This window comes from Vigna unguiculata, chromosome 11, assembly GCF_004118075.2.
Source record: "Vigna unguiculata cultivar IT97K-499-35 chromosome 11, ASM411807v1, whole genome shotgun sequence".
In the NCBI taxonomy this organism is placed as follows: domain Eukaryota; kingdom Viridiplantae; phylum Streptophyta; class Magnoliopsida; order Fabales; family Fabaceae; genus Vigna; species Vigna unguiculata.
In genome coordinates this window covers 33,674,143-33,794,878 of record NC_040289.1, presented here as the reverse complement: position 1 = coordinate 33,794,878, position 120,736 = coordinate 33,674,143, and the positions used below count along the sequence as shown (strand labels likewise).

Below are 120,736 nucleotides of genomic sequence, written 5' to 3'. Positions count from 1 at the left end.
GTAAGCTCGTAGGCAAAATGTCATGTGAGCGTGGGGCAAAAAAATTAGCTCACACTTTTTATATGGAGCGGACTAACCCGTTTTTTGTGGGTCAAATGCGATATGGGACAAAACAGGATGGACCACCCACATTGCATCACTAAAAGAGATTACACTAATAAGATGTGATTTGAACCCACATTAAAGATCGATATCACTTTAACCCAAAACCTTACAATGATAAATTTACGGATCTTCTTAATTATATATAATGTTTTACTTTCTATTTTTACTCAGGATTTATACTCATTTTTTTCATGTAGGATTTAAACTTACTTTCTCAACAATTTTTCATGGAGTCATATTAATGAATTTTTTTTTAAATATAAACAAAGGAATCAATGTTGTTATATATCCTTGTGATAATATTATGCTCACGAAATTTCTATCAGTATATAATATAAGAAATCCTAATGCTTTGTTTTCTCCTCCCGAATATGTGAAGGCAACTTAATAATAATAATAATAATAATAATAATAATAATAATAATAATAATAATAAAGGCAAACGAAAATTCAGGAAAAAGTGAAATTATTTCAAGAAGTGTCAATAATAATGTGTAGAATAAGATTGAAATGCTTTGAAACAAAAATCCAAGAAAAAAGGTAATGGGGGGAAAATTTATAGGAGTTCTAAAATTTTTGGTAATAAAATAAAACAATATTAAATCCAATATGAAAATAACTTAATTAGCATTGATTTCAGAAAAGTTGAATAAAACTAAAAAACGAAAGGACTGATGTGTTGAATGCTAAAAGTTAAAAAAAAAAAAAGAAGATGAAATAAAAGTTAAGAAAATAAAATAAAAAGATAAATCAGAAATTTTTTACTTTTGTTTTAGAGTTGCCATTGCTTTTGTAGACCATCCTTCTAAAAAGTTATGTTACTTCAAATTGGTGATTGGTTTTTTTTGCACGTTCAATGTCTTCGCCATAGATAATCATTTCACATACCCTACTAAAGTAGATTTGGTGTTTAGCCTTTTTTAGGCAAGGCATGGCCAAATGAATGTATTTTTGACTCCATGCTCTTTATTGTATCTTTGAATTGTTCAATGCATCAATCAACCAACCAAAATATATGCATATGGAAGATACATTTAGAGAACACCAAAATGTGCGTAATTTTATTTCAAGGTGAGCAATAATGACCAATGTTGCACGTGAGTATGAAATAAGGATATGTAAATACAAATTTATACATTAAGAAATAATTTTATACAATGATTTTTTCTAAAAAGTTACTATGTTTATGAAAATATGAAATCTCGACTGAGTTGACACCTTAGTTGTTGTTGGGAAATCACGCACTAAAAATAATCTCTTCAAGCGAAAGTACACTCACAAATAAGAGTAGAAAAATATAAATAAAAACACAATTTTTGTACAAACTCTTCATAATGCAATTTTTGTGGATAAAAATTGCAACCCCTTCATACTACAATTTTTCTAGCAAAAACTGCAAACTTTCCAATGGCACACAACTACCCAAGCCCCCTCATACATCCAAGAAACTTATTGAGTTGTGGTGACAACTCCAAAACTAACTTTTTACTCTTATAATACTTTCCTACTGCTCTCTTCATATTACTCAATGTGGGACTTTGGTGAATACTCACTTGAGAACCAACCTCAGTGAATACATATTATAGTGAGAATATGTTGGATCTTTTAAGAAATTAATGATCACCGAAGAGATACAATACAAATAGACATGAGTTCAACCTATACATACGAGATTGACACTACCCTTTAACCAAAACCTTAAGACAATAGTTTTATGAATCTTCATTCTTATATGATGCTTAACTTTCTATTTTTTTATTACTAACAAAATATGTTACAAAGAAAATAAAAAAGAATTCAAAGTTGAAAAAAAAATTATATTCGTATTTTTAAAGAGGATTACACTAACATAAGAGGACAAAATATCAAACTATATAAAATTTTGCTTAAATTTTATTCTTAAATTAGCAAGATTATCAACACAACTATTTCTTTCTTTAACATTGTGAGAAAATGAAAATTTAAAATTCTAAACATGACCTAACAACACTTTCACCTTCCTTTTAAGCATCTAGACACACACACGATAGAAAGATTTGCACGATTAATATAAAATCACTCTCAATCAATAAAGAAACCAACCTTTAACCATCACCAATTCAATGACTAACACGACACGTGTAATTTTATAAAATGAAATTCCATAAATTGCATTAAACATAAAATATAAATAAGGTAAAGTGTATTTATATGGCTATTAAAACTTCTATAATAAAATAATTTGGCACACTTAAATGGGTATGATGAATACTTTAAATTGCATCACCCTGTACAATCTTTGAATTTACATTAATCACCACAAATTTGTTAATCAATTTTATGAGAATTTTATTTATATTTGATATCACTATTACAAAATTTCATATTACATTAAAATTTTCTTACAAATTTGTTAAAAAAATTTACAAGAAAATACTTTTTCTTATTATTTCTTTTAAAAATCTTAATTGACAAGTAATTTCTTTATAAGTGATTATTTCTTACAAAATTATAAAATTCGTAAATATTTCCTAAAAAAGTTGTTGTGAAAAGTGTTTTATAGAAAATATTTTACAAAAAAATTGACAACAATTTTCTTCAATTTTTTTTTCATAACAAAAGTTATAAGTATTTCCTTAAAAAAAAGTTCAACATAAAATATGAGTTTTTGAGTAGTGGATATTATTTGTTTAAAGATTCAGTTTATTTATATATATATATATATATATATATATATATATATATATATATATTATATCATAAAAACGTGTTTTAGTAGATTAAGAGATAAAAAGATTATAGTGATATTCTACTCAAAATACATATTCAAAATAAAGAATAATGGGAATAAACACACATGTCATTAGTGACATTTTGTGAATCCATAATAAAAACAAGTTTTGATTTTGACATCTAAACATGTAATTTATTTTTTAAAATATCAAAGGTAACATTTATTTTTAAATTACAAATATATAAGGACTCTTTATACATACAAATTTTAACTTTAACATAACAAAAGTACTTTTTTTTAAATGATTGAAGATAACCTTTTTTTTTTGGGCTCCTCTCATTCATAGATTGGTGTTAGTGCACCTCTGTTTAAGAGTGGCACAATAGTTTAATAAGGAGATGAAAGTGAAAAAAGTTGACAACATGACCTAAAAAGTAAAAGGAAGATGTTGAGTATAATTTTCTTAAAGAAGTGGAAGAAAGGGATAGATTGAGAGGGTGGAAAAGAAGAGAGGTAGAAAGTGACACCAAAATTCATGTTCTAAGATAAATTGTCTAATTATCTCAAATAAAAAAGAAGATAAATATAAACTTATAAAAAAATAATATTACAACTAATACATCAAGATTATTGGTATAATTTTTTAATTGCACTAATTATTTTTAGTGGAATTGTTTGGCATTAATTTTATCTAAAAATAAATTGCATAAATTGATGACAATTTTCTATTTCGATCTAAGTCACCTTTAATATAATAAAGTTTATGGTATTTATAAATTAATATCATAAAATTTGCGATATTTGTAAATTTAATTTGTTGCAATGAGAAATTGAAATCAAATATTAAACAATATAATGATTTAGAAAAATAAATGTTTTTGGGGAATGTTTATCACGACTTGGCACACTCCTTATCAATTTGTATAAATTTAAAGTAAAATATAAACATAGAAAGATAACACCCAGTATAGACTACTAGTGAATTTTGTAACAAAAATCTATACATACATAATATATATATATATATATATATATATTTATTTTGCTAACATATTAAAAAAATATCAAAATATTTATATCATGTATGAACATATAAAGTATGATAATAAAAAAATATCAATACCATATTTGAGTAGATAAAATAATTTTAAGGAATATTGTAACATTAAAAATAACATAATCAAAGATTGAATTATTATATGTAATAATAATTGAAATTTTGTAACAAATTATTTATATACTATTGATAAAAGTATCAAGTAACTTTCATTAGTAATTGATATGTAAATTTCCAAGAGATTCAAATGAGTGCCGAATAAAAGTTTAGATTTCTTTTTTCTCAATTTTTAGTGTTATCTCTCTTCCTGAACCTTCAAAATACATATATGAATACTGAATTTATATTTTAAAATACATCAAAACTTGTTTTATATAGAGAGTACTAAAATCTCAACAAAGAAAATCTAGACTCATCCAATAAAGGGTTCAAACTCTTCACATTCATCACACAACCCTTTGTGAAAAAATTGATACCTTTTCAAATCTGAGTAACAGAGTAAAAACATTGGAGAGAATTAATAGTATTACATCAACATTATTTTTCACATGAAACATTTTCATAGTATTAACCAATGGAACTGCTAGAACTTTCATTAATCAGGAAAAAAAGAGAGAGCTTATTATGAAGTTGAAACTGCAGAAGAAGATGCAGGAATACTAGGAACAAGCATAACAGAAGAACACACATGCATGTAGTACTATAAAGATGGAAAGTTTAATTGATTGAATAAGTTGAGGATCATGCTGGTGCTTTGACAAGCTTAGATGGAAAATCCAGCACCACAATCTTCTCAACAGCTGGTGAAAACACTCCTGAGAACTCAACATGATTGGGATGAGTCTGAAATGCATTGAACTCCTCTTTTCCATTGAATGCCATCAAGAAAACATGAGTGAATCCTTGTCTTAGCATTTCATGGCTTTCAATGTCCTTTCCCCTGTCATTCAAACATGAGTCAAACCTTGTCTTAGCATATCATCAGTTGTTCACTAAATGCGTCTTTCAAGAAAGAATACCGGGAAAACAGAACACCGGTGAGACACCGAATCGATCGCGTACAAGATATCGATAAGAATCCAAATATGAATCTAAGTTCTACATGAAATAAAAATGAGAAAGTTAAGCACCATGTAAGATGAAGACTATAAATCCATCTTCTCAAGGTTTTGAATTAAGAGTGGTGTCAATCTTTATGTGTGGTTGAGCTCAGGTTTCGTTGATATTGTATTTTTCTAATAATTCTCTCTTGAAAAACCCGACAGAAATTGACATCATCTCTAATCCAAAATCTTAAAATAATAAATTTATGGATGATCGACAAAAATCAAACAAAAACCTTAAAAGTGATGCCAAGCACTCTTCATAGATGACAAAGAACTATTAACCAGTCATGTAAAATGCAGAAAAGTAAGTCTTTTAAGAGAAAGAAGAACACACCATCTAGAAATAAAGTAAAGCAAGATATGATTTTATACCATTCAAAGGATTTGACTTGATCAATTCCAGATACCATCTTCTCCAACCCTAGAATGAGTTCTTCAACTGCAACACCATCCTTGAACTTAACAATCACATAGTGATTAAAGGATCCCATAGCTGCAACACAAGTCTTATGAACCAGAAGTATAGTTCATAGCAGGCACATATTTATGCAGAAAAGCCACAAGATGCAGGCACAAAGTATTTTACAGTGTGAGATCCTAGAAGAGCAATTTCACCGCTGTGTTGGGGTAATGAATTAGCAAAAAAGTTTTTGGGGACAGAATCCACGGTTGAATATGAGGAAAGGTACTGGTTTGAAACATAGACCCACCATGGTGCAACTTCTTCTCCATATTTGCACAGTAAAAGTTGTCTGGTGTAATTGTCATTGTGCATGAAGGACACACCATTGGGGTCATTTCCCTCTAGAAGTTTGAGTTATGTGTTGGCCTCATTCAGAGTCAGAAAACATTATCATAATATATGTGTCACAACCCTTTTCCTTTCTTCACTGCCATTTTCTATTCAAGAAAAAGTGGTGCCATTTTCTGGACTGTTCTTCTTGTCCTTGCCATGTGCACCACCAAGGTAAATTATTGAACTTCTTCAATTCATGGATCAATGCCATCTTCCTATGTACTTATCTTTAAGGAATCTTTACTCACTTCAATAAACAACAATGATGTGCAGGTCATTTTTTATTTATCAACTTCACCTATTTAATTCCAAAAATACTTTTTTTTTACTTTGCCTAATAAATGATGTTGAAATCATTTAATGCCTTTTACATGGGAATTTGGAAATTTTGTGAATATCTTTTTCAACCATTTTTGAGATATTTTATGTTTTTCAAAAGTTGGAGTTTTTTTTTTTGGGTTTTGTATGTAAAGATTTAATTGAATTATTAAAAGAAATATGTATTTAAATTGTTTTTAATTTTAATTTCTAAGTAACGTGAGATTATAGAATATATTAGAATAAATCTCTGGTTAAATACTAAAAGAGTCTTTATTTAAGTACATTGATTTAATCCTACTAATATTATCTTAAGAGATTTTAAGATCAAAACATTAGCATCATTTACAGGTTAAAGGAAGAAAATATATTTGAATATCATTAATCTCAATTCCTGAACAATGTAGAAATATTAACAAGTATTTATTTTGTAACAACATGTTTCTATGTTATTATAGATATAAAGTCCAACAATATTTAACTTGATTATATGATATGACATGTGAAAAAATACGCATTATTGATTATAGATAGCCTAATAAGATCAATAGAATTGGTAATATGTCTTAATCATGAGATATTATGAAATCAAAAACCTTTAATACAATTGAATTATTTGGGCTGATTTTTTTAGAATTTTTTTTCTTTAATCTAGTCCAAATTTCAATAATTGATGATATTTTAGTCAATAATAGACTCCATTATTTACTCCTAGATTAAGAAATTTAAGTGGTATAAAATTTACTTGATTAAAGAAATAGCATGTAAATTTAACTTTTTGCTAAAAAGAAAATAACTTAGTTACATGTTAATCACTAACATATAATATATAGTAAAAAAAGTATTTATTTCTTAATAAATAAATTTTAAGTCTAATAGAACCTCATGTAATTAGTTTATTGGTTTATAAGTAAAGTTTCATCTACATATGTCTAATAAATAACAAATTTTGTTAGAGTAGACTTTGAACAACTTTGACATCAAACTTTTTAAATCTAATAATCTTATAAAGTTAGGTCCAAAGATGATGGTTGAATTCATTTATATCCTTTAATTTTGTCTTATCTCAAAGTGAAATTTTCAATATTATTAACAAAAAATTTCAACATACATTTTTTTTTTATTACATTGAGTTCTTTTCACATGTGGATCTTAGATTAGAGTTAGAAATGTCTTTTTGTAAAACACTAAGAAAAGGTAATGAAATAATTTTTTGGGTAGTAATTGACTTGCTATTCATACGAAGAAGAGTGGCCACTAAAAAAACATGAAATCATTGCTGTATGATGGTGTATTGTGTGATACTTTATATGAAAAGGTAAGATACGAATCTTCTCTTTCACAATATGCATCTATTGTGATTCTTGTTTGGATGGCACACTAAATCGGCGTAAAATGAATTTTATAGAAAGAATAATAATATTTTAATCTATTTTTTTATTTATTGTTATAATTTATTATTCTAATCATTTTTTAGATTAATATATCACATCATTAAAAAATAAAATTAATTGAAAAATGATTGAAAAGGTAATTTAAAATTAACTCAAAATATCATTATTCTTACATAAAATAAAATTATGAGACTCAACTTGATAAAAATCATAAACTTATTTTACATTTTGGCGCGATTTGAGCAAAATGAACAGCAATGACTAAACAATGAAATAACATATTTCTCTAATATATTTAAGCCATATATTTAATAAAGATGGAAAATGAACCAATTCGTGGGTATTTAGCACTCGAATCTTCAATTGCCTAAAATTTTATTTACTAGGTATTATTTTTTTATTTTATTTGAAAGATTTTTGTTTCATTAAACTATTTTCATTTTCTCGATTACTTTAATATTTAATATTTGAGAAGTTTTCTCATATTTCAAAAAAATTTTCATCTTATTATCGTAATTTTAATTATATAATTTTTTTATGTAATTTAATTTAAAGGTATGTTAAAGAGTTTTTTAGGACCATGTTTGATAATTTTTACATTTTTTAATAGTTTTGTTTGTTATTTATTTTTATGTAAAATATTATTTTGATAATATTTTATATAACAATTTTTTATGTTCTAATGTATTCTTATAAATGTAACCACCTCATTTGTATAAAGAGGTTTCATTCTCTATAATTCGATAATATTGATTAATAAGATTTCATTACAATTAAAAAAGAAATAAAGAGAAATTTGAAATATTTTTAAACTTAAATATTTTTTTTATAACTTTAAAAAAAATTAATTTTATCAATTTTGTTTAATTAATTTGTAAAATTAATAGATGGTATAGATGTCATCAAATTTTATTTATATCTAATTGTGAAATATTTATCCGATTGTTATTCGGTATTTTGATTTAAAATTTATATAATTATAATATTTTTTTTAAATATTTGACACTCAACAAATTAGAATATACTTTTATGTTAAATATTTGATAATTTTATATTTTTGTTATTTTTATTATTTTATAAAAAATAATTAATTAATATTGAATCAATAAATAAGCATCACTAAGTACGAATATATTTCGTATCCGAAATAGATGAAGATAAAACAAAAATCTTGTACCTGCTAAATGGGACAATAAATTTTACTTCAAAGATATGTACGATATATTGAAACATGTGCCCACCCTATCTTATTACCATACCTAGTATTTAAGTATATATTACACTTTTAATTGTTTATAAATCTTACTTTATGATACAAAATAATTCACTATTCAAAATGTAAATTTTTCAATAAATACATAATTGATATCTCGATTCAACTATCATATAACCTAAACAGTATATAAAAGAATACTTAAAAAAGTGAAATATCTGGAAAAGAAGATAATTGCAAATTTATTATTTTATTATATATCTAAAAGAAATATAAAGATTAAAATAATCAAAAACCAATATAGCGAACAAATTATAAATTAATCTAACTTTTTAATGATCATTGTACAAATCTTTTCTATACTATAATAGTTACCTAACTTTGTTTCCTGTTGAGATATATAGGAGCGAACACTCGGTCCTCTGAAATTAAATATAAAAAAATAATATATCTTTTATAAAACTTTTTTAAATTTTAAATTTTTTAATTTTCTTTTACATGTTAAGGTCTATGTGGTGTCACATTATAGTTTCATTGTCACGTGGTATGAGAAAAATTCTAACACGTGAAAAGAAACTTAAACAAAAATTGAAAAAGAAATATAAAAAGAATAAAAATACTATGAACTAATCAATAATATTTACAAAGATGATGTTAACGCGGTTTATAGAAATCTAATGCAAATAACTAAATAGAATTAATTTAACATAGATTTAATTTTATATATATATATATATATATATATATATATATATATATATATATATATATATATATATATATATATATATATATATATATATATATATCAAAGTGAATAAAACCAACAAAAATTATAACTAAAATAGTAATTCACCTTAACAATAACAATGATAACTAATTTCACAACGGATAAAAAATGAATATTGTAAATAGATATTTGTGAGTTTTAATATCTGCATATTAATGCAGCGGGTACGAATATCATAATATTTGTACTTGTGGATACCCATATCTGCTGTATTCTAATTTAAATTAATAATTAAGCCTAATTTATATATGTTTTAATAATACAAAATCAATTGTGCATTTACCTATAGAACTAAGTGTGGCCTAGAGTTAAATTAAAAATGTCTAAACAATTATGGAGTAAACTCTCTTCTTCTTTTTACTTTATTGTTATATATTCATTTCATGGACGATAACAACCAAGTAAATTTAATAAGCATTTGGTATATTTTTAAAACATTTGTTAAGACCGTATTATTGGTCTTTTATAATAGTTTTATTGGTACGAAAATGGTTAATCTTTCCTAATTAGACTATAATATACTCTTCCAACATTATTTTTTCCGTCCACATGGTTGAAACTCAAATTATTACTTAAGAACTAAATATAGTGCCCTTAATACTAATGACATTTTCATCACTTAATGAAACATAATTTTAATGAAGCTTTTTCATTTCTTTTCTATTAATATATATTTATATTTTAAAATACTAGTTTATTAGGGAATTTGATCTATTATTTTACTGTGATCCCATATAATATCATGATCATCCTAACAAATTTCTATTTCTACTTAAAATCAAAATAAACAAAGTTATTTTGTTTGGTAGAACTATGAAAAACAAGGTTAATCATGAGTTTTATTGAGTGAATTGTAAACTTCCTTAGTAGCACACTGCACTCTGTGTATCGCGTAATCCATCTGATATACTCTTTGTAACACTATTTTATTTGTGAAACCAATTCTTGTTAGGTTCACTTTTCAAAAAATCTAAAATCTTACAAAATTATTTCGATATTGTTTTTTCAAATTTGAACTATGTAACTTCTGATTTTGCATTTTTAACGCGAAATACGAAACAAGGTAAATCTTTGTCGGGGTTTAAAAATTAAAAAATAAATTTTTGTTTCTTGTATGCACCCTTTTAATCTTATTTTTGAGAGAAATAAATAAACATGAAGAAAAATCACATTTGTTTCGCATATTTAATTAAAGATACTGACTTATAACGGGTGTTGGGTGGTAATATCGTCCCTACATGTAGCTGACTCACAAACCAAAAATATGATTATGGTAGACCATATCTTATTTAATGGTTTTTCTTAGTTTTCGAGAACAAACAATAGTGGTGACTCCAAATTCTGTTTTTACACCATTTAACCCTTTTGTCACCGTCTTGTCACGATTTATTTTGCGACAAGGGTGCATAAACAAAAAAGTTTAATTCTTTTTGTTTGAAAAAAAAAATTAAAGAAATAAAAAAAATCATTGTTACATGACATAAGTTTCTCATCCTCCCCACTTAAGGAGTCCATCTCTTTGAAAAGCTTTGATGGAGCAAATTTTATTGATAATCATATTGATGACGCTTCTCATATCATCCAATTCCCAATCCAAAATTATTTTTACATCTTTCATTTTTACCTCTTTGAGCTAGTAGCTCTGTTTCAAATTTTGCAAGCCCATCCTATAACTACTCACCATACCTCTTTGTTTTATTTCTTACTTTTTTGTTTTTATTTTTGGGTTAGTTATTATTTTTTTTGGCATATCCTCATGTTTTGTTAACCTAGCACCATGTAGGTTTTATGTAGTGGATTGTAAGCTCAATCCTCACACCCTACGACAAGGGTGAATAAACAAAATAATAATAATTGTTTTTGACAAAAAAAAATAAAACAGAAAGAAAGAAATCAATCTTACTTACATAAGCTTCTCATTCTTCTTGATTAAGGAATGCACCTCTTTAAATCCATTGATGGTAAGGAACAAATTCTTTCGGTAATCATATTGATCATGCTCCTCAAATCATCAAATCCCCAATCCAAAATTATTTTTACATCTTTCATCTCACCTCTTTTAACTAATAGTTGTTTTCAAAATTTTGCAAGCCCATCCTTTAGCTACTCATCATACCTCTTTGTTTTCTTTTTTTGTTGTAATGTTTCTAGGCTACTAATTGTTTTTTGTGGCATATCTTCATGTTTTGTTAACTTTAGAGTTTTATTGAGTGGATTGTAAGCTCACCTCATGCACTCCACGTTTTTTTTCACGCACCCCTTATGATTTGTCCTCAGTACCATTGTTTTGATTACAAGACAATTTTTTCAAGTTCACTTCCTAAAAAATCCAAAAAATTTCAAGATATTTTAAATATACTTTTCTTTTTATTTTAAACTAGGTCACCCCAATTTTTCAATTTTGAGAAGGTGAATTCTTGTTAATTAAAATATATATTTTTGTTTCTTTTATGCACTCTTTTATTCTTATTTTTGGGAAAAAAAAATTTAGAGAAATTACATTTGTTTCTCATATTTAATTAAAGGTATTGTCTTAGAATTGATGTTGTAGGTGCTAATACCTTCTCTATGGTAACCGACTCATAGACCAAAAATTCGTCTCTTAACAATTGTTTCGATTGTGGCCTATCTTGCTCATCTTTTTAAAAAACTATTTTTTGATTCAAATAGTTGTTCTTGAGTTCTTGGTTGCGATCTGAGATTTTTTGTATTGATATATAGTGGATTGTAAGCTCAATCCTCACCCCACGTTTCACTTCGCGCACCCCTTATAATTTTTTTCTTCTGTACCACTATTTTATTTGTGCGAGACTAATTATGGTCGGGTTCACTTCCTAAAAGTACAAAATATTTCAAACCATTTCCGTATAGTTTTTTTGATTTCGAACCACGTGACCCTTGATCTTTCATTTTTTAAGCGAGATGTAAGAGTAAGGAATCTTGTCGAGTCTAAAAATTAAAAAGTATATTTAAGATCAACCATGTCTCAATGGATTAGTCATATTATCTATTAAAAAATAAATACTAAATAAAATTAATTATGACAATTAATAAATTTTGCATACAAAAAGTTCAAAAAATAAATTTTAAATAAAATATCTTATTTTTTAAATTTGTTTTAGGCTTCTAAAACTTTTGAGTTGCCCCTAAATTATGTCAGACCCTTTAAGGAAAAAAATAAGTCGATTTTTGTAATTAAGTTATGAAAAAAGTTGTTTAAACCTAAACACCAGCCTAGTTAAATAAGCATAAGCAAATATTTGTTTTTTTTATTATAATTTACTATGATGAATTAAAACCGTTTAAATATATAAGTTTATCATTTCCTGATAATGGGTCAAACTACTTTTTGCTGCTGTCAAATTTGTTGACTGAGATTAGTTTCAATTAACAAGAAAGACAATTATTTTGTTTCTGTGAATCATTAAAAACGTGTTAACAGAATTTTTTTTAAAAGAATCAAACGTAGTTTCAACACACTCACGTGACTCATGATTTATTACATTGTCATGTAATAGTTTTGAAGTTTTCTTTTTCATTATTATGTTATATGATACCTTATTAATTAATTTTCCGACAAATAATTATTATAAAGAAAACAATAGAAGATGATTAAACGTTATTAGAATAGTATTACTTTTCATTAATATGAAGTTTAAATTTTATATACATACCCAGTAAATAAAGATAAATATTTAAATGGGTCATGTTTAAAACTGTAAATTGGATCCATATACTTCAGTTTTTGCATTAAAGAGGAGGCCCAAAAGAGAAAAATAAACACTACAAAAATCCAAAAGTTTTTTCTTTTAGTCTCTCATAACTTTTTCTTAAATTTTTATAAATGTAAAGAAAAAAAAATCATATTTCCCATTAATAAAAAAAAAATCTGAGTTGTGTAATTTAAAAATATATTCCAAAAATTACACAATCCAGAACTTAAGAATATATTTTAGATTATATACTATAATATTTAAAATTATAATTCAATTTGTTCATATTTACTGAATTTTGTTCACATTTTAATATACAGAGTAAAATAAAGTTAAATATGCTTCTTGCATAAAAATATTTCAAATTACACATTTTATATCTTATTTAAATGATTATTAGATTTGGTGACGTGAAAATCTCATTTTTATTGAACTTGTTAATCCAAATATTATAAGAGAGTTATACAGAATTGTATAGAAACAGAAAGAAAACCGAAACATATATTGATGGCTAAAAGAACCGTACTGAGAGGAGGAATGAGAATTATCTATGAATGAGCTAAAGGATGAGTTAATAGGTATAGAAATAGGAAACACATTTTCATAAAGAAAAACATTTCTGGAAATTAAAATTTGATGAGATCGAAGATCATATAAATCATATCCTTATGTACCTTCTCTATAGCCCAAGAAAACAGTTTTGCATGTTCTAGATTGCAATATACTAATAATGATAAAGATTAAAATAAATTATGCATACATAATTATCACCATTTTAAAGTAAGTTATCATTTAGAAAATACATGATTTCTTTTTTAAATTATTCATTATATATATCAAGTAGAGTATGGAAAAGTTACTATAAAAACTACATTTTCATGATCATTAAATCGTTATTTTTAAAATAATTACTATAAGATCCAAACATCTTAATAGTTATATTTTGAGTTTCGAAAGTTTGAGGTAATGGTCTAATAATTGTAGTGTGAAAATTATATTTGTTAGTAAAATGAAAATTTTCATCAATATAAATAATAAATTATATTTGAATGATTACGATTCAAGTTAAATATGCGAGTTTTTTTAACAACTTTTTATACGAACGATGCCAATAATAATGTAATTATGTATAAAAAATTTTATCGTTAGATTTTAAGAAATATATTGTTATTTTTTTGGGCATTTAAAAATGTAAACCATATTATATTTTCGTCTATTAATATTATATATTTTCGTATTTAATCGTATAATTTTCTATCATCAAATCTCTAATTTTTATGAATTAATATAATATATATATATATATATATATATATATATAATAAAATAAAAAAAATATAATGAGTCAAACCTAATGTCAAAAACATATATATATACAAGACAAAAAAAGTAATAAAATTTTATTTATGTTAGTTCAAAAATTATATTAATAATATTAAATAAAATAAAAAAAAACTTATGCAGCTTTATTGCCGCTAATAAAATATTTTTTTATTGATATAAGAAACGGTTTAATCGCACTAAATAGGATAGATTAAAAAAGACTTTAACATTAAATAATTATTAAATAGATATAGTTACTTATTTAGTTCTTTAATTTGTTAATTTTGATTTTTTATTATTTTTATTTAATTTAATTCTCCAATTTAAAAAGATAAGAAGTTTAACTTGGTATTTTTCTATTGTTAGGTTAATGTTGACACCGTGTTCTTACATGTCACGTGTTAATTTGTGCAATTTTTGATACTATTTTTAAAATTTTTTTAAATAAAATGGTCACGTGTCAAATTATGATTGTGTCATGTAATAATGACAGTGTTTGTTTTCAGTTTAATCATCTACAGTGGCGACAACAACAATGGTGATGGGCGACGACACTCAGTGACCAAAATAATATATTTAAAATTTATATATTTTATTAGTGTCACTAATACAATAAAAATAAATATAAAATTTAATATAATTATAACTATAAAAGAAATCACATATATCTAATAAATTATTCTTTGTTCTTTCAGAGGCTAAAATTCTTTTTTGGTCAACCAATTTGTACAAAGAATCCAATTTAGTTATTTAGTTTTGAAAAATGATTCAATTAGATCCTTTTAGTTTGTAATATTTTCAATTTTTTCTTCGTTTTTTTTTTATTTTGTCATGTATTAGGTTAACGTCGTTTCACATGACAATATTAATGTCACATATTTGTATAGTTCACATGTTAGTGTCAGTATCACATGACATGGTCAACTATGGTTGATAAAATTTTTAAATTTAGATGGATAAAAGCATCACAATAACATACTGGAGTTGAAATTTTAAACTAAATTTATCTTGAATATGACATTTGACATTTTAGTAATAAAATTATTAATTAATGGTAATTAAAAAATAAATAAAAAAATGTATGATAAATATATTTTTTCATATTTTTTAATTTATTAATTTTTTGAGTTTTATCTTTAATAAAATTATTTTTTAAATATTTATATTTTAAAATAATAAGAATATATTATTATATTTTATAGTGTATAAATTTTTTTGAGAATTTTGGAAGGGGGCAATACATGAACTATGCTCCGCCTGTGACATCCCATTTAAATAGAATAATCTACCATTACAGTCATCCAGGAAGTACTCAAAAGGTATTGAGGCACATCAAACAATTGCCTCTAACAAAACATAATCTAAAGGAGTCTTATCAGTTTTACAAAAGCAATGCTCCCAGAGCAAGAAATTACAGAAGGCATTAGGGCCATAGAACTGCTCCTGAGAGCCACACACAGCAAACCCACTAAATTGCACCGCTGCCACCATCAGGCCTATTTCCAAGATTTTCCCCATCTGCTCCCACCAATAAGGTGATCATCGCAAAAGAGAAAGCAAGACAAGAATAAGCACAAAATGAAAGGGTAAGCTAGTGTAAAAAAAAAATAACTTTAACATGTTACAGCAGGCAAGTACTTAAAACAGTTCCAAGCATGCAACACAGTAGGCACAGAGAATCATGTTATAGCAAACAAGCAAGACACTATGACTTAATTATCCGGATAAATATAATAAGATCGGATTCACTGGACGCTTGCACTTATGGTGGCCTCTACTGCTCTGCATAGCCATTGTGAATGAGTTTCACCCTACCACACACAAGGTTAGCCTTCAAGCATCTAAGGTCATTATCCTACCAAAGACTAGGGCCTCCCGCTACTCTCACCACTTGGGTCAGTTTGCTCTGCCTGAGACTCACTGACCCTTTAGAGTTTCGGGATGCGATCCTTACTTGAATCCTTATCTTAATATATACACTACACACTACCATGAGATCTCCCCACGAGACTCATGAAATTACGCCTATCACACACCAATTTCATGTTTCTCATACCACAACCACCGCCTTTATACAAACATCCAATTCTCATGCTATCACACCCCCAATTAACATTTCCATGCCATACTCATACCAAATGTACCAATTCCAGTGCATATAGATCAAGTAACCATGCATATTCAAGACATATAGCCAAACCATAGCTAAATTAAAGGAAATAGAATCAAACTTGCCCTTTTCTTGCTTAGGCTAAAAGCCTTCGCTTAAGCTACACAACTGTCTCGCTTAAGCTAGGCATAGTCGCCTGAGCGAGATCTGCAATAGGGGCACTCTGTGAGCTCTCGCTTGGGCGAGACCCTCTCGCCTGAGCGAGATCACTCTTTGCCCAGATCAAAAATCCCCTGAACGAGGACACAAATAGAGAGCACCACTGGTTTCCTCGAGGGCTCGCTTAGGCGAGCCGTTCTCGCCTGAGCGAGATGATGCGTCTCTCAAAACAAGAACTCTCCGCCTGAGCGAGATGCTCGAGCAGAACCAGGGCGAGCTTCTGATACTCTCGCCTAGGCGAGACGAGCTCGCTTGGGCGAGAATGACAGTTCTCGCCACTGTTAACGCACATGCAACAGAGAAACAACTCAAGCCAACATCCAATAATGCATACAAACCAGTTTCATCCGATCAAATATATTATTCAAGCATCAAAACATGGAACAAACCAAAAGCATGCAGAAATAACTTTAAACTGTTATACCTAGCTTCCCTTACCTGGTTTGAGAGCAACAAATGGGAACAATGACTTAAGGAAATGCAACCAAAGGCCAAAATAACTCCACGTATAGAAATGGTGAGCTGAAACGCGGAAAAACCAGAACAAGATGGGGGTGTGGGGTTAAACCCTAACCAAACTAAAGTACCCAACAGAAAAAGGAAGACAAGGTTAAAGAGTTTCAGAGTTCAACTTACTTGGGCGTAGGACGAACCTAGCTAAAACCTTGAGGCTGCGAATCTCTGTGCCCTAACAGAGCTCTTAATAGAGAAAAGATGAGGGAATGGAAAGTTGGTTTCTGAAAATGAGACAGAGTGAATGGGGGTTAAGGGCTGGTAAGGGTATTGGGTCCCCTTACTGGGCTGGCCTTAGGCCACGAAAGGTTAGGCCCAAACACATAAAGCTGAAAATGGGGCTTACACCACCACTGACGACAAGAGTGATGAAAGAGGAGGAGGAGTCAAAGGTGATGTACAAAACAACTACAATGACAACGACAGACAACAACAACAATGAAAGAGGAGGGAAAATAAGAAGAAAATAAAGAAGAATAAGAAGAGGAGGAGGAGAGAGAAGAAAGCTAAATTCGTAGATAATTACCACAGAAATTTTACTGAAATATTTAAGTCATTAGTAATTATAACGAATAACTACTAATTAATTTTTTTCTCTAGACAATTATCGATGAATAAATAAATTTGTTGTTAAAATTTATTGATGAATATTTTATTGATAATTTTTTATCATTTATAAATCATCAATAATTTTGATATATTTTTGTACTTAACAACGAATTATAAATCTATTTTTCAAGTAATAAGAATGCAAATATTTTTATCATTCTTTGATAATTTTATTTTCGTGCAAAATATAAAGAAAGAAAGTTTACCTACCAAATTAAATTTAGCTCACTTTAATAACATTATTAAGATATAATCTTTATTTTTAATAATTAATGCTGTAGAAGAGAATGATCGGATTTGCCATTGTGTGGAGACAAAACAAGGGTAGTTACATTTTGAATTGATGCATAAAAACATTGCCAGATTATCCTTCCAGAAGATTTTTCTTTTCTAACAACACGTCTCTTGATCTATTCCAGTTGCCGAGCAATTTAAATTTTTTTTTATATCTTAATATAATTAAGTTATATTAAAAGTTTATATTTTATTCATCTTAAACTAAATAAAATTCTAAAAATTAATTTTGACCATAAAAATTTTGTTTGATATTTTAAGTTAGAATAATTCTGACTTTAGAATATTTATTTCAATTTCTTTTTCACACTTAACAATGAAAATTTTCTATCTTAAACTGCAATAATATATATATATATATATATATATATATATATATATATATATATTACATAGACTATATATATATAGCTATTTTGTTTGATATTTTAAGTTAGAATAATTCTGACTTTAGAATCTTAATATATTTATTTCAATTTCTTTTTTTCTTCTCTGTAAACGTCTGTTCTAACTCAAAAAGTTATTTTCTCTTATATTAGTAGTGTATAATCAAAAGAGATAATAATAATAAAATTAAGTTAAATTCATATAAAAAATTAATACTATTTAAAAATAACTTAAAATATAAATTTATAAATTTTATTTATTTATTTTTAATTTAAACTTACATTTAAATTCTGAACATTATCATACAAACGAAATAACATTTTTTTAGTGGTTTGAAAATTAGAAGTACGAGAATGTAAAGATGGTGAATGGAACCAAGCACATGATTGACTTTGACAAAATGCACGGTGGTCAAATTCATACCTATGTCTCATCAGCAGAGTCAAAAGTTCTTTTACAGAAGAAATTTTTTGCTATTGACTAAAATTTACCACTTTTCACATAATGCTTGTGCTCCGAGTATTTCATATGAAATATAAAATATAAAAAAAAGTTTATTTAACAATAAAATACCATTTTGGTGTAAAACTAATTAACTTTAAAAATGATAAAAATAATAATTTTTATGTTTTATTTTTAAATATTAAAATTAATTTAATTGATAGAAGATTCACCTAAAAACTTTTAAATAGTAATTCATAAGTGACATAATAGACCTAACAAATAATAAATTTCACTAAAATAAATTTTGATTAATGATTATAATATCATGTTAAAAAGTAATTTAACTTCAGTTAACTTTATATCACTATATAGATAAAGTTTGTATCTCAATTGATCTTATTTTAGTCGATAAAAGTTTTTCAACAACTTTACTCAAATTCCATTGTGCTTTTAAAAATTTATTTGTTTAGTCCGGATAACTTTTTCCCTAAAACATGTATAAAACAAAAAAGTTGTTTACATTAAATATCTTGCTCATAATCCCTCTATCAACAAATATATAGGAAGATTTTGAGTTGAGGGATATCACAATTTTTTAGGTAATTATATTATTAGTGATGAAACTCCGTATAGTATATATTTTAGAAAAATTATAACTTTTCAGCTTTCCTCCTCCATTGTAACATTTGCAGGATATTTATTTGGTTGTGTCTGCTGCAACATTCTCACAAAATTAGCTGCATAATACCTCATATATAAATATTTTGGCATTAATTATTGGGTAAATTGACACAAAACTTTCAATTTCATAAGTGGACTTTTAAAAATTTCAGATTTTCTATTAATTTTTTATTTTGTGTTGTCTTGTAGTGAGCCTTAAAACTAATTACACCATTTTAGTATTTTTTTTGTGATATATTTTAAAACTTTAAAATGAATGGTTATCACGGTATTTTACAGACAAAACAAAGAAACAACATAAAAAAGTCTAGCACGATAATTTAAATTCTTTTTTAAACCTATTTTAATTTTACAAAATCGATTTATAAAAATAAAATTTACACTGATTTATGATCTTATTGTGTTCAACCATACTACATTTTTCCTATAAAAGATAAAAAGAAAGGGAGAAGACCAGAAAACCACGTTTTTCTTTTCTATGATAGATACATACATATGTAATGTAAACAATAAATTCTTCCTATGTAGAGTCAGTTTATCTGCCAAACTAATTAATAAGCTTTTATGACAAGCAACTAACTAACCACAAATGTTTTTAAAATATTTCAATATTTTTAAAAACGATAAAATATTATATTTATATGTTAATAATAATAATAATAATGTAAATAAAATTCCGAATCATATGCAATCATCAAAGGGTTGTATATAAATTTTGAAAAATGTCAACCTATCATGTGCTTTTTTAAATAGAATAAATTGATACAAAGTGTAGGGAGAATATCTGACACAGAGAAAACTATTGTTGATTTTTCTCATATACCAGTTTCACACTTTTTTCTTCTCCTCCCTAATGACGTTGCTAATTACATATATAAACCTTTCTGACTTCATATTTCTCTCAAAAAGGTGCATGCACTTAACCACGACACACGGATATAGATATAGGACTTTTTGATGACTTTGAAAAATGGCTTTGGCAGAAATTATAGCAGTACAACAGTACATGCAGTAATTAACCAAAGATTCTATAGCAAAAGGAATTAGTGTATCTTTTTTCACACACACAAATAGATTCTCACTGCGTTTAAAATATCTGTGAGAACGATAGAAACCAAAAATATAGGTACAGTAATTGATATCAGTTATTCCACAGTGTAAGGTCTATTTCAGAATCAGAATGGTCCCAGTCCAGTGCTCTAGAGGGTGGTGTAATTAGCAAACCCTCTGCCATACTATCCAAAAAACCTGGCATATTATACAGTGCCTCCTCATCAAAGAACACTGTTTCAGACTCATCGTTGTGCATGTTCATGTTCAAAAAACTCTCTTCAGCATTCCCATTTTCTTCAAAACCAGAATTGCCTCGAGAGGAACAAGAAAAATCAGTGTTTGGCGTGAAAGTATCATCAACAGTATCAACAGTATGAACAGTAGCAGCTTTTGCTGCTTCCCTTATATCTGCAGCAGAAGAAGACTTGGCGAGGGGAAGAAGAGAAACAGAATCGGGGAAATTGAAGTTAGCAGAGAGGCCATTAAGGGCTAAAACAGCCACGTCGTGTGCCCTAGCAGCCATTTCAGGAGTAGGGTATGTCCCTACCCAAATCCTTGACTTTTTCAGTGGTTCCCTAATTTCACACACCCATCTGTTACCGTTTCTTTGGCGCACACCCCTATACACAGGGTGCCGTGTCTCCCTAAACTTCTTTCTACCTGCTTTTCTCTTGTGAGACGGATTCGGAGAATCGCAGAGTGGATTAGGGTTTGGCGGAGACAGTGAAATGGAGCAAGTAGATTCGTTGTTCTTCATGTTCTTCATGTTAATCATTTGAGTTTTGGAACAGATGAAGAAGCATAAGCGTGGATAAGGGTTTCGATTGGTTAAGGAGTGAGAGGGAGAAAAAGGGTGTGTTGTTTGTGTGTGACAAAGATTGTATAAGAAAAAGTGTGTTTGGTTGAGTGATATATATATGAATGGTAAACGCGAGTTGGACAGGAAATGAACGCGGAGATGGAACGTACGTACACGTGCGACACATGTACATGAATATCATTGCTTTGGCTGGTTTGAGGAAACCACGTGGGTGTGAAGAACAGATTTTAAGAGTGTCGAACCCTGGATTCTGGTTTGGTGACGTCAGTGGATGTCGTGTCGCGAGCATGGGTGAGTATTCAAATTCAAAGAATGTAAACTGTTAAACCTCGTGGGTGAAAAGAAATTAACAGTTTGTGGTGAACGAAGGAAAAAGAAGAACTATGTTGAAAAGGAAGTGAAACTGTGGGCGATATTATTATGTTGTTCAGATTTGTATAATGTGATGATAAAATACACAATATGACGAACTTGAGTTGGTTGCAATATTTAGAGCTATAAAGGTATCATAATGAGTGATAGTGCCATCAACTTTTGGAAATAACAAAATAGAAAAGGAAAATTATCCTTTTAGTAGAAATACGTTACAAATAAGAGTATAAAATTTAGATAAAAAGTACACAAAAAATCTAATGTAGTTTGACGTTTCAAGGTTTATATTTATGTTGAACACAAATATCATGGGAACGCATTAATTGACACGTAATTTTAGTTAATTTTACTTACACACTATAAAGAAAATGTTTTCTTACTGACCAATATTAATGATCAAAATAACTAATTTAGTTACATTATCAATTTACAAAATAAAAAGATTATTGATTCATAAAATAATCATTATTATGAATAAAAAATTAAAATTGGTCTTTAAATTGGTTTTTAAAATTTAACTACCAAAGGGAATTGGTCACTAAACATTACTTACGTTGATTTTTGCTACCCAAAGAATTGGTTTCTAAATTAGTCTATAATTAATTAGTGACCAATTTAACAACTAATTATAATTTTTTATTGATAATAGTGACTATTTTAGTAACTAATAATTTTGTATTTTGTAATTTGATATCTAGTTTGATCATTATAATAACTAACAACTTTTAGTCATTAAAATTGATTGTTAATAAAACATTTTGTTGTAGTGTCAATTTTTAATTAAATTTTTTATATATTATTTTAGGAAATTGAAGTTGATAATTTAATACATGAATATTAATTAAAATTAATTGAATACATTAATATTAATTAAAATTAATGAATTCGTATCCAAGTATTATTATTTAAAATATGATTTTTTATAGGAAATTGTAAATTTTCATACGTATTTCTAAAACAAAGTGTAAATCTTTTCATACAATTCAAAAAGAAGCTTCTTATTGAATTGTGTGGATTATTCTGGAATCGGCTCTTTTATAATCATTTTCTTTTGCTACATTCTTCGTACCAATGAATGGGAGACTTTGATGAATATTACTTAGGTATGTCAAAGCGGACCAAGCTCGCTAGTCTGCCAAGAAAATGGTGGGTCGGGTTGGAGTTTCTAATCCGTCAACCCTGTGGTCTTGCTCGCCTAGCTTGTCCTGACTTGTTGACCCATTTTTTTTTATGTTTAAAAATTAAAAATAATTAAAATATTTTTTATATTATATAAACAAATTTATATATATAAATAAATTTTATAAAAAAAAGTAGTGGGTCAGCCCGTCAACCCATTTTGAGACGAGGTAGGTTGCAATGTCCAACCCGTTTTTCAATGACGGACCAGTCCGACCCAACTTGTTTGACGGACCATGGACAAAGCAGGCTAAGAACAAAGCGGGTCAAAACAGGCCGGACTGACTTTTGTCACTGCTAACATTACTTATAATCAATATCAACATAGACTTAATCATGTTTCGTGTTTAGTTTATTAATTGTGTTCACAGTGAATTAATGGGTATAACATTCCACATAAATTAAAAGAAGTTGAAAGAAATTTATAAAGTTCGATATAATTTATCTTGAATTTAACTTTTTATAAAAATGAAGATTTGCCGTACGTATGATAATTATAAAAAAAAATTGAGGTTTAACAATGTACTATTTACTATAAATAAATAAGAAAGTATATTATATAAATATATTGAAAGAGACATAAAATAAAATTTAGATTTGTAATAATGAATAAAACTATTTAATTATATTTAACTCACACAAATATAGCGATGAAAGATTAGAAAAAGATATTAAATTGTAATTTAAGATAGTGTACCCAAGCCACACGTTAATTCTAGCATATTGCAAGTTATGTAGAATCACTCTACGCGGGTTGAATGACTTAAATGTGCAGTCACCCAGTACTTTTTCAATCTAAGTATTTTGTTTGCTATTATTATTTATGTAATTTTATCTTAAGAAAATATTTTATTATGAATTAAAAGATAATATATAATTCATAACTTGTTTTTAATTCTTTAAAAATACTTTATTATTGAAAAAAACAAATACTATAACAGTTGGCTCTAGAAAGAAAGGTTAGACAGAGTGTAAGAGACTTTTTTTTTTTTCGCATAGATAAAATAGATTAATATTTGTTTGGTTTTATCTTTATTAAAAAAACATTGATTATTATGACTTGACTGAGATTTTAAGCAACTAAAATCCATCGAGCTCCATTAGATTGTTTGCTAGAATGTTAGATGAGTTTATCATACCATATAGTGAGAGACAAAACCTCTTTTGTTGTCACAAAAACACATGTTAGAATATTCATATCATATAATATAAGAATGTAATACTCAAAGTGGTTGTTATCATCAAAATTGTTTGGTCTATGGTCTTAATAAATATTTATGCCATTTACAATATGTTGTGAGGTCATAAAAATTTGAGATATAAGCACTCTCTTACAATATATAGGAGTTGGTTTAGATAAAGAAATATCACATTACAATAAAATCATTAAATAATAACTAATTTAGAGATGAAAAATAATTAGTTATTATATTGACAAAATTAAACCTTATTTTATAAATTAAAATAAAATTATTTGTATCTCGAACAGACTTTATTATTAATAAAAAAATATAATTTAGAATCTAATAATAGTAAGTAGTTAAAATCTTAATAACTAATATTATAAATTAATTTACATTTTGATTTTGATTCACAAACCAATTATAATTTTTAATTAATATTATGGAATATTTTAGATAAAAAAATTGGTTTATAAAATAATGTTATTTATAATTTTCTTGTACAGTTGATGTTAGAAAGAAATAAAAAACAAACAATTGTTCAACTTCAATGTAGAAACGAGAAACAATTGTTCTTCCTCTCTCAAGAGATAAGACACTCTTAGGGAAAAAAAATGCAAAAAAGTATATAGACTTACGATCATTAAGTCACTATCCCAATCAACGTCAAAATAAGTATAATAGACTTGAACTTGATTTGTGTAGTATTCATTTATGATATTTTATTGAGTTGAATTGGATAATTTGGTTAAATTGATACATTGTATATATGAAATTGTCCATTAACTTGAGATTGTACCATGAAGAGAGAATAAATTATGCATTTCATCGTAGAGTTAAATGAAAACTTCAAAAAAAAAGAAGAAAAATACTTCATTAAAAGTATGAAGATCTCATTCAGAAATGAATTAAACACTTATTTAATCGTAAAAATAATATTATAAATCGGAATTTATTGTTGAATAGTGAGTCTATAGCTTGGAATGAATGGGTTTTGAAATTCAATGAATAATGCTTGGTTCCCACTTTTTTCTTCATAAGCAGACATCACGAGTATGGATAAAGTCCACCATTCATACTCAACCTAACAGAGCTCTATCCCTCTCGTGGACTATGTTTCCATTTTACAAATAGCACGTTAAAGAGTGAGTCTAAATTTCATATTAGTTAAAAATGAGAAAGTAAAACATTATATAAAGATAAAGACCCATAAATTTATTGTTTTAAGATAATGAATTGAGAGTGGTGTCAATGTCTTATGTGATTGGACTCATATCTCATTAATGTTATATCCAGTAAAACCCCTTCTATATACCTAACATTTATCATACCTCAAGGATTCATTCATCCTATACAAATATTCTATTTTTTTGAATGTCTTTATGATAAGAGATAAAATTAAATTTAAAATTCATATTAAATATCTTTTAATATCATATCAAAATTATAAGTAAAATATATCATATATAAATAAATGTAAATATTACCTACTTCGACCACCAAGCCTTATAAAAAAAAAACGAATAAATACATGGAGTTTTCATTCTGATTTCTTATTGCCTACGCCTCCACACTATCTCTTATATCAGAAGTCACCTAAAATGGTGACATATAAAAATAAAATAAACTTTAAATTTATGGTATCATTTATTATCATATAATATAAAAGACTAACAAAATAATGAATCTCACTTTTATATTTACATGTGAACGTATATAAACTTTTATTAGACAAAACTGACATGTATACTAACTTTGTCGAGACAAAAACTGTTGTACTAGAAATTTGGTTTGCTTTTGACTACATGTTGATGCTAATGTGAGCTCTTAGGTTGCCTTTTCTCATAGAAGTTCGAATCAAACTCACCCATTGAATAACCGAATAATAATGTTTCACATCTAAAAAGTTTTTGCATCCACTTAAATTACTTTTCATTATTTTCTATTTCTTTTTTCTTTACGAATATAAAAATGACCTTTTTACTATTGTTTACCTTTACAATAGGTTTCAGTTTTCCTCAAAACCATGTGAGGTTTTTTTATGGGAAACACACGATATTCATATCAACAAATTTATATAAAAAATTAGAATATTATTTTTAATTTAAAAATATATTTATGTATCATTTTGTTTATGATCTTAGTTATTTTTATTCAATATAATTGTGAGATTTTCAATTTATTTTGAATTGTTAATAATTTATTTTTAAAGTGTTAGTGTCTTCGCACCAGAACACTCTCAGGCACAAATATTTTAGTAGTAACCATTTTTGTGCATCGTCATTCTATAATAGAACATGTTTTTCTGAAATGAGAGATTTTCTATACAAGGAATCCTTAAACTTTAAAACTTTTTACCTACTTTATATCATACTCGTTACTAAGATGAACTACACCACAATTCAAGAAGAAACATTAGAGATATTTAGTACTAATGAAACCTGAACAAGTTTATATAAGAGACAAAAATATCATTTTTAACTTCAAACCTTATTGTTAGGAATCTAAATGTGAGTCTAAGTTTAACATTTGGTAGAAACAATAAAATTGAGCATTATTTAATGATGAAGATTCTTAAACTCATTATCTTAAAATTTTGGATTAGAAATAGTGTTAATCCCTCATGTGATTTGAGTTCAGGTTTTATTGTGTCTCTAGTGAATTTTTCCCTTGAACAACCTATAAAAAACAATAAATTTATGTATCTTTATACTTATATATGATTTATCTTATTTTCTTTTATTTAATGTTAATGTAAAAATTTAACTTGCTGAGTCAAATATGAGATAATAAAAGAATTTCAAAACTACAAAATAACACTAATTATTAATTTAAGAAAAATATAAAAATAAATGTCTAACAATAAAAGTTATCCACAAAATTAAATTTTATACTTATGAATAAATTTTTAGTATGAAAGATATTTGTTTTAAGATGATTATCTCTATTAAAATATATAATTTTTATTTTTATTTTTTTTTTGTTGTAATTGAATTGTCCTGCAAGATTTTTTATACTGTGATGTTCAAGATGTTTCTATGTAGCCCTTAAATGAAATGAGTCAATACGGACTCTCATATATTTTGTATACTCCTACTCCTATGTCCAATTAATATGATCAAAGTAACTCGTGCATTTGTACTAGGCTTAAAATTAGGTATGATGGTAATATCTTTATATACATTATTATTTGAGCCTTATCTGATTGAGTTTATCGTCTCCATTTTAAAAATGTTTAGATACTACAATAAATGTCATATTACAATAAATATCATATTATAACATTTATATTAATATATTATTACTTCATATGGATTAAGATAATCATGATTGGTCAGACTAACATAATTTTTGTACTTAAGTAGAAAATTCACTTATAAGTCGAGATCACTCAATCTTACACAAGACAACTCTATATATTATTTACTTCATCCATAGAAAATAATTATAAAATTAAGTAGAATAATATTTTGCCATTAATTCAATATATTCATTTTTATCTTTTTTTTATAAAATCCAATTATTATTGTTATTATTAAGAAAGAATAAGACAATATCATCAACCATAACTTTTCCTTTCCTTTTCAATATTAACTCTTTTTTAATTTACTTTAAACGGTCGTTGACATAATTTATTTCGATTTCTTATTATGAGACACTTATTTATCATGTCTTGTCATTTTGACAAGACCATACGTTCCATTTAATGTCAAGATGTTGACCCTAACGTAGAGATAATCTTTTGTTAGCTAATTTTGAAATAATTTTAATTTTGAGGTCAAATTGGTTAATAAGAAATTAGGATAAGAAAAATTATTATTACTGACCATCGATAATAATACGGAAGGCATAAAAAATTATAAAGTAACTGGTTATTATATATAAATTATTAACAGAAAAACAATTGGTTGGAAATTGGTTTATAGGAGTATTTAAATAGATTTTTGTTCACGAGTATGTCATCAATATTTTAATATGGACTTAATCTATTATTGGGTCAAAACACAAAAAGAAATTACTTATAGAGGTAAATTATCTAAAAATCAATCTATTTTAAATATCATATTTATTTCATTTTCTTTAGATAGAGTTTTTATATATTGGTGTATCTAAGAGTATTTCATATCTCTATAGCATTTTTGAATTTATAAAATTTTGTGTCTTCTTAATTAAAGTGAAAGCGTTTATGACATTTGAATTAAACAAGTATTTTTGTTTGACTTTTTATGTTTAGTTGTCTCTTGGAAAGAGTTTTCTTTGCACGAAATGTAGTTTTCATTTTTCACACATTCAACCCATCAACGTGACAAGATTTAAATGATGACTTCATTTCATTGAATATTGAACATAGGGGTTTGTTCACATCTTGTTCTTTGTTTTCTATTATCTTATGGGATGTTTCTTCTTATCTTGTAAAATAATACTTCAAAGAGATTAATTTTAGGTTTAATTACTTATTCGATTGCTATTTTCGTCCAAAAATATTAAGTTAGTTCTCAATTTTTTTGTTTCAATTTGGTTTTGATTTGTGCAAGTTGATATAATTTTACCCTTTTTGTTAAATGTCTTGAAGGGGATCAATAATATTTTATCAAAATTTAAGTTGTTAATAAGAATGACTTGTTTTGTTAATATAATTAACATAATCCTAATGTTAAATTTGATGAAAAATTCATGATCCATTTCAAGAAATTTAACAAAAATGACCAAATTGCATAAATTCTTCAAAAATTTGAACCAAATTGTGAGTTTTCACAAATCAAAATCAAATTGAAACTATGAAAAACTAGATGAACAACTTAACATTTTTTGACAAAAACCGTAACCAAATGAATTATTAAACCTTAATTATAATACAAACTAAATAACATGTTGACTTTAGAAATGAGGTTGAATAAATTGTAAGATTTTTTCAAAAGGAATAACTGAATAATAATAAAGTGATAAATGTTTGTTACTCTTTAATTAAAGTGATAAATTATATGGTTCATTACTCTTTATGGTAAATATTTGTATTAACTAAGTTGATTTGTTTCCTTTATGGATTACATATTGTATCTATAAATAGGACTCTTCCTATCCATAATAATACACAAATGAGTTGCTCCCTATTCTCTATTTTTTATTGTTTCTTCTCTATTATCTATTATTCTCTCTATTATTCACTTTATTTCATAACACGTTATCAGCACGATGCTCCAACTAATTGAGGACTAATCGAAGCTTTTTCTCTATAACGATAGTGTTATGCGTGTCTCAATCCAGGCTCTTTCTAATCCTTTCTCAAATTATAATTTTACCTTATATTCTTCCTCTTGTGATAAGAATTATTTAACTTTATCAATTTTCATCTTCGTCTTATTATTTTTATTCTTATTTTGACGGTGATTATTATTATTATTATTAATATAATTATTTTATGTGCTAGTTCTAAACACACGAAATGTTGCAAAATTTGGATTTGTGACCTTTGATATTACAAGGAAGAATTCCTTATATTGGATTTTAAATGTTGAAATATATTTAGATGCAATGGATATTGGGATACCATTAAATAAAGAAATAAAACATCTAAGCAACATGACAAAAATATTGTGAAAAGAGATTTCACAAATATTGTGAATTTATTTCATGCCTATGTATGGCTGGCTGGACAAAGCAATAAAGCTTTTGATGAAAAATCATCAGATCCGCCTAATATGCTCCATTCCCAGAAGTGAATGCAGCAATCAATATTATGATTTTATTTCATTCCTTTGTATGGCTGAACAAAGCAATGAGCTTTTGACCTCAAGAAAATCATGAAACCTGTCCAAATTGGTTTTGCTTCATTCCCAAAAGTGAATGCAGCAACATTTTATTTATATTTTCATGATCGTGATCATGATCTTGATTTTGGACATGATTATAAAGAAAATTTCAAAGACACATTTTGTCACCAGAAGTGGCACAATAATGTGAAAAAAAGGAAAAGAAAAATGTGAAAATATTGACAAAAAGATGAAAGTATATATTATCATTACAGTGGTAAAGCCCATTTGAGTTGTACTTATTGTACACCAAAGCATCTTACAAATAATGAGAAGAACATAGAAACACAATTTGCTTATGAAGATGGTGATTCTGATTATGGCCATATGGATGCTACTCATCTTTATATTGTTATTTTCTTTGCTAAAGCAAATGGAAGCATTGATCACCTCATTGATTATGAGAGTGTTAAAAAAAATCTCATATTGATATTTACGTTTATATGAAAAACGAATGTTTGCACTAGTACCAAAAGAATGTGCCTTATTGATAGTGCAACAACTTATACAATTCTCAAGAGTAATAAATTTTTCTCCTGTTTGATAATGTGAGACATCGATGTTAGTATTATTTATAGTACTACAAATATATTTGAAGACTCTAGAAGAGCTATTATACTTCTACCAAGAAGTTGAATAGAAACTTATTAAGTTTGAATGATATTTGTCTAAATGGATATTATATTGAGACAAACAATGAAAAAGATATGAAATATCTTTATATCTCTATGATTGAGTTGAAAAAGAAAGTGTATTGGAGAAATTATCAACATTCTCTTATAGTTTGTACTACAAGTTTATTAGTACAATTGAAATGCATGTCATGGTAAACTAGAAATTTACAAATCAAAATGATTGACTTATTTGACATGATCAGTTATTATGATGCGAAAAAAAAAAGGTTGAAAAACTCATGTGGACACGTTTGAAGCGTGGTAGACCTATTGGTTCCAAAGATAAAAACTCTTGAATGAGAAAGTGAGTTAATATGCAAAATGACCTAATCAAAAAGGTTGAAATCCCAAAAGATTCATTTGACATAATTAATGGTTCGGTTCCAGAAGAACCTCAAGTACCTGAAATGGTTGAAATGATGAGATCTCAATAAATTATGTCATGAATCATAGAATATGGAACCAAAATAAAGTTAACATTGACGAAACTTTTACTTATAACATAGCGATGAATGTTATGAATGACAATGAGGATCAATAAGCAATGATCATTGAAGATTGTCGGCGAAGAAAAGATTGGCCAAAATGAAAATATGCAAAGAAGCATAATTGTATTTGCTTACTGAACGAAAGGTTTTTGGACGTATAGTTCGCACACCTGAAGTTGTGAAACTTGTTGGGTACATATGGATTTTTGTGCAAAAATCAAATTAAAAATGATGAAATTGTTAGATACAAAGCATAATTGGTTGCTCAAGGTTATTCACAAAACCTTGTATTGATTAGTGAAAAAACATGTTCACTAGTATTGGATGCAACAACATTGCAATATTCGATTATCCTAGTTGCACAACAAGGTTTGCATTTACATCTAATGGATGATGTTACAACCTATTCGTACGGTTCTTTTGAGAATCATATTTATATGAAAATCCCTGAAGGATTTTATTTGCCCAACAAGACAAATTCTAAAGAGGGTTATTCAATAAAATTGAACATGCTCTTTTATTGATTAAAGCAAGGATGTGTGTGGTATAACCATCTTATTTGAGTTCTTATTAAAATAAGGATATGGAAATGATCCTTTTTGTCCTTGTATTTATATGAAAATATTATAAAATCAATTTTTCATAATTATTGTTTATGTAGATGACATAAGCATCGTTGAAACTACTAATGAGCTCACAAGGCAATTGAAAGAATTTGAGATGAATGATCTTTGAAGGGCAAAGTCTTGTTTGAAATTAGAAATTGAGTATTTAAATAAAAGTATGTTTATACATCAAGAGGCTTATATGATTAAGGAGCTTAAAATGTTCTAAATGGACAAGTCATGTCCATTATGCACTCCAATAGTTGTGAGGTCGTTAGATGTTGATAAAGACTCTTCTTAGACCTCAAGAAAATGATGAAGATCTTCTTGGTCTAGAAGCACCATATCTTAGTGTCATAGAAACACTAATGTATCTTGCGAATTATACTCGATCTAATATTGCATTTGCTATAAATTTGTTAAGCAAGATATAGTTCTTCAACTACAAGAAGAAAATGGTTTGGAGTAAAACATATACTTCGTTACTTTAAGGGTACTACGAATATGAGCTTATTCCATCCAAATGATTCAGATTCAGACCAATGGGTTGGATATGCATGTTATTTTACATATTCTTACAATGTCACAATGGTTGATCACAAACAAGATGTTTCTTCACATGTGGTAGCACAATGGTTTCATGAAGGTATATGAAACAAACCATAGTAGCAACATCGTCTAATCTACAAAATTACGAGGAAAATTGTGAATATGTTTTGTTAAGATTTATAATTCAACATGTGCAAGAAACTTGTGACTATCCCCGAGAAAGATGGAATCAACAACCATATATGAAGACAATAGTGTATTGTTCAATTGAAAGGATGATATAGATATCCAAAAATTCGTTCATCTAAAAATATGACAAGTCTATTTGTAAAGTTTTTGCCAAGAAAAACTTTTGAGCAAATGACTCACAAATTCGGACTCTGTCACCTTAATGATGTAAGTTTACATGAGGAGGAGAAATAGAATATGTGATGAACAATATTGTATTAAAGAATACAGAATGTTGTACTCTTTTTCCTTCACTAGGTTTTTTATCCCAAAGGGTTTTTCCTAGTAAGGTTTTAACAAGGCACATTCTTTATGAATGGACACTCAAGGGGGAGTGTTATGAATTAATGATTGTCCATTGATTTGATACATTTACTCATATGATTCATTACTCTTTATGGTAAATATTTGTATTAACTAAGTTGATTTGTTTCCTTTATGGATTACATATTGTATCTACAAATAGGACTCTTCCTATCAATAATAATACACAAATGAGTTGCTCCCTATTCTCTATTCTCTATTGTTTCTTCTCTTCTCTATTATCTATTATTCTCTCTATTATTCACTTTATTTCATAACAATAAAATGATTGTTTAATATTTGTTTATCTCAACTTTTAAGTTATTTATTAATTAAAAAGAAAACTTTAAATTTAATATAACCTTACAAAACCAATTAGAGATAAAGTTTAGAGCTTCTAAACCATAGTTTTTATATCATGTTAAAAAAAAATTTAATTCTAACTCAACTTTACAAACCAGTTGATAAAGTAAGTTTTGCAAATATTTATATGTTTTTCTGTAGTAAATTTTATTACAATCAAGTATTTGTTATTACTTCTACCTAGGAGTACACAAAATAAAAAATATCAGAAGGTTTTCTCTTAATAGCTAGATTTTCAAAAAAAAGTTTTCTCTATGACTTGAAAATGAGAATTTTTTAAGAATTGTGTTATAATTTTGGTTATATGATTATTTAATATTTTGATAGATATAATTAATATGCTTTTATCTGAACTTATAATTCATCCTGTATGAAAATCTTGATCTGATATACTTATACACGATAAAAAAATATATATAGTGAGTAGAATATACTTTTCTAGTAACAGGTAATATATTTCATTTTCTATACAAGATATTATATATAATTTATTTTAAATTAGTCATTGGACATGTGATTCATTATGCTAAAAGCCTCATATAATTTTGTTATAAATTATATAGATTTCAATATAACAATGTGTTACACACTAAATTATTATTATTATTTAAAATGTAAGTTACATAAAGATATTTACATATAAAGTTTATTTTTAACATTAAAATATGTGAGTGTATATATATGGTATGTTCCTGTAGAGAACAAATAAGATCGATTAGGCACAAGTGTCACCTTACCCATATAGTCCGTTATCTCCTCCGTTGGCCTCTTCCTATTTGACATATATCGGCTTGGACCCAGGAGGGGTTACCTGCAGAAGGGACTCAGAAGCTTAAGTCAGCGAAAGCTCTCAAAAAGTCAAATCAGGTGATTAATGAAGTAATGAATGCGTACCGTTAATTCGTGGAGTCCATGTATATTTATATATTATTAATTATGTTTGCCCATTCCATGGGCTGGGCCCTGGTTTGGGCCATAGGTGGGTCTGGGCCTTGGCCCAGGCCCTTAGTCTCGACTGTTGTGGGCTTACTGGATTTCAGGGGTGCTTTGATTTCGTTAAGTATCTTAGGGTGGTCGGCGTAGGCCGATTACCCCTTTGGCAGCTTGTGCCGCCATTGCTCATACGTTGTCCTAGGCTGGTTATTACTTTTGGCGTCTTAGGTTATCGGTTCAGGCAGATTAGGCTTAGGTCAGCCTAGACTGGTTATCTGAATAACTTCGCGTGTAGATATAATGATCGTTTATTATTATTACTTGATTGAAATGGCTAGGTGTGGTACATGGTACATTATTTTACTTTTATTTCCAATCATTAGATAATGTATCTTTTCAAAGATGCTTTTTATTAATTTTTAACTTCTTCAAAATCTAATATTATTTATTACCATGAACAAAACTTAAGAAAAAATAAAAACGCTAAGGTTTATATTTGACCATTTTAAGTAGGTACATATACAATCGCAAGAATTTAGGCTAATTGTGAAATATTACAAGTCTTTATAATATTCATCCTTATGTTACAAGCACGAATTGGGAAAAGGACATGTCTCATAATCTTTTACTTAGATTCATGGTTGGTTTTTCATATTTTTTTTTATCAACATGATTTTTTATGTTTTTTCTTATTAACATGGTTTTTCATATATGTACTTATTGGGCCCATATCTAAAATAAAGTTATATTTTTAGCATACTTAAAGGTCTAATAAATTAAGATCACAATTTATGTGATATATTAACAACCTTAAAATAAAGAAATTTTAAAATAAGGGAAAGAGAATATGCATGAGATATATGATATCATATACCATAAGAGTAAAATTATGTTTTTAGTCTCTAAATTTGGATGTAAAATTAGAATCAGTTGTTATTTCAAACTTTGATATATTTTAGTCTTCAAACTTAAAAAATAAATGAATATAGTTGTTTTAATTCAATTACATTGAATTCTATTGATGTGCAAAACATGTTTTAGGTTAAGTTTGAGCTATTTCCATTGTTTGACATATTTAAACTCAAATACAAGTCTGAAACGCATTTAACAAAGTCAACAAAATTAATGTCGTTTGGCTAAAATGATTATATCTATTTATTTTTTAAATTTATGGACCAAAATGTATCAAAGTTTTAGAGAATGAAGAATTCCAATTTCACGTCCAAGTATAGGAACTAAAAACATATTTAACCCATATGATAAAAATATAATTCATTCACAATAATAGAATCCATTGATGATATCTATATGTTAATATACAATGTTCATAGGCCTAAAAAGCCATAAATATATGTCATCACACAAATATAATCATCTCATAATCATTTTTACTCAGAAAATCTTTTACTAACTTGAGCAAGCATCAAAGATTCTTGGCAGATAAACTTCCCTCTTGTGATAATTTGAAATTTGGTCACACATTAACAATTAGGTCAGAGACTACTAAGTTAAACTCAATAAAACCAATATGTTTTTTTTTTATCAACGTGTGATTTTTCATTTGTTCACGGTGTTCACATTTTCAATGACAAGGAAGCGAGGCGAAGTATCCTACAACACACTCCCTTTCTACTAAAAAAACACTAGTAGTTCTCTTCATCGGAGAATTCCAGCCATGAAAAACTAACACCAAGATAATCCTACATGGCCTATGTCTTCACCAATGAACTTCTTTTTCTTTCTAAAAACATAAAAACTATGATCATTGACCTAGAAGCAAAAAGCATGCAATCCTACAAGAAGAATATTTGTAAATGAAATTAGAAAAAACTAAATTATCTTAACTATATTTCTTGATTAGTTTGATATTATTTATTTTGATTTATATTTGAATACAAAAAATTATGAAAGGCCAAACTATAATTTTTGTCTTATTTACATTTAATTTAATTTTCCAAATTTTTTTAAGCAAATAAAAAAATATAAAAGAGACAATAGGAATGTCTCATCTCTTATACAATGATTTATTATATACATAAAAACAACATAACCACTTTTCTTACTCTACATCATGCAATCTTTCTCAAATTTGACAGAAAATAAGGCCATCTGAATACATTCATCACTTATAGGTTATAAAGTTATATTGTACAAATTTGATTTGCCTAATACATATAAAGATCTAAAGTACACGAGTTCAGTATTATAACCATATAACTATCAGAATACAAACTGTACAGTACATACTTTGAGGTTGATCACCCTGGACCCAATCATATTTGGTTAATCACCTTTTGGGTCTATCATTCATTGGCCGATCACCTTTTGGGCCAATCATCCTACGCCAATCACTCCTTGGGTCGATCATTCTTAGTCGATTACTCATTGGGCTGATCATCCTTAGCCGACCATCCTAGACCAATCATTCTTGGTTGATCACCCTTTAGACTGATTATCCTGAGCCGATCATTCCTTGACCGATCATTCTTTGGTCGATCATTTTGGTCTATCTCTTTATCCAACCAGTTGCAGAATAAAGATCAGATTAACAACGAATCAGTCAACTAATGCTAATTAAGGTATGATTAGGTCGTGATTAGGCTAGGAAAAAGGTAAAAGTCCATAACACCAACTATAAATAAATGTCTAAGGTATGGTAGTTCACACACATGTATTACAACACTTAATTCCCTTCTGATCGATCACCTACTAACTTTAGCATCAGAGTACCTTCTGTAAGTACCATTAGAGCAGCTATGGACGAACATGATATCTTGGAGACCAAACGAACAAGAGAAAGAAGTGTCGTAGGACAAGTTATTTTGGAGTTGTAGACACTTAACCAACGAATACCAAAACACAAATGTTGTTATATCCCTGTTTACTTGTGTATAGTTAGTCGATATATGTTCACCCTTTAATATGTTTTCCATGGATCCCTAGCCTTTAACAGTGTATGTTTTTAAAATTATTCCAGAAAACATGTCCCTTACAAAATCATGGTTATATCGGTGTTTAAGTTAAGATATAAAAACAGAGTATACCCCGATCGGGGTATAGCTTATTGACGTGAATCATCTCAGAATACTCTGATATAGGTTGGTCTACCTATGAATGAAACCTTCTTACTCTCTTTTAATAAAACACATAAATTTCCCTTAGCTAAAGTTTGAATAGCATGCTTATATACTCCAAAATTGAAACTAAATTAAATAGTCCATTTATTACAAAGATTTCAAGCTTAGCTTAATATCTTACATTCAAAAAACAAATACTCAATTGATTTCTCTGCTCTGCACATAAAACACACAATTTGCAAGTTTTTGTTTTATCCCTTTATGCCTAAGAATATCTTTTGTTGACGTAATATTTAATTCCATTTTCCAAGCCAAGTGTAAAGTACTAGGGATAGCCTTTATTTTCCATATTTTTATTTGAAACATTTTTAAAATGTCTACAATTTTGACCTATTAATTGTTTAAATATTTTATGATCCCTTTCTTTTATGACCTAAATATGTCTAAGATATCGATTTTGAAAGTATAAATAAAGATGAGAGATATTTAAGGGTGACTCATTAGCAAATCATATAAAAGATCACATTGACTTTGAACTAGGCAATATTAGAGGAGTGTAATTCTAACTTTAAAAGTTATTTTTTTTAGAAGGTTGAATTAAAAATAAACTCATTTACTCAGATGATATATACAATCATTCTAAATCTTTCCTAGACTATTGTGTTAACCTTATTAGTTTTTGTTAGACTACTCATAAATATTTAATTTTTTTTTAGATATTCATTCATCTTGAGTATGTTGAATATCTTATATTGACTGAGAATTATAATAGGTCACAATAATTATAAGTTGAACGCAAGTTTGGTCTTTTTAGATAATTTTATGAGATTGAATCATTATTAAAAAAAATTATATTTCTTATCAATTTTGTTTTGAAATTTTTTTCGTAGAAAATATTTATAAATTTTGTTATGAAAACAAATTTGCAGGAAATTGCTGCCAATTTTTTTGCAAAATATTTTGTATAAAATATTTTCACAACAAATTTTGTAAAAAATACTTACGAATTTTATAATTCTGTAAAAAATAATTACCTACCAATTAAGATTCTTAAAAGAAATAGCAGAAAAAAAAAATTTCTTACAATTTTTTTACTAAATTTATAAGAAAATCTCGTATAATATGAAAATTTTTAATAAAAAATTAGATATATGTCACCTCAAAAATTTAAGTTAATGTTTTTGTTCGAGTCTTATTCTTTATATATCGAACAACTTTCTATTTTTAATCGATATTTCATCTTATATTTGCATTTCTAATATTAATTAGTTAATATAAAAGATATATAGAAGAAAATATATAAAAAAACAAATTACATTTCAACTGAAACCAAATCTGGTCCTGCAGTGAGTAAGTCAAGATTTGTTGTGACAAATCTGGTTGTGCACTAGTGAGTGTGTTGCATATGTTCCGTTTCAAAATTTACTTCATCTTTCTTTCTACATCACTTTGTGTGGCCATATATGAGGAATGTGAAAACGTTTAATGCACATGCAGTGTGGACTCACAAACAGAAAAATAGGGCAAAGTCACCATTTGTTTGTCTTCCTAAAGTATTCAAAACACATGAATTTAATGCTGCTTATTCTTTAGATTAAATTAAATTATTTTATCATCATATTATAGTTTAATAGTATTAATTTGATCGTTTAAACGACAACATTATTAAATTTAGTGTCATTTTCAGAAAATACAGTTAAAATATGTATCAGTTTAGTTTAGTTTTTATTTTCTTTTATCACTAACATCTTATTTTTCTCGTTTTTTTTCTAACATTTGTTTTATTTTCTTTAGTTATTTTTAAAAAATCATAATTTTGTTAAAAAAAATGTGAGACTAGTTGGTGTAAGGCCCCATTTCTTTTCTGCCCTAAAGTTAGTGGGCTGCCCTACAGGATTGGGCCTAAAGGCCGGCCCATAGGATAAAAGCTTTCGTGTTGCCCTAATCCCGCACTCACTTCCACTCTTGCAGAACTCAGCAGCCGTCACCCCTTCCGCACTAGAGCTCTGCTAGGGTTTACTCCGAACCTTGAACCAGTGAGCTCAGTTGCGTTTCCTAGCCCCATCTCAGTAATCTGCCGTTGGAGCTTCGCGTTCCGCTGTTGGAGACGCACCCCGCTCTTAGCCTTTTTCCAGGTACGGGAAGTTAGAGCTCTTGGTTTCCAGTCGTTTTGGTCTGTGTTTGCGTTGGTTGCTGCTTGTATGGTTTAATCCTTCGATTTGGTGTGTGAGAATGCTTTGTATGCTTGTTTCGTTCGATAAACATGCCTGTTGCAGTGAAGAACAGTGGCGAGACCTGTTAATCTCGCCCAAGCGAGCCAGTCTCGCCTAAGCGAGAGGAACAGGGAGCTCGCCTAGGACTCTTGCGCGAAAGGTCGCCCAGGCGACCAGCTCGGCTTCTTGAGCGAGCGAGCATCTCGCCCAGGCGAGAGGGGTCTCGCCTAAGCGAGATCCCGTGATGTTCCCTGGGTGCTTCATCGAACCCTCGCCTAGGCGAAGGAGGGGCTCGCCTGAGCGAGCACGTCTCGCCTGAGCGAAATCCTTCAGCCTGAGCGAGAGGTTGGGCGAGGCAGTACGCTGTTTGGGTGCTTGTTTATTCTTGGATGATTGATATTGGCTTCAATGTGAATTGTATGATGAGAAACATGTATATAATGGAATATTATGTGTACTTGGCATGAATTATGAATTGTGCATGACGGGTTGGGTGTGAACTTGGCATGCGAAATGAATGTGTGGTTGGAAATTAAAGGAACATGGTATTAACATGAGAGGAGACCCTAGACTCATGGGGTGGCGGTGATCCGACGTATGGATTCAAATGTGATGCGTACGAGGAATAGATCTCATGGATGGGTATGGAATTGTAAACATGACTTTGATGTTCTCCTACTGCTGTTTTATGAATGTTTGTCCGTGTCAGCGTGTAATTCCTTGGGGTCTCTAGGTGAGACATCCGGGGCTACGCTTCAGTAGTCGGGACGTAATCCCATGGCCCCTGTTAGTGGGTGTCCATGGTGGTGCCCCATCTGTATAACTAGGTAAGGATTCAAGGTAAGGTTGCATCCTGACACTCTAAGGAGCCAGTTAGTCTCACTTAGAGCGGACTGACTCTTGTGGTGAGAGTAGTAGGAGGCCTGAAATTCATTAAGGGCTAACCTTGTGGTGGGGGAGATTTGATTCATCGTAATACTTGTAACACATAGCTCGGAGATGAGCAGCTCAGGGTCGAGCAGAGGTATCCACCACAAGTGCAAGCATCCGCTGAATCCGACCAAGTTATACGTATCTGGATGAGTCGAGTCGAGTCGTAGTGTATTGATTGGGAGTCATAACATGTTTGGTTGATTATATGGATGTGAAATGATGGAAATACTTTTGACTGTATGATGAATATGTTGTTGGCTCTAGCTTACCCGTTTCGTTGCATGGTTGTGTTGTATGTGGCTGTTCTTTCTTGCGATGATCATCGACTTGGTTGATGGGAGCAGATGGGCGAAGTTCTCGTGGTCAACAGGGGAATGGTGATTTCACCGTTTAGCCGTCTGGGCTGGATCTTACACTTATCTTCGTGATGTCTTCTTTAGGGCTATGGCCCCTGTATTCGTTGTCTTTGGATTGTAAACTCTTAGTTAAACTGTTATCCTGCTTTTGTTGGCATCGTGGTGTGTCTGATTTTGTAGGGGTGATGTTGGGAACCCCAAGACTGCGTGATTTTACTATCTTATGTGTGACGTTTCCTTTAATTGTGTTTATAAATTAAATGGGACGTTACAGTTGGTAACACTTTTACTAGGGAAAAATAAATTACCTGAGTTATTCACTAAGATATACCTCTCTTTTTCTGAATATATATATATATATATATATATATATATATATATATATATATATATATTATACTATTTTTATATAGTACTCACTGAACAATAGAGTATGAGAATTTTTCCACAAAGCGTGTTTGTATTAGATGTTTTGATAATGACTTATGTATAGTTGTTTTCATATTTGTGATACATATGTACTGAAGTAGGTATTTTAAACATATTATTTGAGTTGAAATGTTTGTTTCGTTCATGAACTTCTATATTTTTCTGAACTTTTTTTTAGATAAAAATTAATTTAATCAATTGGAGAATAATGAATTTATTATTTTAAAATGTTCATATATAAAATATATATGAATTGTTAAATAATCGATTATTTTATGTTTATAATAGATTATAATACAGAACTAATTGATATTTAATTTAAAAAATATATTTATACAAATAATCTATAATTATTTGAAATAATAAAAAAATTTACTTATTTTAAAAATTACGTAATCAATTATATCCTTTTAAAGGAAATATATAAGTACTTTTTTCCAAATAAAAAGTGTAAAAAGAAACAAATAAGATTATATACTTTCTAGAAAGGTTTGAAGCTTTTTTAAAAGAATTTCTCTCCCTTCAAAATGTATGAATTTAATCATTAAAAAAGTATTTGAACCAAATTGTATTTTTCATAGGCATTAGGATAGACTCTAATCAGGTTCTAATAGGATGTCAGAAATGAGTTTTAAACTTAATTTGAGCTCACAAAATCAGTTTGTAAAGTGAGGTTTGCACCTCACTTATATACTATGAAATGACTTTATCTCTAGTCGATGTGGGACTTCCAACAATTTTTTTATAGTTTTAATTTTTAAATGTGTTGTATGTTTGTTCTAAAGTATAAATAATTTTATTGATTTCCATTAATAATAAAACAATCTATATTGGGTAGTGTAGATTCAATAATAATTTAACCCATATAAAAATATTCTTTGTTTTTCATCTGTCTTTTATTATTTTACTCTTGACAGTAACCATTATCTGACAAGAGGTTATAAGAGGTTTACAACAAAAGAAATATATATGTTGATTAATGTGTCGTAATATTATTGAAATATATAACAATGATTAGTTTTGTTTTACAAATCATTATTAGTATTATGAAAGCGAATCCTCAACTATAAAGAAAAAAGTCGAAATGATAACGTGTTAAAAAATCACTTTTTATTTTGCTAAATCTCATTTTAACTGTAAAAGGTATTGCAATGATAAATTGATCGAAGGGTTGAGATTTTTTGTAATTACAATGTAATTCCGTACTTTTGAGAATTTATTACATCTAAAATATCATTAAGCTTAGCTTATAAATAGTTAAAATTAAATAAATATGACTTTAATTAATAGCATTCTATAAAAAGAAAAACAAAACAAATAAAGAGTGGTTCGAATAATATTACGTGACAAAACTAAAAGCACGTTATGCATGTGCTTGGATAATGTTAAACGGTTTTGGATCACACGTACGTAAGTTTCATGACGCGTAGTTTTCACGTGCATACCACACAACGGTCAAAAGATTAAAATGTTTCTTGTTGTTTAAAATTACAAAAATTCAAGATAAACAAACTTTCAATTATGTAATTTGAAAATAAAAAAATAATTTTTGAGTTATGTAATTCAAAATTTAAAAGATACTTCTAAATTACATAATTCATAAACAATTTTCTATGAAAAAAGTTATTTTTGAATTGTGTAATTAAAAAATGTTACGTAAAAAATAATTTTTAAAATACACAATTTGAAAGTAAAAAGATTTTTGTACAATTCGAAAGTTATTCAATTATATAGTTTAAAAACTTTTCTTTTATGTTAAAAAATAATTTTCAGATTACACTATCTAAATAATACTCTCTAAGAATACTGTAAAAGTTTTCATATTTATGAAGATGCAAAAGACAAATATAAGGATTCAAAAAGAAATGGCTGAGCTGGATAAAGGTATCAGCCCGGTACGTTTTACCCATAACATGATGGCCTGTTTTGGGCTAGCTCTGAAAATCTAGGCTTGTTAAGATTGAATAGGCCACTTCTTCTTACACCACTACAATTTCTTCCCGCACCTCCATATATTTCAAATTTTCAATTTTTATTTTTAGTTTCAGAAGATATAATTGAAGAACAATTAAAAATATATAATCCGATATAAATTTATATTCTGAATTATATAATTTAGACTAAAATAAAAAATACATCACAGTTAAAATAAAAGTTTTGCATTTTAGATTATATAATTTAAAATATTTTTTTTGTATACTTGGGATCAACTCATAACACAAAATAAAAAATACATTTATATGATATAAAATAAAAAATAAATAACCTGAATTATACATTTTGAATTATCTAGTACAAAGTGCAAAATTTGTATTCTCATTCGTATTTTTTCACTCATGTGGTATAGATTTTTGTGAAAATTACAAAAATAGACAATTTTAAATTTATTACGTTATATTTTAAATCGTGTGCCAGCTATACGACTTCAACATAGAAATTGTTTTCACGTGACATGGCTTTGGTTTTGGATTTTGAAAAGTAGAAGTCGTGTTCGAAAAAGATGATTTTAATGTTTGAAATTGTGCTGAAGTAGTATAGGTGTATAACGACTTTCAACTAAAAATTTAAAATTAGAAGTCGAGTATTATTCACGACTTCTATGTAAGTTAATTTGTAATAATGTTGTGTGCCTTTCTAATGAGTTTTAATTTTGATGGAAAAATTAGAAATAGTACACCTCAACACAACTTCTATGAAATGATATCCATTTTATGGAAGTCGTGTCTATTATACACAGTTTCTAATTTTGATATCAAAATTAGAACTCGGTAAAGGACAAACAATATAAGCAAAATCAATTCATAGAAGTTATGTTATGGTGCAGGACTTCTAATTTTAAATTTTTAATTGAAAATGGTTACACCTACACACGACTTTAGCACAATTCCAAAGTTAGCTTTCCAAACACTACTTTCACTTCTCAGTATTGTGTGACGTGGAAACGATGTATTATGTGACATGGAAACGATTTTCGTGCTGAAGTCGTATCACTCCCACAGGACTTAACCTAGACACTAGGGATGGGCATGGATAGGATTTTTAATGATCCAATTCTCATCCATTTTAGATCCAAATAATTGGATTAGATTTTCAACCCAAATTCACTTTTTCAGCAAAACAAGTTTGGATTTTTTTAAAATTCATATCCAAATATTTGGATCAAGATTTAAATCTAATCCAAATATTTGGATAAGTTCAAAATTCAAAATCTATTTTTTATAAAAGAAATTTAAATTGAATTTTCTAAAACTTATGTCTTTAAGGCCAACACCACTCAACCTGTCCGGGTCGTCAAGCTCGCAAGGACCATCGAGGTCTCGAGCTTGCTCAGTCCGTACAGGTTGTCGAGCACGACTTGCCTGAATCGTCAGGTCGGTCCGACCTAGCTCATCCAGGTCTTTGGGCCTGCCTGGCCCCTTCTGGCATCGAGCCTGCCCGATCCGTACGACTCTTCTGGCACAATCCGTCAGAGTCGTTGGGTCAACTTAGCCTGTCTAGGTCGTCGGGTCGACTCAACCTGTCAGGGTCATCGGGCCCACTCAATCCATCAAGGACGTCGGGCACAACCCGTCCGAGTCATTGGGCCGACCCATCCTAGTCCATTTGGGTCTTCTAGCCCGCTTGGCCTATTCAGGTCTTCGGAACCGCCTGACCTGTTCGGGTCATCAAGCCCACCTGGTTTGTTCAGGTCTTTGGGCCCACCTAGCCCATTCGGGTCATCGGGTCCGCTAGGCCCGTTCAGGTATTTGGGCCCGCCTGACCCGTTCGGATCATTGGGACCGCCTAACCCATTATGGTCTTCAGGCTCACTTGACTTGTTCGGGTCATCGGGCCCGCCTGGCCTGTTTGGGTCTTTGTGCCTACTTGACTCGTTCGAGTCTTTGGGCCCACCTGGCTCATTCGGGTCTTTGGGCCCATCTGGCTTGTTTGGGTATTCAGGCCCGCCTGGCCCGTTTGGGTCATTATGTTCGCTTGATTCGTTCGGGTCTTTGGGCCCACCTGGCCCGTTCAGGTCATCGGGCTCACCAACTTTTTCGAGGCGTTGGGCCCGATCAACTTGTTCGGTTTGTCGGGCTCGCCTAGCCCATTCATGTCTTTAGGCCTGCAAAGTCTGTTCTGGTCGTCGGGCCCATCTAGCCCTTTAGGGTCATCGGTCCTGCCCGGTCCGTAGAGGTCATCAAGTAAGGCCCGTCTGAGTAGGGATGGCAACGGGACGGGATAGGGACGAATTTCGCTATCCTATACCCATCCCCCTAAAAAAAATTCATCCCCATCCCCATTCCCAAACCCAACGGGTATCAAAGTTTTATCCCATCCCCATCCCCGCCGGGTAACGGGTATAATCTCGTACCCATACTCGCACCTGTTTCCTTACTACTTTAATATAAATTTTAATTAATTTTTATAAAATAATAAAAAATTATGGTAAAGAAAATATAATATTATCAAATATTCAATATTAGGATGATGATTGTTTTTTGATATCAAATACTTTGAAATAAATTATAATTGTTTAAATTTTAGATTAGAATACCAAATAAAATTTTATGAGAACTAAAACATTTATTAAATTTGCAAACTGCAAACATTAATGAAACCTAGTTGATAAAATTTAAAAATATTTTTAATAAAATTTAAAGGAAAACAATATTCAAATTAAAATATATTTTAAATGTTTGTTTACTTCAATTTTTTAAATTCTAATGAATCTCTTTTTTTATACACTAATAAAATGATAATACACCACTTATTTAAAATGATGCAAATAATAAATAATAAACATAATAATAAAAAAATATTCATGACAATTACATTAAATTTTGATATTGTAGTAAATAAAAATTATTTATACAATTATAGTGAAAAATTACAGTATAATTGATATAATGAGTTAGAAAATAAAAAATAATTAGATAAAATATACTGAAATATTATTTTACATGATGAAAATAAATAACAAATAAAAATATTAAAAAATTAATAAATGTATGTCTTAGAAACAATTTGAGAAACTATTGAAAGAAATTGCACAAAGGAAAACGAATGTATAATTAAGGGTATGATAAGATGAAAAATACCTTAGACATCTAAGAACGCTTTTCAAATATCAACATATATAATCAATGGTTGAGAAATAATTGATTTAGCGAAATTAAAAAGTTCTTCAAATGAAACAAAAATTAATAAAAATAAGTAATTTTTTTATATTACCTAGTAAATGAAAGGTTTATGCTATTAAACACTTAAATTGAGAGTATTAAATATACTCATGTAAAAAGAAAATATACAATAAATAAAAATATTAAAAAATAATAGAAATATTCAAATATAAGACATAAAAAAAATTAATTGACATACATCATTTTAACATAATTACATAAATATTATGATAAGATGAAAAATATTTTGGAGATGTGAATGAGTTTCATGACAAACCAAATAACTAGAAGAAATAAAAAATTGAAATATATATATATATATATATATATATATATATATATATATATATATATATATATATTATGGTTAATTAATTGTGAATATTTTAATAATTTAAACGATGACGGAGATATGGCGGAGACGAGTATTATGGCGGGAATATGTACATCCCCATAACTATCTCCATACCCAATTGAAAAAGTCGGGGATTTCCCGTACCCAGTCAATGCGGGGATTCCTCGTCAATACCCACGGGGCGAATTTATTTGCCATCTCTACGTCTGAGTCTGAATTTAGCCTAGTCCATCTCAACTTTTAGCCTAACCCAACTAAAAATTTAAATTGAAAATTTGGATTGGATTTTTTGGATTATCCATATTTGAAAATCTTGATTTATAGAATGAATATCTAATCCATAAAATATATAAAATATAGATTAGATTGAGATCCAGATGCATTAAAATGAATTTTAAATGAATTGGATTTTTAATAAAATGGATTAGATCAAGAAAATTAGATTTTTTGACCACCCCTACTAGACACAAACAAAAAGTTAAAACTTATCCATTCTCTTAATTTTTTCCTAAATCTGCACCACATGGATAAAACAACCTCCAATTCGGGAGTCCTAAATACAAAAAATTGATTCTCCACCATCATGTACCTTACCCTCTCAACTGCGTTTCTCAACTTCGTTTTTCATTGGGTTTTTGTGTAGCAAAGGTGATTTTCAATAAAGATTGCAGTGCAGCAGGGAGAGGGGTGTGCATGGGGAAGGGCAAAAATGCCTTTTCACATTGTTTATGAAGGTGTAGGGAAAAAACATGAAGGTGCAGTAAGAAGCGCTTGATTAGGAAATAGGTCCACGTTAACTAGTAAAAAAGTTTCAAGTATTATATTTGATAAAATTATTTCAAATTTTTATAACTTAGATAAAATATTTTATCTAATTTAACCCAAATTTGATTTGGAGAGTTTTTTTTATAAGTGTTATTATAAGAATTAGGTTTAAATATGTTTTTGGTCCCTTATCTTCAGTGAATTTTGCAATTAGTCTATTTCGAAACTTTAGACCAATTTAGTCCTTCATCTTACGTGGATTTAGTCTTTTTAATCAAATTTTATTAGGTTTATTTGATGTTTCGTACATATTCCAGGATTGTATTTGAGTTATTTATATTGTTTGACACATCTTTGCTTTAATGTTAAGTCAAATACTATTATGAAACACCAAATAAACTTAACAAAATTTGATTAAAATGACTAAATACACGAATTACGAAAGATGAAGAACTATATTGATCCAAAATTTTGAAATGGACTAATTTCAAAATTCACTAAAAATTGAGGGACCAAAAACATATTTAACCCTAAGAATTAAATTAAAAAAAATTAACAATGACAAATATATTTTTAATTTTTGAGAACACTAAAAACATAAAAGAATAACCTAAATAAATCTCATTATTTTACATATATTTTTTAAAATAAAAAATGGATTTGTTAGTCAATCCATCCTAACTCTGGAACAAACAACTATGAAGGTAAACCACTTATCTCAATATATTAGATCTAAATTATTTTATTGTTATTGCATATCTTTTTGTTACAAAATATCGAGTTCAATAAACATGTACTTTTACTTTTTTAGATAGTTATTGTTAAAAGATAAATGAATTTTTAATTTTTAAACAATTTATTTTTATCCTTTTAACTCTAGTTAATGTTGTCTTTATGTCTACCACTTTAGATTTTGGACACATTTATATTAGATTTTTTTTTAAAATTGTTTATTCTGTGATTCAATTTTCAGACTATCTTTACCTTATTGTATTTTTCTATTCACACATAAATTGGGTTTTGTAGTTACTTATTTTCATATAAATAAATTTAAAAGATTAAGTTTCATGATTCTTTCCATTATTAAAAAAAAAAATTGTACCATAAAATTGAAGACAACTATAGTTTTGAAAGACAATATTTATTTAAATTTAAGAGTTAAAACACAAAAATGAATATTTTAAAAGATAAAAAAAAACAAATTTAATAAAAGAAAGAACTACAACCATAAGCATAGTTAAGTTATAAACTATACCAATATACTTTTAATTTCACAAGTCATACGACATATTGTTATTCTTCACCTGAGAATACTCAACCTTCTGTTCCACGAAACCAGGAAATTGGCCCTTGCTCTTAAGACTTGAAATACGTTTTCGGTGCCCCCGACCTTGTCTGTGTTGTTCCCATTCATGTAATCCTCTAAGAACGCGATCTCCACAAGCCTGTCAAAAGGAAAGTTCGTAAGAACACAGAATGTTTGAGTTTGATGATGCACGCCACAAACTCCGTGTGGTAATTCATACAGAAAAATTTGGCATCCAAATGAATTTTTTTCTAGAAACGTAAATTTGACAGACGGTAGTTTAACAAATTGCTTCCACTTTTTTTATTTTTTTTCTGTAGGTGCATACTGTATGCAGTTTGTGGCACAGCATATAATGAGAACACCATAAGGATCACCACACTCGGCTTTCCATAGTAAAAAGAACATTCATTTTAAGTTATTAACAAAAGGGTTAATTAATTATAAAATACTACTTTTGTTTGGATGTGTCAGTTTGGTACCCGCTTTTAAAAATATGTCAATGACTGTTAACAACGTTAATAATTTTTTTTTTTTGAAATAATCTAATTGAGACACTTTTGCAAAAGTTGGGACAGAGTTGACACATTTTTAAAAACTGGTACCATACTGACACATCCGAATGAGAGAAAGTACCATTTGACTAATTAAACCTTAACAAAAACAAAAGAAATGTGTCGCGAAGGTGGATCATAAAACATTACAGACCTTGCAAACGTATTGAGTCCAGAGGTCCCTTTGGATTATTTTCATCCCTGTGTCATCTGAAGTCCCAAAGGTGGATGACAAGCTTCCGTTCTCACTCAAGAAAGATTTAACTATCTTCACAGCAGATTCAACTACTTGGCGTGCCCATACATTTTCTGATTTGCCTGTAACATAAAATAACTAAATGAATGTAATCCAAGGATATTGTTAATTTATTACACGAGCTAATTGATGAACATAGAAAATACAAGGAACATGATTAAAACAGCTTACTTGATATTGCTTCTGTGGAATCAACATAGTGTATTTTCCAACCAAACAATGTCTGCAGTCGACTGATCATCCTCTTCTGCATGAACATAGCTTCAATATTAATGTCAGACTTTAAGCTTCCGTACGTACAAACTCCAGTCAATTCATTGTCACCAACGAATATTGATCAATTATATTATTTATGACCCTGACTCCTTAGACAATAACACTAATTCTAGGAAACACTGGAAAACACTAATACAATAATACAAATGAAAGTATAGAAAAAACAAATAAATAGTCATACTGTACAGCCGAATGGCAGGTGAACTAAATGCTCTACAGAAAGGACAAGGTATTTCAAACTTTTAAGTCAAAATTCAGATGAATCGTCTCAGTGATACTGTCAATTTTCTATTACTTGTGAATACAGAAAAATGACATTTTCAGTTTCCTCGCATGCCCGGCCAAAAATAATGTCATCCAAGAATGCTTGTTTAAGGAAGTTAGAAAACAAATGACATTATTTTTTACCTGTCGCCGAACAAGTCTCCTGGTATTAACCTTTACTTTTTCAATTGCTTCTTCCAAAAGAATTGTGGATTCAGTATCATCGGAAGATCTCACCAACTCCATCAAATTACAATTAAACAATGTCTTGCCCTTTTCGGATCCTTCAGTCAATTCCCTCTCTCTTTCATACATGTCTTTGACAACACAAGTTCTAAGAAGAGGCTCAAATTCACGGACACCAATGGCCTGCCGCAAACCTCTAGTATAATCTGCATTCAAATTATAAATGTCATACACTTCATTGAGTAATCCATCGTCCATCATGCAATCTACCCTCTGCTCTACATATCTGTCCAGTACAGGGAGAGATGCATCCACACATATAAAACAACAATCATATCTTAAGTTGTCAACTTGACCCCAATTCTGCCCTGCCACAAGTAAGACCAATATTATTTATAAGGGGGAGAAGGAATCACCAGACATTGCAACAAAACATTAGCGAGTTAACATCCTTTTTCCATTATTGATCCACTTGATATCCCCACCAATTGTCCATCAATAGAATAGAATGAGTATAGTGTGGTAATGTGATTAGTGGGAAAAATAATTATATAACTATAGGTAGACAAAGGGAAAAGAGATCATATTGAAATTCCAGTAATTGACTATTGGCAAAGAAAACAAACCTCTGCTGCCTTTCCTTGAAAAACTTTACTAGGAAGAACACCAGTGCGAGTGTACAAATTAATATATTGATTTATCTGAAACCCATAAAAACACAAATATGCGGGTTAGTAATCCCCAATTAGGCACTTCATATATATTTAAATGTTCAAAAATGAATTGAAAGGCCATATGGCTTGGTCCCAATAGATGTACAGCATGCTAGAATTAAAAATCATAAGACTACAATAATAAGCATACTTATATATGCTTTATATTATTATATGAATTAAATTTAAATAAATTAATAATGTAAATGCTTGTTTACAAGTTAGTTTTGTAGAATTGAAGTAAACCTAAACTTACTTTCTAAGATGTTATCGAAGTCTATCTTAACAAGGTTTAGTCTTTGGCATGAAGGGTTGTACTTATACATGCTCTAATATTATATGAATTAAATTTAAATACATTAATATTTAGATGTTCATTTGCAAGCCAATTTTGTAGAATCTGAGTTAGGCCTAAATTTACTTTCTAAGATGATATCAAAGTTTATTTTAATAAGGATTGTAGCACATATTGCACCACCTGCGCAAATATTTAGTTCCACATGAGAGATTCATAACCCATAGCATGAAGGGTTGTACTATACATGCTTTATATATTAAATGAATTAAGTTTAAATACATTAATACTATATAGATGATTGTTTGCAAGCAAGTTTTGTAAAACTGATTTTGGTCTTCACTTTCTAAGATAGTATCAAGCCTATCTTAATAAGATTTGTTGGTATATAGCCCTTGGCATGAAAGACTATATTAAAGATTTTACAATAACTACAGATATAACCAAATTATAATATATAAGTTAATACAAATATCATCTTGCAAGTTTATTTCGTAGGGTAGAGTTGGACCTTTCTAAGAATTGTTATATCATCATAAACTGCCATGCATATTCAGATGCTGACTTTTGCAACAACTATTTTAAAAGTAAAATCTTGACGATGTAAAAATCTTTACATACACAATGCAACAAAACTGAACTCATTATAAACAGAAAAAACATCATGAAATTGTTGCATACGTAACTCCAATTGCATAAATAAGACGGAACTTTCATTGTCTCTAGAAGAGTAAATGATAAATAATCAAATTACACCCAACCTTTCTATGGTTATTTGGATGGATTCTATTAGCAGCAACTGGATCAATATCCTTGAGCAGATCATAACCATAGCTTGAACCATCATTTTCACCAGGGAAACTGTTCTCAGACTGCGTGATGCCTATAAAATTACAAATGCAATAAATGATAAGTATATGTCAATTGAAACAGATAAAAAAAAATAGAGAAAAAGAAAGCACCAAATACATAACAATATACCAGGTAGGTCACCCAAACAGCTTTCATCCATATCTTCGGCCGAATCATCTAGAAGAAATGAACTCACAAGAGCCTGAAGAGGATTAATAAGTAGAAATCAGCCATATAAATACATTATTAAGCATTATAAGAAATTCAAATAAATAAATAAAATGAAGAACACAACAAGACACAAAGAACGTATCACTCAAAATCCCAACCTGGATATAGTAATTTGTACCCCCAACTATAACAGGCAAATGACTGCGAGCCAATATGTCATCAATAATCTGAAAATAAATAATAACAATAATAATAATCATAGCAAATAATATAATAATAAAAGTGGATTCTCTTCATTCATCGATTGAGACATACGGGGATAGCGGAATCCCGAAACGATTTAGCCGTGAATTCCACGTTGGGGCTTACAGTGCCCAAGAGATGATGCGGCACTCCTGCAGCAAATTCGAAACCTGATTTCAGAAACGGAACGGGATTGCGATGGAGAAAAAATCAGGTGGTACCGTTTTGGTGAGAGAGAGGGAGTTTGTTGGCGAGAACATCGAGGCCGCGGTAGACCTGCATGGAATCAGCGTTGATGACTTCGATGGGGTAGTGAGACGCTAAATCAACGGCAAGCTTCGACTTCCCGGAAGCTGTGGGTCCCATTATGACAACCACCTTCGGTCGATCACCATCTGTAGAGTTTGAAGTCACTGTGTTTTCTGACGCCATTGTTAACCTTTCTTTCACTCTACGTTCTTCCCCCTAATGTCAGCGTTGGATGTTGGGGCAAAATACTCGAATTATTTCCATAGGTTTTAGGGTTTCGATGGACAAATTAGATTTTTCTATTTATTTATATTTTTTATTTGTTTTACATTTTTTGTACTTAATTGATTTTTGTTTTTCTAAGAAAAATAATTGAGTTCGAACTTAATCTGAATTATGCTAAATTAGTATTAATGAACTATAAAAATGTAACGAAACAAAATAACTTATAAACTAAAAGAATAAGAAAGAATATAAACAGTTCAAATTTTATTTGTGATTGACTTAAGTTTTGATATGTAATATTTTTAAATTGAATTAATGTCGATTTAATATAGAAATAGTCTTTTTATGAAATAAATACTTAATTCAGTCGAGAACAAATTAAAAATTCAATATAAATACGAAATTATTTATAGTTCGTTTTTTCTGATTAGACTTATATTTGTATTTATGTCTTGATAATATTCATCTCTCATATAAATAATTTTCAAGACATGTTTAATTTATAACATCTACAAATAATTTAATATATATTATCTTGATTTTGGTTTTACACTTTTAAACAATTTTTCACTTGTTTTCTTACCTTTTTATATTTAATTATACTTTTTAAACTTTATACTTTATAGTTTCTTAATAAATATTGAATTTTATTGTATAATAAAAGAAACAATATAAAAATACAAAATATTTGATATTCCATTAATAATAATAATAATAAGCGATATCAATAATGATTTATTCCTTATAGTTATTTATTTATTTTTTTTCTAAAAATATAAAAATTCACTTTTATTAAGACTATTTTATTTTTATAGAAGTTGTCACATGTGAAACAACCTTTTTCCTATAATAAATAAAATGTTTGTTTTTTTTATACCTGATGAAACTTATACTCACTTACCATGACAAAGTGAACAACTCCTTTACTGTTATTGAGATAGTTAAGTTTTGTGTTTGTGACATCAATTAGGTAAGTTGCAACAAGAAAAAATTGATTAGTTTGACAAATAATGTTCATTCACAAAAAATAAAAATAAAAATAGATCTTTCTGATTGTTCAGTTTGAATACACGTCTCAAATCAAATGACAATAACTTGTGCAATGTTCAGAATTTAGGTCTCTCTCTAATGCAGATTTCCTAATCAAAAATTTGAAGTACAGTGAAATCACAAATTATGTCACATTACAATACACCACATGGTTCTAGTTACATCACACAGAAGTAAGGTTACTTGTATTAGCATTAATTTCAGTTCAGGGTATCTACGTTTTTGCTTAACTCCTCCAACTTCTTCATCCTCAGTTTCTCACTTTCAGTCACCAGCTATCCCAACATTCATGAAACAAACAGACAAAAAAGACAAGTTAGGGTACAAATTTAGAAAGTTTTGCACACACTCAAATCATAAAAGAAATTCTTACCTCCATTAGTTTAGTAACAAGTTGAGCTTTTTCCTTGTTTTTCTCGTTGAAAGCATCAAGGGCTTCCTTATACTCTCTTTCCTGTGATCCCATAAATGAGAAAAAAATGAAGATAGAAAAATCAAGTTTAAATAGTCAAAACTTTAAAAATAATAAATATATCTTTTCAACTTAATAATAATAATTTTTGTTACATATTAAATGATGTTTCAAATTGACATTCGAACTTAATGGTGTAAACAATTCAAATATCACTCTAAAACATCATTTAACATGTAAAAAGAATACAATGACATTTGATTAAAATGGTTAAATATGTTTTTCGTCCCTTAACTTTCAGTGAATTTTGAAATTAGTCAATTTCAAAACTTTGGACCAATTTAGTGTTTCATCTTTCGAAATACGTGGATTTAGTCATTTTAATCAAATTTTATTAAATTTATTTAACATTTCAAACGCGTTTCATACTAGTATTTGACTTGACAACAAAAATGTGTCAAACAATATAAACAACTCAAATATAATTATGAAATGCGTACGAAACATCAAATAAACCTAACAAAATTTGATTAAAAAAACTAAATTCATGTATTTCGAAAGATGAACGAGTAAAATGGTCCAAAATTTCAAAATAGACTAATTCTAAAATTTACTGAAAAGTTAAGTAACAAAAACATATTTAATCCTAAAATGACTATATCCATTTAAAACTTGAAGACTAAAATGTATCGAAGTTTGGATAGAAATAAATTTCAATTTCTCAATCAGAGAATTTAACCCCGGTCTATGTAATACTTAACTAATTTTCTTCTTATCTCTCAAACCATTTTTGAAAGTAAAGTAGTATCAACAACGGTGAGTTATGATGGGTTTGTGGTTCATATTTCCCTTCAACCCTTTTCTTTATTTCATTTTTCTAGGCACAATGATGCAAAAGAAGCAGCATGAGGAATTTGCAATCTCCCATTGAACCAAATAGATCATTTTCTACATGGACATTTGAACACAATTATTAATAATGAACAGCTTAACCACTAAACAATCATGTCCACTTTGCCTCCCAGTTGATGAGACAACATGGGGCCAAGAAAGCAAGCATGGCTAATTGATTAAATTCCATTCAGTGCTCAAGTGTTTGTATCAAAAGCTGTGTAAGTAAACCAGATAGGCATCACTTAAGAATCGATTTTAGAAATGTCAAAAGCAAACAACTGGTGAACAGTTGGAAAACTTCACCTTTCTCTGGCAGGTTTGGCCCAGTGGCTTTAACTCTTTGTTCACACTGTCTATCTTCTTTCTAACCATTGCAACTTCCTTCCTCAATGGATCTGTCAGACCCTCAAGCTCCTACAACATCACATTCAGTTTTTCAAGCATTTACTATTCAACACCGGTGACATGTAAGTACTTGTCCAAGAACAAGGAAAAATAACCCAGATAGGTCCATTGAAGTAAGAGATTTATCGGATAGATAGAATACCAATGAAACTTGTAGAAGAATAATATCACACTTAACTCGATATGAGTTTACGAATATTCATCTTTGTATAATATTCTACTTTCTCAGTTTTATCCATGACTTAGATACATACATGCATAACACCCGAAATTACTAGTTTCTTATCATTATCATTTATTGGTTGAAGATTTAATGAGAGAATTAAAAGGAAACAAACTTTCTGATCAGATTACTATCTTTTTCCCATACCTGGCGTGTTTGGGAAGAGAAGTAAGAAATCAGGTATGAGAGGTAGAAACTATTTGGAATGTGGAATCAAACACGCTGTATATTGATTTATATGTAAAAAAATGAAAGAATAGAAAACAAATAAAGCATGAAAGCTTAGAGATAAGCCAAATGCAACATCAAAGGGAAAGAATCAGCATTGTGACACTTACTTCTCTAATCTCAGCCAAGCGTTTTGTTTCCTCCTCTACTCGACCCAGATAAGCATGAACCTTATCCCTCACCTCCATTTTCTTCCTTTCAATTTCTTCTTCCTTTGCTCTGAACATTGCCAAAGCTGATCTTGACATCTCCTCTTCCTTGTCATCTCTCATTGGACTCTGGTTCACGCTAATCATCCCTGAATTCCTCACACGCAGCACATTTGTTTGTTGTTGGTGTTGTTCATATGACTGTTTTGGTGTTGCCATTATTGCACCACAATTGATAACACTCTTTTTCTCTCCCAGGCCTGTTATCTCCCGTTTTCTTTCTCTCTGTTCTTTTTCTCTTTTTCTTGGAATGATGGTTCTACTTTCTCCTAAGGTGCTTATAAACAGGACTGGCTTTAAGGGTGTGAGACTAAGCAGTTTGTGTTGTTAACAAACCATAGAATAAGCCCAAATGACAGATATGACTGTTAAAAGCTATGAAGTTAACAGTGGATTTATCTTCTGTAAACAAATACTTGGTGTTTTTCCTGCCAACTTTACTCACAAGCCAACTTGATTATATGGCACCATCAAAGTTATAGTATTTGGATTTGGAAGGTGTTATACGTGGAGAGTATAAATGTTAAATCTTTGACTACACTTCTCCTTTTATTATTCTCTGAAAACTTAGTGAAGAATCTTTATGAGAGTGCTTTGGTTAGGTAGCAATTTTCTTAAGTTGGTATATTGGCATATTCAGCTAACGACTGTTTCTCAACATGGCATCAATAGTTTATGTATGGACCAAAAAATTTACACAGACGCGTGTATATATGTAGTTATATACCTGCTTCCCCAAGGTAACTTGGAGGATCATATCATCTTTTTACCACTTTTAATATGGCAAATATTTTTAGATCTTTTAAGGTAGCATATATAGGTATTTTTCTTGAGAGGTTTCTAAGGAGCATTGGTAATTATATAAGTGCTTTCTTTAAGATAGAAAAGTGCTTGGACCATAAGTTTTGGTTGAGGAGTGAACAGAAAGGGCCACCTACTGCTACATAAAGCATGAATGTGGGAGAGCCTTAGGAAGCAAGACAGAGTAGGAGAATTGGCAGTACCCAGTTGCCTTTATAGAAAATTATTACCCATATGGATGACCAGCCCAAAAATGCATTTTCTGAAGCAGAAAGTCACATACTCACACAGCTTGGCACTGTAAGAAAGGAGCTTCCACCTTATGTTCTAAATAATTGCTCACTCACATTACACTGGGCCAAGCACCGTTGAAAGTGAAAACACAAGCATTATCTTAGAATCTTATTTCAATTTGAAGATGATATTTTTCCTGGATGTGACCACCTTTTAGATTGAGTTAATATACGAAGGAATCTGAGATTGTTTAAAATTTCTTCTACAAACGCTTATAACAAGAATGATTTAAGTAGGGAAAAGTACACACGAGTAAAGTAAATACATGAAAGAGTGGATGGTGAATACTTTCCAGGCTGACTTGTGATCCTTCATTATTAGTTAGTGTTCGTCATAGTTTTTTTTTTCTTCTTTTGTTACATCATCATTGGTTAGTATGTTGAATAGCCAATTAGGATATTTCCTCGAGTTAATCATGCACTTGTATTGTTCCTGATGTATACTCAGAAGCCAGAAAAGCTTAAAAGTCAATCCAACTCTGTCAAGCGTGGTGTATGCATTCAAAGATCTGCAAACTTTCTGCTGACTTATTGGAGGCATTTGAATGTTGTATGCCCCACAGACCAACCACCAAAAAATTATAGTCTCCAGCTTAGTGGTTTGTTGTTGTGCTCTTGTTTGTGGGTTTTGACCGTCCATGAACTTCTTAGTATCTGAATTTTGATCAGCAGCATTGAATATCTGAGCTCTATAACTTCTGCGACTAAGAGAGCAGTACCTACTGGCTGTGGTACGTCATGTCGAGCTTTGAATTGCATAGGCCCACCGTATCCCATTGCCACTGAATCTATCCTGCAAAAGATTTTTGCTTTGTCTGCTAATAATAAGATTTGTTTGCTGCTTGTGTAACGCACTCTTTTGGTACGTGATCAAACAAAATCTCGAGGAGGACAGCACGCGCGGGACTTGTACCAATAAATTTTCAACTAAGGGGCAAGTCTGTGTTTACATTCACACACTAAAATATGCTTTGATCTCATTGTGAAGCAGATCGCTTCCTTCTTCAATGACAAAGATGCTGCTGCTCAACAGCGTGCTTGGACCAAGAAAATTTGCCTTTAGTGTTTTGTGCCTCCGTTTTGGGCGGAGAATACTCGCACCCAACCACGTCATACAAACTTCGAACCTTGAAAGTATCTGAGTTTCTCGGTGTAGGCTGAATATTAAACCAAAAATGGTGATAACTTGGGGCTGATTGAAGGAGGCGATAAGCAAATATTTTCAAAGATTTCCAAACCAAAATATTAGACAAGAAAAAGTTACGGAATAGCTCAGCTGGGTCCTAGCCCGATGCAGTACCTCCTCAACATTTTTCAAGTAATAAAAATATATAAACAATCCAGTTTCATATTTAATAGTTTGATGTATTGAATCAAGATTCTAATGATAGCGTGTTTTATTTTCAGTAAGACTTTTCTACATCATGATACGAGAAAAACCTAAGAACAAATTTTCTTACCCAAACCATGGTTGGGGGTAGAGACCTCTCCAATATAAAACCAAATATGTATTATAAATTCAAATGCTATAGAGTTTCAATCGGCACTTGGATCCACCTTAGACCATTTCACAGGTTCCTACCACCACCTATAGCTTGAGGCCAACTACTCGCCAAGTAATTCCACTGGACCACACATCAAACACATCATAGAGAAACAATTGAAATGCTTAACGACGCATAAGGAAAACCGTTGAGCTTGTCTAACGCATGCAAAACAAGGGGCAAAGCATAAACCAGAATCTGAAACCAGCAGTCGGAGCCAATTCAACCAATTTGATTTTATAGAACATACAATGAACAACTTTAATTATAAAGTTATAAACCCCAATGGCAGTCAAAATCTGCAACTAAGAAATTTTATTAAGAGAACAAACATAAATGCAAAGAAAACCAGTGGTCTATATTAAGGAGGCTATGGTTGTTTTATGTGGCAAATCGCCCACCTCCTCAATTCAAAATTCCAAGGTCATTCTTTCTTTCCAATTCCATGCGACATGTTATAGATCCCTCGTCCCTGGACACAATGCATAACACAGTGTCGATATAATATGATTCGAAACAAATGGAGAATTGGAGACATACTGATAATAAAAACAACAGAGACAAGTAAAAAGACCACATTACAATTAAACTTACAATCAGATAAAGTGATGTTGCAGCCAAAGCCAGAGGTATGGCCACAGATGTAACCTTATCCATGGGTCCCTTCAAGTAGGTATGCTTGGGGATATTCTGGAAATATTTTTGCTTCTCAAAAAGCTTTTCACGTGGTCTAAATGGTGCTTCCGACATCCTGCATACCAAAGCCAAGGATTATCTAATTTTTTCCCAACTATCTAAAATAAGAAGAAAACATGGCATGAAATGAATTGAAACAAAAACAGAACTTGAAGGACGCTCTCCCCCGCTTTTGTCACCATCACAAACACAGCAGATAGAGAGAACTATTTGAAGCCTTTAACTAATTCCAATTTATGCATCAAACCAAGCAGGAGAGAAACAAAAGATAAAAAAGGAACAATGCAATAAATATATAAAACACCATACAACCAAAAACTCGAATATCAAATAAAGCGGGGATTTTCAGGTGAACAAGAAGATACAAAAGCTATATAGCAATACTCCGGTGCAGACAATTTTCAATTTCATCAGATAATATCTAAGATGTCACATTAGAAACAGCTCTACATATACAACGAAACAGCTTTCCAAACTCCAGTGAGTAACAAACTATATCTTGCTATATTATCCTCACCACTTCAAAGTCTCTTGACCAAATACCATTGTATACTATATAAATTGTAGCAGGAGCAACTGTTCATGCTTGTGGACCAAACACACTGCCCCGAATTTTCGTAAATTGAATGATTGACCATTCAAAAAGTGCAAGTATGAGGTTATGTATGTGCAGGAGTAGTTACTGGGGGTGGTGGTGGCTTTAATTATAAACGATTCGTCGATTATTCAAGCAACGAGTACTATATACGTGCCAAAAGAACATTATGGAATTCACATCACCAAATGCTTGCCACTACTACCTGGGAGCAAAGGTATGCCAAACCCTAATATTATTTTGCACCACTTGAAGTTAACTTCACAGTTTCATAATTCAACGGAACACTAAATGAATAACCCCCCCACACGTAACAGATGAAAAACAAAATTGAAGCATCAATTTGACCAATAACCAGAAAATAGGGAAAACAACAAACTATCCGGATTTAATCGAGAAGACAAAATCGAATGCAGCAATAGATTGAGCAATGATAAAAACCAGATTCGTGGATAATGCACACTGTTTGGAAAGGATCATAACAGAGGAATTTGGAAAAATTGATTTAATTAGAGTAAAATAACAAAAACAAAATGGAAGACGAGATCTGGGAGAAGAGCGTGGCCAAATCGTGAAGTGAGTGACGAATAGAGTAGGGCTTTAGCAGCTTACTTTGAATAGAGGCGATAGGTTTCTCTAACGATTGTGAGATTTGCGACGAAGAAGAATGACGAACCAGCTCTGTGATAATCTAGGGCCTTTTCGATTGGGGGAAGATGAACGAGTTTTATAGGTGCTCCGTTTGTCTCTCTATTGACCCGGTCTGAACCGAAGTTTGTGTTCCCTAACAATTATTTTAAGGATTAAAGTAAAGTTAATTATAAAAAAATGAAAAAAAAAATTCTTCCTATCACCGAAAATGGAAATCATATAATTTTCAATAAAAAAGTTTTTAACAATTAAAATGACTTGTTTGAATGGAAACCATTCATCAATATTTATGTCAACAATTATTCTCATATTATTTGCTTTTTATTTTTAGCTAACGATTTTATTGTCAATTTAACAAAGAAACCATAGTAACACATTTTAACCAAAAAAAAAATTAACTAAGAGGTTTAGAAAGAGTGGAAAGAAATTGAGAAAAACACAACAATATATATTAAGAAAAAAAAGTTATTTATTTATTACTTTAATTTAGTGTTCCTGTTTCGCGGCTTACGCATGAGATCTTTGTTCCGGTGCGGCGCAGCGCAGCTTCATGCATGCACAATCACCATGTCCACTTCAATCCTCTCAGGTCTCAAACCCATTTCCGTTAACACCCTCCTCAACCAAGGAGCCCTCAAACCCGCTTTTGAATCCTTAACACTCCTTTCCTCTCACCCACTCACGCCCCCCTCGCGTCTCGAACACGCGCATTCTCTCCTCCTTGACTTCTGCACCACTGAGAAAGCCCTCCCACAAGGTCAACAGTTGCATGCCCGTTTGCTAAAGTCTCATGTCTCGGCGTTTCTAGCCACCAAGCTCGTCCACATGTACGGAAAATGTGGCTCTTTGAGCGATGCACTCAAAGTGTTCGACGGAATAACTGAAAGAACTATTTTTACCTGGAATGCCATGCTGGGTGCGTTTGTGTCAAGCGGTAAATACCTCGAAGCAATTGAGTTGTACAGAGAGATGAGAGTCCGTGGAGTGGCGCTAGATGCTTGTACTTTTCCCTCTGTACTTAAAGCGTGTGGTGCTCTTGGTGCAACTCGCTCGGGGGCTGAAATCCATGGTGTGGCTGTTAAGTGTGGATATGGTGAATTTGTGTTTGTGTGTAATGCGCTTATAAGTATGTATGCCAAGTGCGGTGATCTTGATGGGGCCAGGGTGCTGTTTGATGGGATTATGATGGAGAAAGAGGACGCTGTTTCTTGGAATTCTATTATTTCGGCACATGTAGCAGGAGGGAAATGTTTGCAGGCATTGTCGCTTTTTAGAAGAATGCAGGAGGTTGGTGTCGAGAGCAATACATATACTTTTGTTGCAGCTCTTCAAGGTTGTGAGGATCCCTCGTTTGTCAAACTGGGTATGGAGATTCATGGTGCTGTGCTGAAATCTAACCATTTTGTTGATATCTATGTTGCCAATGCTTTGATTGCCATGTATGCAAAGAGTGGCCGTATGGAGGATGCTGTGAGAGTTTTTGAAAGTATGCTTTGCAGGGATTGTGTATCTTGGAATACATTGCTCTCCGGTTTGGTTCAAAATGAGCTCTGTAGTGATGCTCTAAATTACTTTCGGGATATGAAGGGTTCTGGCCTGAAGTTTGATCAGGTGTCAGTGTTAAACTTGATTGCGGCCTCTGGCCGATTGGGAAATTTATTGAAAGGGAAGGAAGTCCATGCCTATGTAATAAGAAATGGAATGGATTCCAATATGCAGATTGGGAATACCGTTATAGATATGTATGCTAAGTGTTGCTGTGTGAAATATATGGGTCATGCTTTTGAATGTATGCCTGAAAAGGATTTGATTTCTTGGACAACTGTTATTGCCGGTTATGCACAGAATGAATGCCATCTGGAAGCAATGAACTTGTTCCGGATGGTTCAGGTGGGTGGGATGCATGTTGATCCCATGATGGTTGGAAGTATTTTACAGGCTTGTAGCGAGTTGAAATCTAAAAACTTTGTCAGAGAGATTCATGGTTATGTTTTGAAAAGAGATTTAGCTGATACAGTACTACAAAATGCCATTGTCAATGTATACGGAGAGGTTGGGCATATAGATTATGCAAGACGTGTATTTGAATCAATTAAATCCAAAGATATTGTGTCTTGGACAAGTATGATTTCCTGCTTTATTCATAATGGTCTTCCAGTGGAGGCTCTTGAACTTTTCTACACTTTAAACCAATTTAAAATTCATCCCGATTCTGTAGCTCTCATTAGTGCACTTTCTGCCACTGCTAGTTTATCTTCATTGAAGAAAGGGAAGGAGATTCATGGGTTTCTAATTAGAAAAGGGTTTTTCTTGGAGGGACCAATCGCTAGCTCCCTAGTGGATACGTATGCTCACTGTGGGAATGTGGAAAACTCAAGAAAGATATTTAATTCTGTAAAAAAGAGAGATCTAATTTTATGGACTTCCATGATTAATGCAAATGGAATGCATGGATATGGAAGTAAGGCCATTGCTTTATTCAAGGAAATGACCGATGAAAATGTTATTCCTGATCATATAACCTTTTTGGCTTTGTTATATGCATGCAGCCATTCAGGGTTGATGGATGAAGGCAAGAGGGTTTTCGATATTATGAAATATGAATATAAACTGGAACCCTGGCCAGAGCATTATGCTTGTATGGTTGATCTCCTCAGCCGTTCCAACTCCCTTGAAGAGGCTCATCGTTTTGTGAGAAACATGCCAATCAAACCTACTTCTGAAATCTGGTGTGCTCTTCTCAGCGCTTCCCGCATTCATTCTAATAAAGAACTGGGAGAGCTTGCAGCAAAGAAGCTCTTGCAATCGGATACAGAGAATTCAGGAAAATATGTATTGATATCAAACATCTTCGCAGCATATGGAAGATGGAATGAAGTTGAAGAAGTGAGGTTCAGAATGAAGGGAAACGGCATGAAGAAGACACCAGGATGTAGTTGGATTGAGGTTGAGAATAAGATTCACACCTTCATGGCAAGGGACAAGTTTCATCCAAAGTCTGATGATATTTGTCTAAAACTATCTCAGTTTACAAAACTTCTGGAAAAAGAAGGCTATAGGGCTCAGACGAAGTTTGTGTTCCATAATGTCAGTGAAGAAGAGAAAATGCAGATGTTATATAGACATAGTGAAAGGTTGGCACTTAGTTATGGTTTGCTTGTTACACCAAACGGTACTTCTATTCGAATCACAAAAAACCTTCGAATTTGTGATGATTGTCATACATTCTTTAAGATAGCATCAAAAGTCTCCCAACGGACCCTTGTTGTAAGGGATGCCAATAGGTTCCATCATTTTGAAAGAGGAATTTGTTCATGTAGAGATTTCTGGTGAATACTTGATAATATGAAAATATATTATAGCACACTTCTCTGGTTCCTTCTGTTGCTGCCGGTCACTAAAATTTCTCCTTCAGAGTTTTACCTCCGAATCGAACAGTTGTTAAATCTATTGAGCAACATTATTTTCCAAAGGGTAAAGTGTTGGTTTTCTGAACATCGTTTTCTGAACCAGAAATTTGTGGGTTATCTTGGACCGTTTGATTTAGTGATTCTCAATCTTCAACCTAATAATTGAATGTTTTTAATAAAAAAATTAACACTGGAATTTAAATGCGAAAATATCTCAATATAAACACAATTAAAAATGTATTAAGAATCATTCTTTAAGACTACTACTTGTAAAATGTATTGAAAATAATTAAGGGAATTAATACTTCAAATTACTATGATCATATCTCATAAATAACATTTCATCAAACTTTAATTTAATCATAAAATTACCTTTTCAGTCAATACAGTTCATGGCTGGTAAGAAAGAAAAATGCTTATGATATTTTTATTTGTTTCTGTAAATGATAAAATTATATAGATAGATATATTAAATGAGTAAAGTCAGATGCATGAACTCATGGCATTTCAATCATACAATAGAAGAAATGGAAAAAACTACTTTTTCTTTATATAGAAACATAGTCCTCCACAAAAAAAAACTTAAATTATAAAATAAGTAGTTAGTTATGTTATGAGATTGATATAAACGCAGTAAGATTTCTCAAATTTACCGTGCAACGATAGCTAACAATATGCTCTTATATGATATAATTTTGAATTAAAATATGTACTAATACTATCCTTTAGTTTGAATCAGAATAAATACTTGTTTTTTTTATTTAAAAATTTCAAAGCATAAAAATTATAGATATCATATTTTTTTATATATATAATTATGCACTAAATTATATACTAGTATCGGATTTCATAAGAATATGTTTTTGTATCATTAATTTGATTCATAAAAATCACAGCATTTATAATTTTTTAATCAGAATCACTAATCAATTTGATTATGAACATATATATATATATATATATATATATATATATATATAAAATGATTTCTTTAAATTATAAATAATATATTAATAATGATTTCTCTAATTAAGTATTTTTTATGAATTAAAGAATTAAATGAAAAAATGTTTTAGAGAAAACAAAATAAATACAGTTGTTATATACCATTTACCTAAGTCACAAAAAATATTCTTCTGTAAAATATAATAATAATAATAATAAATTATAGATAGATGACTTGTAATGGAAATAGATGATAGATGAATAAAAGTATTGAACCAATTAAAATTGATAATTTATTTTCTTTGATGTATAACTTATTCAATTTGGACCGTTCCGGTTCGTCGGATTGTTCTTTGCGGACCAAACTTTACTTTGCGACCCGGGAAAAAGCGCGGGAAAACGTCTTGATTGTGTCTTCCCTCCGCTCCCAATCTTCTACTCACGCTAGTAGCAGTTTTTTCCAAACTCTCATAACCTTCATTCAAAGCGTCAACGCCAAAACCTTCGATCTCGTTGGGGCAACGATGAACGGCGATGGTCGGCGACGTGACCGGAGAGACAGCAGAGCACCGAAGAAGCGGAAGCTGAACCGCAACCCCGAGGATGAGCTCGAAGCTAAATTAGGGTTCGATCTGTTTTCAGAGGGTGAAAAACGGCTCGGATGGCTACTCACTCTGGCATCCGTAAGCACATTACTATTGCAATTCGCTAGCACTGATTAAGTGTGAATTGAAACGTTATTACATAGCTACGCTGAATGAGTGATTGAATTGCAATTCTCAGTCGAGTTTTCCGGTTCCTATTCACAATATGCAGTCTCAGCTAGTTGGTTTCCTGAAATAGATCATTATTATTAGCCTATTCATGGTTTTACATACTTTTGCAGTCATCTGTTCAGGATGAAAACAGTTACAAAGAATACAGTTGTGTCGATCTTTACTTTGTCACACAGGTAATTTTTAGGTAAAGATTGCTTAAGTTAAAAGTAATTTTTTCTCCTAAGAGTGACCTGGTTTAAGAAATAGTTTACTGATTGGATTCTGCTTGCAGGATGGCTCTTCATTCAAGTCAAAATTCAGATTTCGGCCTTACTTCTACGTAGCTACAAAGGTAGGTGATAACATTCCTGTATGTTATATGTGGTGCTATGGTAGTACGTTTTGGTCTAAACGTGTTCATTGCCGTTGTGGATATATTATGATTCAATGTTTATTTTGTAGTAATCATCATGATGTTAGTGTTAATTATGATTATATAAATTCAATTTAATAGGATAAAATGGAGATGGATGTTGAAGCATACCTGAGAAGACGTTACGAAGCCCGGATTGCTGATATTGAAATTATAGAGAAAGAAGACCTGGATCTTGTAAGCAATTTATACATTTCTTATCTGCTTCACTTTGTCTGGTACACGACAAACATCTTTTAAAATACAACATTCAGCACCAGTAATATTTTTAATTCGATTTTATTTAGCATTTTTTTTCCAGAGTCTTTAGAAAGTCAAGTGCATGTGGTTCGTCTTGATATATAGTCTGCATTAGTTTCATGCAATTGTTTGTGGATTTGACGATGTCTTTCTGAAAGTTAAATCCGAGGTTGCATTTTCTTTAAAAGTTTATGCTTTGATTCAAATGGGTTGTTTGTGATTGCTTTCTCTATACTTATAAATGGACTCTGATGCTTTCTTGATTCTTGACAGAAAAATCATTTATCTGGATTAAGAAAATCTTATTTAAAGCTTTCATTTGATACCGTACAACAATTGATGGATGTGAAGAGAGACCTGATGCCTTCTGTTGAAAGAAATAAGGCTAAGTCTGATACTGCAGAAGCTTTTGTATCCATGTCAACAGAAAGAAGGTAGATCAATTTTCACATCTTACTTCATATTCACATTACTTCTTTTATGCAATGACATATATTTTCATCTCAGATAATTTTAGTTAAACCTTTCTTCTTACATGTTCTTGTTGCTTATCAGAGAACATAGACCTCAGGACTTTCTAGATTGCTTGACTGATCTTCGAGAATATGATGTTCCTTATCATGTTCGTTTTGCCATTGACAATGGTACTTTATGATCTTATTTTTTTTGCTTTTAATATTTTTTCTGTTATCCTGTTTTCCATTGCTATGATATTGTCTATTTATCATGACACTTGCAAAAACATATTACCTAGATATACGGTGTGGCCAGTGGTATGATGTTGGAGTGTCCAATAATGGGGTTACACTTGAAAAGAGGACAGATCTTCTGCAGCGTGCTGAAGTTCGAGTTTGTGCATTTGACATTGAGACCACAAAACTTCCATTAAAGTTTCCTGATGCTGACTATGATTTAGTTATGATGATTTCATACATGGTAGATGGTCAAGGGTATTTAATCATAAATAGGGAGGTAAACGTCATAATGTTATTCATGCAATCTGTCTTTCACTCTTACTGTTTTTTATTCAGAGGAAATTACCAACATCTCATCAAAAGATTCTTGTCATTAGTATTCTCGTTATCAATATCTTCTAATTTCTTCCTCTTTCTTTTAAAAAATTGTTCATTTTATTCAGATTGTTTATCTGCAAGAGATTTTATATTTCCCCAACAACCCAAATTGTGTCCACAGAGTTTAATTGATTTGCATTAAAGTATTGAATATAATGTTGCGACTTCATTTGTAAGTTTAGATATGCAACTAGAGATTACATAATGTTTTCAGTGGCAAATTATTTAGAAATTGGAATATAATAAATTATGCATCTCTTATGCTTGAAATATTGTTGTTAACTGATTCAGGAATTGCACCTTGAGAAACTGTAATGTATGGCATTAGTTATTGTCATGGGCTGTTAACTTTAAATAATTTATTTGCTTTATCTATAGTGTGTCGGGGATGATATAGAGGATATAGAGTACACTCCAAAACCAGAGTTTGAAGGGTGTTTTAAAGTGACAAATGTTCAAAATGAGGTAAGGGTACCTGTGAATCCATAAGCAGTAGGTATATAGTATGTGTTATCTTATTTCGTTGTTGAAAATCTGTTCCAGTGTGTGGTTTCTTTATTTGTAATGATGAGTCTAATTTGTTGACATTTGTTTTTATTTGTTTTCAGATTGAGCTTCTTAGATTGTGGTTCTCTCATATGCAAGAGGTGAAACCTGGTATCTACGTGACATATAATGGTGATTTTTTCGATTGGCCATTCCTGGAACGAAGGGCAACCCATCTTGGGTTCAAAATGAGTGATGTATGTTGTTAACTTTTTGCTTTTGGCAATTGACTTACATTAATTGGTAAAATAATAAAATGTATATGCTACCATTATGTGCAATTCTCCATCTCATTATGTTGGATGCATATCTATTTTCTATTAAAGCCCTTTGAATTTGTAGAATGTCAACTGTTCGCACAGTATTTGAAGTTGAATTTGACTATGTTATGTCCCAAAGTTTTGGGACAAATCATGTTTGTTATTTGGTTTCCCTTTTTACTGTTATTGTGAAAGCGGGAAACCAATTAGTTTTCTTTTTAAGTTTATTTAGTTGGCATTCCCTTTCCTTCTATTTTCATCACTGTTATATGATCATTCAGGAATTAGGGTTCAAATGTGACACAAACCAAGGGGAATGTCGTGCCAAATATGCTTGCCATTTGGATTGTTTTGCTTGGGTTAAACGTGATAGTTATCTCCCTCAGGGGAGCCAAGGCTTGAAGGTACAAAGTTTGATCTCGATTTCTCAGCTGTTCGCATAATTTATTTTATTAATCATGAACACGGTAGTTGAATAGTTAGACAACCATGTATTAGAGAACTTATGTTTCATATTGTTAATCATTTCGTATTAAATCGTAAGATTCATAAACATTTACAAAATGTAATATATGAGACATATAAACATGTAAAGATGTAATTAACAATAACAAACACATTCATAAAGAGTGGTTGTATCAGTGGGAAGATTAGGTTAATGTTATAATGGCTGGATTAGGCTAGGTTGTATCACCTAACTCCTTTGTTAAATGGAAAAAAGAAAATATCTGGGCATATAAATGTTTGGTCCAAAGAGAATAAGAAAGAAAGAGACAAAACTATTCATGGCAATCTGATATGAAATAACTATAATGTGTCAGTTTAGAATTGTGTTTGGATAGGAGTTAGTGAGACCAACTATAAGTTCCAATAAATAGGAACTGCTGTTAGTAGTTATGTATGAGTAGAAAAAAAAAAACAGTTTGTAACTTCCTTGTATTCTCCCTTCAAAATTGGAATCTTTCTATTCAAGATTCCTCCAACTGAATGTTCTTTGTGTTATTAAGGCACCAAGAATTACATTCATATCACAATCAGAGTAGGGAAGATCAGGAACTGGTACGCATCCATTGAAAAGAAGTAGATTAGCAATTTTTTTCCAAACTGGGTCATGTGTCTGGCCATTTCGGAGTGAGACCCACGATTAAGGTTGTGTTTCTTGTTAGAATCGTGATTCAGAGTTCGATACGAATGATACGACAATGATTTGGGAACGCAAACGAGCTTTACTACGATTCGTATCGTGGGGGTTGTGAATCGTATTGTATCATGTGATATTTACTACCATTATCATGACTGCTATTTTCTTCATTACAGTTTTTCTTCCATGATACACAAACACACACACACACACACACATATATATATATATATATAGATATATACACACATACATACATATTTAAATATTTAATTCAATCAAAAGAAAAAAAAATGTCTTCTATTTATATTCATGTGGGATTGTGGGACTTGCTTGATCTAACCTTGTTCTAAGACATGGTAAAATAAAGATTTGTTTACTTCAATTGTTTTATCGATGCTTTTTCAAGTTCATATATGTATCAGTTTTTTATTTTATTTTTTCAATTTTGGTTGCTCAGTGAATTTCATTGAGATATTGAACGACTAATGTATAGTATATTGATAGATAAGTTCCAAACCGTTCATTTTGGTCTTTTAAAGGAAGAAACAGAACTAACAGATTGAATTTTAAAGTAAAGCTGACATCATCATTTTAACGTGGGGGATTAAACTATCACCCCTGAAGTTGCAATTAATGCAACTAAGGGGCCCAGGGTTCATTGCAATTAAGGTTGTTTTCTTACACTTTCTTCATGCCTGGATTTCCAACTTAGAGCGTTACAAATGCTGGTTAATCCATCCCAACAATCAATATAGGATAAGTTTTAGTGCTATCTTATCATTTAATCACATATCTATTTAATGTCAGACTAAGCTACCACCCTTGATGTTGCAACTAAGGAAATCCCTTAGAGGTTGCTGCTGAGGGGCACTAAGGGTGACAATAATTAAGGCGACTTTCCAACTCTTATTAATGAAGCAGTATCTGAGTATTGATAATATCATAAGACGCAGCAGAATATTTTATTAGATTTGTTGTACTTGACATATTTAATTCCTTTCGTCACAATCTATTTGCATAGCATGTCTTTCTCTAACATCTTAATTCTTTAGCTAAATTCCATTTCGTGCGCCACAAAACAAAATTAATTTGCATTACAGTCGGAGATTGAAATTTAATGCAATTAACAGGGAGTTCTGTGAACATTAAAGGAATAAAATCTCCTTTAACTATTATTGTAATTAACTTATATAAAATGGACTCTATTGGATACTTCATACACACAGTTTTAGTCCTATGTCTCACAATTATAGCCAACTAACCAAATCAGTTACAGCTAATTGATAACAACCTACTATACTAATTTCAACAGTTTTATTTTATGCAAAGTAGTTATTCTCTCACACTTAACAATTTCTTTTTCAGTGTGACACTGAATTATCAAGCTGGAAATGTACCATGTATTTTCAACAATAACAGAATTGTAAACATTTTTATCCTGGCACCCTGTAACTTCAGGGTGATGAGCTGTGTGCATGAAGACAAACTAATATTTTCTCAAAAAGCTATCCACTTAACCATGCATAATTTATTTACTATATTGTGAAAATCATTTTAGAATTTTATACTTATTAGTTTTGAAAAAGAACTTAATTTTTATATTAAATTGAACAGTTTCCTTGCATGTTATAATAAGTAAAGCAGGAATAAGTTCTCAGCTCACAAATTTTTAATTAACCAAATTTGTTCTTCTTTAGGCTGTTACAAAAGCAAAGTTGGGATATGATCCATTGGAGGTGCATCCTGAAGACATGGTGCGTTTTGCAAAGGAAAAGCCTCAGGTATGAGTCATTTGAACTGATGTCTTTATTTTTTATTAAATTGGTTTGCTATGATGTATTGGTATGAATCATTTTCTGTAATGAAATAGAGTGCGAATTTGTAGTAAAATTATTTGAACACCCTTTTTGTCTTGTTAGCTTAATTGTTATGATTGTGCACAAAATAAATGTTCATTTTTATTGCCACTGCTATTCATCGTTAAAACGGAGGTTAGTGAAAAGTTGTGGTTTTATTTGCAGAATAAAATGGGATACAATTGTTTGAGTGACATTGCTATGGTAATTTGGAAGAGTGGGCCTTTTACTTTATGTTTATATTTTGTGTAAACAAACGTCTCCTAATTTGTCGGTGTTTTGGGTTCTACTTATGGCAAATATAGAGCTTCTTAGGTTTTGGCTTTGGGCCTAAATCAATCTCAAAAGCTAGGTCATAGGGTGAGGGCTGGCTCTCAACTTATGTACATTATCTTGGTATTGTCCCTAGGTGATAACTTAATCTAGCAAAATCAGCTAGTGAGATGTGGGTTTCCCCACATGTATACATTATTTTGGTGAAGTGAAATTTGTGTTTACCCCCAATACCAACCCCTAAAAGCTAACTCATAGATTGGCCATCCACTTATATACGGTACTGGTACCAGCTTTAGTCAATGTGTGATTTGAGTTTTTCCCAATACTCCTCTCACACTTAGAACTATTAGGCTTGGGGCACGGATGATATGGTAAATGACCCATTAATGGATGTAGACTCCGATATCATCTTACATTTTGGGTTTGACCCTTGACCCCAAAGCTAGTTCATAGGGTGAGAATTGCCCCCTTCTTATATGCACTAATTTATGCCTTTTTTTTTTTGTCTTTTTCTCAGGATTAGGGAGTATGTTCTACTTTGACATTGGAAAATCTGAGAAGTTATGTATCCAGGTCATGAGACATCTTAATCATTTTTTTAAAATGTTTTTGCAGATGATGGCCTCCTATTCTGTTTCTGATGCAGTGGCAACTTATTACTTATATACAACTTATGTTCATCCCTTTATCTTCTCTCTTGCAACCATTATACCTATGCCACCCGACGAGGTTTTGCGCAAAGGTAGTGGAACCCTCTGTGAAATGTTACTTATGGTGCAGGTGAGCTCTTACTATTCATGGTGGAATTCTCTGCTTAAATTTTTTCATCTAACGTTCTCTCCTTTCAGTTTAATTGTTTTGGCATCTTTTACAGGCATACAAGGCCAATGTTATATGCCCTAACAAACACCAGTCTGATCCAGAGAAGTTTCATAATAATCATCTTCTTGAGAGTGAGACATACATTGGTGGTCATGTGGAATGTCTTGAAAGTGGTGTATTCAGATCTGACATCCCATCTAGTTTTACATTAGAGCCATCTGGTTTTCAGGTTTGTTGTTTCTATCTTAAATTACTTTACTGGTGACTAGCTTTCCTTTTTATCATAAACATGTCATACAATCTTTTAGCAATTTTTATACGTTTAGTTATTATTTCTTCCACTTATAGTTATTTTCTTTGCAAAATAAGGAAATCTTGTGTGTATGCCCAAGGGGAAGGACCACTGGAGCAGACATGAAAACCATAATTCTACTAGTTTATATTTTAGTAACTCTATTATGATATTGTTTATCTTTCTTAAAATATGTTTGACTAACCATAGAGTGGCATTGTTCCAGCAACTGATCAACAACCTTGATCGAGATCTACAGTATGCTATAACAGTGGAGGGTAAGATGGATTTGGAATCTGTTTCTAATTATGACGAAGTTAGGAATGCAATCCTGGAAAAGGTACTGATTCTGATTTTTGTATGGTCAAATTTTCATGTATTTACTTGTGTATCATAATCATGAGTAAGCTGTAATTTAATTGTTTGGTTTTATGATTTTAAGATCATTATTTGCTATTCATATGTCATTGCATTGCCTAAGATATGCACATTTGTTTATTGTGATCTAAACTACTGAAAATTTCAATACGCTTGAATAAAGATGACTGACCACTTCTCATTGTGCATGCAGCTTGTAAAATTACGAGATTTGCCAACACGTGATGAATGTCCCCTCATTTATCACCTGGATGTAGCCGCTATGTATCCAAACATAATTTTAACAAACCGACTTCAGGTATGATGATATTTGTATTTTATATTCCTGCACTTTAGCAGGATATGCATGTTGGTAGAAATAAACTCTATCCACCAGAAGTGAGAGTGTATTTTGATTAAAAAAACAGCAAAATACCCCAGCCAAGGAAGAAAAGCCTTTGGCGCCAAGCTCTGAGCTGAAAAGAAAGAAAGATACACATGATCCCTATCAACATAAAGCTTTCCCTATTTCTCAGATTCGCATTCTCATACTGTAGCTTTTCCTTCACATTTTACTCTCTTCCCACACCCATTTCACACCCCTTCTCCTAATTTCAATTGGACCTTCTTTAGGCCTTTTGGAATACATAATACCCTGGTATTGGAGTTTTATTAATTTAAAATAAGTCTTTACCTCTATAAATTGCAGAATTTAATTATCAAAACAGAATATATTTACGTGTTAAAATATCCCTAGTGCTCTCCTATCTTCCTCAGATGGTTTTTCAAAATAATGTTAATAAGAGTAGTAAAATATGAGGATGACTACAGTATGCAGTTTGAGGCATATTAAATGTGAAGATGGCATTTATGCAGTCTCTGGCATATATTAAAATTGGGTTACACACTTATGATTATTGTTGATAGAGGCAATGCATCTCGCCACATTATCACAACAATTTCTGATCGTTTTATGGCAAACATTGAGTGTGGATAAGCATATGATGTAAAATGCTAGGAGCTAAGGATATCATTGTTGTTTTCTCTTGATATTTCCAATAAGATTGTCATTCTGAATTTTGAAATTCTGATAATACGAACCTCCCATTCTTCTCATTCATATTTGCAGCCACCATCAATTGTTACCGATGAAGTCTGCACTGCATGTGATTTTAATCGTCCTGGAAAGACTTGCCTACGTAAGCTTGAGTGGGTTTGGCGTGGAGAAACATTCATGGCAAAGAAAAGGTGTAATTTTCTTTTCACTTAATGTTCCCTGTTCTACAGATCTTTTGAGGACATTATTTGAAAATTAATAAACTATTGACTATAACTTTTATTTGAAATCCTTCAGTGACTACTATGCTTTAAAGACACAAATTGAATCAGAGTTTGTTGATGATTCTGAGAACAACAAATCCTTACACCGCTATTCTGAAAAGAGGTCATCAAAATCTTTTCTTGACCTTCCCAAATCAGAGCAACAATCAAGACTGAAAGATCGATTAAAGAAATACTGTCAGAAGGTTATGGCTGTTTCATTGAACATGTTTGATTGAATAATATATGATTACTAAATCTTGATGGATTCCACAGGCATATAAGCGGGTACTCGACAAACCTGTTACTGAAATTCGTGAAGCAGGAATCTGCATGCGGGAAAATCCATTTTATGTTGACACTGTTCGCAGGTGAGTGAATATCATTGGAGATTAATTTTGAATGATAAAGTTAACCTTTTGCATATGTAGTTAGAGGCAGAAAGTAATTATTATCTCCTTAGATGTTCATAACTTGAGAAACATATACGTTATACAGTTCATAGATACCGCGTGTCCTAACCTTAGAATTTCTTTAAATTGGTACTGCACTTTTTTCTTTTCTTGCTTGTCGTGTACTAAGCCCTTATTTTGTGCTATCTTGAAGTTTCCGGGATAGAAGATACGAGTATAAAGGTCTCAATAAGGTTTGGAAGGGAAAATTGTCAGAGGCCAAGGCTAGTGGAAATTCTATGAAGATCCAAGAAGCACAGGTATAAAATATATTTGTAACTTGTAGGTTCTTCAACAAGTTATTCATTTACTATGAGCAATACTCGGTTATGACAGGATTTAATTATAATTATTTCATGCATCAGGATATGGTTGTGCTTTATGATTCATTGCAACTTGCTCACAAGTGTATACTTAATTCCTTTTATGGATATGTCATGCGCAAGTAAGTAAATGAACCTTCATATTTTCCTGAAGTTTCATTGGAGTTCATTTAGTTACATTTGCTATTTTTTTTCTCCTGAATCATCCCTTGCGTTGATGTTTATCTTACAGGGGTGCAAGATGGTATTCCATGGAAATGGCTGGAGTAGTGACATATACTGGTGCAAAAATAATTCAGAATGCCCGCTTGCTAGTAGAAAAAATAGGAAAACCACTTGAACTAGACACGGATGGTATTTGGTGTGCACTACCTGGATCTTTTCCGGAAAATTTCACTTTTAAAACAACGTATGCTCTATTCGTGTATAATTAGACTACATGTTTTGGAATTTTAATTGATTGTTTTTCTTTTAGTTGCTTAATACTGCCTATTCTAAGACAATCATGGTTTAATTTGTTCATATAATGAAGAAGTTTAGGAAATTGCTGACTTCCAATATTAAGGGACATTTATTTGGGTGCCTAATTGTTAATAAGGATGATTGGATGTTCTTCTATCATTCCTCATGCCTTCAGTGTAGTTTGAGGTGTTAGCTGTAACCAATATATTGCTTCCTGCTTTTTTACCCTGTTTTTCTTCCAAATTGTCTCTTTCTCTATCTAATTATCAATAATGTTCAGTGCTCTTGATAGAAATCTGGTAATGATTATCATATTTAATGATTTCAGAGACCCAAAGAAGAAGTTCACGATATCATACCCTTGTGTTATGCTTAATGTTGATGTGGCAATAAATAATACAAACGATCAATATCAGGTCAGCTTGTAATTTTATTTGTAAATCATTTATTTAATTCACAATTTGATGCAGACTCTACTGATCAGTGTTTTGCAGTTGCTTTGCTATTGGTTGTTATTAATTCATTCTTTGAATTTTCTGACAGACACTCACAGATCCAATCCGGAAAACTTATACAACTCATAGTGAATGCTCTATTGAATTTGAGGTGGATGGGCCATACAAGGTAAAATGTAGGCATATTTTATGATTTTGATGTTTTCTCGACTTTTACTATTTGATTGACCAGTGGTAAGACTAAAGTAGCAACTATAAGCAGGGGACAATTCTCACTTCACGAGTAGATTTTATAGTGTTGGCTTAAGCATAAAACCCAAAATCTAAGATGATATCTGAGTTTATTGTAGACCTATTATTGGGCCACCCATCCTATTGTTTCCACATAAACCGCAATTGTGTTCATGTTGTATCGGAAAAACTCAAGTCTTTATATTGACTTGAGATAATTCTAAGTTCCAAACCAATTTTAAAGGGTTAAGTTATGCTTAAATTCAAATTCTAAGATATGTAAATTACTTATATGGCTTTGCTTTGGTGTAGGCAATGATCCTTCCTGCTTCCAAGGAAGAAGGAATTTTGATTAAGAAGCGATATGCTGTTTTTAATGATGACGGGACCCTTGCAGAGCTTAAAGGTTTTGAGATCAAGCGCAGAGGTGAACTGAAGCTAATCAAAGTTTTCCAGGTATATTGATAAAGAATTGTGATCATCATCTTTAATTGCAATGCCATACAATATTCTCCCTGATGCTGTTCATGGGAATGATAAACCTGTCAATTTTTTTAATACAAGGCTGATAAGTGAGAATATTAACATCTGTGGAACAAAAACTGATTAAAGTGAATGAATTAATGTTTATAAGTAATAGCTGATTTTTTTCACAAAAATTGGTAACTATATTGTACTTTCTAATTTTGCAGAAATAGTAGCCCCAAACTTAGTGGGTGTCTATTTTGTGGATTGGCTCATCTAACAGCTTTGATGAAATTCTCTTTATGTATTTTTCATTAATGCATTGCCATCACATTTAAACATAACATTTTGTTCAATGTTGAGGTTCTTTTTATGGTTGTTCTTTTCTCAATTTTTTTTAATGTGAAACACATTTCTTGTCACAGGCTGAACTTTTTGACAAGTTTCTCCATGGTTCAACATTAGAAGAATGTTATTCAGCTGTTGCATCGGTGGCAAACCGCTGGCTTGATCTTCTTGATGTATGCTAGTTAATTTCTAGCTCCTAAAACAATTTAATGATTATTAAGAGAGTTCATATATGTTTGGCTCAAATTAGTTTTAAGATATCGATGCTCATGACTAGGTACAACTTTTTTATTTCCTTATTTTATCAAATCTTTGTCATACAGAACCAGGGAAAGGATGTTGCAGACAGTGAGTTGCTTGATTATATATCAGAATCAAGTACCATGAGCAAATCTTTAGCTGATTATGGTGAGCAGAAGTCTTGTGCTGTTACCACTGCTAGACGTCTAGCTGACTTTCTTGGAGATACAATGGTCAAAGATAAAGGTCTTCGATGTCAGTACATAGTTGCAAGTGAACCAAAGGTGTTGTCCATGTTTGATACAGAAAATTTGTGAATCGCAAATATTTATTTTCCTTTTTCATCTGCCTACAATCATCACAACTTCTTTATCTCCTAGTTACTTCTATTTTAAAAGGTTATTTGCCTTTGCAGGGCACACCAGTTAGTGAGCGTGCTATTCCTGTGGCAATATTTGAAACTGATGCCGGTAACTCTTTTAGTTTCTTAACTGACAGATAAAACAAAATTATTCTTGTCCATATTCTAAATAGGTGTATGCTTAATGTATGCAGAGGTAATGAAGTTCTATGTCCGAAAATGGTGCAAGGTTTCATCAGAAGTTGCCATTCGTTCGATAATTGATTGGTCCTATTACAAGCAGAGGCTTAGTTCTGCAATTCAAAAGATTGTCACTATTCCTGCTGCAATGCAAAAGGTTTATTGAATTCTTTTGTATGTATTTGAAATAATCCATTCTTGTTTGCTCTTCTAAAGGAGTTTAATGCCGCAGGTTTCAAATCCTGTCCCTAGGGTAGCTCATCCTGATTGGTTGCACAAAAAGGTTCGTGAGAAGGAAGACAAGTTTCGCCAAAGGAAAATAGTTGATGCCTTTGAATCAATGAACAAAAACAGGCAGTCAAAAAAGCATAATGACTCAAATCGTGTCTCTCCTGTGATGGATGATGAGATTCTCAATGAGTTAGAGGACTTTGGAAACAAGGGTAGGAGTTCTACATACGGACCTAGACCAATTATAAGGCATTATGAAGCTAATAATGAACAAAATTCAAGGAAGCTCAGTGATCAACAAGATTTGGAGCAAGAGCATAGTAAAGATAATAGCAGCAAGAAAAATCGACTTTCACCATTACAACAAGATGAAACGTATGAAAATGTAGACAGAAATGTAGATTATCAGGGATGGCTTCAAGTAAAGAAGCAAATGTGGAAAAATATTCTGGAAAGAAGAAAGAAGCAAAGGTAAAGTGCCCATTGCTACCTATATATCTAAGTTCATACCTTGGTGTTAGGAAACTCTTCGGGGTGGTTTCCTCCATTAAGAGCAAGTCCCAAAAGATAGTCTTGGGCTGTTTGAAAGAGCTAAAACAATGTATTAATCCTACGTCCTTTGGATCTTCTACTGAAATACTTTTCTTTTCTGCATTATGCATGTAATTTTATTGGCAGACACCGGTTAACATGATAACTAATAGAGTTAGCACATAAAAAAGCTCGAAAGGGGGAATTTAGCATTGCTATGTTCTTGTATATTATGAAATTGTTGTGTTTTAGAATTTGTATGACACGAGTCTTTATTGTGACATCTGAAGAGTTTAGTACTTACAAAACTATTCCTGGCTTAAATGAAAACGAAATTGAAACTTAAGAGAATTGAAATGGACAGTATCATTGGTGTTGTTTTCCAATCAGAATCAGAGTTTCACCTCGGTGGATTCCATTAAATGTCATTGTGTATTATTGAGATGATACTCTAAATTTGATTGGAGAGTAACACCCATTGAACTGTATACAAGTTGTCCAAATAGAATAGGGTATCCACAAATATCTACAGCTTTCGTTAACTGGGCCACTGTAACCTGTGAAGGACCAATCATGAATAATGTGATAGGATCCAATTGTAATGTATGTGACTTGAGTTCTATATTTATTACCAAAATAAAACTTGAGTCCTACATTGAAAGAATGTGGTTTTATATGGGTTTTATAGGGCCTTTGACTCTTACTACAATTCCTGGCTTTCATGGTGTGACAATTGTTGTTGAAGCTTATTCCCTGTTGTGAAGTTTATAATGTTAGGTTCATATCATTGTTTGACTGACTTTACTATTAACTGACCTAGCATCCTTTAAGCCATACATTGAACATTGATTGTTGGACAAAAACCTGACTAAAGAAGAGATTTGTTTTCCCAGATTGGAGAAATCAAAGACATCTAATCGCATAAATGGTGTTTCTGAACAAATGAATGGTAAGAGGAATCTAGGAAGAAGTCATGTCAGTTCATATCTTAAAAGGCTTGAGGTAGACTTAACGAAGTGTCATTGGCAGGTAAGGTTAACTTTTTGCAGGTAGTCAATTTTTTTCTTCATGATTGGTATGATTTTTAAAATTTCTTATCCATTTTTGTGGTTCAGATAATACAATTAGTTCCCAGTTCACTGATAGGCCAATTTTTTGCTTGGGTTGTTGTTGATGGGAGTATGCATAAGATTCCTGTTTCTGTTCCTAGAGTCTTTTACCTCAATTCAAGATCTCCAATTACTGAAGAATTTATGGGTAAACGTGTTAACAAGACTCTTCCTCGTGGAAGGCTGAATTATAACTTATATGAGGTATGTGGTGATATTGCTTCTATTTTTTTCAGTTTTAGTAGGTTTTGTTAGCTTTTTCCTTTAAATGTATCATTATTACGTGAAAATTTTGCAGGTCTCAATTAATGAAATTGAATATGGGGAAGTAAGCAAAAAACTTGCAACTCTCCTAGCGGATCCTGATATTGAGGTCAGCATACTGACTAATCATCTTGTATGTGTGTGTGTGTGTGTAGTATGAGTGAGGATCATGTTAGTACATCCAATAATATTCTTTGCATATATTAAAGTTTATAATCCAATCTTTAAAAGATGTTATTGCATATCTTAATTTCTATAAAATTTCAAACATTAATTTTGAAAATATAAACCAATGTCTACTATAAGATGATCTAGTTATAGATGCCCAATTTATTGAAAATTTTGTATGCATAAACATTGAGATAATTTCAACGTAATCAATGGTTATATTATTGGAATTTAACATATACAAAAAGTTATTGAATGGAGTACCAATTTGTTGTTCACCCTATATTTGGTTGTTAATTTGATGTACAGTAAATTCTTGTATTTACTGGTTGGTAGTTTGACTTCAATAAATACGAAGTTGTCTTTATCTTTTACCCAGGGTTAAAGGTAGTTTTTTCTGTGTTTAAACACTTGTATGTGCCATGTATTTGTAAGAGTATGGTTGGCCTCATTAAAATATAGTTCTACTAGATTGTATTTTCTTCTGAGCAAGGCATTGAATATGCACTATTCATTCAAAATATTTTCCTGGCTTATTGTGTGTCTTTCATTTTGATTAGCAAATTACTAGATTGGTTCATGATAAAGTCGAACTTTTCAACATTGACTGATAAAAGTTGTGATATGAACTGTGGTTTTTTTATTATAAACTTTTAGGTTATATGAATTTGGCAATGTGCGAAAGGTCTATTTGTGTTCCAAATTGTGAGGATCTTTTATATTGTATAAAATGGGGGTTCTCTCGAATCTGAATAATTTTTTACAACCCCCGTATAATTCTTGGATTTATGTTACTAAGTTCCAATCAAGAGCTTAAATTGTATTATCAATATTATATTGTAGTCTAAAATATATATGATCAGTGTAGTTAAATTGAAATTTACGGACTCAGTTTTATATCAGGGAATATATGAAACTAAGGTGCCGCTGGAGTTTAATGCTATAATCCAGCTTGGTTGCGTATGTAAGGTGGACAAAACTGCTAATAAACGTAGTCTTCATGAACCATGGAATTTGAGTGAATTGCACATGAAGACTACGACAGAATGTGTTTATCTTGAACAGTCTTTATCCTTCTTTTATTTGTACCACAGGTAAGTGGAGGCTCCTTATTTACAGAGATTATTTTCTTCATTCATTTGTGTTAAAAACATATAGTTGCATTTGCTTTGAAACTTCATGTTATTTTTTTATTTCTCTTCCAATATTTTTAAAGCTTTAGTTTCATATTTAATACTCCTTTATGAATTTCAGTCTCTCTGAGGGACGGGCTATATATGTTGGATATTTTCCTGCATCAAAAGCAATAACTGTTGTGGTGGTTAATCCCTATCAAAACAAAGATTTATCACCGACTTTTCTTGAAAGACAATTTCATGATGCTTGCCAGGCTTTGTCTATTGAGCCACCTCCGAGGAATGACATTAATTTTAAGGTAAGTCTACTACATTTTTTTGATTGTCTACTAATCTGTATCAAGTTTGAGTATAATTATGTCCTATATACAGGTGGACTATGTCGCACATGTCAAGGATGCTGAAACAGTGATGCAAAGAGCAATAAATGGTCACAGGTTATCTATTCTATCTTGGTTTACTATAAATCTCTTTGAACGTTTCAGAACTACATTTATTTAAATCTCGCTTAATTTCTCTCTTCACCTTAATTATCATTCTAATGTCCCATAAATTTTTACAATGCTAATCTTTATGGTCCTTAAAAGATTGAGGCTTTCCCAGTTATTTATTTTATGAAATTCTATAAGCTCCTGTTTACATTTTTTGGACTGAGTTATTTTGCACTTCTCTCAATCTTAGTCACGGAAGGGAAAATCATGTGCCTATGGTTGCTGTCATTGAATGCCCTAATGTTCAATTAATAAAATTGGGCATCCGAGCTCTAGATGATTTTCCTTGTCTGAGTGTTCCTTACAATGCACGTGATAGTCAGTACCAGGTAAAAATGTCTGAAACAAGTAGTCCTTTTCAACCATGTCTGTAACTAGACCTCTCTTTTTTTGTTAATATATTTAATTTTGGCGTTGTTTAGATTCTTGGATGGCAACAAACTGCTGGTAAAGTTGGAATGCAACGCTGTGCTGCATCAGTCCAATGGTTAAATCAAAGAATTGCTCTCTCAAGATATGCTCATGTAAGTACTTCAATCTTTAGAAGCATATCTGGGGGGAAATTATAAAAAAAATTGAAAAAAATATTTGTTTGTAAAAGAAATTTATAGTTTAGGAATGTTCAATTAACAAAAGTGGTTATTTAAGACAAGTAAAAACATACGTAGCTCTCTTTACACGCCATTAATTGTTCCTGGAGGCGAAATACTTTTAAGTTGAGAAGTTATATTTTGTAGTTTGTATGACGTTTTGTTTTCTTGTGCATGTGCTTTGCAGGTACCCCTGGGGAACTTTGAACTTGACTGGCTCATATTTATGGCAGATATCTTCTTTTCAAGAGCATTGCGGGATTGTCAACAGGTTTTAATTTTAATTTGATTGAAGTTATTGTAATATCATATCTAGATAGTGAGTTTACATCAGACTCAATCCTACAAAATTAACTTGTTGGATATATTATGTCATCTGCAATCGATTTGCTATCTAACCAGTCAATAATATCCAGTCTCATGTTTGAGATGGTGCAGTTATCAATGTAAGAGAATATGTTAGATATCCCATATCGACTAAAAGTATAGTCAATTTATAGTAAATGAGTGGGTGCAAATCTTTCCTTATTAGTTTTTTGGTTGAGTAAGATATAAATGCACTTTCTAAGACTCATCAACAAAAAGAAAATTTATTGCTCTTTCTTTGTTTTTGATGTTTTACATCTTGTGTCCTCACATGAACAAAATAATTTTAGCTTTGGTATGTTCAAATGTGGGTTTGTGATTATTAAGAGGTCAGGGTTGAACATTAAGTAATTCATAATATAGTTCCTAAAATGATAATTCATGAAGGAGATTTCCATTTGTACAGGTTCTTTGGATATCTGATGATGGCCTTCCAGATTTAGGTGGGATTAACGGCGAACAGAACTTTTTTGTTGACGAGGTATGCCACGTAGTTATTTTGGTTCTTTATTATCCAGAATTTTTGCAGACCCTAATGTTTTCCACTTATAAATTTCGCAAAACATATTATTATTATTTGAGAATCAAAACAATTTCTGTATGCTTATGAAAGCTGCGGTTATTGTACTGTATTCAACCACTCTGATTTTTATTGTACTGTACTCAACCACTCTGATTTTTATTGTACTGTACTTAACCACTCTGGTTTTAACTTATTCTTTTACAAATATATGCAGTAACAACTTTTTATAACATGACTGCCATGATTAACTTGTTCTTTTGTAAAAGATGTTATCTGTTGGAGAAATCTCCCAGATTTAGTAACAGAATAATAATGAACTAATTCACCACTCTGACATAAATGATAAGATTTTAGGTTTCCAATGGTTTTTCGATAAATACTATAGAGGCCTAAAGCGTGCCAATATTGTCACCGGAGAATAATTTTCGCTCATTATTTGTTATTATTTGATGATTTAAAATGCTTATATTTGATTGCTCAAATTGACTGCTGTGCTATTTGAAAATAGGTCCAACAACCTGTTCTTATATATCCTGGAGCTTATAGAAACGTAACTGTGGAGTTAAAGGTTCAATGATCTAAAGTTACTTTCTCCATATTGAATGAGAATTAAAAGTTAATGATGGTTTTATTTTTATTTATTAATTAATTTGTATGCAGATACACCACCTAGCTGTAAATGCTCTACTCAAATACAGCCTAGTTAATGAAATGGAAGGAGGCACTCTATTAGGATTTGGTCATGAACATGATTCTGGAGCATTTTCCATGAATGATCAGAATGGTTTTGATGAGTCTACCTCTTGTGCACATGCCTTTCGAGTCCTTAAGCAGTTGATCCAGCGGTGCCTAGCAGATGCAGTGACATCAGGAAATGTTTATGCTGATTCAATTTTGCAGCATCTGTACAGATGGCTTTGCAGGTTTTTACTACATTCTTTAGCCATTGTTAAACAACCACACAAATGGGCTTATGGGTCCACACTACCTGAGTATTAACAGTCATAGTATTTTTTTGTCTAATTAATTCCTGTTCTGCTTTCTGCATTGCAGCCCTAAATCAAAACTTCATGATCCAGCTCTCCACCAGCTACTCCACAAGGTAAACAATTTACACTAAAAGCTCTATAGTGAGTGAAATTAGAGGTGTTTAAAAGCGAGCCATCCTAATTGGAAAACAGAAAATCGAATTCAAACACTGCCCATTGAGAAACCAAATTCATTGAATTGTATTTAGTTTCTTTTTTTCTCTCTCCGGACTACTCAGCTTGGTTTAGTTGGCGGTGTGGGATTGAAAACCAAACCAAACTGCCTAGTGCATTCTATTTATTATTTCCATGTTATTTTTATTTTTTTAAATGTAAGTAAATTTCATCTATTTCAATTGAGCTTTTTATTAAATTTGAATATGGTTTAATTTATATAGTATTATTTAGATCTTTGCATTTATCAATTAAAATTATTCTTCGTGTTACTTCTGTCAGAAATCTAGTGTTATGTTGTTGCTTGCAGTTGACTGTTTCATTGATGTAGTATAGAATTATTTGACTTTTCATCATGGTTATCTTGTTTTGTATTTTTTACTATAATTATGAAATGTTTGACAACAACTAATATGTAATGTTTTGCTTTAAATTCGTTCATTGGTAATGCTTTTAAGTTAAATGCTTGTTCAACAAATAAAATGTTGCAAAGTTGTTTTGAAATTGCAAAAACTGAACGAACTCAAACTGCAATAGTTTGGTTTGTATTGCATAATTAATTTCAACCGAACCAAATTGCACCACACATGTTTTTTATTGGTTCGGATGATTTTTTTAGCTGGAAACTGAACTAAATCGTATCGGGAGCACTCCTAAATGTAATTAAATTCATTTTTTATTTTTCCTTTTCTTATCGTAATATAGAATGTGTTTTCCTGCCTTTAAAGTGGGGTTTTTTTCAGGCTTGTGTGCCTTTATTAGTTCATTTCATTGTGATTTAAATATCTTAACTAAATTCTTTTAATTGAATGTCACTCATGTCGATTGATTGCATTGATTTTATAGGTCATGCAAAAGGTCTTCGCATTGTTGTTGGCAGAGTTCCGCAAGTTAGGTGCTACAATTGTATTTGCAAACTTCACGAAGATTATTATAGACACAGGGAAATATGATCTGTCCAGAGCCAAAGCTTACTGTGACAGTTTGTTAAGAACTATACAATCTAGGTCAGTATTGCAAAAGCCGTAAATTAACTTTCTTTTATTATATAATAGTTTCGCTATCTTTGGGATAATTCAAATGAATTGCTTAAAGTTGTGATGAAAGAATAACTCAGTTGAGTCTTTTTCCTTTTCTGTTAAATTCAACTTAATTGACATTAGACTGATGCTTCTTGTTTTATGTAACCCTGTATCACTTATTTTTTTAGAGATTTATTTGAATGGATTGAGCTTGAACCGCTACAGTTCTGGTGCTCGTTGCTATTTATGGATCAGGTATTGTCATGATTTTTTGTTGTTCAGTGTTTAGACCTCACTGTTTTAATTACTGTCGCAAGGTATTTTTTTCTTCAAATTATTTCTGAAGCAATTGTGAATGGCCTGGGGATTGCTTTGCCCCTAAGAATAATAATTAATTAATACAGGTCTGCCAAGCATATTTGATAATTATAATTCTTAATGGTTGGTTAGAAAAATAATAATATAATTGAACTTTGGATGTTTACAAAACCATGGGAAATAAAAAATTTCTTTAATTAGTGGAAAGTATTTAATATAATGTTGGGTTGTCTGTATGTGAAATAGCATCTTTGCGGGAGAGGTTTTGATCTGATGCCAAAATGAGTACTAGAGTTTCTTCACTGATTCTAATCAAGGAAAAAGGAAATATGCTTGATTGATGAAGCTAGTATATGATTTGGTAATGGTGTTATAGTAGTTCTCATAGCCAAATATTACAAATCCCTTGCAGTACATATTTGATAATTATAATTCTTAATGGTTGGTTAGAAAAATAATAATATAATTGAACTTTGGATGTTTGCAAATCCATGGGAAATAAAAAATTTCTTTAATTAGTGGAAAGTATTTAATATAATGTTGGGTTGTCTGTATGTGAAATAGCATCTTTGTGGGAGAGGTTTTGATTCTGATGCCAAAATGAGTACTAGAGTTTCTTCACTGATTCTAATTAAGGAAAAAGGAAATATGCTTGATTGATGAAGATAGTATATGATTTCGTAATGGGGTGATAGTAGTTCTCATAGCCAAATATTACAAATCCCAAGCAGTACTTGTTTCCAGTTGGGTTATACTGTTTTTGACATCAAATGCATACTGATGGTGACCAAGTGCTTAATTATCTAATTACTTGAGAAGATCATTAGTTTTTGCTGTACAACTTTGAAAGTTAGTGTATTTTTTAACGTTTGTAAGTGATATAGTCATGCAGTCTTACAATTATTTCATTTGTCTGTCCAACATCATGTAATCATATATTGTTGTCATTGTGATTCTCTGCGTGTAGTATAACTACGGTGGAATACCAGTAAAATCTGATGAAGCCATGAATGATAAATCCCAATTAGACATTATATCAAGCTGGAACATTGCTGAATACTTGCCAAAAAAAGTCCAAGTAAGTTACCTTGTAAAACTTTTACCTCGAATACTGATGTGATGAAGGGAAGGAGTCTTTACATTTGAAGATTAATGTACTGTATTTAAAGTCGAATGGCCAGTAATTTAATACAGGAGCTGTTCTGCGTTCTTCGTGTCTAAGTTGTTCATATAATGGCTATCTACAGGACCATTTTGTTTTCATCGTTTCTCAATTCATGTATATTCCCTGGAATTATGCACAAAACCAAGCACAAATCAGGGCCTCATTTCAGGATGGGGACACCTGTACTCCATCAATAAGCATTGGAGCTGCAGCTGCTTTTGAATCAGAAATAACAGAATACATCAAAGGACAGGTATAACATAACAGCAAAACTGAAATTGCATGTTTTCTTCTTTCGAAGGATTAGTTTATACTTATTTTTGTTTTTGCATATTCTATTCCACAGATTAGCTCTTACTTTGCGGACAAACTGCTAGGAATTGTTCACGACATTAGTCTTCATATGAAGGAGGTGAGCAGATCAGAAAACAACCAGAGTATATCACCAGGCCCTGAATTACATAGAGGGGATGCTGCCTTGGAATTTATCAAGCATGTCTGTGCTGTCCTGGCCCTTGACCGAAGTGTGGAGCATGAAGTCTTGGTAATAATTGTTTAAGCAATGCTAGCAAAATTCTTTTAACAGTTATTCATTTATTTGTTTCATAACATAATAAAGGAGGTCTGCAAGAGAGATTTACATTTACTACAATTTTTGTACTTGTTTTCCTTAAATGGCCTAATGCTGTCTTATCATCATACTATCATTAATATTATATTTTTGTGGTACATCTGCTGTATGGTCTCACATAGAATCCTTCTAATATACTTCAGAGGCCATGAGATGTTTCCTTGTTAAATTCATATAATTCCATGGCAGATTCATATATTTCCTTGAGTAATTTAGGTTGAATGACTTCTTTCTTCTGCTGTTGATTTTCTTGTCTCTACGCTGTGGTGAGCAGAACAGTAGTTCTGATTGGTTCGTTTACTTGCAGGTGTTGAGAAAGAATTTGCTAAAATATGTTGATGTCAAAGAGTTTGCTCCTGAAGCCGAGTTTCATGATCCTTGTCATTCATTCGTCTTATCCAACGTCATATGCAGGTAAAAAGTTAACAAGTTTTCATTATTGAAGAGCAAAAGATTTCTCACTCAATGTTGACTATCCCAACAATGTTAATCATGAACACAAAAAGAGGCTTTAAGATTCCTGTATTCACATGTTTTAATTTTGCTTCTTGGGTACAGTTATTGCAATGACTGCAGAGACTTGGACTTGTGCCGGGATTCAGCTTTATTAACTGAGGAGTGGCGTTGTGCTGTGCCACAGTGTGGGCAGCCTTATGACCGTGAGGTGATGGAAAATGCTCTTCTTCAGACGGTAAGACAAAGAGAACGACTATATCACCTGCAAGATGTGGTGTGTATCAGGTGCCATCAGGTGAAAGCTGCACATTTGGCAGAGCAATGCGCATGTGCAGGCTCGTTTAGTTGCAAGGAAGATGCAAATGAATTTCGTAGAAAGATGCAGATTTTCTTTAACATAGCATCTCGTCAGAAATTCATGCTTCTCCAAGAGTGTACCTCTTGGATTTTAGAACTTAGATAGTTTAAATTAGTGTCTAGAATCAGAGTAATAGTATCTCAATGTCTACCATGACAGTGTTTGTTTGACACTGCTCAAAGCAATTCTTTTATTCTATTTATCACCTCCATCATGTAAATTACGTGTATATGAAATGTTTACCATGATTAATGAAATATAATTGTTGTCATACAATACAAGTTCCTAAAATCATAAGCTACTAAATTCATTATCTATTGAGCATTCAAGAATATATGATATCTGCTTGAAAAGCAATTCATGATATTTGTTCTATTTTAATTAGTAAAATTGTGTTTTCGTTTTTTTTAATTTTTATAAAAATTTGAATTATTATTGATAAAAAATATATAATTAATTTTTAATATAATTAAGGATAAAACTGAAATAACGAAATGTTAATATAAAAAAAGATATATTTTTATGTATTATTATAGATTTTAGTACAATTTACCAAAATGAATCTATTAAATAAGTATTTCATTAAATACTTGATTGAGTTTACTCAAACGCGTTTATAAGAAGCTGTAGTTAAGATTATACATAGGATTTGAATTATGTTGAGAATGTTATATAAGGTTTAATGTAAACTTTTAAAATAAAATTTTAAGAAGTACCTCACTTTATTATCTCAAGATCACTACAAATCAGAAGAAAATTGGTTTTACAGTCATTCAAAATCATCACAACTATAAACAATAAAAATTTTAATACGAGAGATATTGAACTAGTAAAGCATAAAACTAATGTTAGTATTTCTGTAGCCTAGTAAGCATTGTCAGTGTTGTATTTCTTTAAAAAATAAAAATAAATAGCTTAGAAAGGAACATTTTTACCTTCAAAAATGAATTTTCGAAGTACATAATTAAAGGAATCACATTCAAGTATTAAAATAAATTGAGAAATGAAAATGGCATGAAGTGAGTTTGTATTTATTAATCATTAGTTTGCAGATTTCTTTCCCAGTTGATTATGTCTTCCATAGTTAAAAGGTGTAATTAGTTCTGTTATTCATAGACAAACTTGGGATTTTCGATTTCAGGTAAGATCGATTCAGGATCATGGGATCCTTTTCTATCATATAGGAAGGACTCTTTCACAAAATGTACTTCTAAGTAATTGTTCAATAGATCCTATATCTATCTATATGAAGAAGAAATCATGTGACGGGATTCTTATTTGTACAAATGATACTTCGAACTTGGAACGAGTATGAAAAAATTAACAATACTTTTTACCTTTGGTCTCTACCCGGACCTGATGAAAAAAATACTTAACTAAATGAAATTTTTAGGTACATAATCAATGTAACCACGTTCAAGTGTAAAAAAAAATTAAAAAAAGAATGTAGTATGATAATGTTCAAATTATATCAAGTGGTTTTCCCATGTGTGTCTAACTTAATCTGAGAACAATCCCAAGCAGAACTAAATCATAAACAACAGTACAAATAAACCCTACCTGATAAAACACATTTCCAACAAAAACCATTTTTCGACCCACCCTTGAACAGAACTGTTAATGAAAACAAAAATGCACAAATCAATTGTACTTACCAATAACAAAGTTTTTGAGAACCTGATTTCCTTTGACCATGAAGACTAAACCTACGACCTAACGTTACTGCTATCACCCTGCCACTACAAGCTATAGTAAAAATGGGTCATTCTGCCAAAATCGATACCAATAACGAACTACCACATCTTTCGTATACACAGGGTGAATGAAAAGTGTTTCCACCAACAATAACAAAGGGGAAACGAAGAACCAAGGGGTTTTCAAAAAAAGAAGGGTTCAACACTTTGTTGAGAGGTTGAAGAAGACAAAAGTTGAGGAAGCCTGAGGAAGTAAGCAACGTGAAGAAGTAAGCGCGCGTTGAGAAAGAAGAAAACGACTTGGAGAAGATGCAATTGAGAATGGGATTCAAATCAAGCTTCTGCACAAAAACTTCCTCTTCTAAACCCTTCTGCCTTTAACGAAAAGAAATGCAAAAAAATAATTATCATTGGAATTTAAGAAAAAATAAAATAAAATTCTCAGTAAAATTGTAAGAGAAGTTGTCATTTTGTTAACAAAAATATCATTTATTTAGAATTGAATACACTAAAGTGTGCAAATGCAATCCACTTCAGAGGGTAATAATAACACTTGAACAAAAAGGCAGTGTGAAATCTCCAATTTAATTAAAAGTGTGCAGCCTGAAATCAAGAGACAAAAATATATTTTACTCAACTTTAATTCAAAATTAAATGCTAAAATTGATGTGAAAGTAGCATGATTTCAATTTAAAATACAAAAAATTGTTTAACTTGCAAAAATGCTTAACGTAGAAATGGGGTATTCTCACATTCACGTTAAGATGATAACAGCATGCTCCTATCGTTTCTAGAAAAACTGTTATTCAGTATTTTTTTTAAATTGAACAAGGGTGCTGTTGCCATATGTAATTGATGGAAATGAAATAGTTTTGAATGTTGAGGAAAGCAAAAGATGAATGAGGATGATTGGTTGTGAAAGCAGTTGTTGTATGTTAAGAGAGGGACCACAGTGGAAAGCAGAAGAAATGATGAGGAACATTTTGCATGAACAAGAATAATTTGAGATTGGAATGGTGGTAGGGGTTGCATTGCATGCCACTGTGCATGTTCCTGCTCTGCACCTGCCCCACACTCTCTTGTGTCTCCTTCCATTTATTTACAATATACCCAACATGCCCCTCCTCTCATCTTTAGTAACTCTATCATGATATTGCTTATCTTTCTTAAAATATGTTTGACTAACCATAGAGTGGCATGGTTCCAGCAACTGATCAACAACCTTGATCGAGATCTACAGTGGCGGGTAAGATGGATTTGGAATCTGTTTCTAATTATGACCAAGTTAGGGATGCAATCCTGGAAGAGGTACTGATTCTGATTTTTGTCTCGTCAAATTTTCATGTATCTACTTCTGTATCATAATCATGTGTAAAGCTGTAATTTAAATGTTTGGTTTTATGATTTTAAGATCATTATTTGCTATTGATTTTCTTCTGCTCTTCCTTCACCCACACAATGACTTCTTTCTTCTGCTGTTGATTTTCTTGTTTGGTGATGGAAAATGCTCTTCTTGAGACTGTAAGACAAAAGAGAAGGACTATACCACCTGCAAGATGTAGTGTGTATCAGGTGCCATCAGTGAAAGCTGCACACTCGGCAGAGCAATTTGCATGTGCAGACTCGTTTAGTTGCAAGGAAGATGCAAATGAATTTCGTAGAAATATCCAGGTTTCCTTTAACATAGCATCTCCTCAGAAATTCCTGCTTCCACAAGAGTATACCTCTTGGATTTTAGAACTTAGATAGTTCAAATTTAGTGCCTAGAATGAAGAGTTATAGTAAATCAATGTCTACAACGGGTCCATGCAATTCAGATTATTCAACCCTGACACCGTTCAAAACAACTCTTTTATTCTATTTATCGTCTCTATCATGTAAATTACGCTTATATGAAATGTTTACCATGATGAATGAAATATTATTGTTGTCATACAATGCAAGTTCCTAAAACCATAACCTACTAAATTGATCATCTATTGAGCTTTCAAGAATAAATTGATCATTTATTTGGAATTTACTCCACTAAAGAAGTGTGCAAGTACAATCCACTTTAGAGGGTAAAATAGATGTTAATCATTGATGAGAAAATCAAAGATAAAATGTCTACATCAAATTGGATAACAAATAACTTAAACTAGTGTCAATTAATTGAATTGGTAGAATAGATTGCTTTTAGTAAAAAGAAAAAACAAAGTATTCCATCTACTGGTTCATGAGACTTAAAAGGCAACATCGACACAAGGACTGCCATGTCTAGTGATAAAACTTTTCGTTTGAACAGAAGTTTTGTCAATGAATTCACAATTTTTGTTTAGATTTTTCATATTTCACAATGCAATCTTTATTTAGTTGTTCCTATGTATAAATGAATCAGTGTTTTTAATAAGTATAAAGAAGTGCCCTGATGCCCAATTATCCATGGTTCAAAGTTTTACACTCAAATCTCACTGAAACTAACAGAAGCAGCTTTTGTATCAATACTAAATTGAGTCGTTAATTTCATATATATCTTTTGTCGAAGTTTTCTTGTTTCATGTACATCTAAAACTACTTTTGGTTGCAAATTTCCAAATATTACTTGTCAAAATATTTTTTCTAATATCTATTATCCAACACATGTTACTGCAAACTCGTGTTCAATCGGAATCGATTATGTACAGTCACGTTAATATAAAATCAATCATACAAAGGCATATCCAAATCATGCAACTTTGTTGATATGTTTGATATACAAGGAAAATTTGTTGTATATACACCAATGTTTATGTTGCAGAAGATGGTTAGTATCATAACCTTATATAGCTTTACTAAAGAAAACTATCAGAAAAACACTGTCCTACAAGCTTAACAATTCCCATTTGTACAACGCTATTAAAAATGGAATTTCTTGCATGCCAAAGTGAATAGAGTTCAACATCAGTTGGCTTCCAAAGTGTTTATTACATAATATCCTAACAGCAATTTTTAAATAGAAAACTCTTAAATTTTTCCTATGTTATTGTGGATTAGCTTTTCTTCTTCTCACAGTCTTCTTCGCACTTACAGTAACCTTTTCACCTCCATTTTTCTGCACTTGCTCATTGTTAACAGCAACTTTTGAAGAATTGACCTTCATTTCACCTTCATTTTTCTGCACTTTCTCATTGTTAACAGCAACTTTTGAAGAATTGACATTGCTTTCACCTCCATCTTTCTGCACTTGCTCATTGTTAACAGCAACTTTAGAAGAACTGATACGGCTCTTTAAGCGCAATATCTCACCCTTGGCAGAAGCCAAATCCTCCTCCAATTTCTTCCCTTTTCTCTCTAAATTCTCTCTTTCACTGCCAAGTTTCGTGATGAGGTTATGAGCATCTTCAATGTTTTCCTTGGCTTCTTTGCTTGCATTTCTTTGGTCTGCTAGGGACTTAATAAGCACCTCTTTCTCTTTTTCAAGGCTAGAAACAATAGAGTTGGTTCTCTGGAGTTCACCAGAAAGGATCGTTGCATTTCGGTTCATTTCATCAAGTGATTTAACAGCCTCCTTCAGGTTCATCTCAAGAGATTTTCTGGACTCCTTGTCTTCTGAGATTTGCTTCTCTAAAGCTTGTATATCTTTTTTCAAGGAATCAACTAACTGTTTTTCTTCCTTCAAATCCTCTGCTGTGGTCTCAGCCTTTTTGTATATCTCAATTAATTCTCTTTGCAGGCTATCACACTTTTCAAGAGCAATTGTCAAATCATGGGACTTACCTTGTAGCTCTGCTTCGGCTTTCTTCAAATGTTCCTTTGCAGTTGTAAGCTCACTTGCTAGCATCTCTGCCTCATGTTTTGCATTATCAAGACTTCTCTGTAGTGATACTTTAACTTCAGTGAGCTCGGATGAAAGCTTAGACACCTCAACCTCAAGCTCGTTGCGCAGTTTGTTTGACTCATTTAGAAGGTTTTCCAATTCAGCAGACTCATTTCTTGATTTTTCAAGATTTTCCTGGGTGTCTTGAAGTTCATGCTTCAAATTATTCATTTTACCAGATTGATTCTCAAGAGCCTCCTTCAACAAATCTCTTTCCTTGGATAAATCAGCATTGATGACCAGGTTTTTGCTTGATTCACGCAGGGCAAGTTCAAATTGATGCTTTAGCTGAAGAAGCTCCTCTTCTTTTTCACTTAAAACCTTAGAGTCCAAAGCAGCCTTCCTTTCAGTAGTGACCTTTAGGTCATTGTATTCCTTCTCCATGACATCATATTTACTCCTAAAATCATCATTCTCAAGAGTTAAGGAACTCAATCTTGAATTTAGTTCCATCACCAAGGAATCCTTAGCTTCTACTTCCTCTTGGCTTTTAAGTAGCTCATCTTTCAACCCTTGAATCTGCAATAGTACACTGGACAAGTCATCCTTGGTTTTCTCATAGGTAGAATTCAATCTCTTCAATTCCAACTCTTTTACTGCTAGAGATGAATTGAGATTCTTAACAACATCTTCTTTGTCCTTGAGGTCCTCACTAAGAACATTGATTCTTTCCTGTAAAACTCCAATTAAATCTATCTTTTCTTTCAAATTGCTTTCAAGATCTTTCTTATCTGTATCAATCTTGGAAAGCTTAGTCTCAAGTCTGTCAATTTGAAGTTTCAGGTCCTCAACCAAACTTCTCTCATTTTTAAGCTCCTGCCCCAAACGGCTGATATTACTGTTCGCAGAATTTAGTTGTTCTATCAACGCTAGCTTCTCTTCCTTTGCCTTTTCAAGTAGGTGAGCTTGTTCCTCCTGCTTATTCAATAACTTCAGCTCATAGTCCTTCTTTGAGGAAACAATCAGTTCTTCCTTTTCCTTCAGTTTCCTGCTCATCTGTGCACATTGACCAGTAAGAACACTACTTAAATTTAATTAATAAATAACAAAAAATTACTTTTAGAAAGAAAAAAAAGAACATTTACATCAAATTAAATGGAAAGTGACCAGAATTTTTGTTTCTTTAGCAGCAGAAGAATAATTCCTCATTTCCCTTTTTCACTGTAGCACTTTGTTAGGAAGAGTGACAATCCTCAAAGGCCAACACACATCTAAGAAACATAAGAGTGAAAATAAGCTTACTGTTTCAATTGTTGCATCAGCAGCGGACTTTTCCTTCTGAGAAAGTGTATAGAGAGCACCCAACACACCGGAAGAAAATATTCCAATTCCATTCAGGAGAGACAGAAAGGAATTTGATGGTTTGTCCACTTCAGGTGCTGTCTGTCCATAGAAGCTACAGAGTTTAGATCAACTCAACATCCAAGGCAAAAAGAATGGTAGTTAAGAATAAATTTACTATTCAACATTGGTATCTGATATTATAACCACACACAAACCTCAGCTTCCTGGTTTTCCTCTTGTGTCTTCACCTCATTTTCTTCAGCTGCAAGGAGAATGAATAATTACCCCCAAGTTACTTCAGAAAGAAGACAAAAGCTAATCCACATAAAACCCAGAACAGAACAACCCTTGAGGTCCTAAAAATACAATTTTCTCTGGAGGGGTGGAGGGAAAACCTCATGAGACATCAATATACAACTAATAGAGTCAAACAGTGCATGGATATATGCATAAGGGGGTCCAAAATGGGGGAAATGGAGACCTCTGTGACATATGTATGAAAATCTAATGGTATACTGTAAGAGGTATAATGTAAACTAATCAACGATTCCTTTTAAAATAACAAATCAGTCTGGTAATATAGAACATGCCACAAGCAAAAAACAGCAAATCAATAAGAACTTACTCAAGAAAGATTCTAAATATCCATTAATTTTTCATCCTAGAAGAAAAGAATTGAAAAAATCAAGAGTTTATAATATCCCAGAACCAAAAAGAAGGAACATGCATTTTCAAAACTCGAAACTTGAAAACAAGTTATAATTTCTTTTCAGATTATTACAGGCAGAAAAGGAGAGAACATCCACCACAAGATATCATTCACATTTCTTTCTTTCTCTTCTATCAGTCTTCTAACCAATTGCATCACTTTTCCGGGATTTCAAAAAACGATCACAAAAACAAAGCCTGATTCGTACGCTCAAAATCCACATTTCTTTAATTTCGAAAACGGCGCATTCAACAAAAGAACCGTCCCATACTTGAATCTTGGCTCATAACTTGAATGCAAGTGAACTCTGAAGGAAGAATCCTCCAAAATAACCGTTACAAACGTTTAGCATTGCGTTGTTTTAAATTCTCTTCTAATCGATACATTAGAAATAAACCCAAATCAAAAAATATTCCGGTCATGCAATAAACCAATCCAAAAACTCAATTTTCGGGATACTACATGCAAATTCAGCGACCCAAAAGCAATTACATTATTATAATTTAGAAATGTAAATTGAAGAAACTTACTTGGAGTTGCGGGTGGTGGTTCGAGAGCTGGGGCCCTCTTCAAACGGCGAAATGGGAGAAGGGCTATGCTCGTTAAAAGAATGGTTCTTTTGCTGCAGACTGGGTCTTGCTGGCCCAAGCAGGAGGATGTGGGAGCTCGCAACTTGGTCTTTGTTCTGTACCCAGATGAAGATGAAGAAGATGAAGAAGATGAAGAAGATGAAAAAGATGAAGATGGGAATTTGCAGAGGGGTGAGTGGAGCAAGCAGAAGGAGGTGCTTCCCATGATGCAGTGGAGAGTTACTTGGTTGGTGGTTTCTCACTCGCAGTGCGCCACATAGAAAAAAGAGAAGAATGGTTTTGAACATGTGAATATCATCGGATGGCGATGGCCAAGCTTGCACTTTGTTGAGGATAATATATGGTTGGGAAAGAATAAACATTGGAAATCAATGCAACATACAATATTTTTTATGTTCTTTTTTTTTTCGCTTCTTTTGTTGTTTGGATGGAAAAATATGATTTTTTTCTTTTTACTTTCTGTATAAATCATACATTTTTTAAATATATTTTTGTATGGAAATGTTTAAATTTGATATTGAAATGTAATTTTTATGATTAAGCTAACATATAATTATAAAATTTGATTTTTATGTTTTTTTATAGATATGAGTTAAAATAGATTTTTTTTAAGTAATTAGTAATTTGTTTCTTATATTTAGTAATATGATTATTTTTGTTTTTATATTTTTTTTACTTAATTGAGTCAATATATTTTAAATCGAGTTAATTTGTTAAAGTGTTACATGTAAAAAATCTCGATTGTCTTGTATTATGAAACATTTTAGTTTGACATTACTTTTCAAGATTTGATACATAATACATTCTTACACTTTTAAATGTTAATTTAGTTAGAATATCTCTATTTAACAAATATTAAATATTGAAAATTAATTGAATATATATATATCCGGTCAGTGTAAGTTAATATAAGTTTTTTTTTTCATATTTAATTGGGGAAAAATTAAAAGGGTGCATATAATGATATTATTTAATGATTTTGATGTTTTTTAATACAAAAAAGAAATAATACAAACAAATTACAAGTGCATTTGCATTTCAAGTTCCTCACTGCATTGTTTACGACAATTAATTTCTCCACTTTGTTTCAGTTCTCCACTACAAGTTCAATACATAATGTAAATTTACATTATGAATTATACAATTCAAAACATAAATTTACATCAGAGATTATAAAGACAATACTTTGTAGTCCATAACTCGCAAATGGAACATAAAGACAATACTTTGTTCAAGAAAACTAGCACAAAGTAATCAGAAGGGAAGATGAAACAAAATTAAAGGCAAAGATTATGTTCGGAAGAAGTAGTTTGGAGGCATTTGTGATTGAATATAAATTTTTCATTTCAAATTTATATAATTATAGAACTTCATTAAAAATAATAATAATAAGAGATGATAGGAAACTTATACGATGAAGAATGGAATCATCATCAGGCAATTATAGTCATGTATAGACAAGGATCTTTAGATCCCTCTACAAACACAGATATTGAAGATATTTATGATGAAACAGACTATATCATAAATAATTTTCTTGATAACCTATATTTAGACAAAGAAGACAGCTCTTCAGTAATATCAGAACCTTTATCTACAATAGGTTTCGTCAATACAAGTGTAGGATCAGTAAACCCCAACAGTTATCAGTTAGAACATGTTGGTACACAAAGCTATTCTACTGGATTCATACCCAGAGAATCCCCAACAAATGTTACTTTTACAGATAATCAATATACAACACAGGGGAAGAGGCTCCCAATAGAACCAAATTTCCCTTTGCCAAATCTTTTATTAAACATAGGAGGAATTGACCCTCAATTATTACCAACATACATTGAACAATGGACTGCTACTGTAATCCGTGATTATGGTATCCATTACGAAAAGGAAGTTCAGTCTTCACAGGACATGATTGCCAAAGGTGAAACCTACTTAGGTGATATAGCCAGAGCATGTTGGGAATCTTTTAAAAAAAATTACCCAACAGAATTAAATACATTAGTAATCGAACCAGGTCCTAACATTTATAATTTTTGCTCTCTAATACAAAGATTACTCACTTCTCAACCTGCAAATGATGGGAATACACTCAGACAACAAATTTATTTAGGACATCTAGAAAGGTTGTCTATAACATATTTTGGAAAAATCAAAGAATTTTTACAAGATTATCTCATGTATGCCTCTATAGCCGGATGTTTTCATGATATAAGTGTTGGAGAAAAGATGTTTCTCAAACTTCCAGGAAAATTAGGCCAGAAAATCAGAGAATCCTGGAAAAACGATGAGGTAACCCCCATGTTAAATAACCTCTCAATAAGAATACAACATATTATGAAAGTAATGGAAGACACTTGTACACATATTGCAATACAAAAACAATTAAAAAATTCTGATTCTGGAATTTGTAAACAAATATACACTCCACAACAATACAATCAAAATAAAAAATATATGCCCAGAAGAAAACCTAGATATAGCCAATCTTATAGTCATAAGTCTCAATCGACTGTACAAAGACCAACTAATTCTAGAAAAACTTATACTATAAGATCCTCAAATTCTAGGAAACCAACTCTAAATCCTAACAGACACGTTAGAAAATTTAGAGAAAATAAAAATTACAAACAAACATTAAAATGTTATGCTTGTAGCCAAACTGGACATTTCTCAAGAGATTGTCCAAACATAGCAAATCTTTATACAAAAGAAACAGAACTCATCAAATCTTGCCATATGAATCTTCTTCCGATCGATGAAGACGTATCTACTGATTCTGAAATATTATCAGTAGTTAGTATAACAGAATTCAATGATGAAATTAATTTAGAAAAACAACCCAAAAATTATGACTTAATAAATGATTTCACAAATAATGAATTTATCCAAATTTACCCTAAAGAATATGATTTCGAATTAAATGACAAATATAATGAATTAGGCGAAATATTAGATGATTCGGGATATTATCTAATGAATATAACTGAAACAAATATATGTCATCATACATTACAATACTTTTCAGGACCAACATCCATTCCCTGCCAGTATTGTGATAGGTATTTTCATAAATCACAAAGGGCTCATTGTCCTTTATGCTACAAAAATTTTTGTATAAAATGTATTACAACACATCTAAAAATACAAGAAATACCAATCTTTTTAGAACAAAAAGAAAACATAAAAGATAAAAACATAATTGATACTAGAACTTCAATTTTAGAAACCAAAGTAAATAACCTTGAAGAAAAAATCCTTCGTCTAGAACAAATAATCCAAGATTCTGAAACAAGCACCATCTCAAAAAACATACAAAATAACATGATTGGAACCACAGAATGTATCCCATTGGTTTGCAACGAAAAACAACTAATATCTGTTAAAGTATTAGTAAAATTAAATTTTCCAAAACAAAACAAAAACCCTGCTAAGGAAGAAATCATACAGACCCTCTTAGACACAGGATGTTCTGAGACAGTCGTTTGCAGAACAAAAGTACCTTCATATATGATTACTAAGAGTAAACATATACAAAAAACAAGAACTATGTCTGAAATAATAATGATAAATGATGAAAAAATAAACAATATTTCTCTTCAATTCAGTACAAATTGTGACCTATTTGGCCAAAAAATACATCTTAAAACCATGCGTGTAGAAAATTTAGTTCCTTCAAAACAAAGCATGATTATTGGTTTAGATTTTATATTAGGCCATAATAGAACTATCACTATAAATAAGGATTATGTCATTATTAGTGATAAAACACAAATGTCACCCATAATTAGTGGAGACAGCTATACAAAACCATCCTCTGATGAATGTTCATGTACAAACACCAGATCCTCAGAAAAGTGTGATTGTATGAAAGAAGATTTAGAATCCATAGATTACTGTTCAGATGACACTATGGACTCTTTTTCATCCATAAAAATATCTAAAACAATCACTTTTAATAATATCCAACAGATTTTGGATAGGTTAAATAAAACCAGCATAATAGGAGAAGATCCCACCAAATTTTGGGATCGTGATGCTGTTACTTGTAAATTAAACATAATCAACCCCGATTTAATTATAAAGACTAAAGATATTCAGTTCAATAATTGGGAACAGGAAGAATGTCGAATGCATATTGACCATCTTCTGAAATTAAAAGTAATAGCTCCAAGTGAAAGTCCTCACAGGAGTCCTGCTTTCATAGTAAATAAATCTTCCGAACAAAAAAGAGGTAAATCTAGAATGGTTTATAATTATAAACGTTTAAACGATAATACAGTTGAAGATGGATATACAATTCCGTCTAAAGAAATTCTTATAAATCGTATTCAAAATGCAAAATGGTTTTCAAAATTTGATCTCAAAAGTGGATTCCATCAAGTAAAAATGGAACCAAAATCTATAAAATGGACAGCCTTTTCCTGTTCTGAAGGATTGTACGAATGGCATGTGATGCCTTTTGGTCTTAAAAATGCTCCTGCAATTTTTCAAAGAAAAATGGATAACATTTTCAATGATTTAAAAACCTTTACATGTGTCTATATAGATGATATACTAGTTTTTTCCAAAACAAAAAAAGATCATTATCTCCACCTAAAACAAGTATTATACAAACTTGAAAAATATGGCTTAATTATATCAAAAGGAAAAATGGAAATTTGTAAAAATTTCATAGAATTCCTTGGAACAGAAATAGGTAATGGAACCATAAAACTCCAACCTCACATTTCTAAGAAAATTCAAGACTTTCCTGATAAAATGGAAGACATAAAAACCCTAAGATCTTTTTTTAGGACTTTTAAATTATGCCAGGAGTTTTATTCCAGATTTGGGAAAATATACTGCTCCTTTGTACAATAAAACTTCTCTAAAAGGAGAAAGAAAGTTCAATTCTGAAGATATAAAATTGGTTCAAAACATAAAACAAAAGGTAAATAAATTACCTACTCTACAATTACCATTAGATTCAGATTATTTAGTACTTGAATGTGATGGATGCGAATCAGGATGGGGAGCCATCCTAAAAAGGAAGAAAAATAAATACTTGTCAAAAGATAATGAACAAATATGCCGATATGCTTCTGGAAAATATACTGTGAAGCCACAAGTTTATCAGACCAGCACTGATTATGAGGTCAATGCAATTATACACGCCTTAGAAGCATTTAAATTATTTTTGATAAATAAACCATAAATAACCATTAGAACTGATTGTGAAGCAATCGTTTCCTATGGGAAAAACCAAATAAATAATGACAAAAAACCTCACAGACGATGGTTACTTTTTAGAGACTACATAAATTCCGGAAAAATTATAAACTTTGAACATATTAAAGGATCTGACAATATGTTTGCTGATATCCTTTCCAAGTACATTATACAAAAGTAAGACTCAAAAGAGTTTTTTATACAGTCACATATATGAATATGTTACACATTGAAGATCCGGAAATCCCTCCTGGATTCCAGGTCAGGGTCAGAATATTACGGCCAAGAGGGATTAGTCTTGTCTTTAATGTTAATTCTGCCATCGAATTATCTAAACAAATAAAAAGGTTTAAAAGAAAGTTAGCCAAATTAAGGCGAAGAAGAAATGAACTATTCCCACACAATCCTTTCCAATATGCTTTTACACTTGCCTCTTACAAGGGCAACATCTTGGTTTTAGAACAACACTTACAAAGTCTTAAACATTTTATTGCTTAACCCATGTGCTTCTATATTGCAGGTACAAATATTTCAAAATATAATTTATACAAAACACAAAGAAAGGACCTTCTGGTCCTAAACCAGTAAAGTCTCCCTTTGTGGTGGAACAATACACAAAGTATGGCAAACAAGAATTGCCAATACTCACAAATACCTACCATTTTCCTGGTAGAGAAAATACAAATGTCAAATTAAATGTTTTAATTGACAACATATGGAATATTCCAAAATACACAGTTCAAAATGAACACCAAGTCACTAAGGTGAAACAAAGCATCATTAGTGCACTATACAATTTCTGCAATGCAGATAACAAAGGAGTTTTGTTAACTTCACCAGCCTCTCCCTCTGGGAAAGGATTTACACATTATGCCCTAATTACAGGGCCAAATAAAGGAGTTTATACTTCCTTTAAAGACCTCTCTGAGGCAAAACAAGACCAATTTTGGTCTACTTACAAAGGCTTTAATTCTTTAGAAGAAGCCCAAATGGCTTTAAAGCTAGAAACTATAGATGAAGAGAAAATAAAAACAGGGTTAACATTCGAACCAAGAACCCAAACACATACGTATGCCGCCTCTTGTAGCTTCTCACCACAAATAAACCCAAATATTTTCCTTGCAAAATTTGAAGTCATACAAGAATTCTTGTTTGAAGTTCATTCAGAAACACAAAATTACAATGGATTATTTGTAAAACCTCAGACTTATTTCGACACAAAAACACCATGCCAAGAGTCTTCTGACTATTGCAAAACAGTTACCACAAAATGTACATGCCAAATAAAATTCATTTTTAGAAAGGCTCTAATTGATTTAAAAACCTTCAAAAATCAATTATATAGAGACATAGTCATATGTCCATCACTATTATTAGAAGCAGGATGCCTCCAAACGCTTCTAATCCCACCAACTGAAAAATTCAACTCTCTAACCCAGGAAATAAACTCAATAGTAAATGAAATACAAGCAGAATATATGACCAATATCTGCCTACAAATCACTTGTTCTCCAAAAAGCGCCTCTACTCCTGATAGCGTGGCAACACATGTCATTAAACTATTCACAGAGTCAAATCCGGAGGCCCATATCAAATTAGAACACGGCTCCTTGAAAGGGTTGTCACTCAACAAAGAAAAGCTATACCAGTACCAACTCTGGAAAGCTTATGTTGAAAGATCAAATTGGAATTTCTCTAGAAAGGATAATACAGAATATATCCTTTTAAAAGAAACTACAAACACCAAAATATATTGGAAGAAGTTTATGGGAAACAAATTTCATCCTTTCCCTATAGAAGCCAGTCCCATACTGGTTAAAAAATTTGAAAAAGAAAGAATATACAGAGAAATTTATGAAGAAACAGGAAGCCACGGACAAGGAACTCCTGGATCTTCTTTCCCTTCTGATAATGAAGACTCAGACCAAATACTTGAGGAAGATCCCGAAGACATGATCTCTACGGTAGTCTCCAAAAGAGGACAGTAAAGTGTTCCTACCTGTGACACAGTAATTTTACTCATAATTGGGTAATAGACTGAAGGGTAAAGACACACAACGTTCAAATACAGACACGTCACCAGGTGACCCAGACACTAGGTAACCGGTCATTTGAAAACCGGTTCAACAAGTTACAGGTTTCAAACTTTTTCTATAAAAGAGTTTTTAAGTCCCTTATGCTGGGCAAGAACTCGGAACCACTCTCTCTCTCAAAATCCTTCCCTCTCTCTACCTCTGCCTTCTCTCCACTTGCGTCCCTCTTGTATCTCCTCATCTTTCCTCTCTTGTATACTTCCAATCATAAATAAACGAGGAATTTCAGAACTCTCTCCCCTTCCCCTAGAATCTAAGTAAGTTTATTTTTTTTTATGGAGTAGTTTCTTTCTGGGCATCTACGGATGCCTTGAGTAATATTTATTAAAAGATGCGGTAATCATTTAAAGGCTTAAAAACATTTTATGTACAGAATTTTATCTTTCTGTCTTTATTTTTCCCCATGCTTGTAAACTTATGAGAGAATATCTAACCGGCTCTGCCAGATTTATATTCTCATAAGTTTCCGAACCCCCTTTTTCTATCCTGACCGAGGGATTAAGTATCAAAGTGTGAACCCTTACTAATAGCTATAGCTTTTGGTCAAGTGGCTAGCGCTGCGTGCTCATCCTCTAAAAACAAACCCCTCCTTCCAGACATATTCAAAGGTTCAGAAAATGTGTCCCTCCAATAAGAATACGAACGAACAAGGAGCTTCAGTGCGTACATGTTTTATTATTAGAATTTAGAATTGGTTTTTCTAGAGTATAAACACCCTTAATTAAATAGTGATAAAAACGGCAGGCCTGCATTGGTGTCCAACCGTATCATGTTAAACAGTTGAAAATATGTCTATAAGGATAATCTCAGAAAGGTAACAACTATCGTCATTTTTCACAATATCAGCATTCTCATATACGCTAAAACAACAATAAAAACAATAATACATTTACCATGTCCTGTGCTTTCCTCTTGCTTTTCTTTTGTGTGAAGAAGCACTTTGTTCTTCTAATGAAAGGTGGTTTGTAATACATACCTGAAAATCTCCAAGCAAGGGTGTTTGGGTGTGCACGCAGATGCATGTGTACTTCTGTGCAGGAGAGAAATTTTGACACATGGATGGATACGAGTGATTCTTAGGTTAAGCTACCTAAAAAAAAAACACTTTTAATGATACTCACCAAAAAAATGGAACATGGATATTAAATATAATAATTCCATAGAATTAGAAAACTAAAGACAGTAATTAATGCAAATAAATTCTGACGCATGCAATGCAATAAATGGACTTCGTTTATGCAAATAAGCCTGTAAAAATGTACTTGCACACCGATTAAACTGAAATATATATGTATTTAATTAAATTCCAAACAAACGTATTTCTTTTGGGTTTCATAATTCCATGCTAGATGTCATCTCTGGAACAGAACATTAACTAATTATATATACTCAGTCACCAATATAAACAAGTCAATGGAAGATTCAAATGTCGATCACTCATCTGATACAAAAAGGTGCCTCCTAGGATTTTAACATCAATTACTGAGAAGAATTGCCATAAAAATGGTATAAAATATTTTTAATTGTTTTTTCGTTTTTTGTAAAATATTATCATGTTTGTATTACGTTCATGCTTATGAGAGAATGCAATGGTTCATCACATACTTGAAATGGTACAGCATACAAAAAATCTAGTTGGTCAGATAGTCCAAAGCCTGAATAACAGAACTATAACTCAGCCTGTGCTGCAATCGGTAGATCTTTTAAGTTTTTAACATATTACACTAAATAGCTATGCTTAAAAGAGATGCAATAAATATGTAAATAGAGAGAAAAGAAGCTAGAGGTGCGAGTGTTCAACGTTTCAAACTTAATCTTCTTACTTTTTAAAGGATATTTATGAAAACTGTTCGAAATCATATTTCAGAAAGGATAAACAGATGCACAGTGAATGAAGTAAAAAATAATTATAGGCGTTATGTTTTGTTGTTGTATACCCGGCCAGTTTCACTTATTTCTGTCTTTTAAAAGGTACCAGCTTTCGTTGTAGACTAAATGTCTATGTCCAATTAAAGAAAGTGATAACAAAGAATATAGATATGACAGGTTTACCAGTTGGCATAAACCAATAGGTGGAAAATTATACCTTGCACTCTCTTCCTCCATTTCACGACTTAGGGAAACCAGCTTAAAGAATCAACTTTCAGAATATCACTGTAGATATAGAAATTGAAGACAGGTGAGAAAAAACACAAATGATTATCAGCTCTTTTTTTTGAATCAAAAGCCAAATGTTATTGCATCACAATATAGGTTGCAATCCTAACCAGATGAGCACTACAACCTGTATTATATGCAACATTATAAATACAATTAACAGAAAAAAGAAATACAAAAGTGGGAGGACCAAAGCAAAATCCACAAAATCCACATATCTATCTCTACAAGATTCAAATACAATACAAGGAGAAAATCATGAAAAGCAAGAAAAGTAACCATGTGAACAGTTATTTGTAACATTGACACAGAAGTTCACGGGAAGTGAATTTCGGTATTCGATGTTCAAGCAAGTTCTCCAAATAAGAATGTATAATGAAAATTTACATATGAACGGACATAATTTGAATTTCAAGATATTGAGGACAGGTTTGAGTCACTCCATACAGAAAAAACTGGTAATGCCACACCACAAAAAGCAAGTTAAAAAAGAAACAGAATTTTAAAGATGAAACCGCCAAGAGATCCTTTCTCCAATAAATTTCTTATCAGAATTAAATAATTTACAAGGATTTATTTAACTAGTCAAACAATGAAGACATTTATCCTAGCAGAAGTCCCTAGAGAATTGTCATACTCGTTTTTTATTAAAAAAAAAAGATAAAATAAAGAAAAGCAACCACCATAGATAATCAAAAGTAGAAAGGCTTTGATTGGAAGAGATTGTTTTGCAATAGAGGTGCCAACTTTTCCCTTGCAGATTTAAATAGCCCAAAACAGTAGAGACAAACATATGTTTTTCCTGTTGCAGAGCTTAATTAATACCACATGTGGAAACTGTCAGATAATCAATGTCTTTTAGCATTAATTCCTAAGAAATAATGATGTACTAATTAATAATTAGAATACCTATCCTATCTCAGTACAGCTGTACTTTCAGGGAATTACTGAGACCATTTTAATGCCATTAAGTTGGAGACTTTGTGTCATTTACTTTAGACCCTAAATTGTAACAATGATTCTAAACAATGATAAATTCTAACAATCAATAATTGGAAGGCGGTATGTATATATATATATGCGTGTGAGCGTGTATGTACATGTATGTATAGGTGTGTGTATATATATGTGTGCGTGTATATTTATGTATTTGTAAGCTAAAAAATGGGTATGGTCCACAAATAAAGAAGAGAAAGAAAACTACCATTAAAACTAACAATAGCAAGTAGATTTTAAAAACTCATTTTCACTTTATGATATTACATTAAAATTAAGAAAAAAAAAATCCGATTGACTTCCATTATTGTAGGTCACAATAATACCATAAAAGTATACTTTTGAGCTTTCGGTTGGATTATTCACCATTCTGCGTGTACTGGAGAAAATAGATCAGTATTTAAAATCATTTTCTTTAATAGCTTATATTAAATTTGATATGATATTTTTTTGTCATAATCGTTTTCCACATTAGTTTATATTTGAGACTTTGCTTTTCAAAACCATCTTCCTTCTTATCTTATGTTAAATTTCGATTCTCTCCTTTACTAAGAATATTTCATTTTTGAAAACAATTGAGAATATGTATTTGCTTCTCATTCTCTTTTGGATGAGTCATTTCGTCTTTCTTATCTTTTAAAAAAATGTCACTCAAGAAGGTTAAGCATAAATACTTGTCGCCCATCCCCTAGACATACAAAGTTAATGAAATAAAATCACTTAGATGTGTAAGGTCAGCTAAATATCAGATAAACAAAATCATAAAAGTTGTCTGTGACAACTTGGCTAATAAACTGCTCTTATGTCAAGGAGCAGCCTCCTGAAAACTTAAAGTATTAAGTAGAATCATGTAAATGATTCTAAATCTCTGGCAAACTTCATAATTTCAAAATAATTAAAGAATAACTTCATTAAAAATTATTGACGAAAACTCAGCTTTTAGGTTTTGATGTAACTTGATTATTAGGTGATCTATAAGGAAAAAGTTTCCTACCCTAGAGAAGATCTATCCATGCTTTAGGAATTCCAAAATAAAATCATTTAGTGTGCAAGTGTACATGCATTTCTCTCACCTCCTGTCCCTATAGTTTATCAAACAAGAATTTCAATATGATCTAACTTAAAGCCTGCATCTTATAGGGCTTGTTGGTATGTGTTATAGAGATCGGCTACTACTACTATAGTTTTGTCTCACCCTAACCCCCTCCCAACACACACACACACTATAAATAAGAACACAAGATTATGGTTCAGGTAAGCCTTCTGTACCTACAATTACTTTGCTACAGTACCACCCTAAGTTTAAGTATTGAAATATCCATGGAAGTACCACCTCCATTTCTCCTACTCGCTCCGGTCAGGGAGCAGGAGAGATAAATCCTACAAAACACACACTAGGCACAATACAAACACTAACATAATTAATGTCTAAAATGTAAAAACCGGGGACTTTTTGCGCAAATATGTACATAGACAAATTATTGAAATAAAGTAAGATAAATACAACAAAAGATCTAAATTGATGATCAAAATTTGCATATTCAATTTTTTCTTATGAAGTCGAGTCATAAAAGTATTAAGAAATATTGTTCTACAACAAATGAACTTGGTCACTTCACCAAAAATCTTAAAATTAGAAATTGGAATATCTTATGACAAAGATATATTCACCCTCTATAAGTCAGGTTTCTATTTCTTTTATATTATATTTTAAGTTGGTTTTCTAAAAGCTAAATTTAATATTTTTTTAATGATATTGGCTTGTACCATTGACATGAAGGTATAAGCACCATTATCTGAGCTGTGTAAACGTGATGCCTAAAGTGTTTGGGCCAATATGTTACCTTTAACTAGATACTAAATGAGAAATGTCGGACAAGTGTTGTTGGAAATTTATTCAACAACATTGCAACACTTCAAGTAGGATCCAAATCCATGCTTCATAAGTCAACTCAACAGCTGGAGTGGAGTACCATTACTATCTTGGATATAGGAAAATTTAGCCATTATAGAGAAACAATACCAGGTTATTACTTCCAGCACCAAAAATATCAAATATTATAAGGGAAATTCACATAGTACTCGGTGAATTCACACTATTAGAACTAGTTTATACAGCAGAATCTTTCTGCCTAACATTAACAAAAAGGAATAAAGAATATGAAACAAACAAAAAAACAAAAAACTACTGAGGACTTCCAATTGCCCACATCAATTGCCAACCTTTGAATCAGGACATTTTCAACTAAAAGTAGTTTCAGATAGCAACCAAGGAATTATTATGCAATGCCAATAGTAAACTGTAATTAACAAAACTTTAGAATAGAATAACTCTCAAAGGCCAAATATAACCTTCAAAAGAAATTTTGAAATTTTCCATAAATTGTATAACATATGTAGGTCACTCTGATTTAACCCATAAATAATAAAACCACATAATATGAAACTGAATCGGATGTACATAAACAAGTTCATAGGTACACTGAAAACTGACTACTGCATTACCCTGAACCTAAATCTGTGTCCAAAGGCATATAAAATAGCAACTGAAATTACCAAGGCATGTCATCAGAAATTTCAACCAGATATGCTTCAGCTGTAGATATCAAAATTGATCCATTCTTCTCACTGACCATTCTCAAGATTGAGAATAGACCTCTCCATCTGTAGCATTTAAGAGTTGCAGATAAAAAATAATAAGAACATAAGATTTCAATTTCCTACTAGCATCCTGATACACATTGACATGAAGGAACAAAATCAGAGAAAATAGCATAGACAAATATTAATGAAAAAAGATGACTCTCCTATTAAAATTTGCACATATATTGCAACCAACCTTAAAAAAATAACATTAAATCATTAGAGCATGTTTTTTGATAAATCTGCATTCTCTACTTCACATGAAAAAATGCAAGCTCAAGCGATGAATTCATTGTAAGCAAAAAAATCATAATATACCTGAATATTGAGCATTACCACCTAGGAAGTTTATGATCTCACAAACTATAAGATTTGAATAGAATCACACAGAGATATATTTTTCCCTTTTGTCTTTTTATCCATTTCCTTTCTTGATTGAAGATAAGTTACTAGCACAAAAAGGTAATGAATAAGGAGAATGGGGTAGCCTCCTTACATAAAGCTATGAAAAAATCACAACAATGAACATTGTAAAAGTATAGAAAAACAAAAGAGGTCTCAGTCCCACCATATGCACCAAAGAAAGGCATTGGAATTATGTCCCAAAGCTTCCTTACCCAGTAATTTCATTCCAAACAAGAGAAGGAAAGAAAAACACACATTCCCTCCCCGACTAAAAAGCAAAAACCTCTAAATTTAAGGAAAGGGAAAAGCTCTAATGTACCAAGATGTGATCAATATAATAACTATTTCAAGTGACTCCCAATTTGGTTCTATTTTTAATCTTCTCAATTGAATCCTTGTATGTTTAATATTATTTTATTTTAACATAAATGCTTTAAATTTGGTGTTTTATAAATTTGAGCAAATAAAAATATGAAGTATTAATTCAGAAAGTTAATTAAAGGCAGAAAATTGAAAAATATCATGTCTTTCCAAGTCAAGAACACTTCTTTTTCAACAATTTTTATGTATAACCTTCCATTTTTTTCATGTAAAAACATACTCTAATTCACACAGACAGCACATACAAAACATTGCACCAACTCCAACTTACAAAACCCACCAGAAATTGGAAGTGTATCACTGATTGTTAACCAAAATATGTAATCACTAACAATAGAGGAAGATAACTAAAAAACTGAAAACAGAAAATTCGTTTTCAGCCCACTTTTCTGTAAATTTATTATATAGAATTAACCAAAACATAACTGAAGTCCCACAAACTTGGTTATAAAGCTGGTTTGCTAAAGCTTCACTGAAAATACAAATTAAGATTATTAACCAAAAAAATAAAAACATCTCATTGATGACAAGACAAAGAACCAAATGCAATCTTAAGAGCTGTAGCTGACATTTACCAACACTCTTTTCCCACCTTCCTCTCCATGTGTCTAAATCAAGGTAGGTTGTTAAGTACATAAGTCTCCAGATACATTCATGTTGTATTTAACCAATAAAAAAAGGGAGACAAAGGAGACTGTATGATAACTATCTGTATGACGCACATAAAATAATAGCAAAAAGGTGTTTCACATTTTTATTTGATAAATACAAAAGAAAATAATAATCATCAACACCAAACTCGGAATGTCAAAAGGGTTTAGTTCATTAATTGCCACTCATTATTCAACTACACAGACAAAAGCCAGGTACAAAACAACAGTTGCTGACAGAGAAAAAAGAAACTGCATTCAATCCATCTCTAAAGCCAAAGCTAAAGTGATATTGATGTACCTTCACAAGGGTTTCAAATTTGTCCCTCAAACAAGAAAATCTGTTCTTGGTCCAATATAAAGCCAGGGAGCAACTGAAAAATCACAAGAAAAGGACAAATCTTTAGAACAAAATCTAGGATGTTGAACAATAAGAGAAAGAACAAAATAATTGATTGCTATAAATCTATGATATAGTAGTTCTATATACATTAAAAATTGTTCAATGATGCAATCTCGCATTCTCTAAGTGTCTGCCCGAAATAATTTGATATTCTACTAACATAATTTTAATTGTGTTGTATCATGGTTTCGTAAGATTATTAAGACTATATTTTCAAAAAATATAATAGAAAAATTTAGCAGACTAAAACCCTTTACTGCATACTAAAAATAGAATTTGCAGCTAATCAATGAACTGATGACCTCTCAACAACATATGCATTCAATTAACCTAAGACACCCAGATCTATACAGAGTAAGCTTGATAAGATATTAGGGAAATAATTCACACGGTACACTTTCTTTAACAAAGCAAGATCCTGATACTTCCATTTACATAAATCAGATGACTTATTCCATCACAGGACTTTTTTCAAGATGTCTAACCAATATCTCACAAAAAAATCCTTGCTCATCTAATCAAGCTAAGATAATAAGTAACCATACAAAATGGAATGATATTGTGTAGGTACTGAAGCATCCAAGTAAAAATGATAATGAATAAGAGCATATTGAAAATAGATGCTACACAAATGCAAATAACCCATTGTTTGGAACATAGTTTGGTGGAAGTATAACATGCATCCAACAAAGCCAGACTGATCATCATTCATCTACTAGAACCTACAAGTTTGTCTAATGCCGATGTAAATATAAGCTACACATTCACAAGGGAGGAGTTTCCTTACTAGTCCTTGTCTTTCCTCTCAGATGCTTGAATAAGTTCAGCACATGCACATTTTACACTCTCTGCACCAATACTGCAATGACCAAGGGAAAACTGAAATTTATTACTGAAGAAAACATCTAAAGTCTAAACAACAACAACAAGGCTTGTCCCTCTAGGCGAAATGAATTACAAGAATCAACATAGCCATTAGACTACATCCAAAATTAAAACTAAAAATAACTAAATAAGGTTCAGGCTGATATACTAGGCTAATTACCAATGATGTAACATAAAAAGCACGTGAAAAATTAAATTTGGTAATTTGTTTTAAAATACAGCAATCTCCAAAGATAATCAATAACAGTTATGAAATATACCAAAGAGATCTGATACCATACATTTAATTGGCACTTAAGAAACACCTTAACAAAAAAGAGAGAACAGAAGGGACCCTGCACTGGTACAAAAAATGACACACTTTTGAACAGTGAATGTCTAGCAGAGACAAGTAAGTTGAGCTCTGAAGATGTTAAGCATCAAACATAAATCAAACAACTAATCGGATGCACTTTATATTTGAATAAAAAGTTATACATGAATACAATGAAATTTCAATTTCCACTTTGTACAGTAAATGACCAAAACAAAACCCAAACAGCAGCAACTAATTCTCTGCAAAACATTTGATAAGGATATCCAGTAAAAGAGAGATGCTAACAAGACACTCATTATTATTGGTTGAAATTTATTGGAGTGTACAAAATTGGTAAGTCCCATTTGTTAAACCAATAATAAAGAAACAAACCATCAATTTCATTATTAAAGTATTATTATCTAAAAAATAGTTTTCAAAGTAAGAAAATTATATGAGCAACCCCTTAATCCTCAAATAAAATCCTTCAAAATAGTCCTGAATGTATGTTAGTAAAACATATCGATTTAAGGACTAAAGCAATGGAAATCCATACTTTAAGGAACAACTAGTATAATTTCTTTCTTTTGAAGACAATTCAAGAAAGTAACACTCAATACTCAAGGAACCAAACTGATAGTTTATTTATCATTAATAAAGGATGTATTCAAAAAGAAAAGAGTCCGTTAGCACTCTACTTCAGAGTGAAATTATCAAAACCACAATCCAATCCCAAAGTCAGTAAATTCACTTATTCACCATCATTACCCGCTCGATCTGGCATATAAATCCCGGGCAAGATCACTAACTCTTTCAAAATCAACCTGCTGCTGTTCACTGCGCAAGAGGATAAAAAGAGTCACAGTTACACCGATAAACAACGGAGGCAAGGAATCATTAGAAACTAAATTTGCGTAAAATGAGAAAAGAAACAAAAAAGTAAACAGAGAATCAGGTGGTTATAGTCACAGCTGGCTAGTGATAGCAGAAAATAAGCCTTTGGAGGAGAGAGAGTAGGCCGTGACGGTTCGCAGGAGAGCGTCGCGGCGAAGAGGATGTAGCCTCGCAGTTTCAAGGTAAAGGAATTGCTCGTTGACGAGTCCCTGTGAAAATCGGAACAACAACACAACACAGCGATTAGTAACCGAATCGGTGAGAGAGTGGTGTGTGTGAGAGAGAGGTAGTGCTTACATCGTCGCACATGGAGCGGATGAAGTTGTGAATTTGGAATGTGAGAGCGGGAACGGACATGATTGAGAGCGGATAGAGGAGTGAATGAAGAAATGAATGAGAGAGGGGTTTTGAGGAGTTGCATGGTGTTTTGGTTTGTCGGGATATGGGGATTCTGCGCTCTTGATTGGCTTCCCCAATACTTCACATTTGTCCATTCAACATTACATGCAAAGGTGTTGGGGTCATCATGCATCACTTCACTCTTTAACTCCCTGAGTTTGTTTGTTTAACGCCATCTCCTTACAGGAGAAATAGGTGGGAGATGAAGGAAGAGAGCGGGAGTTACTGATTTGGGAGAATGAAACGGTAGAAGATCATAAATATTTTGTAAGTAGTGGGTCCACACTACAATAACTATTTTTTTCATGGAAACTTGTGCTAATGGTTTATCCTAAGTTCGTTCTGATATTTACTTTTAATTTAAAATATATTTAAAATTTAAAATTAGTCTCTTTTTAAAAATTTAAATTAATTTAATTTTTTATTTTAATAAATGTGTAAATTTAGTTTTTTTAATTATATTTAGTGAAATTTATGTGACATTTTAAGTATATCTCATGATAGTATATAAATTGTTTACATTCTCTGATACATCTTTGTTGTTAACTGACATATTATCATAAAATGTGTTTAAAATTTTAACAAAATTTAAAAAAAATAACTAAATTTACACATTTCTAATAAATAAAAGACTAAATTAGTATAAAATTTCGAATAAAGACTAATGCCGAAATTCCCTTTAACACTTAAATTTATATAAAAAATTGGAATTTAATTTTTTCAAATTTTCAATAAAATTCTGTCTCAAATTTAAAAAATAATAAATATACTCCTTTTAAATTAAATGAGTTAATTACCTTTTCAAATTTTAAATAATGATAAATTCTAATTTTGTATGATCTAAAACATATTTAATATTTTTTTATCATAGTAATTAATATCTTAAATAATTATCTTAATTTAAAATAATAATTAAATTTAAATAATAGTAATTTAAAATAATAAAATAATTATTTTAAATATAAATAATTAAATTTAAATTAATTATAATTTAAAGAATAAAAGGAAAATTGTTATATTTTAGTTCAAAATAACGGTTACTTGAAAAAGAATTAGAAAATAAAATATATAAAAAAAAAGTTGAATATACTTTATATTTTATAAATATAGTTTGTTTTGACTTTTATTTATGAGACATGAATTTTTATATTGTACGCATATGTAAATATAATATTAATATTTTAAATTATAGTATGTACGGTTGGTCTTGTTTCATGTGTCTTCATTTTAAATTATTAAAATATTTTTATTTATTATATAATTTAAAAAAACACTACATTTTGATAATTTATTTTATTTTATTTTAATAATTCTTTTGTTACAGAATGTGTTATTACTTTTAGAATTTTTAATCTTTTCAATATTTATCAAGTGTATTCTGACATTCAAAATATTTCTCCTATAATTATACGTTTTTCTAATTATTTGTTCATACAATATATTTCAAATATGTTGAATTATATATAAAAATGATTTCAACAATACTCTAAGGATAAGTAGTATTAGTGACATTGATGTGAAAAATGGTTGTCTACCTGGCATTTGTCATGTGAATTTAATTGAGATGTAATTTTTTGAAAGTTTATTAAAACCTTAAATGTATATTCAGTCTTTCAAAATGGGGGCACAATTAGTTTTTGTCCTCCAAATATTTTTTTTTTACCTTCCCTTTTACAAAATGATACTTTTTGTCCTTATGGCATTGTTGATGTTATTTCTTTATGTCATCTTTATTGGAATTGAAAAAAAATGTCACAACACCATTTTTTCTTACATCACTCCTAAACTCCAAAATCTGACTGACTTTGTGTCGTCGGGTGTCACTTTTGGATCGTCGGGTGCTAGAAGTTAGTGGATTCCTATGGCTGAGCGTCGGGCACCACTTTTCTAGCGTCGAACACCACTTTGTTTTTTAATATGCATACCCTTGGTAAAATGAAGATTCCTGCTTCATTACCCGTAAAATCGAGCTGAAATTTTGACAGTTGATCCTAGACACATGAATCTTAACTTATATCGGTAGGATCTTTGTTTTGAAGTATGTGGTCAGAGAAATAATTTTCACTATTTTGATGTACTTTATGTATGTATATGTTTGAGATTGTAATTGATTAAAATGGAATTATTGCTATATAAATATGAAAATGTGATTAAGGATGTACATGATTGGTTTATATTATGAAACAAAGGTATATGATAAATTGTTGTAAGGTATTTCTCGGAGGTGGAAATCCCATTGGTGATGTTTTTTATTAGGGTGTGCCTTGACAGTCATTATTGTTCAATCTTTTGTGACGTTATCCTTAACTCTACTAATTATTCATATTCACGTGTCATTTTGTGTGTTTTTTTTTTTTAAAAAACAAATTGAATTTTTTTTTTAAAAAAATTTTAAAATTTAAAAAAATATGTCCACGTGTCAAGCTAATATAATGTCACGTGTCAGAGTCAGTTTTCTATATTCAATTTGATATTCATTATTTTTGTTCAATTTGGTCTATTTTTAAAAAAAAATTAGCAATTTTGTTCCTCTCCAAATAGAGACCAAATTTAATTTTTATATAAATTTTATATTGATATTCTTATTAAAATTTACATTTTTATTAAATATTTTTAATTTAGAGTTAGAGTTGATTTAAAATGAAAATAAAATTTTTAAAATAAGGAATAAGACCAGTAATTTAAAATTTTAAGCGGTTAAAAATAATATAAAGTAATATAACTTATTAGTATAATGTTTATGTGATTTTCAATTCTTTATGTGATTTTTAACCTCTTAACTTGTTAAATTAATGTTGTTATTCTCCACTTTTAAAATTTTGGTTCTAATTTTGAATCAACTCTAATCCTAAACAAAAAATATTTAATAAAAATGTAATTTTTAAAAAATATCAGTATAACATTTATTTTAAAAAATAAATTTGGTCTCAAATGAGAGAAAGACAAAATTTCTCAATTTACACAAAAGTTTGGACTAAATTAAACAAAAATAACAAATATCATGACCAAATTGAACAAAAATAACAAATAACAGAACCAAATCGAATATAGATAATTGACCATGACAAGTGACATAATATGGACTTGACACGTGAATTTTTTAAAAGAAATTAAAATTAAAAAATATTTTATAATTGAAAAAAAAACATACAAAATAACACGCAACAGTCACAATTCACAGTTTCTTAATTATTTTAAAGATATTATAAAAAGGAACTAAATAAACAAAATAGACAAATATTATAACTAAACTAAATAAAATTGCAAATATTAGAACCAAATTAAAAAAATAAATAGATTAAATTAAGAAGACTTAACAAATATCATGATAAAATCAGTATTTAAACCTATAATTACATAAGCTTTTTCACGTAAGACATATCACTAATATTAATAGTTAAAAAATAGTATATAATACTAGTGAAAATTAAATATTTCATGTTTTATATATTTTAAGGAAAAAAAAAGTAATACTAATAATAATTGTTACCGAAGAAATTATAGATAATTATTTGAAAATTACTTTTAGTATTTAAATAAATTTTTTTATTTTAAAATATATTTACGCGTAAAATACGAATATTAAATGTGTAGTTCTTTTATATATTATTATAATTTTTTAATTTGAAAAAAAAATTAAGAATAAAATAGAAATATAAAATGTTTATCAAAGATTTTTTTTTTTCTTTATATATTACTATATATTTGAAATACGTGAACATGTGTGTCTGTTGTCTGTTTTTTTTTTTTTTACGGTAATAGTAAAAGAATGTATATTAAATGAAATTAAAACTCACATATGAACATACTTAAGTCCTATGATGCACCGTTACTTTAACTTGAGTCACGTATCTATATTCGACACATAGGGATGTCAACGAGGCGGGTAGGATACGGGTAGTAGTACCCATATTCGTCGGGTATCTGTTATACGAGCACCCACCTATTTTTTTCATATCCGCAAGTATCCACAGGTACTCGCGTGTATTTACAAAATTATTTTAAAACCAAATATTTAATCATAAATTCAAATAAAATAAAATACATCATTGTCATAAATTTTAAATAAAATTCAAATAAACTCAAGTTCATGTACAAATAATTATAAAAGTAAATATAAAATGACGTTCAATACAATGAAAATTCTTTAATTAGTGTTTTGATCAACAAGTCCACTTTCTTCGATTGATTCCTGAAAAATAAACAAAACAAACAAATAATAAACCTCAAATGCCACGTGTCAAGTATTCTTATCTTGATTTCATCATTTAACAACAAGCATACCATAAATGTGTCACTATCTATATAGAGTTTAATGTATATGCCCAATTTCAAAAGAAAGGAGAGAGAACAGAAGACAATACAAGATGTGCAACTTAGAAAAAATTAGGTCATAATGTTTTTTACTAATATATATATATATATATATATATATATATATATATATATATATATATATATATATATATATGTGTGTGTGTGTGTGTGTGTGTGTGTGCGTGAGGGTATTTTTGTGAATCAAAGTTTAACGGGTACGGGTATCAACTTATGATACTCGTCGTACTCGCCCCGTTAACATGCGTGTATCTAAAATATTCGTACCTGCAGGTAGCGGGTATCCATTTGTAATATATGTTTCCTACCCGTTGCGGGTTTTATCCGCATATATCCGCGGGTACGAATTTGTTTGACATCCCTACCGACACGTATATGTGTTCGATACTTTAGGACACTTATCAATGAAGTATCTAATTTATAAAGTCGCAGTACACTACAATAAAATATTTGAATAATGACTAATTTTAATGACAAAAAATAATTAGTCACTATATAGTGTCCCATTTAGGTACCAATTTAAAAAAAAAAATATTGACAACTAAAATAATTCCAAAAAATTATAATTGGTCTCTAAATTGATAATTAAAATAGTTTCTATTATGAATTGATTTCTAAATTGGTCAGTAACATTAGCTACCAAGATTTTGACTACCAAAATAATTTGTTTCTAAATTGGTCATTAACATTAGCTACCAAGATTTTTACTACCAAAATAAGTGGTATTTAAATAGGAAATCGTAATTTATATTTTTTTTACTTTAGTATTATATTTGTGCATCATAGATTGTATATTGAATAATTATAAAAGAAAAAAAATGAAAACAAAAAAGACAATGGTAGCATGACGCTCTAACCATAAACGTTTTTATTGGAAAAATAATTGGATACAAAAGTACAAATGGCCTATACAGGTCTCGAACCTGTGACCTTCGCGTTATTAGCACGACACTCTAACCAACTAAGCTAATAGGCCATGCATATCTTTATTGTAAATACCGGTTAAACTTGTTTATTGAAAAAAAAAATCCGGTAAACTTTTTTATTGGAAAAATAATTGGATATTGACTAATTATAAAAGGAAAAAAACAAAAATCAAATAATTGTATATTGATTAATCTATTACATATTAAGAAAAGAAGATATTACCAAAATTACTATATTACCCATTGTCTTTTATGGACAAGCTATGATGCACCGATACTTCAATCTAGGTCACGTATTCGTGTTTGGCACGTATCGTGTCCGATACTTTAAGATATTTTATCAATACTTATCAATTGAATATCTAATTTATAAAGTCATAATATACTACAAGAAAATATTTGAAACAATGACCAAATTTAGTGACAAAAAATAATTAGTCATTATATAATGACCAAATTGACAACTAAATTAGTTTCAAAAAATTATAATTGGTCTTTAAATTAATATTTAGAATAGGTTCAATTATGAATTAATTTCTAAATTGGTCACTAACATAGGGATTAGGTTTTGACTACAAAAATAATTGGTCTCTAGTTAAGAAATTTGGATTCACACAATAACAATCATATAATTATTATATTTTTTTAAGAATTATTGTACATTTTTTAATATTCATATATCATATCTTATTATTTTGTAAACAAACGTATCGACATATCAGATATGTGTTGTATTCGATGTCGGATATGTGTTGTATTCGATACACTATCGTATCTGTGCATCATAGCTTAAGCCAAACTTAAAAGAAAATTGAAATGCAATTTTCATCTTTTTAAAATTTTGGGTGTACTTCGTATAATCGGGAGTGCATTTAAAAATTCCCATTTTTCATTAATTTTATACATAAGACTGGGCTACA

The 120,736-nt window shown here is 30.7% G+C and overlaps 9 protein-coding genes, 1 long non-coding RNA gene and 1 other non-coding gene across 13 annotated transcripts; 2 read left to right on the top strand and 9 right to left on the bottom strand.

The window, feature by feature from the left end:
• Positions 1-4,376: 4,376 nt before the first annotated feature.
• LOC114168729 (stress-response A/B barrel domain-containing protein At5g22580-like) lies at positions 4,377-5,794 on the bottom strand. Its single transcript, XM_028053642.1, has 2 exons — positions 5,354-5,794; positions 4,377-4,815 (listed from the first exon to the last, which is right to left on the bottom strand). The coding sequence occupies exons 1-2, from the start codon at positions 5,470-5,472 to the stop codon at positions 4,617-4,619; spliced, it is 318 nt and encodes a 105-aa protein (XP_027909443.1). The 5' UTR covers positions 5,473-5,794; the 3' UTR covers positions 4,377-4,616.
• Positions 5,795-15,807: 10,013 nt separating this feature from the next.
• Positions 15,808-17,581, bottom strand: LOC114168595. Its single transcript, XR_003600703.1, has 3 exons — positions 17,494-17,581; positions 17,296-17,379; positions 15,808-16,046 (listed from the first exon to the last, which is right to left on the bottom strand). It is a non-coding gene; the product is annotated as an uncharacterized LOC114168595 (long non-coding RNA).
• A 2,934-nt stretch (positions 17,582-20,515) lies between these two features.
• On the bottom strand, positions 20,516-21,699 carry LOC114170631 (dehydration-responsive element-binding protein 1B-like). Its single transcript, XM_028056152.1, has one exon. The coding sequence runs from the start codon at positions 21,611-21,613 to the stop codon at positions 20,927-20,929; it is 687 nt and encodes a 228-aa protein (XP_027911953.1). The 5' UTR covers positions 21,614-21,699; the 3' UTR covers positions 20,516-20,926.
• A 27,056-nt stretch (positions 21,700-48,755) lies between these two features.
• On the bottom strand, positions 48,756-53,256 carry LOC114168397 (tRNA dimethylallyltransferase 2). The gene is made up of 10 exons (XM_028053190.1): positions 52,968-53,256; positions 52,819-52,898; positions 52,662-52,730; positions 52,462-52,534; positions 52,242-52,363; positions 51,099-51,173; positions 50,431-50,835; positions 49,918-49,993; positions 49,645-49,808; positions 48,756-49,075 (listed from the first exon to the last, which is right to left on the bottom strand). Exons 1-10 carry the CDS (start codon positions 53,176-53,178, stop codon positions 48,902-48,904), a joined length of 1,449 nt encoding a protein of 482 aa, XP_027908991.1. The 5' UTR covers positions 53,179-53,256; the 3' UTR covers positions 48,756-48,901.
• Positions 53,257-54,233: 977 nt separating this feature from the next.
• On the bottom strand, positions 54,234-57,121 carry LOC114169724 (structural maintenance of chromosomes protein 1A-like). The gene is made up of 4 exons (XM_028054992.1): positions 56,543-57,121; positions 55,880-55,990; positions 54,644-54,724; positions 54,234-54,545 (listed from the first exon to the last, which is right to left on the bottom strand). The coding sequence occupies exons 1-4, from the start codon at positions 56,798-56,800 to the stop codon at positions 54,471-54,473; spliced, it is 525 nt and encodes a 174-aa protein (XP_027910793.1). The 5' UTR covers positions 56,801-57,121; the 3' UTR covers positions 54,234-54,470.
• A 2,347-nt stretch (positions 57,122-59,468) lies between these two features.
• LOC114169726 lies at positions 59,469-61,354 on the bottom strand. Its single transcript, XM_028054993.1, has 3 exons — positions 61,183-61,354; positions 59,874-60,030; positions 59,469-59,751 (listed from the first exon to the last, which is right to left on the bottom strand). The coding sequence occupies exons 2-3, from the start codon at positions 60,027-60,029 to the stop codon at positions 59,704-59,706; spliced, it is 204 nt and encodes a 67-aa protein (XP_027910794.1). The 5' UTR covers position 60,030; positions 61,183-61,354; the 3' UTR covers positions 59,469-59,703.
• Positions 61,355-61,707: 353 nt separating this feature from the next.
• LOC114169723 (pentatricopeptide repeat-containing protein At3g63370, chloroplastic) lies at positions 61,708-64,601 on the top strand. The gene has a single exon (XM_028054991.1). It carries the CDS (start codon positions 61,735-61,737, stop codon positions 64,552-64,554), a length of 2,820 nt encoding a protein of 939 aa, XP_027910792.1. The 5' UTR covers positions 61,708-61,734; the 3' UTR covers positions 64,555-64,601.
• Positions 64,602-65,947: 1,346 nt separating this feature from the next.
• LOC114169820 (DNA polymerase epsilon catalytic subunit A-like) lies at positions 65,948-89,326 on the top strand. Its single transcript, XM_028055140.1, has 49 exons — positions 65,948-66,259; positions 66,463-66,528; positions 66,627-66,686; positions 66,849-66,944; positions 67,281-67,441; positions 67,563-67,651; positions 67,762-67,979; positions 68,459-68,545; positions 68,689-68,823; positions 69,168-69,290; positions 71,728-71,811; positions 72,778-72,942; positions 73,037-73,213; positions 73,503-73,616; positions 73,848-73,952; positions 74,763-74,881; positions 74,988-75,159; positions 75,230-75,324; positions 75,560-75,665; positions 75,771-75,850; positions 75,961-76,137; positions 76,519-76,606; positions 76,734-76,814; positions 77,189-77,332; positions 77,767-77,862; positions 78,013-78,213; positions 78,345-78,399; positions 78,485-78,627; positions 78,703-79,172; positions 80,126-80,261; positions 80,348-80,545; positions 80,640-80,714; positions 81,677-81,867; positions 82,028-82,208; positions 82,282-82,346; positions 82,591-82,729; positions 82,823-82,924; positions 83,178-83,261; positions 83,763-83,837; positions 84,388-84,447; positions 84,540-84,802; positions 84,933-84,981; positions 85,928-86,088; positions 86,292-86,358; positions 87,389-87,499; positions 87,669-87,839; positions 87,933-88,130; positions 88,525-88,631; positions 88,776-89,326. The coding sequence occupies exons 1-49, from the start codon at positions 66,101-66,103 to the stop codon at positions 89,134-89,136; spliced, it is 6,660 nt and encodes a 2,219-aa protein (XP_027910941.1). The 5' UTR covers positions 65,948-66,100; the 3' UTR covers positions 89,137-89,326.
• Positions 89,327-93,508: 4,182 nt separating this feature from the next.
• On the bottom strand, positions 93,509-97,485 carry LOC114170054 (MAR-binding filament-like protein 1-1). The gene is made up of 4 exons (XM_028055533.1): positions 97,084-97,485; positions 96,060-96,106; positions 95,803-95,943; positions 93,509-95,556 (listed from the first exon to the last, which is right to left on the bottom strand). Exons 1-4 carry the CDS (start codon positions 97,346-97,348, stop codon positions 93,724-93,726), a joined length of 2,286 nt encoding a protein of 761 aa, XP_027911334.1. The 5' UTR covers positions 97,349-97,485; the 3' UTR covers positions 93,509-93,723.
• A 2,168-nt stretch (positions 97,486-99,653) lies between these two features.
• On the bottom strand, positions 99,654-114,769 carry LOC114168953 (histidine-containing phosphotransfer protein 2-like). Of its 3 annotated transcripts, none has more exons than XM_028053946.1 (9): positions 114,454-114,769; positions 114,232-114,365; positions 114,031-114,099; positions 112,870-112,941; positions 111,981-112,053; positions 110,157-110,264; positions 106,534-106,601; positions 102,105-105,537; positions 99,654-99,922 (listed from the first exon to the last, which is right to left on the bottom strand). In XM_028053946.1, the coding sequence occupies exons 1-6, from the start codon at positions 114,511-114,513 to the stop codon at positions 110,226-110,228; spliced, it is 447 nt and encodes a 148-aa protein (XP_027909747.1). In that variant the 5' UTR covers positions 114,514-114,769; the 3' UTR covers positions 99,654-99,922; positions 102,105-105,537; positions 106,534-106,601; positions 110,157-110,225. The 3 variants fall into 3 exon arrangements, with proteins under 3 accessions (XP_027909747.1, XP_027909748.1, XP_027909745.1); XM_028053947.1 differs by having other exon boundaries at positions 105,424-105,537; XM_028053944.1 differs by having other exon boundaries at positions 99,654-105,537.
• A 5,023-nt stretch (positions 114,770-119,792) lies between these two features.
• On the bottom strand, positions 119,793-119,866 carry TRNAI-AAU. Its single transcript has one exon. It is a non-coding gene; the product is annotated as a tRNA-Ile (tRNA).
• Between the last annotated feature and the right edge of the window lie 870 nt (positions 119,867-120,736).

Excerpts from the sequence above, each read along its gene's own strand:
- LOC114169724 (XM_028054992.1), bottom strand. The coding sequence starts at position 56,800 with ATGGCAACACCAAAACAGTCATATGAACAACACCAACAACAAACAAAT. Across the intron at positions 55,991-56,542 it reads GCTTGGCTGAGATTAGAGAA|GAGCTTGAGGGTCTGACAGA; the intron begins GTAAGTGTCACA and ends GTGATGTTGTAG. Across the intron at positions 54,546-54,643 it reads TTGTTACTAAACTAATGGAG|CTGGTGACTGAAAGTGAGAA; the intron begins GTAAGAATTTCT and ends ATGTTGGGATAG.
- LOC114169820 (XM_028055140.1), top strand. The coding sequence starts at position 66,101 with ATGAACGGCGATGGTCGGCGACGTGACCGGAGAGACAGCAGAGCACCG. Across the intron at positions 67,442-67,562 it reads TCCATGTCAACAGAAAGAAG|AGAACATAGACCTCAGGACT; the intron begins GTAGATCAATTT and ends GTTGCTTATCAG. Across the intron at positions 78,628-78,702 it reads TTCCTGCTGCAATGCAAAAG|GTTTCAAATCCTGTCCCTAG; the intron begins GTTTATTGAATT and ends TTAATGCCGCAG.
- LOC114170631 (XM_028056152.1), bottom strand. The coding sequence starts at position 21,613 with ATGATTAACATGAAGAACATGAAGAACAACGAATCTACTTGCTCCATT.
- LOC114169726 (XM_028054993.1), bottom strand. The coding sequence starts at position 60,029 with ATGTCGGAAGCACCATTTAGACCACGTGAAAAGCTTTTTGAGAAGCAA. Across the intron at positions 59,752-59,873 it reads CAACATCACTTTATCTGATT|GGACGAGGGATCTATAACAT; the intron begins GTAAGTTTAATT and ends CATTGTGTCCAG.
- LOC114170054 (XM_028055533.1), bottom strand. The coding sequence starts at position 97,348 with ATGGGAAGCACCTCCTTCTGCTTGCTCCACTCACCCCTCTGCAAATTC. Across the intron at positions 96,107-97,083 it reads ACCACCACCCGCAACTCCAA|CTGAAGAAAATGAGGTGAAG; the intron begins GTAAGTTTCTTC and ends TTCTCCTTGCAG. Across the intron at positions 95,557-95,802 it reads CTGATGCAACAATTGAAACA|ATGAGCAGGAAACTGAAGGA; the intron begins GTAAGCTTATTT and ends CAATGTGCACAG.
- LOC114168953 (XM_028053944.1), bottom strand. The coding sequence starts at position 114,513 with ATGTCCGTTCCCGCTCTCACATTCCAAATTCACAACTTCATCCGCTCC. Across the intron at positions 114,100-114,231 it reads TCTGCTATCACTAGCCAGCT|TGAACAGCAGCAGGTTGATT; the intron begins GTGACTATAACC and ends CCTCTTGCGCAG. Across the intron at positions 110,265-111,980 it reads AATTTGAAACCCTTGTGAAG|ATGGAGAGGTCTATTCTCAA; the intron begins GTACATCAATAT and ends TAAATGCTACAG.
- LOC114168397 (XM_028053190.1), bottom strand. The coding sequence starts at position 53,178 with ATGGCGTCAGAAAACACAGTGACTTCAAACTCTACAGATGGTGATCGA. Across the intron at positions 52,731-52,818 it reads TTCGGGATTCCGCTATCCCC|ATTATTGATGACATATTGGC; the intron begins GTATGTCTCAAT and ends ATTTATTTTCAG. Across the intron at positions 52,364-52,461 it reads CTGTTTGGGTGACCTACCTG|GCATCACGCAGTCTGAGAAC; the intron begins GTATATTGTTAT and ends GTAATTTTATAG.
- LOC114168729 (XM_028053642.1), bottom strand. The coding sequence starts at position 5,472 with ATGGGATCCTTTAATCACTATGTGATTGTTAAGTTCAAGGATGGTGTT. Across the intron at positions 4,816-5,353 it reads CAAGTCAAATCCTTTGAATG|GGGAAAGGACATTGAAAGCC; the intron begins GTATAAAATCAT and ends TTTGAATGACAG.
- LOC114169723 (XM_028054991.1), top strand. The coding sequence starts at position 61,735 with ATGAGATCTTTGTTCCGGTGCGGCGCAGCGCAGCTTCATGCATGCACA.